A 110,364-nucleotide genomic window follows, 5' to 3' on the forward strand; every position below is an offset into this window, starting at 1 on the left:
TGCCAAATTTGGGGATTAAAGGGTGATGTGTGTGCAACTGATCAAGCCCCAATGTAGCCTCTGGAATACAGGTGTGGAAATAAGAACTCTGGTACACCCAGGGGTGTAGGAGCACCAAAAAACAAAAAACCAAACAAACAAAAAACCCCACAAAAACCAAAACAAAAAACACCAAAAAAACCCAAAACAAAAAACAAAACAAAACAAAAACCAAAAAGGAAAAAAGAAAAAAAAAGGTCAAGAAAGAGGAAAACGTATTGCTGAACGAACGCCATACCCCTGCTATGCCTAGTAACTAGCGTGTAATGAAAGGGTGTCAGAATATCATTTAAATGCCTGGTCGACAGTGACGTCTTTGGGCAACGCTTGCTTGCGAACGGTCTTTCGAGAGCTCTCCTCTCCCTGAGTCTCTGATGCTTCAGCTCGTACCTGTCCTTCTCTAAAGCAGAGAAACAATGCGGGCTGTCTAACTAAGTCGCTTAGCTTCACTGCTAGCCCAGTCCAAGGAACTACAATTCCCAGAAGACCGAGTCCAAGGAACTACAATTCCCAGAGGACATGTCTCTTGCTGCATTCTTATTGGCTCATGTTTGTTATTCCCAGCCAATAGAAGTTAAGCTCTTTGATAAGTGCCAAGATGGCGATACCTAGGATCTAGAGCTAGCTTGCACGGTAGGCTGAAAACTGGGGAGATGGTGGATGAAAAGGAAATAGGGAGTTATAGTTTCAAGGTTGGGAAAGGTGGAGGAAATGGAGGAAAAAACTGTGGATTTGGGGTGGTAGGGGCTGAGGGACGCAGCCAGAACTAAGGGCGTAATTAGGCAATCGAAATAGGCTTAACCCCTTGCCACCCTCCTCACTCTTTTTATTAAGCCCCTTTGACACCCTTTTCTTAGTGCTCTAGTTGATGCAGGAGGGAGGAACCCGACAGAATCCCTTCCTTATCCTCTTCCCCATTTTTTCTTTCTAGTTCCTCTGCCTGCCTTAAATCTTCCTATATCCGTTTCATTCAGCTCGGCCCTCCCCTGTTCTTTCCTTCAGAATCCCCTCTCCCCTTCTCTTAGCTCAGTTTCTTCCACCTCAGAGCTGACCGCCACCGGCCCCTTCTCAGAGTGAAATCATGAAGGTAGTGAACTTGAAGCAAGCCATTTTGCAAGCCTGGAAGGAGCGATGGAGTGACTACCAGTGGGCAATCAACATGAAGAAATTCTTTCCCAAAGGAGCCACCTGGGACATTCTCAACCTAGCAGGTCTCAAGTGAAGTAGGAAGGAAGGATGGGAGGGCTAAACCCAGAGAAACTGTAACCACTCAGTCTTGCTTTGTTATTCCCCTTGCAGAAGCACTACTGGAGCAGGCCATGATTGGACCTTCCCCCAATCCTCTCATCCTGTCCTACCTGAAGTATGCCATTAGTTCCCAGGTAAACTGCCCCACCTATTCCAGAGAGTGAGGATTTGAAGGTAAAAGACTTGGAGTATAGTTGTCAGCTTACACTTTCTAGGTGAATTTGTTTGAACACTTCTCTGAGCCTCAGTTTTCTTGTGAAAATAATACTTCATTGGTTGTGATGAATGTTACATTAACTTATTCTATCAGTAAATATTCGTGAATGTGTCAGATAGTGGCTTAGGCCCTGGGGATATAGCTGTGAGCAAGACCTGATCCCAGCACACAAGGAATTTAGTGGGTAAAAACAGACATGAAAATAAGCAGTCAGTCACAGGACGGGTTTAGGATGTAGCTTAAGACAGTACTAGGGGAGTATGTGAGAGAGGCACGGAATTCAGTCTGAGCAATCAGGGAAGGCTTTCTGGAGAAAGTGATGTTTAAACCAAGACCTTATTGTTAAATAGGAGTTAGCTAAGCAGATTGGTGAGAGTGTACAAAGCAGAAAGAAAAGCATATGTAAAGGCTGGGAGACAAAAATCACATGTTGTTTAGGAGCTGAAAATAATTTGTATGGCTAGAGCAGTAGTTTTGGTCTCAGGACCCTTTTATGCTCTTAAAAACTATTGAGACTCCCGCAAAGCTTTTGTTTATATGTATTACATCTATCCATATTTACCATTTTAGAAATGAAAACTGAGAAATTTAAAAAATATTTGTGAACTTATTTAAAAGTAACAAAAAGTAAAGTCTGTTAAATAAAACCTGTTACATTACATGTTAATATAAATAACATTTTAATGAAAACCATATTTTCCAAAACAGAAAAGCTAGTGAGGAAAGTGGCATTGTTCTACGTTTTTACAAATCTCTTTAATGGTTTAATAGAAGACAGCTGAATTCTCATACCTGCTTCTGCATTCAATTGTTACAGTAGGCTATTTTGGTTGAAGTGTATGAAGAAAATCTGTCCTCACACATTAGATATTTAGTTTGAAAAGGCAGAGAATGTTAATAAGCTTTTCAGATAACTGGATATTCATTGACACACTGAATTTTTTTTTATATGTTATTTATTTATTTATTTTTAAAGATTTTATTTATTTATTTGACAGAGACACAGCGAGAGAGGGAACACAAGCAGGGAGAGTGGGAGAGGGAGAAGCAGGCTTCCCGCGGAGCAGAGAGCCTGACGCGGGGCTCAATCCCAGGATCCTGGGATCATGACCTGAGCTGAAGGCAGACGCTTAACGACTGAGCCACCCAGGCGCCCCTTTATTTATTTATTTAATTGACAGAGAGAGAGACAGCAAGAGAGGGAACACAAGCAGGGGGAGTGGGAGAGGGAGAAGCAGGCTTCCCGCCGAGCAGGGGGCCTGATGCGGGACTCGATCCCAGGACCCTGGGATCATGACCTCAGCTGAAGGCAGTCGCTTAATGGACTGAGCCACGCAGGCGCCCCGACACACTGAATTCAACAGGTGATGTGAAACCACATCAATGAACTTAAAAAAAATAGTTAATTATTTTTTAAGTAAGCTTTACACGCGACATGGGGCTTGAACTCACAACCCTGAGATCAAGAGTCACACATACTCTACCGACTGAGCCAGCCAGGCTCCCTTCAATGAGCTTCTTATACTCTGTTACATGAAAATCCATTGGTCTCTGTCTTGCACTTTGAACAGATCTTTTACTCATGCATGATTTTATAATATCATGAATTGGTCATGTGGAAAATATCTGTTACTGAGTTACACAGATATTCCAATTGTTGACACAATTATTGATATGATTCACATGTCGTGGAGCCTCTGGGACATTCCACATGCTGTTGTGGGAGAACGAGAGTAGCATCTTAGCAGTATTTAAAAAAGTTTTTATTATTTATTTATTTTTAAATATTTTATTTATTTATTTGAGACAGAGAGAGCACATGAGAGGGGTTAGGGTCAGGGGGAGAAGCAGACTCCCTGCCGAGCAGGGTGCCCGATGCGGGACTCAATCCAGGGACTCCAGAATCATGACCTGAGCCGAAGGCAGTCGCTTAACCAACTGAGCCACCCAGGCGCCCTTATTTATTTATTTTAAAAGATTTCATTTGTTTATTTGACAGACACACAGTGAGAGAGGGAGCACAAGCAGAGAGTGGGAGAGGGAGAAGCAGGCTTCCCGCTGAGCAGGGAGCCCGATGTGGGGCTCGATCCCAGGATCCTGGGATCATGACCTGAGCTGAAGGAAGACGTTTAATGACTGAGCCGCCCAGGTGCCCCTAAAAATAGTTTTAATCTCACAGACTCTAGGGGTTCCTGGACCATATTTTGAGAACTGCTGGGCTAGCACTTCAAGAAGGAGACTGGTTTAGAGAGACATAGGGAGGCCTGTGGGTGATAAAGGACCTGCGAGTGATGCTAAAGAGTTTGGACTTTATCTTAGGGTGATGAGTAATCATTTAAAGAGTTTTAAGTGGAGGAATGGTGTGGTAGGATTTATGTGTGTGTGTGTATAGATATTTAACATGCAATAAAATGCATAGACCTTAAGATGAATTCAGTGAGTTTTAGCAATTGTATATACCCATGTCACTAACGTTCAAAATAAGGTACAGAACATTTCCATTCTCCCAGAAAGTTCTCTTGTGCCACTTTCTAGGCGTCCTCCTACAATCACTAAATGTTTTCTGTCACTGTAGATTAGTCTTGTCTATATTCGGATTTCATAGAAATGGAATCATACATGGGGCGCCTGGGTGTCTCAGTCATTAAGAGTCTGCCTTCAGCTCAGGTCATGATCCCAGGTCCTGGGATTGAGCCCCACATCAGGCTCCCTGCTCGGCAGGAAGGCTGCTTCTCCCTCTCACACTCCCTGCTTGTGTTCCCTCTCTCGCTGTGTCTCTCTCTGTCAAATAAATAAATAAAATCTTTAAAAAAACAAAAAAAAGAAATGGAATCATATAGCAAACACTCTATACTCTGTCTTCTTTTGTTTAACATAAATGTTTTTGAGAGGTGCCTAGGTGGCGCAATCGGTTAGGCATCTGACTCTTGGTTTTGGCTCAGGTTGTGGTCTCAGGTTTGTGAGATGGAGCCCGGTGCTGGGCTCTGTGCTCAGTGTGGAGTCTCCCTGGGACTCTTCCCTCCCTCTGCTCCTCCCCCTTGTGCTCTCATTCTCTCTCTCTCAAATAAATAAATAGGTCTTTAAAAAAAAAAAGGTTTTTGAGATTTATCTCCATGGTTGTTTATGGGATCAGTTCATTCTCTTTTTTATTTTTTAAAGATTTTATTTATTTATTTGACAGAGAGAGCACAAGCAGGGGGAACGGCAGGCAGAGGGAGAGGGAGAAGCAGGCTCCTTGCTGAGCAAGGAGCCCAACGCGGGGCTTGATCCCAGGACTCCGGGATCATGATCTGAGCCAAAGGCAGACGATTAACCGACTGAGCCACCCAGGCGCCGCAGTTCATTCTCTTTAAACTGCTGAGTAGTATCCCTCAGATGGCATGTAGCTCTTGTACTTCCTTTTTCCTCTTGGCTTATGTCTGCTTTCCATGTGAGCACATATTCATCTAGCTGATTCTTTTTAACTGCTGCATAATGTTCCATATGTACTGTAATAGAGGTTTTTAATTTTTTACTGTTATACTCATTATTTCATTGAACTTTCTTTAAAAAAAAAAGACTTTGAGAGAGAGAGAGAGCACGAGCAGAGGGAGGGGTAGAGGGAGAAGCAGTCTCCCTGCTGAGTGGGGAGCCCGACATAGGACTCGATCCCAGGACTCTGAGATCATGGCCTGAGCCAAAGTCAGATGTTTAACCGACCGAGCGACCCAGGAGTCCCTCATTGCACATTCTTATATTTACTTGTCTGCACTTCTGGGAGTGTTTCCCTAGTATAGATACCTAGAAATGGAATTGCTAGTTTAAAGAATTCCCACATATTCAGGGCACCTGGGTGGCTCAGTCAGTTAAGCATCTGATTTGATTTTGACCCAGGTCATGATCTCAGGGTTGTGAGATCGTGCCCCGAGGAAGGCTCCATGCTGGGCGTGGAGCCTGCTTAAGATTCTCTCTCCCTCTCCCTCTGCCCCTCCCCCCTCCCTCCCTCTCTAAAAAAAATATAAAGAAAGAAAAAGAATTCCCCCATATTCAGTTGCAGTAGATCCTGCAAATTGCCCTCCGGAAAGGATGGTATTAGTTTATGCCCCCTCCATAGTGTTTGACAGTGTTTCCCAACACCTTTCCAATGCTGGATAGAATTTTTTTTTTTTTTAAGATTTTATTTATTTCACAGAGAGATAGCGAGAGCAGGAACATAAGCAGGGGGAGTGGGAGAGGGAGAAGCAGGCTTCCTGCTGAGCAGGGAGCCTGATGTGGGGCTCGATCCCAGGACCCTGGGATCATGACCTGAGCTGAAGGCAGATGCTCAATGACTGAGCCACCCATGTGCCCCTGGATAGAATTTTTTTAAATTCCTTTCCAGAAGGCAAAAAATTACGTCACACTATAATTTGTATTTCCATAACTGTGATGTTGAGCCTTTTTTTATATGTTTATTGGCTCTCTGTATAACTTCTGGGAATTGCTTATGCATATCATTTGCCCATTTTTCTTTTGTTTTTTTATTGTAAAAGCTTTGTTGAGATATAAATCACATACTATACAATTTACCCACTTAAAGTATGCAGTTTACTGAATTGTAGTATTTTCAAAGTTGTGCAACCACTACCACAGTCAATTGAGAACATTTTCATCACCCCAAGAAAAATTCTTACTGATTTTTAAGTGTCTTAATATAATGGATCTTGTAATCTTTATCTGTTATTTATGTTTGAAATTTTCTATAACTTTTTTTAACTTTTTGGTTTTCTTTTTTTTCTTTTGTTTTTAAAAATGTTTTATTTATTTATTTGACAGAGAGAGAGCACACACAAGCAGGGGGAGCGGCAGAGGGAGAGGGAGAAGCAGGCTCCCTGCTAAGCAAGGAGCCTGACTCGGGGCTGGATCCCAGGACCCTGGAATCATGACCCAAGCCAAAGGCAGACATTTAAGTGACTAAGCCACCCAGGCGCCCCTGGTTTTATTTTCTTAGCACGCAGAAATTTTTAATGATTTTGTTGTCAGATTTAACCATTTTTTCCTATATGGCTTTTGTCTTGCTCAAGGGCTTCCCTGCTCCATTGATCAAAATATGTTCTTCTCCAATTTCTGCCAACACTTCGCTTTTATTTTTTGTATTTATTTTGTTTAATCCATTTAGAATTTATTTTTTCGTTTTTTATTTTTTTTATAATTCACTTTACCATTTTTTATTATGTTAATCACCATACATTACATCATTAGTTTTTGATGTACTGTTCCATGATTCATTGTTTGCGTGTAACACCCAGTGCTCCATGCAGTATGTGCCCTCTTTAATGCGCATCACCAGGCTAACCCATCCCCCCACCCCCCTGCCCTCTAGAACCCTCAGTTTGTTTCTCAAAGTCCATAGTCTCTTATGGTTTGTCTCCCCCTCCGATTTCTCCCCCTTCATTTTTCCCTTCCTGCTATCTTCTTCTTCTTCTTTTTTTTTTTTAAAACATATAATGTATTATTTATTTCAGAGGTACAGGTCTGATATTCACCAGTCTTACACAATTCACAGCACTCACCATAGCACATACCTTCCCCAATGTCTATCACCCAGCCACCCCATCCCTCCCACCCCCTACCACTCCAGCAGCCCTCAGTTTGTTTCCTGAGATTAAGAATTCCTCATATCAGGGCGCCTGGGTGGCTCAGTTGGTTAAGCGACTGCCTTCAGCTCAGGTCATGACCCTGGAGTCCCAGAATCAAGTCCCGCATCAGGCTCCCTGCTCAGCGGGGAGTCTGCTTCTTCCTCTCCCTCTGCTTGACACTCTCCCTGCTCTCCCTCTCTGTCAAATAAATAAAATCTTTAAAAAAAAAAAAATTCCTCATATCAGTGAGGTCATATGATACATGTCTTTCTCTGATTGACTTATTTTGCTCAGCATAATACCCTCCAGTTCCATCCATGTCATTGCAAATGGCAAGATTTCATTCCTTTTTGGGGCGCCTGCGTGGCTCAATCGTTAAGCGCCTGCCTTCAGCTCAGGTCATGATCCCAGGGTCCTGGGATCAAGCCCTGCATCGGGCTCCCTGCTCGGCGGGAAGCCTGCTTCTCCCTCTCCCACTCCCCCTGCTTGTGTTCCTGCTCTCTCTCTCTCTCTCTCTGTCAAATAAATAAAATCTTAAAAAAAAGATTTCATTCCTTTTGATGGCTGCATAATATTCCATTGTGTGTGTGTGTGTGTGTGTGTGTGTGTGTGTGTGTGTGTGTGTGTGTGTACACACACACACACCCCACATCTTCTTTATTCATTTATCTGTCAATGGACATTTTGGCTCTTTCCATAGTTTGGCTATTGTGGACATTGCTGCTATAAACATTGGGGTGCACATACCCCTTCGGATCCCTGCATTTGTATCTTTGGGGTAAATACCCAGTAGTACAATTGCTGGGTTGTATGGTAGCTCTATTTTCAACTTTTTGAGGAACCTCCATACTGTTTTCCAGAGTGGCTGTGCCAGCTTACATTCCCACCAACAGTGTAGGAGGATTTCCCTTTCTCCGCATCCCCGCCAACATCTGTCGTTTCCTGACTTGTTAATTTTAGCCATGCTGACTGGTATGAGGTGGTATCTCATTGAGGTTTCGATTTGGATTTCCCTGATGCCGAGTGATGTTGAGCACTTTTTCGTGTGTCTGCTGGCCATTTGGATGTCTTCTTTGGAAAAATGTCTGTTCATGTCTTTTGCCCATTTCTTGATTGGATCATTTGTTCTTTGGGTGTTGAGTTTGCTAAGTTCTTTATGGATTTTGGATACTAGCCCTTTATCTGATATGTCATTTGCAAATATCTTCTCCCATTCTGTTGGTTATCTTTTGGTTTTGTTGACTGTTTCTTTTGCTGTGCAAAAGCCTTTTATCTTTTTTTTTTTTTAAAGATTTTATTTATTTATTTGACAGATAGAGAGACAGCACAAGCAGGCAGAGTGGCGGGCAGAGGGAGAGGGAGAAGCAGGCTCTCCGCCGAGCAGGGAGCCAGACATGGGGCTCGATCCCAGGACCCTGGGATCATGACCCGAGCCGAAGGCAGCCGCTTAACCGACTGAGCCACCCAGGTGCCCCAAAAGCCTTTTATCTTGATGAGGTCCCAATAGTTCATTTTTGCCCTTGCTTCCCTTGCCTTTGGCGATGTTTCTAGGAAGAAGTTGCTGCGGCTGAGGTCGAAGAGGTTGCTGCCTGTGTTCTCCTTTAGGATTTTGATGGACTCCTGTCTCACATTTAGGTCTTTCAACCATTTTGAGTCTATTTTTGTGTGTGGTGTAAGGAAATGGTCCAGTTTCATTCTTCTGCATGTGGCTGTCCAATTTTCCCAACACCATTTGTTGAAGAGACTCTTTTTTTTTTTCCAATTGGACATTGTTTCCTGCTTTGTCGAAGATTAGTTGACCATAGAGTTGAGGGTTCATTTCTGGGCTCTCAATTCTGTTCCATTGATCTATGTGTCTGTTTTTGTGCCAGTACCATACTGTCTTGATGATTACAGCTTTGTAATAGAGCTTGAAGTCCAGAATCATGATGCCACCCGCTTTGCTTTTCTTTTTCAACATTCCTCTGGCTATTCGGGGACTTTTCTGGTTCCATACAAATTTTAGGATTATTTGTTCCATTTCTTTGACAAAAGTCGATGGTATTTTGATAGGGATTGCATTGAATGTGTAGATTGCTCTAGGTAGCACTGACGTCTTCACAATATTTGTTCTTCCAATCCATGAGAATGGAATGTTTTTCCATTTCTTTGTGTCTTCCTTAGTTTCTTTCATGAGCATTTTATAGTTTTCTGAGTACAGATTCTTTGCCTCTTTGGTTAGATTTATTCCTAGGTATCTTATGGTTTTGGGTGCAATTGTAAATGGGATCGACTCCTTAATTTCTCTCTCTTCTGTCTTGTTGTTGGTGTATAGGAATGCCACTGATTTCTGTGCATTGATTTTATATCCTGCCACTTTACTGGATTCCTGTGTGCGTTCTAGCAGTTTTGGGGTGGAGTCTTTTGGGTTTTCCACATAAAGTATCATATCATCTGCAAAGAGTGAGAGTTTGACTTCTTCTTTGCTGATTCGGATGCCTTTTATTTCTTCTTGTTGTCTGATTGCATACCACCCCGAACGTGCCCGAACTCATCTGATCTCGGAAGCTAAGCAGGGTCGGGCCTGGTTAGTACTTGGATAGGAGTCCATTTAGAATTTATTGTGGTGCGTGCTTGCTTCAGCAGCACATATACTAGAATTTATTGTGGTGTGAGGAAGAGATCCAAACTTACTTATTTTTCCAAATAGATGGACTGTTGGCTCAGCTGCCTTTATTGAATAGGCCATTCATCCATATCCTAAATTCTCTTACAAAGGTCTATTTCTTGATATTTTAGTTTAGTTCATTGATATGTTTGTCTCTGCTTGCACTAGTACTTTATTGTTTTGTTACTATACTTTTATAGTATGTTTGATGTCTGGTTAGGCAAGTCTTCCCTTAGTTGTTTTATTTTTCAAAAATTTCTTGGCTGTTTTCAGGCATTATCTTTTCCAAATGTTAAAATCAACTTGTTAAATTCTTTTAAAAAGTCCAGTTGCATTTTGATGGAGATTTCCTTGACTTTGTGGATTTGGAGAATTTGTGGATTAATTTTAGAAAGATCACTGTGGTGGTAGTTTGAAGAATGAGTTGGAGGGAGGTAAGACAGAAGGCAGGGAGACCATTTAATCAGGCATATGTATATTTTTTAAATTTATTTATTTAAGTAATCTCTACCCCCATCCTGGGGCTCAAACTCATGACCCTGAGATGAAGAGTCACATGCTCTTCTGCTGAGCCAGCCTTGCACCCCAGGGTTTTTTTTTTTTTTTTTTTTTGCCAAGGATCAGATAGTAAATACTTTCTACTTTGCAGGCCATGTGGTCTCTATCACCATTATTTTGTCATTATAGTTTGAAAGCAGATATAGATAGTATATAAGTAAATGGACATGCCTGTGGTCTGATGAAACTTTATTATTTGTTTTAAAGAAGATTTTATTTATTTGAGAGATTGAAAGTAAGCAAGAGAGAGAGAGGAGCAGGGGGAGGGGCAGAAGGAGAGGAAGAAGCAGACTCCTTGCTAAGCAGGGAGCCTGCTAAGCAGGGAAGCCCAACATGGGGCTTGATCCCAGGACTGGGATCATGACCTGAGCCGAAGGGAGATGGTTAACCAACTGAGCCACCCAGGCGCTCTCCACCGCCCTCCCCGCCGACCCCGATGAAACTTTATTTACAAAAAAGGGTGATGGGTCCAATTTGGCTTTTGAGCTGTGGTTTTCCAACTCCTGATTTAGGCTATGGCAGTAATTCACGTAAGAGATGATATTAGCATAAGCATGGGAAGTGGCAGGAGAGAAGATGAATTCAAGAACAAGGAGGTGGCAAATGAGAGGGTTTGGTGATTACCAGGATGAGGGGCATGAGAGAGAGGAAGAAATCATGGCTGATGGGATCATAAGGAGACAGAGAAGTGTAGGGCCGTTGTTGGGGTGCAGCTGAGCGGTGGAGAGGACATTGATTTTGGCTATTTTTTTTTAAGATTTTTTAAAATATATTTGACAGAAAGAGAGACAGCGAGAGAGGGAACACAAGCAGGGGGAGTGGGAGAGAGAGAAGCAGGCTTCCCATGGAGCAGGGAGCCCGTTGCGGGGCTCAATCCCAGGACCCTGGGATCATGACCTGAGCCGAAGGCAGAAGCCTAACGACTGAGCCACCCAGGCGCCCCTGGCTATTTTTTTTTAAGATTTATTTATTTATTTGAGAGAGAGACAGAGCTGGCATGGTGGGGAGGGGCAGAGGGAGAGGGAGAGAGAGTTCCAAGCTGACGCTCACACCAAGTGTGAGCCTGACGCAGGGCCCGATCTCACGACCCTGAGATCATGACCTGAGCCGAAACCAAGAGTCGGACACTCAACCAACTGCACCACTCAGGTGCCCCTGGCCTTTATTTTTTTTAAAATAGTTTTTCTTTTTTTTAAAAAAATGTATTTAATATATATATATTAAATATTTAATATATTTTTTAAAAGATTTTATTTATTTATTTGAGAGAGAGAATGAGATAGAGCACGAGAGGGAAGAGGGTCAGAGGGAGAAGCAGACTCCCTGCTGAGCAGGGAGCCCGACATGGGACTCGATCCCGGGACTCCAGGATCATGACCTGAGCCGAAGGCAGTTGCTTAACCAACTGAGCCACCCAGGCGCCCCTATTTAATATATTTTTTAATAATATATACTTTTAGGGGCATCTGGGTGGCTCAGTCATTAAGCGTCTGCCCTTGGCTCAGGTCATGATTCCAGGGTCCTGGGTTCGAGTTCTGCATCAGGCTCCCTGCTCAGCAGGAAGCCCCCTTCTCCCTCTCCCACTCCCCCTGCTTGTGTTCCCTCTCTTGCTGTGTCACTCTCTGTCAAATAAATAAATAAAATCTTTAAAACATATATATGTATAGGGGCGCCTGGGTGGCTCAGTCGTTAAGCGTCTGCCTTCGGCTCAGGTCATGATCCCAGGGTCCTGGGATCGAGCCCCACATCGGGCTCCCTGCTCAGCGGGAAGCTTGCTTCTCCCTCTCCTACTCCCCCTGCTTGTGTTCCCTCTCTCGCTGTCTCTCTCTCTGTAAAATAAATAAATAAAATCTTTAAAATATATGTGTATATATCTTAAAGATTTATTTATTTTAGAGAGAGAGAGCTAGAGCACGAGCAGGGGGACAGGGAGAGGGAGAAGGAGAAAGAGAATCTCAAGCCAACTCCTAACTGAGCACAGAGCCCAGTGTGGGCCCGATCCCACGACCATGATATTATGACCTGAGCTGAAATCAAGAGTTGGACTCTCAACCAACTGAGCCACTCAGGCGCCCCTGATTTTGGCCTTCTTAAGTAAGGTGCCTGTGTGGGCTATCAAAGAGACAATACTTGGTAGGCAGTTGAACATACATTTCCAGAACTTGGAAGAAGAGACCTAGACTGGTACTGTTGATTTTGGAGTTGTCAACTGCAGATGGTAATTGAAGCTGTGGACATGGACGAGAGTTCTCAGAGAGGGTGGAGAGTGAGCAAAAAAAAATGACCCAAGCCAAATCCCCGAGGAACCAATCACATGTAAGGAACACATGTAGGAAAAGGATTTCTCATAAGAGTCTGAAAAGAAGTCTGTAAGAGCAGGAGAGAGAGCGTGGTTGTTAATTGGAAATGGGGGGTCTGCAGGAAGTTCTCTCAAAGAAGAATCTCGAGATGTGTAAACACTGATGGGAAGGCAAGAGGGAGAGCAAGGCTGAAGTAACAATGAGAGAAATAAATGTATATGCGGGAGCTTCAGTACTTGTAAAGTGCTATGCAAAATTAGGCATTGATTCTTCCTTGAGAGTCAAGAGGCTCTTTGGTCCAGTGCTGTGCACGTGGAGTGCACTTAGGAGTAGTTGGGGGTGTTGACTATCAAAAGCAGAGGAGAGGAGAGAGCAGCCGCAGGTCAGTCTGGGCTAGCCAGGTGTGCAGTGGGCCACATAGAGGGGCTCCCACCTCAGGGGCTGGTGGTAGCTTAGAACTCCTACGTTGATAGCTATATTAAGAGTGAAAGAGGTTAAATCCTGTTGTGAAAAACAGTAACAGTTCGCCATGTGGAAAGTATTTTTAGGTCTCAAGAGTAGCAGTGCTTTATTGATACTGTTAGCAAAAACTTGGTGGAATTCTGAATTTGGAGACCATAAATATATTAGAACATACAGTGTCCCTCAGAACATACAGAATTGGGGGGGGAGTTGCTCTTCTGGTAGTTTGGGGTCCGCTTCAGTGGGAACATCAGCTCCCCCTTCAGTTTGGTATCCAACAAGGTTCAGTTCTCTGCCAAGCTCTTGCTATGGGGACATCAGTTATAAATAAACAAACACTCGCCTGGAACGTTATGGTCATCCTGCCCAGGCAGGCTCCCAACTTTCTGATCACCATCAGACACCAGCTATGGGTTCACAGAACATCTTGCTGAGAGCGGCGCTAAACACTAATTGTGTATTTAAGTCCTCTGTGTGTTTTGCTCTTGTTTATTTAAGAATAGTAGTTAAAGGTGTCTGAACAGAGAGCACTCTGTTGGAGAAATTATACACAGAAGGCATTGCCATGCATGTAAAATTCACCATACTAAGGCCATTGAGGCTGATTTTGCTTTCTCCTTAAAGCTTTGGAAATCTCTATTCCTCTAGGGAAGACAGCCCACAAGGCTGGTGATTATCCTGACAGTTTCTATCATTCTGCTTTTTTATTTTGGTGTATTTTGCCACTGGTGTTGAGTATATAAATGTAACTACTTTCTAAAGTATTACTCATATTTTATCAGCATGCTGTAAATATTTTTTAAAAATATGACAACTTAGGGGCACCTGGGTGGCTCAGTTGGTTGGGCGACTGCCTTCGGCTCGGGTCATGATCCTGGAGTCCCAGGATCGAGTCCCGCATTGGGCTCCCTGCTCGGCGGGGAATCTGCTTCTCCCTCTGACCCTCTTCCCTCTCGTGCTCTCTATCTCTCATTCTCTCTCTCTCAAATAAATAAACAAAATCTTTAAAAAAAATATGACAACTTAGAAGGCTTTCCATAGGTTTTAATTTCATTCAGGACACATTAGTTATTTCTTTTGAACTACAACTCTAATCTTATAATGGTGATGAATAGGTTTTACTAATAGAGATCTATTTTATTTATTTTTTTAAGATTTATTTATTTTTTTGACAGCGATAGAGACAGAGCAGGAACACAAGCAGGGGGAGTGGGGAGGGAGAAGCAGGCTTCCGGTTGAGCAGGGAGCCCAATGTGGGGCTCCATCCCAGGAACTTGGGATCATGACCTGAGCCGAAGGCAGACGCTCAACGACTGAGCCACCCGGATGCCCCGAGATTTATTTTTAAAGTACAATTTTTTTCAGAATGCTAGTTCTGAGAATTCACCAATCCAAAGCAGTAAAGACTTACTAAGGACCTACTGTGTGCTAGGTGCAGGCTAGGTTCTAGAGAAACAGATATAAATTCACCACTATTTCTGTTCCCAGGGAGCTCACAGTTCAGATAGGATTTCTCTTAGTCAAATAAGCTTGGAAAGTATTGCTTACTTTGTCTCCGTTTATCTTAGAGGTTCTCATTGTATATATGTATATTATGATTTAGAGATATCCTATAGTAAAGAAAGCTCTTTATATTTATTTATTCCACAGTTTCTCAAGTTCATATCACACAGAAGCTGTGTGTGTGTGTGTAAAACTTCTCAACATCTTGGGGAATCTTTGGAATAACATCATGCAATAGAAATTGCTACAATAATAGAAATGCTCTATATCTGTGCTGTCTAATACAGTAGCCATAGCCACATGTAGTGGCTAGTCTGACTAAGGAACTGAATTTTAAATTTTATTTAATTTAAATTTAAACAGCCACATGTGGCTTATGGCTTCTCTATCGAACAGTGCAACCTTGGAAGCTACTTTGAGAAATGCTGATCCAGGGTATGTCTTTCCTTACTCATTCTACAAACATTTTCAGCAAGTTCATGGTGGTTCACTGAGTAAAAGCATCCTTGTCCTCAAGGAGCTCCTAGGTTTGGTGGGGGCAACAGGCACCCACTGTGTCATGATGGGTATAAGGTAATTGCTTGGAGCACATGGGGAAGAATTTCAGCTTTGGGTGGGAGGTTGGGATTGATCAGAGGAGGTGTCCTGGAGGAATCCTAGAGTGTAAGTCCTAGAGAATCAGTAAGAGTGTGCATAATGAAATTCCCTACCTACTTCAAGGTACAGGTGCTACCTGTTCATTGCAGGGAATGTTTGTTCGTCTCCATTTCTTGTCCAAATAAAAGTACCCTTTATAGAGCTTGTAGGAGTAAAGTAACATAACCTCATTCCTGTCCATTCTTCTGCCTACTAACAGTCATTTGAACCTTGTGTATAGTGGACAGTGAGTGGCATGTGAAGATGGAACTCAGTACCTTTGAATGCCCACCCTCATCTTCTCAGTGGAAGACTGACGTCATGCTGATGATGTCATTTACGGTGATTCCGATAGAAGCAGGAATAGGGACAATGCCTCTCTTTCAGTGGGTTGAGGAAGGCCTCTTGAAGGGGTTGAGGTTTTTGGAGGGCTGCAGAAACTTCAGGTGTCAGTCTTTGGTCCTGTCAGCTGTGCGACGCTAGTCTGAACTTTGTCTTTCTTCTTTCCCTCCAGATGGTGTCCTACTCTTCTGTCCTCACAGCGATCAGTAAGGTATGGCCACAGCCACTCGTGAGCCAGGTGGAGGGCAGAGGGGTAGAGAGATAATAGTCGCAGGTGGGACCCCACCTCCTTGACTGCTCTGATCATACGAACTCTGAGGCTGGACAGGCAGCACACGATGCCTCTAGCTGGCATTGCTGTGCTCCATTGGAGGGAGGAGGATTCTGGGAAGTGGAGGCTGGATATTAGGAGCCAAGTTCCAATGTTGAAAGAATGCCGGGGGCGCCTGGGTGGCTCAGTCGTTAAGCGTCTGCCTTCGGCTCAGGTCATGGTCCCGGGGTCCTGGGATCGAGCCCCGCATCGGGCTCCCTGCTCGGCGGGAAGCCTGCTTCTCCCTCCCCCGCTGCCCCTGCTTGTGTTCCCTCTCTCGCTGTCTCTCTCTGTGTCAAATAAATAAAATCTTTAAAAAAAGAAAGAAAGAATGCCGAGTCTGAAACCTGAGGTTGGAGGAAAGATGAGCAGGCATCCTGAATGTGCCATCTGCCTCATGTGTGAGCCCGGGGGTCGACTGGGATGTTCCGTAGCATTGTTGCTGTTCTTTCCACAGTTTGATGACTTTTCCCGGGACTTGTGTGTCCAGGCTTTGCTGGATATCATGGACATGTTTTGTGACCGACTGAGGTAATGGCAGGGCTCGTAACCTTCCAGCATTATCTTAGTGTCAGGAAGAAGCTCCTAGTCCATAGACTGACACCAACCCGATGGGGCCCCGCACTCTTCCCTCTTGCTCATCTGCACCCACCCATTCCCATCCTTTATTCCTTAGTCCCTTAGGACAAAAGGCCTTTTCTCTTTGGAGTGGCTCGTTTGAAATCTTGTCCGGTGGAAGCCGACGGGGCTGTCTCCCCTAGGACTTTGCTAGCTTCCCAGCTCTCTTTCCCTAGGAGGGGTGTACCGGCCACTCTGGGGAACAGTGGTGTGGGTCATGTTTCAGCCTTTGGAGCCGAGACAGATTTTGCACCCTTTCCCCGGTAGCTGTCATGGCAAAGCCGAGGAGTGCATCGGGCTGTGCCGGGCCCTTCTCAGCGCCCTCCACTGGCTGCTGCGCTGTACTGCAGCCTCTGCCGAGCGGCTCCGGGAGGGGCTGGACGCCGGCGCTCCAGCTCCAGCGGCCGGGGAGAAGCAGCTTGCCATGTGCCTGCTGCGCCTGGAGAAGACCCTCAGCAGCACCAAGAACCGGGCCCTGCTCCACATCGCCAAACTAGAGGAGGCCTGTATGTCCCCCTGGGTCCCCTGAGCCCTGCCTGCCACTCTTCCCATAGCCGGTTCTTTAATTGAGAGGGGAGAGGCAGGATGCCATCCCACTTCTTTCCAGGAGGATCTGAAATCATCCCACTTCCTTTTTTTTCTCCCCATAAGCATTGCATACATCCCAGGGACTTGGGCAGGGTGGCACCCGAGCCAATCAACCAACAGGTATTTACTGAGCATTATTGTATGCCCAGCACTGTGCCAGGTGCTGGGGGCGGGGGGGGCGGGGGGCTACCAAAGGAGCATGGGGCAGGGTCCCTGCCCTCAACAAGCATACATGCTAGTGGGGAGCAAGACCAGTACGTTAATATACATGGAAGAAATTAGAGGACGAGAGAAGCACACCATCCATCCTTGTGTTTGTCTCCACACTACTCGTCTGAAAGCACATGACTCTTGGGTTTGAGTGTTGCTTAACATGTCCCTTTAAACATGGTACCTGTCTGCTGTCAGGCCTGTTGGATCATGCACCTCTTGACTCAAGTGCAGATGTGAAATGTTGGAACCCTTCAGAGTCAGAGAGGAGACAGATCACCTGGTGGGAGGGGAGACTCTGGTGTTTTTGGACGTGGTGCCCGAGGCCATGGTCTTGTAGTGGCTTGAGATCACCTAAGGCTCTCTTACTCTCCAGTAACAAGAATGCTAGAATGGGTCACACCCAGGTCTTCAGGACCTGTTTGGAGAATTTATTATTAGTATTAGTATATTTGTTACTTCTCAAAGTATGTTTTATTGCCTGTCAAAAGTCCAGAGAGATGAACCCTCCATAAAAATGGGCTGTGTTGACAGTGTCTTACCTATCTTGAGCCCTTGACAAATGTTTAGTGGCTTGAAAAGTAAATGAATATTTAATTTTAATGGATCTCAGGTCTTATCTTTTTGTTTTTTTTTTTTCCCCCATGCCACATGGAGGTTAACGGGCTAGTTGGTGCCAATATTCATCATTTGACCCTCTGGAGTTGTAACTAGGATAAGTGACTCATAATTAAGTGCAAGATAATGCGGCATTTAGGAGGAGAGGTCAGTGGGTTGGATCAGTTGGGTGAGTTGTTGAAGGATCCGGGCTTGAGCAAAGGCTTGAGGAGAGTGAGTTTGAGAGGTGGCAATAAGCCAAGCGGGGGCGCCTACAGAGGGGGTGGGCAGTGAGAGCAGAGGCCTCGGCAGGGTGAGGCAGGGGTGAACCCAGGAGGCTGGTTAGGAATCTAGCTCGACAGCCGTAGAGAGTAGTGCCCACTGGCAAGGCTGGCCACTCCTGATGTGATTTGTGGCTGCCTCCCTGTTCCAGCCACTGGACCCCAACCCTGCTGTGCCTCTCTCTGCCACTGCCTGTGTTAGGCCGTATGTAGGCTCTAAGGTTGGCTGCGTGCTTCCACTAGAAGGCAGGCCTCTGGGGCTAGTTTCTAGGGCCTTCACTGTTGGTGCTCACCCCCCTTCTAGAAACAGTGCATGCTGCCCTCAGGCCCCTGGCCTCCATGTCATCCTCAGAGGAAGCCTCCATATGTGGTTTTGAGGGCCCAGGGGGGCCAAAGTTGTTGAGCTCAGGGCCAGTGTCTTCCTCTCCTCTGTTTCCCATCGTGTGTCTGCATTTCCTCTTCTTCACCAGCCTCCTGGACTGCCATTGAGCATTCTCTCTTGAAGCTTGGGGAAATCCTGGCCAGTCTCAGCAACCCTCAGCTCCGGAGCCAGGCTGAGCAGTGTGGCACGCTCATTAGGAGGTACCGGGCTCCCAGGCTGATCGGGGTGGAGGGAGAGAGGAAAGGCCCTCGGTGTGGGTGGGGAGTTGTGGCCCCTGGCCTCCACCCCTCTGCTCTCACCTGCCCTCCACCTCTTCCTGGCTCCTCACACTGTCCCCTTTATATCTGTTCCCTTCAGCATCCCCACAATGCTGGCTGTGCACTCGGAGCAGCTGCATAAGACTGGCTACCCCACGGTCCATGCGGTGGTCCTGCTCGAGGGCACCATGAACTTGACAGGCGAGACACAGCCCCTGGTGGAACAGTTGATGATGGTGAAGCGCATGCAGGTGGGGGGCCCAGAGCTGCTTCTCTGTCAACATGGCAGGCTGGCTGCGTGGGGCAGTGGGGAGGATTCTTCTGGTACTTCTTGGGAGAAAGGGGGTTTCTCCTGATTCACGGTAGAAAGCTGATCCCTGTCATGCACGGTGGTGCCATTTCACGTGACATCCCTGCTTCTCACCCTGGAGTGGGGTAGCACCTGTCCTGCACTGTCTCTGAGCTTGCCTGACCAGCCCCCACCTTCCCCCAACCCTGGGGCCTTCAGAAGATGAAGGGGGTTGGGCACCCTCTTAGGCTTCACTCTTGGATCATCCCACAGCATATTCCCACCCCACTTTTTGTCCTGGAAATCTGGAAAGCTTGCTTCGTGGGGCTCATCGAGTCTCCTGAGGGTACGGAGGAGCTCAAGTGGACAGCTTTTACCTTCCTCAAGGTACCTGGGACATGAGGGACACCTGCGTGGCTCAGTTGGTTAAGGTACCTGGGATGTGGGAGTAACAGAGTGCCCAGTCTAGAAATGGTTCTCAGGAAAAGCAGCGACACCCAGGATCTTTGTCCCACATTTCTCCCCGCTGGCATCGTCCGCAGCCTGCCCGGTCCCCCAGCGCAAGTTCCCATCGAGTCTTTTCTCTGAAAGTCCCAGGGCTATATTTAGCTGCCTTGGCAGGCGCCTGCCATCTCTTAGCACACAGGTGCCGTTTAGCTCAGTCATCAGCCAGATTGGCACAGGGCAGTTATGGGAGCCAGGGAAGTGGCCCCAGTCCTTGAATCAGGGTTCCCTTGGCTTATGGCGATTCCTTGTGGAGCCAGCAGAAGTGAGGGGTCCCTGTGTCCTGTAGGCATTAGGCACCGGACACTTGGATACCTGCCAGCTTTCTAACTTGGCCCTGAGAGTGCTTTCGTTTCCAGGGTGGAAGGGTTCCTGTCTCTCTGCTTGGAGCAGGGAGATGGAGGGGATGCCTTTAGTTCTGGGTGGAAGAGAAGAAATTGATCTTCCTGTTTCTCCTCTTGTGTCATTCTCTAGATCCCACAGGTTTTGGTGAAGTTAAAGAAATACTGTCACGGGGACAAGGTAAGTTGGAGAAATGAGACGGGGGTGGGGTGGGGCGTGGGAGTTGGTGAATCCTTGTTTCCACAAGGGCAAGGGAGGAACAGGGGCAACGGAAGGGTCAGTCTTGCGTCCTTGCACCTGGGGGCTGGCTGGCAATGTGAGTGCACCTGACATCTGCATGTGTCCACGCGCACACACCTGTGCTCCAGACAGGCGGCCTGGCCACCCAGGATGCGAGGTGGCCAAGGTGACCAGGGCTGGTGTAGAGTGCTGGTCCTCTACACTCCGCCCTGTCGTGTCACGGCAAGCCGGTGGTGGGCGTGACCGGCTTGTCAGGGTTTCTATCCAGCGGGGTGTCCTTGTGAGCCTGCATCACAAGCTATGGGTGGACTTGAGGGCCTAGAAGCCAGATGGCAGCCCCTGGCTCTTTGTAGGACTTTACCGAGGACGTCAGCTGTGCTTTTGAGTTCCTGCTGAAGCTCACACCCTTGCTGGACAAAGCTGACCAGCGCTGCAAGTACGAACTCCCCTGCTCACCCCCGCTCTACTAGAAGGTGTTAAGGGCTCTTCCCCTGCTCCTCTGTGCCAAACAGACCTCAGGGGGCTGTCACCTGGTTCGTGCCCCTTGGCAGGGGCAGGAGGCAGCAGCCTGAGCCCCTTCAGGCCCTTGAGTGCCTGAGCCCATCTCCCATCCCTCAGGCACTCAAAACATTCTTCCTTCTGAAGGAGGGAGGAGACCAGGCAGGTGCCTATGGTTCCCTCCCCTCAATAATCCCTGCCGTGTGCCCCGGCCCCTCATGATCTTTTTCCCCTCACAGCTGTGACTGTACAAAATTCCTACTCCAAGAATGTAGCAAGCAGGGGCTTCTGTCTGAAGCCAGTGTGACCAACCTCATGGCCAAGCGGTAAGCGTGAGCTCCCTCGGGCTGGCCGAGGGGCTGCTTGCTCTCCTTCCCTCGTGTCCACCCTGGAGCACTGGGTGCCTCCCCCACCCCCCAGTGCAGGTGTCTGGGGCCCTGCCTGGGGTTACCAGGAGCAGCAGACACTGGCTTCTGCACCCTTATGGGCTGCACTTGAGTTCCCACCCTCCTTTGTGAGCAAAGTAAAAATCCTAAATCTTCCTTTAATCTCGTGAACTTTCAAAATTGAGGTAATTACCTAGTGACAGACTGAAGCAGTTGCAACAGTGGATATGCTTTCATAAACATCACCCCGCCCCCAGAGGTTCTCCTGTGCTCGCCACCTTCCCTGAGCCTCTGCCTCTGGGGCCGGACTAGGGAGCACGTCATGAATCAATCTCCGTTTCTTTTCCCTTCTCTTGGCCAACGGCTTCTGGCCACAGCGCAGCAGACCGGGAGCATGCACCCCAGCTGAAATCAGGAGAAAATGCCAACATCCAGCCCAATCCTGGGCTGATTCTCCGGGCGGAACCCACTGTCACAAATATCCTTAAGGTGAGTGTGCCCTTCCCTTGCCTCCAGGGTCATCTCTTCCTTTTTTCTACTTTTGCCTCTGCTTCCAGATAAATAAACTGAGGCCATAGACCTCCCTGTCTTTTGGCTTTTATGTGTAGTTACTTTGAAAGTAGAGAAACAGGCAAGGCAGGGAAGCTGCCATTGAAAACTCACATTTGTTGAGCATTACTTGGAAGGCAGGGTCTGTGGTAGGGGGGCTTCCACCTGCTCTCTCAGAAGCAGTGGAGAATCTTACCCTCCCCACCCCCACTGCCACGATCGCAGTTTAGTTGGGAGGGATGGGTCAGAGAGCAAGGATAGATTTGGGAAATGGTTTTCCAGACTGGAGTCAGAAAGATGTAGATTGAATTGCAGATGTAGGTTGTGGTATGCCATTTAATGGAGACATGCAGAGAGGGAAGCTGTGGTTAGGCTGTATCTCGGGGGCTCTGCAGTTCTTCAGGACTTGATTTCCTGTCCTGTCCCCAGACGATGGATGCAGACCACTCTAAGTCCCCAGAGGGCCTGCTTGGAGTCCTGGGCCACATGCTGTCCGGGAAGAGTCTGGATCTGCTGCTGGCTGCCGCTGCTGCCACTGGGAAGCTTAAATCCTTCGCCCGGAAATTCATCAAGTAAGGGCAGGCTGGGCCCCTGTCCGGGGTCGTGGAGGCAGGTCTGAAGGAGGGAGTAGCAGAATTGGAGCAAGGCACTGGGGTCTGGGTCTCCCTGGGGAGGCCCAGGGCAAGCCAGAGCATCCCAGTGGGAGACTCTGGGGGAAGGGCCAGGTCTTTGGGTATCAAGTGTTCTTTTCTTTGCAGCTGAGCATGAGGTGGAGGTGTTTGATGAGACGAGAGGCATCGAATGGTGGGCGTGGAGGGATTCGGGTGCGCCCAGTTGTTAATAAGGGGCTCTCAAACACTGTTGACTTTTTTGGTTGCCCCGGAATTTTATATATAGAACTTTGTTCCATCCAGTGAGCCATTCTCTGGGCCTTGGAAATCTTTTTTTTTTTTTTTTTTTTTTTTAAGATTTTTAACTAATCTCTACACCCATCGTGGGGCTCAGACTCACAGCCCTGAGATCAAGAGTCATATGCTCTACTGACCGAGCCAGCCAGGCGCCCTGCCTTGGAAATCTTTTAAAAACAGCATTTTTTTCTGTGTAGCGGTGGTGTTCATTTTAAGTTTAAACCCTAATTCAGACTCTAGTGATGCCTTCCGGACAGGTGTAGCCCCCTGACCCCCTGCCCTGCTTGCTGTGACCTGTCTCCATTCCTCCCCCAGTTTGAATGAATTTACGACACACGGCAATGAAGAACTCGGTGAGTCAGCTCCGTGCACCCCCAGGCCCGGCCCTGTGGGAGGGGTGGTGGAGGGAGAGAACAGGGGAGGGCAGAGGGCCCGTTGCTCCTCCTGGGGAGGCTCTTTTCTCCTCTGAGCAATGACTGACTGAAGCTTTTGGGGAGCCTTGACGGGAATGCTGGGAAAAGGGTTCTTCCAAAACCAGCACTGCTCTTGCCCTCCCCCTTTATGGTTTGGTTGGGTACGGGGAAGAAGGAGGGTCTCCGGAGTCTTTGATTCCAAGGAAGGGATGATGTTCTAATTGAGACTCAAGAAAAGGATTCTGAGCCTCAGAGCTTTGAAGGAGCCACTTGGTCACTGACCTTCCTTGAGGCAAATCCTGATCCCCTCCTGATTCAGCTGAGGGCTCTGGGCCCTGTTTGGGGCTGTGGGGTCAGCCATCTTGTTCTCCGTAGCCAAAGCAGCCTCCGTTCGCGCCTTGCTCTTCGACATCTCCTTCCTCATGTTGTGCCATGTGGCCCAGACCTATGGTTCAGAGGTGAGTGAGAAGAGAACAGTCAGGATTAGGGGCACCAGGATTAGGGGCGGGGAGACGGGGAAGGAAGTGACCAGTAACTTGGCTCCCTGGTCTCCCAAGCCAGTTCGTTCTGCTGCCTGCAGAACGCAGGTGCCCCCACCCTTGGCGGGTCCACGGATACCCCCCGTGTCACATCCTGAATCCTTCAGTGCTGCATCCACACCCACCACTGGGTGGCAGCACAGCCCCCCGTCTTTCTCCCTTCAACCAGTTCGTCTTCAGTTCTTCAGGCTGGAAAGTAGAAGCAGTGGGGCACGAAACTGAGGCACAGGGCACTGGCTGCTGACGCCCCCTTCCTTTCCTAGGTGATTCTGTCCGAGTCGAGCACAGGAGCACAGGTGCCCTTTTTTGAAACGTGGATGCAGACTTGCATGCCTGAGGAGGGCAAAATCCTGAACCCTGACCACCCCTGCTTCTGGCCTGACTCCACCAAAGTGGAGTCCTTGGTGGCCTTGCTCAACAACTCCTCGGAGATGAAGCTGGTGTCAGTGGCCGGGCACCCGCTCCAAGGGTGGCGGTGGGGGCAGGCCAAGACCCTCTCCCTCAGTCCATCCCACACTCCCCCGTGGTGATTTTTCTCCCACCCCACCCCCTCGTAGGCAGATGAAGTGGCACGAAGCCTGTCTCAGCATTTCAGCGGCCATCTTGGAGATCCTCAATGCCTGGGAGAATGGGGTGCTGGCCTTCGAGTCCATCCAGGTAGCCCCACCTTTCCAGCAGCCTTCTTTCTTCCCTGAGACACAGAGCCAGTGTTTGATAGCTTGTTACACTTTATAAGAATAAGAAGACTCTTAAATCCAGGAGCTCATGCTTGGATGTTGATCTTCCTTGTAAGATCAACATAGGCTTAGCCACTCCCTCCCACCCAGGTAACTTTGGGAAAAGCGTACTTGTGGGGAACAGGCGTGGGATGCGGTCCAGGACTCCACCTGCGACACTCAGCTGCCCACAGAGGCTGGGGAAAGTGATGGTCAGGGAGGGGGAGAGCGTGGCCTCAGTCACCCTTTCCCCTCCCCCCAGAAAATCACAGATAATATCAAGGGGAAGGTGTGCAGTCTGGCAGTGTGTGCTGTGGCTTGGCTCGTGGCCCACGTGCGGATGCTGGGGCTGGACGAGCGTGAGAAGTCGCTGCAGATGATCCGTCAGCTGGCGGGGCCGCTGTACAGTGAGAACACTCTGCAGTTCTACAACGAGAGGTCAGTAACCCGTCCCCTCCCTCCGGGAGCGCGGAGGGCCTGCCGCGAGCGGGCAGCACCCCCAGTAGCCAGTGGCCCCCGCTCCTCTTAACGTTCCCAGACGGGCTCCTCCCTCACTCGCATTCTTATTTGTGTGTTCACGCACTGACTCGGCAACACTGAGTGTGTGTCTCTGTGCCAGGAGTGTTTATGACCCGGCACCTGCTGTGTCCCAGAAACACAGCCCCCGAATTGCTGTGATTCCTGTCTTCAAAGAGCTCAGGTTGCGGAGAGCTAGCTCACCAGAACGGAGTGGTGGTCTTAGCCGTGGCCCGGCATAGGCACCGGGAGCCCATCCACAGAGCTGTGAGCCTTGGGCCCGCCCACCCTCGTCAACCTCCCCCCGCCTCCCTCTTGTGACGTTTTGCTGCCTTGGCTTTTCAGAGGCTTGGAGGACCTCCCTGGTGACTTCATCCGTGTGGAGTTCGGTGGTGGTGGTTGATTTCCCCATCCAATAACTGTTCTTTTTTAAATTGTGGTAAAAAATACCTAACATAGCATTTACTATCTTAGTTCAGTATATAGTTCAGCAGTGTGAGGTATTCACATTGTTGTGAAACAGATCTCTGGAACCTTTTCGTCTTGTAAATCTGAGACTTTGTACCCGTTTAGTAACAGTTCACCCCTTTTACCTCCCTTAGCTTCTGGTAACCACCATTCTACTTTCTGTTTCTCTGAATTTGACTACTCTAGGTACCCCACGTAAGTGGAATCCTGCAGTGCTTGTCTCTCTGTGCCGGCGTGTTCCACTTAGCATAACGTTCCCAGGGTTCATCCATGTTGTAGCCTGTGTCAGAATTCCCTTCAGAATAATATTCCATTGTATGTATGTGCCACGTTTTGTCTATCCATGCATCAGTGGATGGACACTTGGGTAGTTTCCACCTCTTGGCTGTTGGGAATAGTGCTGCGATGCAGGGAGCATGCACAACCAGTAAGCTAGGAGAGAGGAGTCCCCAGGTAGCCACCCAGGTGCCTTAGAGGGGGGAAGTGGGAACATCGTGCCAAGATGTGGTGGGAGAGGGTCTGTGAGGTTGTGACCTTTTTCCTCCCTCCTTCTCTCTTCTTCCCTCACGTCCTTCCTCCCACAAGTAATGGAGGGTTTGCTCTGACAGAATCCGTGCTAAGCACCCTGACCCTGACCCTGGGTGAGGAACAATGGGACACCCGTGGGTGCCTCATGCAGGTGGGAAAGCGGCGCTGAGAGTCGCAGCAGCTCTTAGACCCACCCAGGGCTCCAGGAGCAGTGAGCACTCACCCCGGTCTGAGCGCTAACTCAGTCAAAGACTGCTCGTGAGAACACTCCTGGATATACGCTTCTGTTTGCCCAGCTACCAAAGGCCGGGAAGAGTCGAGTGGGGCAGCCCTTGGGCCCCTGTCCTGGAAGTAACAGTTTACTTTGGGAGGAGGCCAGGGCTGGGCGGGGACCCCCCCCTCCCCCCAGCACTCAGCGCAGAGGGAAGTGATTATATTTATTTATGTCCAGGGATTGGCAGGGCTCAGGTCTGGGGGATGGGGGGAGTTGGAGACAGTGAGAGAGGAAATATGAATATATCGCTGGAATAACCTGGGGAAGGAGAGCAAACTGCTCCCCCCACCCCAGGCTTTGTGCCCAGCAGGTGAGCGGCCTGCCAGAAGCCGGACTGGTGGGGTCAGGTCTGCTAGGGGGTTGTGACTTCCTCTCGTCTCCTCCCTCGGCGAAGAATGGGGTTAATTCCCCAGGAATATTTCCGTAACTCAAGTCCTGGGAAAAGTCTGGCCTGGATGTTTGCTCCGTTCTTGAACCTGGTATTGCCTGAACCTAAACGTCAGGTCCTCTCCCCATCCCCTAGGGTGGTGATCATGAGCTCGATCCTGGAGCACATGTGTGCTGACGTGCTACAGCAGACAGCCACCCAGATCAAGTTCCCGTCCACGGGCGTGGACACAATGCCCTACTGGAACTTGCTGCCCCCCAAGCGGCCCATCAAGGAGGTGCTGACGGACATATTCGCCAAGGTGCTGGAGAAGGGCTGGGTGGACAGCCGCTCCATCCACATCTTTGACACCCTGCTGCACATGGGAGGTGTCTACTGGTTCTGCAACAACCTGATTAAGGTACCTGGGAGACCTAGTAGGCTTGGGGAGCAGGTCTCCTCAGACTCAGGGAGACAGCTGAGAGAATACCAGGCAGAACCAGCATCCTACACCCAGCCTGGTCCGCGGGGCTCAGTCTTGGGGCTCCTGGGCTCTGAGGGGGGCCACCTCCTCAGGGAGCGGTGGCCAGAGGCTGATGCGGAGTGAGGGATGGAGCTGCACCTGGGGCCGCCCCTGTGTCCCCTCTCAGAGAACCCCGTGTTTGGAGCCCTCAGGTCCTCATCTCCCTGCCCCGCCCTTACAGGAGCTGTTGAAGGAGACGCGGAAGGAGCACACGCTGCGGGCGGTGGAGCTGCTCTACTCCGTCTTCTGTCTGGACATGCAGCAAGTGACCCTGGTCCTCCTGGGCCATATCCTGCCGGGGCTGCTCACCGATTCCTCCAAGTGGCACAGCCTCATGGACCCCCCCGGCACTGCTCTTGCCAAGTAGGATTCTCTCGGAGCCGCAGGTCCCCACGGCACAGTGCCGGGTGCCCCTCACCTCGGGCCGCCCTGGGAGGCTGGGCTGTGGGGGGAGCCCTGTCAGCCCCGGCACAGAAGCCCTCTCTGGGGCCCCCTGACTTTACCGTCTTTTCCTGGAACCCTTTGCCAGGCTAGCCGTCTGGTGTGCCCTGAGTTCCTATTCCTCCCATAAGGGACAGGCGTCCTCCCGCCAAAAGAAGAGACACCGTGAAGACATCGAGGTAGGGGACCCCTCTGTTCACTTGTTCATGTGCTCAGCAGACATTTGCTGAGCCTTTTGCAGGTAAGAGGCACCTGCCCAGGCCCAGGCCCTGCCCCTGGGCGGCTGCGTCGCGGCTCAGCTGGTTGAGCGTCTCCAGGGGTGACTGTGTGAGGGGGGTGTCTCACTAGGGTTGTGGGAGGGTGAGGGAAGCTGGCCCTACTGGAGATGCCAGCCGAGGCCTGTGGTGACCGGACTTTTCCTCCTGTATGAGCTCTAGCTCTCTTCTCTGGTAATGGGAAATTTGGGGCCTAGTGGGTAATAGTGACTCTCTCACCCTCCAGGATTATATCAGTCTCTTCCCCTTGGATGACATGCAGCCCTCAAAGCTGATGCGACTGCTGAGCTCCAATGAGGAAGACGCCAACATCCTTTCAAGTCCCAGTGAGCATGAGGACTGGGCCGGGTGGGCTCCTCCTTTCCTGGGAACTCACTTCTGCCTGGGAAAGCTGCTTGGCGTAGAACCCGGCCGCCGGCGTCTTTCCTGGTCAGAGTGTGGTGGGAGTTTGTCCCATTCTGCCCCCCCACTGCTGCTCTGTTTTCTACCTGCGGAGAGACCAGAGAGGTTGCCGGGCACCTCTCCCAAGAGACTGAAGCTCTTCTGTCCAGACCCCAGCCCAGCCCTGGACACACCGCTGTCCCTTCCCTACCCTTAACTCACCACAAGTGAGTTCACTACCTCGGGCACAGTCTGCCATTGACTCACCAGCTCTGTCCTTCCTTCCCCTGAAACAGGCCCTGCGGCCTGGGCTGGGGCTGGGGCGGCTCCCCACTCTTCCTGCCTAAAGAGCACCCCTCCCCCTCAGGCTCCCCTTGATGTTATTACCTCTCCCTGCCAAGGGCTTCTTCTGTGGCATTTAATTTTTCCTGTTTCCAGAAATTTCTCTTGAGTCTAGAAGTTTCTCTAAGGCCTTCTGGGCATTAGGGCACCAACTGTGCAGTTGAGTAGAGGAAAGATGCTACGTCTGCCACCCACAAACCTTATGACCTTTGGCTGGTTACTCAGCAAATCTGAGTCTCGGTTTCTTTGTCCGTGAAGTGGGGGTATGAGGATTATGCGGCCTGATCTGTGTGTAGCCCGGAGACGAGTCTGGCAGTGCTCACCAAATGTTCTCTCTCATCTCCCTCTGAGATATCTGTATTCAGGGCCCCTCTGTGACTCTGGATCCTGGACCCTCCCCTACCCCGGGGCGGGGGGCTCCACACCCGCCGGACGAGGGCGTCCCCAGGGCAGAGGGGTTTTGAAGCTAGGGGGCCTTTCCCTCAGCCTCCCTCCACTTGGCCCCACAGCCGACCGCTCCATGAGCAGCTCCCTGTCAGCCTCCCAGCTGCACACGGTTAATATGAGAGACCCGCTGAACCGAGTCCTGGGTGAGTCCTCCCACCGCCCTCCGGCCCAGGGGGCTGAGGCCTTGGCAGCTGGAGGGGGGCCGCCTGGTGCCCCTTCACCCCTGTTAGTGTCCCCACCTTGTTCTTCCATCTCTCCAGGCGCTGGCTCTCCTGTCACCCCCAGGCCCCCATTCAGTCCCTCTCCCCCCCGGTTCACTTTCCTTTCACATTTGCTTTTTGTGCCGCCACCTCCCAGCCTCACGTCTTCTCAGACCCTACTCACGAGTGCTCCCTCTCCCCCCATTCCGTGCAGCCAACCTGTTCCTGCTCATCTCCTCCATCCTGGGGTCGCGGACCGCCGGCCCGCACACTCAGTTTGTGCAGTGGTTCATGGAGGAGTGTGTGGACTGCCTGGAGCAGGGCAGCCGGGGCAGCATCCTGCAGTTCATGCCCTTTACCACTGTGAGTGCTTCACCCCGGGCGCGGGCGGGCCCCCCCCGCCCCCCGCAGCTCAGATGGGGGCAGCAGAGCCTGGGGTTTAGGGGCAACCCTCGGAGTAGGAGCCCTTCCTCCCCGGACATGGCAGCCACCACCAGGCAGCCCCAGCGAGCAGCCATTTGTCTGTCTGTGGCAGGTATCAGAACTGGTGAAGGTGTCAGCCATGTCCAGCCCCAAGGTGGTTCTGGCCATCACGGACCTCAGCCTGTCCCTGGGCCGCCAGGTGGCTGCCAAGGCCATTGCTGCGCTCTGACGGGCTTGGGGTGGCCGCAGGGGCCGTCTGGGGGACCACAGCCCCAGGTGCCTCAGAAGGGAACAGTGAGGAAAGATGAGACATCATTGCTCATATCCACGTGATGTAAGAGCCCTGTGTCATTTCCAGATCATTCCCCTCTCCTGACATCTGATCTCTTAAGACGTCTCCCAGTTTCTTTCATAATTTCCTCTGCCCACAGCCAGCACCTAAAGAGTGTGTGCAGCCTGGCTTTTAGCCCAGGGCCCTCAGCACCCCACATCCCTGCCTTGCCTGCCTCCCCCTCCCAACAGTAGATGTAGCTCTGGGAACTTTGCAGGTGCAGAGTATGTATATTTATATTTTTGTAACACATGAGGGAAGTTCCCCTCGGCTCATTTGTAAATAAAGATCTTTGGGGGTCCCTGTGTGAGAGTCCCAAGTGGTATCAGTGCCTGCGTCCCATGGAGGCAGGAAACATCTTCTCCTTGAATCCCATGTGCTGTGGCCTAGGCAGAGGCTCAGTACTGTGGCTGAGGGGGGCGGGAGGGGTGCGCGGAGGAGGGCTGGGCTCAGGCTCCTGTGTCTGTCCACTCTGCAGGGGCAGGGCTTCCCTTCCTCACACCCGCACTGGGCGACAAGGAGTCAACATGCGCGTGTGCCGCCTACCCCCACACCCCAAAGTCAGACTTAACTCTGAGAAGGGAGAGGCTTTGGCGAAAGGCCCCACTGGTGCTGGGGTAGGGTGTCCTGTTCTTCTGACCCGCTCCCACTAGAGCCAGCCCCACCCAGAGCCTGACTGGCCCCGAGTTTGATCAGTCTCCAGAAGAGGACTGGGCGATGAGGGGCAGGATCTCTTTAACCCTTGCTTGTCTTCTCCACACATCTCCAAGCCCCGGTTTCTTCAGGACCAAGCAGTGAGGGAGGGCTCTGAGCCACGCAGCTGGGGGTTCTGGCCCTGCTCAGCCAGACCTTCCTTTCTAAGGAGCCAGATGGAGAGGGGAAGTGGGAGGCGCCTGAGGAGCCCAGGGGAAGCCCTGAAATGGGGGACCGGTTGGCCATCTGGACTCTCCCGGGTCTGGTGGAGGCACCCTGGAACCACAGGTGCGTCTTCGCCTGAGGACACGGAGAGGAGTGCCTCCAGCCTGTGATGTGAAGCGGCCCCTCCACTCTCTGCTGCTCTCTCACACACGCACCTGCCCTCCCGCCCCGTGAGGCTGAGACCAGCGGGAAAGGGACGGGTGGCATGAGGTTGCTCCCGGCCCGGTCAGAGGCAGAACTTGAGGGAGAGAAGTGCAGGGCCGGGAATTTGAGTTCTGACCCAAGTTGTCACCTTGAACTCAGATCCTGATCTGTGAAGGGCACCTCTCGTTTTTTTTTTTTTAAGATTTTTATTTATTTATTTGACAGAGAGAGACAGTGAGAGAGGGAACACAAGCAGGGGGGGAGAGGGAGAGGGAGAAGCAGGCTTCCCACCGAGCAGGGAGCCTGATGAGGGGCTCGATCCCAGGACCCCGGGATCATGACCTGAGCTGAAGGCAGACGCTTAATGACTGAGCCACCCAGGTGCCCCAAGGCCCTTCTCATTCTATCTCTGTGGGCAACGGTGAGCGCAGATGGGCAGGAGTTTATGGAAGATGGCAAATATTAAATCCTCCCTTGCTTCAGTGTCTGTCTGTGTCTGGACTATTAAGACTCCCCCCTGCCCCCAACCCCACGTTCTCCTCTCCCAGTATGGTGGCCCGTCTGCCTTCTGTCTTCCCCTAGGCTGGGCCTGCGTGAGGGCAGGGACCTTGCCTGCCTTGTCCACTGCCATGTCCCTAACACTCAGCCCAGTGCTTGCAAAGAGTAGGTACAAGAGAAATCCGGGCCAAAGGCGTCAATGTTGATGAGCTAGAGGACTGCCCCCTTCCTCACTGCACCTCCTCTTTCCCTCCCCTTGGCCTCATTCACCATTCAACTCCCCGCCCCCCCACCCCTGGCTGGGCACCAGCTGGACTCAAGAAGGAGGAAAAGACACTTAGTGGAGACAAAATATTTTATTATCACAAAGTTTGGCTACAGTGAGAAAGTGGGGGCAGAGGTGGAGAGTGAAGAGCTGAGCATTCCTCTCATATACCCCGTCAGGTAAACCCCCCCACATCTTCCCCTCCCACACTCCCAGTCCCACCCCCCACCCCCCCAGCAAGGCCGATACATGAGCCTCTGCCCGGCCCTTGAAGAGTCAGAATCCTGACCCTAGTGAGGCTGGGGCAGGCATCAGGAGCCTGTCATTGTTGCTCGAGGGCATCCAGAAAGATGAGAAACGTCAACGATGCCCAGGCTCCCCATACTGGAAGTCAAAATATTCCTGAAAACATCTTAAAAACTAGATCCCCCCAGCAAATTCGTGGGACCCCAGGGTCAAGCCTCCCCGCTCTGGCCACCTCCCGCGGGGCCTAATGCTGGTGGCGAAGGGGACGTGCGGAGAAGCAAGATCTGGCGCACGGGCATGCGCACGGGGCATGCGCAAGCCAAGCTGGCGAGGCCAGAGCAAGGGGGACCCAGGAGGGGAACTCTGCTGTTTAAATATTAAACAGGGTTGTCTTGTCTCCCACATGGGAGACTTCTTGATGCTTCCAGGGGCCTCAAGGTGGGTACCGCTGGGGTAAGGAGTTCACTGGGGTTCTTCCCAGTGCCCACCGTGGAGTCAGGCCAGGGAGCAGTCACAGGAACTCAATACGTGGTATTTACCTATAGCTACCTCCCAGTCCAGGGGAGACAGGAAGGCGGGGGCTTTTCTCCCTGCCACAAGCAGGAGAATGGAACTTGGAGACGGCAGGAAGGACCCGAGAGACCGGGGCTCCGTCCTGCTCTTCCTTGTCTTTAAATATTAGATTTAAATAAGCATAAATATTAAATAAAGATAAATACACTGGTTGGGGAGGGTTTTGCTCAGGGTTTGGCAAAGCAGCGCAGAGCGCGGTAGGCCAGCTCCAGGAAGCTCTGCAGGCTGGAGGCCACCAGGACCCCTCCGGCCCGGCGCTGGAAGGCCGAGGTGAAGGTTGGCGTGGTGCCCTGGCTGGGCGGCACTGCCTGGGCCAGCCCCAGCTCTTCCATCTGTGGGGGCAAAGAGGAGATCAGCACTCAGGCCCTGCTGAGTGGGCGTGATTAAGGAAATGCGAAGGGCTGCGGGCCCTTCAGGCCACACGGTTAATGGTGGCCTTGAACCCAGGTCTGCATCAGGGCCCAGGGACCCAGCTCCCGCCCTCAACTTAGGGAGGGTGGGGAAGGGCTGGCAGCAAGAGGGCCCTGAGAAGGCTCCCACCCTGGCCCTAAAGAACTGGGACCCCCAGGCTTGCAGCCTGGTCTTTGGGGACCAGCTCAGTCCAGGCCCCTAACACTTGCCGCTCCCAGGGGGGCTTACCTGCTGCCAGATATTGAAAGCAAAGTCGCTGATGTCCAGCTGCAGCATGTCCAAGGTGGGGGCTAACTCGGGGGTTATCCCCGCCAGAGCCTGCAGGAGGCCCTGGTAGAGGACGAGGCCGCTGTGGAGTTGATGCAGGCAGCCCGTCTGGGGGGGGGAGGGCGGAGTAGGGGAGTTAGGGGCTGCTGCCTGGGGCACTCCTTTCAAGGCCCAGAGGTCCAGAGAGACTTCCAGACCATTCTTCCCTCCCCTCCGCCCCTTCCTCCCCTCCGGAACCTCACCAGCTGCAGGGCCTGGCTGGAGCAGCTGCTCAGGGGAGGCTGGGGGATGCCCAGAGCGTGTCCGAGCAGCACCAGCTCCTCGGGGTGGCACAGCTTGTGGGTGGCACACTGGGGACAGGAAGGATGCTGAGTGAGGGGGACCTGATGGGGCCCGGCTGCTCCTGTTTCCCAAGTCCTCCCCGTTTCTCCAAGGTCTTCCCCTCCCTCAGCATCCCTCTCCCAGTCCTGCGGGGCTGCTCAGCCCCATTCTGCCCTCTGCTGCGATCCTGGCCATCCGGGCACTGTCCTCGAGACACTCTTCCCCCAGTTCCTAGCCAGCCGTCCACGGCTCCACCTCTCCTGATGTTCTTCCCTGTCCCCCTGGGTCTCTGGTCTCCCACGCGCCTCCCTAATGATGTCTTCTCGACATTCCCTTCCCCTCCCTCAGCCTTCACCCCTTCCTCCCTCCCTGCAGCTCTGCCCTCTGGGTCTTCTTTCCTCCTGCACCCCTGTCCAGCACCCGCGTCCCCTCCGTGCCTCTCACTCACCAGCCTCTCCTGCAGCACTGTGCCATCAGCCTGGACCTTCCGCATTTGCTCCAAGCACTTGAGCAGGAAGCTCTGGGGCAGCGAGCTGGTCGGGCGCAGGGGGGTGGCTTCTTGCACTAGCCAGAGTGCGCTGTGCCACAGCAGCAGCTGAAGGGCTGAGAGCAGAGCGGGGGCGGGGGGGCGCTCAGGAGACAGGCGGTCTGCTCCCACCTGGGGCCCGTGCCAGGGTCCAGGGCCCCCCGCCCCCCGCCCCGCAGCCCCTCGGCCACTCCAGCCTCCCTCCCTCCCTGGGGGCCAGGACACTCACCCGTCAGCTTCATGGGGCTCTGGGCAGCAGGCTGAGCAGAAGGTCTGCGTGGGTCGGCAGGCTCTGGGCTCTGGCAGGGACCGGCTCCAGAGGGCCTTTATACAGAAGCCCATGGAGGCCTGGGAGGAAATTACCTGGTGCCACGATGGAGGCTTAGTAATGACTTCCCAGGATTTATGCAAATTTGGTGTCCAGGACAATGCAGGGGGGCTGGGACAAGAAGCTGTTTGCGAAAGTTTTGTGAAATTGTGGAATCCCTGATCCTTCTTTGACGTCTAGTCCCCCTCAAACTCTCTTCCTCCCCTCAGCCCCACCCAGGCCCGAAATTGCCCCAGGGTGTTTGATCAGAACCGCTGAACGAAGGCTGAGCCGCTGATAAAAGTCCTGGAGGCTGGAGGCTGGTCAGACTGACCCGGGAGGGTTGTGTGTGGGGGGAGAGGCAGGCCTCCAGGCGGCCCCTCCCTCCCTCCCTCCCCTGGCGGATCAGGGGGAGCAACCCCCTTGCACTCTCCCTTGGGATTCGCAAGCTACCTGCTCCCGAGACCCCAAATTCTGAGAGGGAAGAACCTAGCTGCCCCCATTTCTACCCCCCAAACTCCCAGGAGGCTGCCTTCCCGAGTCCCTTCCTGAGGGGCCAGGGGCCTGAGGTAGGGACATTGGGGTCTTGCCTCCTGTCTCCACCCCACACTTTGATAGGCATCGTCCCAGGTTCCTGTCCTGAACTGGTTAGCTGGGAACTCCCCAATCCCCCCTGTGACTCATTCCCTTAAGCCCCCGGAATCCTGGCAGAAACCAGAGGAAACCGGATGTCTGTCCCAAATGAAGCAAGACCCTTGAGGCTCTGGGTCTCTTGGTTCACCTGACCTTGCCCTTCCTCCTCCTCCCCCTGGGGTTCCCCTCCCTCCAGTGGTGTCCCAGCGCTTTGGAGCTGGGGGAAGGTCTGTGGCCCGTGGCTTCCCTGGCCAGGTTCCCCGCCTGCCCGAGTGTGTGCTGCCCTGAGGTGGAGGAGGGCTGGGGGTGAGAAAGAAGGAACTGCCCCAGCCTCGAATCCTAGAACCGTGCAAGTCTTGGGGTCTGTTCTACACCCTGTGGACTGGGCCAGAGAGGGACTTGCTTGCCCAGGGTCATGGCTGGCCGACTCAGAGTTACCGCCTGAGCCTTCACCTCAGGCTTGAGGGTTTCCTACAGGCCATGGGGCCTGCCTAGAGGTCCGGCCGACCACACCCAAGGATGTCACTTTCTGTCCCAATTTACCTCAGCGCGAGCCAAGGAACAGACACCTTCTGATGAGTGGGTGTGTCCGCCTGGGTGAGGCCATCTCTGGGGCGGGGGTGCCCCCTGGTGGCCAAAGCTGGCAGGGACTTCACCTGCTGATCTGTCCACCTCCCGTCTCTTGTCCCCAGTACACCGGGAGGCTGGGGCCCCTCACTCCACCTCATGCAGGTTGGCCACCGTGCACGGACTGAGGCCAGCTCTGTGCGCGGCTCTGCGAGAGCAGAGGGGTGGGTTTAGAGCTGTGGAGGGCAGGAGATTCACTTTCGCAGCCACGCCCCTTCACCCTCCCCCAAAGAACCCCCAGAGGACTCAGCTGGTCCTCTCCATTCATTATCAGGTGTAGGCCTTTCAATAAGTCTATGAGGAATGTACTAGAACCATTTCCCCTTTTACAGAAGATGAATCTTACCTCAAAGAGGTTGAGTAACTTGCCCAAGTAGCAGAACCAGGGTCTGCCCTGTGCTGCAGTCTTAAACTCTTTTTAAAAAAAAAAAAAAAATTATTTTTTGGAGGGGGAGGGGCAGAGGGAGAGGGAGAGAGAGTCCCAAGCAGACTCCCCGGGAGCATGGAGCCGATGTCGGACCTGATTCCACCACCCTGAGAGCAGGGCTGGAGCCAAAGTCAAGAGTTGGACGCTCAACCGAGTTACCCACCCAGGCGCCCCTTAACCATCGAATCTCTTAACCAATGTTTGGCCTTCCTCACCCACGGCCAGAGTGAGTGACCCAGACTCTTATCTTCACTTACAGTTCAAATGTGTAGGACGTTTGTTAATTCTAACGAGGGTGGCCAGAATGGCGAGAGGACTCAGGATCACAACTTGAAGAAAACGGGCTGTCTTGAGTGGGGAAGCGAAGGAGGGGGTTGTTGTCTGCTCTCAGGGACTGGAAGTGGGACAGGGAGTGCAAGCCACAGCCAGCGAGTTTTCAGCTCAACGGAAGGAATGAGCTTTTCCAGCGGTCAGAAGTGTTAGAAGATGTAGGGGGCTGCTCCCGTCCCGGGAAGTGTCCTGGCCTCCATTCCGTGGGGGAGAGAATCCAAATGTTGGCTAGCAGTTATTGGACACCTCTCGTATGTCAAGCATCTTCCATCACACTTTTCGTCATTTCATCCTACAAACCGAGTGGAGGGGTGCGGATTACTCCCGTTAGAGACAAGGGGCAGCCTCAGGGAAAGGAAGGGTCTTGCCCCAGATCACAGAAGGCCTCGGTGGCCCAGCCAGGCGGGATGTGCAGTCAGGCTCCCCCAGCCCACACCGTCCCCATTACACTACCCTCCTGTTCAGGTAGCTGTTCTTCTTGGAGGATGATGGCTCCATCCAGATGTCAGCCCTACCCATGGGACGATAAAGACAGGCAGGGCTTGTTACTGGCCCTGTTGCACAGGCCGAGCTAGACCAGAATGATCTTCTGGCAAAGGGCCTGGCTCCGGAGACCTCTGGCTGTCATTCTGCCTTCCAGCTTCCTAAAGGCTTTCCCAGGTGTTTCTCAATGGCTAGAACTGGTCAGCGACTTCCCCTCACGCTTCCTGTTTTCATCTGGTACTGGACTTGGAGCATCTTTCAAAGGGCTCTGGGGTGACTCATTTGTTGCAGACTCAGCCTGTGAGCCAAGATATGGACACCTCGAGTCAAGAATGGGTTTTACATTTTTAAATGGTTGGGGGAAAAAATCAAAAGTGTCTTTCCTAACATGTAAACATCATATGAAATTCAAACCCCAGTGTTTATAGCCGCTTTCAAGAAGGGCAGAACTGAAATGAATAGTTGTGACAGACCACATGGCTCATGAGCCTAAAAAATGTGCAATCTGGCCCTTTGAGAAAAGTTTGCACACCATATACACAGTCCCTGGGCACCAGGAGACACACAGAGCTGTCCTCTGGGGCATTGATTGTCAGAGCAAATAGACGTGCACCAGTCAGGAAAGGGCTAAATAAATCGTGGTCCATTCATACCGCATATGCATCCCCCACCCCCGCCCCAAGCCCTCAAGGAATAAAAAACCGTGAAGAAAGGAATTTGCTTTATTTACGCTGTTTCGAAGTGCCTAAGACAGTGCTGGGCATGGTATCAACACGACTAGATCTCAAAACCGAGACTGAGTGAAGTGAGCAAGTTACATTCATGTGATACATCATTTAAAAGATGTAAAAGCGCAAAACACTACTATATTTTGCATAACATAAGGTATAAAAACATAAACTGGAAGGCTACCCACTGAATTCACTGGAGTGCCTGCCTCTAGGGAAGGTTGGGAAGGGCCTGGAAAAGGAACAAGATGGGCTTCCAACTGATCTGTAATGGTTTTCCTTGGTTGAGAAAACTTGAAATGATAACCAAATGTTACCATTTATTAAACTTGTGTGGAAATACATGGGAATTTGTTATGATATTCTTCATGCTTCTCTGTAGTTCTCTAATTAAAAAATAGAACAAAACAAAACAAAACAAAAAACCCAGAAAGTGAACACAGTGAACTCTCCAAGCATAAAAAGGACACTAAGCTTCTCCAGGAAGAGAAAACCAAGCCAACGGGTATGAATTACAGGAAACTTCCAGACGGCGAGCAGACAGAAAAACAGCCCACAGACTCAAGGTGGGTGAGAACCAGGAAATCATGGCAAATGACCCCGGCTCTCTGGACCAGGGTGACACACTCTCCAATCTGTTACCAACCAGGAGAGGGTCTGAGGCACTTTGGGCCAGGTGCTAACTTTAAGATTTATAACCTTGGGGCATCTGGGTGGCTCAGTCAGTAGAGCATGTGACACTTGATCTTGGGGTTGTAGGTTCATGCCCTACGTTGGGTGCAGAGATCACTTAAAAATGAAATATTTTTTTTTTTTTTAGAGAGAGACCGCATGCACTCAAGCAATCACGTGTGTGGGGGGGTGGCGCAGAGAGAATCTTCAGCAGGCTCCACGCCCAGGGCAGAGCCCCACGCAGGGCTTGATCTCACAACCCTGAGATCATGACCCCAGCCGAAATCAAGAATCAGATGCTTAACCAACTGAGCCACCCAGGTACCCCCAAAATAAAGCCTTTTTTTTTTTAATAGTTTCATTACATTGAGAGGTGGCAGTAGCTTTTTAAATGAAGCAGGTGATGCCAGATCACTGTGACCAAGCCTGGCATGGGATCAGGAACAAAAGCAAGGCCTAAAACATGCCTTTAGTGGAAATTAGGGATACTGGGGGATGAAAATCTTCAGTTGGTGATGAACAGAGCATACCTTTCCTAACAAGACTTTATTGGACCCAGTGTGCCAGGCACTGGGCAAAGCCCCAGGAGGACACAAATGCCTCATGCTAAGAACTTGCAAGTCAGGAAAATAAGACTTTCACACTACCTCCTGAGTATCTGATCTCAAGCGAGTGTTCCAGAAGCCAGGGGGATCAATCATACTGCGAGGCAGGAAGCCTGGAGTAGAAATCCATGGGGTGGAGAGCCAGAGCACGGCTGGAGAGGGAACCCAGTTAAGCAGAGGCGGAAACCCACAAGGCCGTGTTCAGGTAACAGCACTTGGAGGGAGCAGAGAACATGTACAGCGGCGTCCCAGGGGCTGCTGGGGGACACAGCAATAATTCAATGACCCGAGATGGGGAGCAGTGCTGTTAGGAGCCGGGACTTCAAGACCTAAGCAGACACATCCCCCCACCCCCACCCCCACAGCTGGAGTAAGTGGGCGGGGCCACAGGGAGCCCCCTCCTGCCTGACCCAGGTCTGCTCTCTGGGGGGTGGCGGGGGGGGGTGGTGGGGAGCTTGTCTCCCATTTGGTGAGGGCCAACTGGGCAAAGTCCAGGCTCTCCACCTCCAGCAGCAGACGTGTCAGAGCCCCTCCTCTCCTCCGCAAACCCCACCTGAGGGCCAGACCCTGGCCTTTCCTTTGATCCTCTAGAGCTCTAGATTTCTAACTTTAGAGCCAGGGCACAGAGTCTAATCCTTTATTGGACAGATGTGGGGAAGGAGACTGAGGGGTTTAGTGACTTGCCCAATACTGGCCAGCCAGTTAGAGAGGAGAGAGGCCCTTCTGGTGCCAGATTAGCATCCCTTCACCCTGCCCTTGGCTTCAGCCTCATCCACTGTCACCCTGGGTGATTACACTGGGCTAGTCCTCCCAAGACCAGGAAAGAAAAATCTGGCTCTGTCAGTACTACAGGTGTGAGAGCGAAGTACAGTCATTAAATGATGCACAAAGAACTTTGGAGAACTTTTTATTGTTTAAAAATCATAATTGAAGCTTCAAAAAACATACAACCCAACACGTGTCCCAATTCCAGTCCCCGACTCCCTGGAGAGCACGGGGCTATTCCCTCCCATCCTGCTGCCCACACCACTAGCCAGGACCCTGCCCTGGGGAGGCCTCCTGCCCACCCTCCTGCCCACCGTGCGCTATGTCACCGGCTCGGGAGGGGTCCTGGGGTGAGGTGGGGGTGGCTGGCTCCCTGCACCCCTCACCCCCTGCACATACGCAGTCTGTGAGACATGTAGGGGAAAGGGGCCAGTTCCCCGGGCAGGGGACCCCAAGGGGGAAAGATAATGAGCCAGTCCCCACTCACCCCACACCCCTCCCCAGCCCCCCTAGCTCAAGGAAAGCTGTCATCATCATCTTCTGCCATCTCCTTGGCAAACTCCAAATCTTGCTGTTCTCGCTCACGCCGTTCCTGGGGCAAGAGGTGGGGTGAGGGCTGGGCTGCTGGGGACCAGTGGGGCTCTCTCACACAGTGCTTCACCCAGCCCAACCCACCCCGAGGTCAGGGACTGCCAAAGCTTCAGAGCTGCTCTGAGCCCTTCCAGAAACCACCTCCCTCTTCCCTCTCTGTAGGGAAGTCTGACCTTTCAGTCTTCTCTAAAGTAGAAGGCACCTTACCTCTGCAGACTCCAAGTCCTTGTTGTACGATTTGGGAGGAAACCTCATGGCCTAAAGCACAGCAGAGAGAGGAACAAGATGAAGAGAAGGCATGCACTTAACTTGCGTTTATTGTGCTCCTTCTGTGTACCGGGCACCACGACCTGAATAAGGTTATTCACTCTCCAGTGGAGTCTAGCGGGGAGCTAGGCATGCAAGCGAATTACTACTACACCACGCGCTAACTGCGAAAGGGGAGAATCAGGAGACCCCGGAGGTATCAGTGACTAGCGCTCCTGAATGGGCAGGGAGGGGGACTAGCAGTGAGGAGGGAAAGGGGGATAGGAACAGACTGGTGTGCGAATGGGGGACAGGCACTCCAGGCAGAGGTTTCAACGTGTGAAAAGGCCTCGCCTTCCCTGAGCATAGCATTTACCTGATTTTTTTTTTTTTTTTAACTTATTTGAGAGAGAGAGAATGAGACACAGAGCACATGAGAGGGAGGAGGGTCCGAGGGAGAAGCAGCCTCCCCGCTGATGCGGGCCTTGATCCCGGGACTCCAGGTTCATGACCCGAGCCGAAGGCAGTCGCTCAACCAACCAAGCCACCCAGGCGCCCAGCATTTACCTGACTTTAAGCAAGGCAACAACATCCCTAGTTTCTTGGGGCAACAAGAGACCAGGAAAAATTTGACACATGGTACCAGCCCCCAAGTCAGTGCCTGCCACAGGAGAAGGGCTTAATAGCCTTTTGTGGAACTAGACACCCACCCCGCCTTCTCCACAGTTCAGACTTTACTAAGTGCCTTGAGACACTGATTGCATTTAATGTCATCAACCCTGAAGCACGCAGGGCAGGTCCTCTCACTCTCACCATCAGCTTCACAGATGGAGAAACAGTCTCAGAGAAGGTGAATGACTCCAATTTGGAAGCAAATCTGGAGCCCTGCCCTCTGAATCTGTCTGGTCCCCTGGAAACCAGGCCCTTAGAAGCAGTCAAAGGTCTTCCAGGCCCACATGCCGAGTCCCTTGCTCCCTCTGGGCTCCCTGCCCTGCCATTCAGCGACTTTACAGAGAAGGGCCAGGAACTAGGCTAATCTCTGAGGAATCCCTGAGTGCTGCCAAACCCCCCTCTGCAGCCCCAGCTTCTCACCTTGACGGACATGTTGTGGATATCGAGGCAGAAGGAGATCCGCTGGTGGAAGGCCAGCTGGGGCTCACGGGTAGAATAGATATCAATCATCTCTTTGGACTGGACATAGCCCTTCTCGTGGTTGATGCTGGCCTCAATGACGCCATCCCGGATGGCCTGCAGGTCCCCAAGGAGACGCAAAGTCACCAGAGAGCCCATCTTCTAGATCCGAGAACATCCTGTTCCTCCTTATACTCTCACACGCTCACTCGAGTACACATTCTCTCTGGAAACTTCCTGGCTTCACTCTTAAGAGTGGCACTCCCTGAAAAGACCATGCAACCCCCTCCTTGACCAATCTCCTCTCATTCCCGCCCCCTGAAATGCGGCAGGAGCGCGGTAAGCGCAGCCCCCGAGCCAGCCCCACCTTGGCAACAATGAACTCCGCGTCCTCCGGGCTATCCAGCTGCAGCTTCTGTGCAATGTCAGCCAGGGAGATTCGGGAATACGAGAGGCTGATCATGCGCACACCTGGGAAAGGGAGGAGCAGTGGGGTGGGCGTGGTGGGCACAGCCCCTTCACCCACCCATGGACACCCCTAGGGTTGTCCCCATCCCTTGCAGAAGTCTCTTCTGGGTCCTGCTCTTCCAGTGGCCCCTCAGACTCCCATCTGCACCTGTCTTAATGACGTTGTGCCGCAGTCGGATGATTAGGGTATAGGTCCCATCTGCTTGAAACTTCTCCCCAAACTGGTCCAGGACCTGGTTGAACTTGGCTAGGTTTCCGGTCCTGACAGCTGGAGGGGGAGAGGAGTGGATCAGATGATGCCAACGGGCAAACCCACCGAGGAGGCCATGGCGCCCGGGGTCTGGCCAGCTCTGGGAGTGGGACCAGCGTTACCTTGAGTCAGAAGGAAGTAGGGCATGAGTGAGCGCTTGAGGGATGGCTGACGGAACTGTAGCCGGTCCGGGATCTCCCCGAGCAGCAGCTCCACCACAATCAGAAGCTTGTGCACCTGGTGGTGGGTGACATGGGAACACAGTGAGTAGGGAGCCTCAGCAGAAGGGAGGAGGGAGAGAAATGGGGCTTCAGTGCAGTCAGACACACTGCGAAATGGGGAAAATGACCCTGCAATTAGGCCCACGCAGAGCTGGGCATGCACCTGGAGCCAGGTCCTGGGAAGAGCTGCCCCTTTGACCACACTTAGCCCTAAGTTCCACAGCACACCACGCTGCAACAGAAACACTCTGGAAGTTCAGGCCAGATGGGCAGGTCCTGTGGCTCTGAAACGGTGAGGGGACAGGGCCCAGAGGTCTAGGGAATGGAACAGGATCAGCCAAAGACGCTGGTTAGGGACGTGGATCGTTACTGGAGGAGAGGAGGTGAGTGTGGAGAACTCGGCACCTGGCTAGAGGCAGAAGCGTGGGAAGGGGATGGGCAGAACCTCAGTGAATGGGCTGTGTACGGATGCAGGAGGCTGGCTGGGAAATCCAGAAGGAAATCCTTCCCTCTCCATAAAACTGTGAGGGATTTCTGAAGCGCCTACTGTGGACTTGGCACCAAATGAGGAAAACTACAACGGAGGGGATGATGCCAGCGATGAAGGAGCCGCCTACCAAGCAGGACGGATAGGGCCGTATCACGTGATAGCAAGAGTCGTAAGGGAAGTAAGGGGTTAAGATGGGTGGTGTGTTGGGGCGCCTGGGTGGCTCAGTCGGTTAAGCGCCTGCCTTCGGCTTAGGCCACGATCCCAGAGTCCGGTGATGGAGCCTCGCAGTGGGCTCCCTGCTCAGTGGGGAGTCTGCTTCTCCCTCTCCCTCTGCCCCTCCCCCCTGCATGTGCTCTCTTTCTCTCTCCCTAATAAATAAATCTTTTTTTTTTAAGATTTTACTTATTTATTTGAGAGATAGAGTGAGTGAGAGAGAGAGCACACGAGCAGAGGCAGAGGGAGAGGGAGAGGGAGAAGCAGGCTTCCCGCTGAGCAGGGGAGCCTGACACGGGGCTCGATCCCAGGACCCTGGGATCATGACCTGAGCTGAAGGCAGACGCTTAACTGACTGAGCCACCCAGGCGCCCCCCAAAAAAAATCTTAAAAAAAAAAAAAATGTGTGGTGGGTGTTCATGCCGACACTCAGCCCCATACACCTGCGATGCTGTCCCGTTCTCTGGAGAATCCAGGAGTGAGGGGTAACCCAGGCGAAGGGCAGAAGTTAAGATATGCCATAAGGATTTGGATGAAGCAGAAAAAGGAGGATGTTCTGGCCAAGGGAACAGACTGGACAAGTGTGAGCACATGTCTCAAGAAGTTTGGAAGGCTTTCATGGGGGAGGCTGGGCCTGTCTGGGGACGTGCTGTTTTGAATGCCAGGCTGAGTTTGGAGTTTGGAGACAGAATGCTAGTCTTCACTCACTATCTCAGAAAAGCTGAGCAACCGAGTCCTCAGTTTCCTGGTCCCTACAATGCGCGGCAACGGTGGCGACAGCAGTGTCATCCAGTGTCACCATAACCCCTGCCTGCCTCCCTCACAAGACTTATAATACTCTCCTGGGCAGGTAATGGGGTGCAATGCAAGCTTCCTGGGCAAAGAGATGGGCCTGGAGCTCATTTAGTCAGGCAGGCGTGTGGAAACTGGGCTCGTAACGGGGAGGAAGACGACCAGAGATGCTAGTGGCTCAAACAAGGGCACTGGTGATAACAGAGAGGAGACAAATACAAAAGACATGGCGGCGACTTAAGTGATGGGGAAGGAGGGGTGGGGGGTGGCTCCCGCCAACAGTCTGCTGGCCAAAGACCTCACTCCAGCTCTCTTTGTTCCTTCTTGCCACCTGGCTCTACCACAGAAACCCCTGAAACCTTATCCCTTATCCATCCATAGTGAAGTCTGGTTTGAAAACTCTGCTTTACCCCACAATGCCTCTCCCCAGTACACGACACTGCTTATATACTGATTACCCGTATTTTTAGAAACTTTAGCGTATGTCATATGTTGTAAGCAATCTAATACTCTGTACACATACCGTGTTATGTCTGAAAAGCCATTCCTTTCTGTGAAATTCTACCCATCTTCAAAAGCCAAATTAAATTTAACTTTTTAAAGATGTCTTTAATTATTTGACCAAAACCAAACCCGTCTTTCTCTGAACTTCTGAACAGAAACAAACCAAATCTTGAAACCAAATCTTGACCACACGGACCTAATCATTGCACATCTCCATCTGGTTCTCTTTCAAGGGCATGAGGAGGTGGAGGTCATGTTAAAGTGGGAACAAAGGTTCATAGTTAGGAAAGCTGGGTCCAAATTCTGGCTACCAGGCTCTGTGACTTTACACAGGCCCTCAAGCCTTGCTGAATCAACGCTGTTTACCTAGATCACAGCGCCTAATACCAAGGTCAGCACTCAAAAAATACTGTGACTGACAGCTCTCGGGTGGCCAAGATTTATCTGCCCTCGAATCAGTCAGCCTGATGGAGATTTTCTGGGCTCCTTGGCCAAAGAAAACACTGCTCTCAAATGGGCATGTGAGGGACCAGGAAAGAGCCCGGGGTTTCTCAACACAACCCAGGCCCATGACTGGAATGACTATACAGAGCGCCGGGGAAACAGGAATATTCTAAACCTATCTACCAAGGATAATACTCTGAACATAAACCACGGGAGGTGCAGCAGTGTCTGCTTCATGTGCTCTGATCAATGCTATGCACAAACAGACATGCGATGCAACTTCTCTGGATAATGAAGGTTCAGGAGGCCTTCCCGGGCCCCTGCGCAGGGAAGGAGAACGAAAGCATTATCAGATGAGGAAGCGGCGCAGGCATGAGAAGCGCTGCTCACCGTCTGTTTGAAGCCAACAGCTGTGTGCTGAGGGGCCTTGCGAAGGGCATTGGTCATCGTTCTCCGGGCCTCTGAGTACTCCAGCTGAATGGCTTTGATTCGCCCTGGGTGCGGAGGAGAGAGTGCATCAGCAGAACGGCGTCATCGCGTTCAAAGCCCCTCGCAAACCAGAGCGCCGAACGGGCCTCTCAGGCACCAAGTGCCCCTGATTTTCCAGACCTCTGTACCACGTGAGCCCGAGACCCCCTGTGACCCAGGGGTGGGCCCCTCGCTCACCTGTGTAGTAGAGGTACCTGGCCCACTCATTATTGTTGGCCTGCTCGGGGAACACGGACTTGGACACCAGCTTCTCAGCCTGGTCGTACAAGCTGTAGTGCAGGTAGTTCCGCAGCAGGAGGTTGAGCAGAGTGGCCTGGCCATCTGCGTCGTGCCGGAGCGTGGCCGTCCGGAGCCGAGCGTGCAAGAAGCTTCGCGAAGGCAAGAAAAAGCATGAGGAGGAGGGGAGGTAGGGAGAGGAGGCAGAAGAACTGCCTCCAGTTCTTCACCAGAGACAATCTCTCCTGCAAACCCCATTGTTGTTCAAAGAACAACTCTTTGAACGGCTTTGACCTCTCTATTCTCACAACTGCAAAAAAAAAGTGACACAAACTGCTTTTCTGGTTATTCACTGAATCAACTCTCGAGTGTCTGTGGTGTGATGCGCTATTCCAGGTGCACGAAAAGGACACAACTCTGCAATCTAATGGGCGAGACAGCCAACGATCGTGATAAATGAGTGTCATAGGTAGCATGAGAGAGGAGATCGGGGCTGTGGAGAAACAGGGTAAGTGCAGTGGGGAATGCAGGAGGCAAGGAGGATGGGGAGGCAATTTTAAATAGCTTGATCAGGAGAGGACTCACTTCTGAGAAGGGAACCAACAAAGGCTGAAAGGAAGTAGGCAGAGGAGCACTGTCAGCAGAGAGAAGAGTATGCCTGGCATGCCCCAGGAGAGGAGGGAGGCCAGCGTGGCGGAGGAGTGAGTCGGGGGAGCAGGGGGAGGTAGAGTCAAGAAGGCAGTTAGCAGGGGCCAGAGCACGTCAGGCCTCACAAGCTATCGTGACTTCAGCTCTTCCCTGAGGAACATGGGGAGCCACCACAAGTTTTAAGCCGAGGAGTGAAATGTTTTCCAGCCTGTCCTTCTACCCTTGACCTACCAATCAATGCTCCCTTGCTGTGGAGTGTAGGGAAGTGCCTGGGGGACAGTTGTTAACCTTGGCGTCAGCCCTTGGCCACCTGTACCTGCGCACCACATCCAGCTTGTCCAGAAACTCATAGACCCGGGCGTGATAATAGTAACACTTTGCAGCCACGAGGTCCAGGGCCCGGCGGTTCTGAGTGCTGATCTTCTGCATCAGATCGTCAGAGATCTTCTGTGCCTGGGGAGGCAGCCAAAAGAGAATCAAGTGGGAGTTCCCCAAAAAGTTAAACAGGGAGCTGTCATATGAGCCAGCAACTCCCCTCCTAGGCATGAATCCAGAAGAATTGGAAACGTATGTTCACATAAAAGCTTGTACACAAATGTTCACAGCAGCATTATTCATAATTATCCATACAACAGGAATATTATTCATCCATAAAAAGGGCTGGAATCCAGATATACACTACAACACAGACAAACCTAGAAAACATTATGCTAAGTCAAAGCAGCCAGACACAAAAGGCCATGTGTTACATAATTCCATTTATAGGAAATGTCCAGAATAGGAAAATCCATGAGCCAGAAAATGTAGATAAGTAGTTGCCAGAGGCTGGGGTGAGGGGAGAATGGGGAGTGACTACTAACCGTGATGGGGTTTCTTTTTGGGGTGATGAAATTATTCTAGAATTAGTGATGATGGTTGCACAACCTTGTGAACACATCAAAACCCACTGAACGGTACCCTAAGTTTTCTTTTTTAATGTATTTAATTTTGTTAATTATTTATTTTAAGTAATCTCTGCACCCAATGTCGGGCTCGAACTCATGACCCAGAGATCAGGAGTCAGCTGCTCTATTGACTGAGCCAGCCAGGCACGCCTGAACTGTACACTTTAAAGGGGGTGAATTCTATCTAAAAACAAACTGAAACCAATTCATGGCAAGAAAAAAACAAAACAGGGAATGGAACAGGGGAACTGTCATTTCTTTCTTTCTTTTTTTTCCAGAAGATCTACTTATTTGAGAGAGCGAGCACGTGGGCGGGCACATGCACACACTCAAGAGCAGGGGTTGGTGGGGGAAGGGCAGGTGGAGGGAGAGAGAGAAGGCTCAGGCAGACCACCGCTGAGCATGGAGTTAACTCAGGGCTTGATCCCACAACTCTGAGATCATGACCTGAGCCCAAATCAAGAGTCGGATGCTCAACCGACTGAGGCACCCAGATGCCCTGGACCTGTCATTTCTTGAGCGTGTTCTTTGGACAGTGGCTGTGACTGACAAAGAAGTTGGCCCCAGCCGGAGCAGGGGGACGGTGGCTGTGCAGCATCCACGGAGTCGTTCAGTCCCCTCATCAGAGCTGCCACTCATGAAAATACCGTGAAAACTTACTATATGCAGATCACCGTGCTAGTGTTTTATTTAATGCCAACAATGATGTTGTGAGTTGGGCACCGTCTTCCCCCATCTGACGTAAAGCCAGGAGAAATTAATTTGCCATAAGGTACAGGGAGGATTTGAACTCAGGTTTCTGTCTCTAAATCTCCTTTTCCTAACAGAACCCACCAGACCGGTAGTGTGCCACAGAGAGATGCTGCCACTTCCCATGGAGTCTCAGCAGGAGCCAAGGGGGCTTCCCTGGATGTGGGGTTAGGTACATTTCCACATGCGGGAAAGGGTCCGGGGGGACGATGAAGAACCCAGGGACTGCCTCCAGTTCTTCACCAGAGACAATCTCTCCTGCAAACCCCATGCACCGCTTGGTCTGGTCCTGGATACCTCTTTGTAGCGCCTGCTGTTCATCAGGAAGATGACCATGAGGAGCTGTAGGTAGGCTTCCACTTCAGGCAGGAGTGGGGTTGACGCAGCTTTTCCTGTTCGGGGACGGAACTGTAAATCAGCTTCGGTGTCCATGGGCTAGGAGAAGACAGGAATTACTGTGGAAAAGCTCAGTTAGATCAACCAATTAAGAATTATTAAGCACTCATGATGTATTTCAACAAATATTCACTGAGTGCCTATTATATGCAAGATTTTTCTAGGTACTGGGGATATAAAAATAAAGAAGACATCCAAAGGAAGTCAAGGAGGCTGGCAAGAGAAACAAAAAAAAGGCCGACAGGAGTATCAGGAGTATAACAGACATCTTTACAGAATGGGGACAGAAAAGATATTACGAAGACCCCACAAAGAGTCTACAATCTAAGTAGAGAGATTAAACCACCACACCTGGAACCACTGCAATTTTATCAGAGAGGGTTTAATAAGGTAATATAATTCTAGAGATGAGGTCAAGAATGAGATATAATTTTTTTTTGGTGGGAACAAAGGAAATGTGGGGGAAGTTGACATATACATTGTACTTACTATCAGATCTAGTCATCCAAACTGGAACAATGTGCAACAGCACAAAAAGCAAACATGTTGGGGTGAATTCAGAGATATATAGGTTAAAAAAAAAATTTTCCAAGTGAAGTTGGAAGAGGGTGCTTTTCCCTGTTCCCAGACAATAAATTCTTCATCATTCCACCTCAAGAGATTTTTTGAGTCTGTTCTATGGAACAGCCCATGAGCATATAGGGAGATGGCTGAAGGGACAATGAGGTGCGGGAAGGGGCAGGACCTGGACATAAGGGAGATTTTACAGCCAGAAAGGAAAAGGAGAGGTCTTTCCTCACACGGAGTCCACTGCCAGCAACAAACAGACTTTGTCAGCATTCACTATGTGCCAGGCATAGTTCTAAGAGTTTTACACATATTCCTTTCCTCCCCTTCGTCCCCCAAATCTGTTCGCCACATTTAACAAAGGAAGAAAATGAAGCATCAGGAGGTTAGATCACTTGTCCAAGTCCCACATGTACCAAATGGTAGAGCTGGTTTTCAAATTCAACTCTACCTCCAGAACCTGTGCTCTTAACCACTGTTTGATACGTCCTCCGTGGTGAGGTTTCGGAGGCAGAGAGGTGGTGGTACCTTCTCCTAGGACAATGGAGACACCACCCAACTGGAGGAGAGTGTTGGTGTTGGGGAGCAGTGGGAACTGAGTTTGGTTCAAAGGGTCCTGATTCCCAGCTCTTTTCCCTGACTCAGAAGAATGATACTACAGGGCAGGATGGGTCCCTTGTTAGTGGGCAAATAAGTATTAAAATGAGCTGCTTTGTTTCACCAGTCAGCTACAGCAGGTAATAAGACAGGTCTTTAGGATGAGAAACAATTACATCGAGAGGTGGGGGTGGGGTGTCGTCTGAGGCCAAGCCTGTACTGTTTAAGTGCCTGACTCACTTACCTCTTCCAGGAAGGGCAGCAAGAAGTCTCGCGTGGCATTATTTGAGGTGAAGAAGCCATGCACAGCCTTATACAGAACATAGTGGTTGAGGCGGCGTGACGTGGAAGGTAGCATCCGCAGGGCCCTCAGCACGAATCGAGGCTCCTTGCCCGAAACTGCCTTCTCCAGCTGTTTCACGTGCTCCTTGATGTCTGTGGAGGACCACAGAAGAAAAAATTGTTACTTCTAACTCCTCCTATTCTCCCACCACTCTAGGCAAGAAGTTCTAGGGAACCTCTTTTAAAGGGCAAGATGTAGCCAGTCATTTCTTTTGCCTAATATGGTTAAGCAATACATACAGATGCCATACAATAATTTTAAGACATAACCAAGAGATAAAGAAAAATAAAGCTGGGGTAAGGGAAAGGGTAGAGGGTGACAGAGAGGAAGAAAGGAAAAGCAAAGATGAGAAACAACAAACAAGACAAACACATGGAGGGGTGCCCGGGTGGCTCAGTCGTTAAGCGCCTGCCTTCAGCTCAGGTCATGATCCCAGGGTCCTGGGATCGAGCCTCGCATTGGGCTCCCTGCTCGGCGGGAAGCCTGCTTCTCCCTCTCCCACTCCCCCTGCTTGTGTTCCCTCTCTCGCTGTCTCCGTCAAATAAATAAAATCTTAAAAAAAAAAAAAAAAAGACAAACACATGGAGATTTATCAGTTTTCTAAATAGGAAAAGACTTTCTAAATGTAAACAATGGGAGAAATCACACACACACACACACACACACACACACACACACACACACACGAATGATGAACTCCACTCTGCAAAAAATCCTTCTGAATAACTGTGTAAACAAAAATATTTGCAACAAATGTGACCAGAGTCATATTCTTATTTTACAAAGAGCTTGCATAAATTAGGATAAGTAAAAATGAACACAAATAGACAATGCAAAAAGCAGCCAGACAGCTAACCAATATGAAAATATATTTCACTAGCATTTGAAAAATTGCAAATGGAAATGTTTTCAACTACCAAACTGGTAACACAGAGGGGTGCCTGGGTGGTGCAGTTGGTTGAGGAATAATGAATTGGTAGTTTCTTTGTTACCTTTGTACACTTAGCGTAAAGTGCCTGGGTCCCCTTGACATAATAATAACTAACATTACAGAGGGTTTACTATGTGTTCATCATGTGCTAGGCACAGTTCTAAGCATTTTATTTATTTAAGATTTTATTTATTTATTTGATAGAGAGAGATGCAGCGAGAGAGGGAACACAAGCAGGGGAGTGGGAAAGGGAGAAGCAGGCTTCCCGCTGAGTAGGGAGCCCGATGCGGGGCTCGATCCCAGGACCCTGGGATCATGACCTGAGCCGAAGGCAGACGCTTAACTACTGAGCCACCCAGGCGCCCCGTTCTAAGCATTTTAATCTTTACACTGACCCAGTGAGGTACGTACTATTACTCTCATTTTAGAGATAAGGAAACAAATTCCAGTGCTTGTATGATTAGCCACTATATTGGGTATTCAACAAACGTTTCTGGAATAAATTGAACATTATGTTTATGGATATGTTAGATGAAAGCACACAAAATCATCTGTATTTAGTTATGCCTTGTTCCAAACTGTCTATATAACTTGATCTCAATTACAGGAGAGCAACTCAAAAATTCATAGGAAAAAATGTTAACCATGGTCGATGTTATTCCCTGCTACTTTAGACTTCTCATATTTTCCAAAATTTCTACAATGAAATGTGAACTGCTTCATAATAACAAAATGAAGTGCTTTAGAAGAAACATATGTATGTACCCCGTCACACCTCTGCCACTGGCTATCATTATTTTAGGTAAAACGGTCTTGATTAGATACCGAGCCTGTTGCCCAACTTTAGAGTAGGGGCTGATGCAGTCAACATTACATCCTCAAAAACATCACCCAGGAGCCTAACTTTGCTTATCTCAATGTTTTTGAGCAAGGTTCTCATGCAGTTAGAGAGAAGACCCAATAAACAGTCTGGTTCCACTTGATCCAGAGCTGGGAAAACGGCACCAGGTTCACAGTGGGAAGCTCTCACACTGCCCACTCCAAATGTGGACAGGATGCTCTGAGAAAAGTGAAATGTGAACTTGGAGGACCAAGACGGTCGGTAGTAAGAAACTGGGAAAAAGTACCTAGGAGAAAAGAAATGGGGGGATTGATACATAGTTTAGGTGGAAGGTGAGTATTAGGAACTCAAAGATGACACCTAAAAACTTGAAAGTCTGTAATGTGTTTCAACTTTTTAGGAACAGAAGTAAAGGCCTGAAGGGAGAGAATGAGCAACGGGATCGTTAAGGCACCTTAGTTACAGAAACAGGGAAGCAAGATACTGAGTAGAAAGGCTTCTCTTAGGGGAGTTTCCCAGAGGTAGCTAAGACAACAGAAAACTTTTGTACAGTCTTAAAATTCAGGGGCCAGTATTCTGCGTCACCCTGACCCCCTTTACACACATAAATACAAACACCGGTTTCTAGAGGGACCGATCACATGCTGGGGACGTTAGAATCAGTTCGGTGGATGTAAACAGAGTAGGTCAGAGAGGACTTAGAAGAGGGAGAGAGTCCACAGGCCCAGTGAGACCCCCTTCTAGATGCAACCCAGGTAAGGAAGGAGGAGGTATGTTCAGGGAGAAATCCAGAGCCTGAAGAGATGATTCATTATTGGGGCTGGAGTCAGGAGTGTCAGGGTGGTAGGGGCCGGGCACTGGGGGTGAGCCTAAGGAATCGGGGGTGATGGAATCTGCGCTGGGGTCCCGAGGATAGGCAGGATCACCGGGGCGCTGTCATCCGTGACCACGGCACGTCCCCGGCCCGGGCTCTCGTACCCTCCAAGGTGACGGTGTCCAGCTCTCGCTGGGAGTGCTCAGCCGCCGCCGCCGCTTTGCTGTCAGGCTCCCCCGATGACCCGCCACCCGCCGTCGCCTCCTCTTTCATCTCCACATCCTGGGGGGTCGGGGGCGGCGGTGGTTCTTGTTCCCCTCCGCCCGGCGGCGGCTTCGCCTTGTCCGCGCCGCGGCGCCGCGCCGAGCCCTCCTGTTTCATGGCGCCCGGGGTCGCGGCCTACTCCGGGGACCGAGACCAGGGCCTCGCGTGAATCCTCGCACCAGAGACCGGGAACCGAGCCGGGCCTGCACACAAGCGCGGGCTCGCGACGGGCCGCACGATGACGGAGCAGCTGCAAACCCCTTCCCGACGCTGGGCCTTCTGGGAAACGCCAGGCCCGGCAGGCCGAAGGCCGAGTCCACAAAAGGAAAAGAAATCAACAGCCGAGGTGCAGGATGGAGGCGGATCTTCGAGGAAGGAGCTGGGAGGAGCTTGTATGCGTCGGCCCGGCATTCGGAGTGCTTCAGTGTGTTATTTGATTCTATGTTCCTCTGGAGTGCTTTTCCGTGCGCGTCCACGAGATGTCCCCTCAGGCTCCAATGTGGGTTACATCGGAGTCTTAAGAGCACTGTAACCAGCGTGGAGTAAGGCCTATCGCAGCGCAGGGCGTGATGACATCATGAGGCCCCACCTCGCTCAGTCTGCGCCCCCCTGCCCTCCGCCCCCTGTTTGGGGGTCTCGGTCGAGATTCTCGAGGCTCGTACTCGACCGCCGCCCAGTGCATCCCGCGCGAGGGAAGAAGCCGCGAATGGGGGATATGAGCACCGAACTGGGGAGTAGGAGAAATCATTGGGATTCACACTTCCTTGTCAGATTTTAGCAAGAGCTGAAAATAAGGCATAAAATCCGACAGCCTGGGAGTGTGGACGGCGGGAGAGTGCGTTTGTGTACAAGCACTGCAGTATAAAATACACGGGTCCACTCTATGTACGGCCCAGAGCTAGCACGTTCGGGGCGTGGAGTCATTAAAAACAGCTCCAGAAAATAGTCTGCTGGAGGCTCTGCTCTGCCGTGTAAGGTGAGGTGGGTGGAAAGCAGGTGGAAGCCCCTATTGGCAGAGGCTTCAGGGAGTCGGTCGGGGCGTCTGTTTGCGTCCAGACAGACACCGTAGTGAAATGGGGAGCGGAATAATAGTGTACCTAAAGAGAATCTAAGAATTCCCAGGGGAAGGAAATTGAACCAGAAATCCTGTCCACTTATTTTTCAAAGGAATCCTCCAGTGATTCTGCAGGAGGAAGATACAGGTTCCAACTTAAGACACAAAACAAAAACTCCCCCCCCGGCCTCCCCCCCCCCCCCCGGTCTTTAAACTTGCCTCTCTTCTGTAGTTGGAAGTCCTAAATTTTAAACCAGGTCAGACCCTACAAGACAATCTAGCTCTGCTGTAAGGTCATAGAGGGCAGAGAATATGTTTCGACCATATTCTTTGTATTCATATAGAGAGGATATTTTTTGTCTCCTCGTCCTACTACTGCAGCAAATAGCTCCTTGCACTGAACAACTGCTTGCTGAAGGAAAAACATTTTGTCCGGTTTTAGGGAACGTGCCTTGACCAACTCCTCCCTGTCTCTCTGCCCCCTTGGGCTACGGGACAGATAACAGGACTTTTGAATCATCCCTGGAATAAACTCATTAAAGCCTTTCTTCATAACACCCTATCTAACTGAAAGTGGGCGAGAAGGGTAAAGGAAGAAAACAGAAAACAGATGAGCTTTGTTGTTCATCCTTACAAAGTTACCCTTCTGGATAGTTAGGGTGTTAGCTCACCTCTTTATTAAGTGTACATCACAAGAGAAAAACAACCAGGTCAGCAGATAATTACTCAGGATGTCTTTGAGCAATGTAGTGAGGCATTGGAAGATGCCCCAGAATGGGGGAGGATGGCTTAACAGAAAGCTTTTGGCAGTTGATCATGAATTCCTGTTTAGTGAGGGAACTAGCCAGGGGAGGTGGTGCCTAGGAAAGGGGCGAGTCTGATTCCTGGGGCCAAAAACCTTGGAGAAATTATTCCACTCATAAAACTACTTTAAAAGAAATTGGCGAAAGATGTTAAAACCCAGCTTTAGGCAGAGGAGGATGGTATGAACCCACTAGTTTTAAAAGATTGCAATATCCATATTTGCAGGTCCATATGGCAAGCTCACATTACTTCCTACAACCACCCTGAATTGAGGTCAGAAGAGGGAAAGGTGAAATAAGATAATATATCAATTTCTTTTTTAAAGTTATGGGTCAGTCTTATTCTTGGGTACTATTTTTTTAAAAAGGCTTACCTGCATTTTCTTTTTGATATACTTGAAAGTTTTCTTACTCTTGTTTTGGGTTTGTACCACAAATAAGGCTGTCCTGGTCCCTTAACCTGAGTCCAGAGGATCCTAAACCCTCCTCTTTGAAGACAAGCTTCTTTGATGATCTTCTCACTTTAGAATTTATTTATTTATTTATTTATTTTTAAAAAAGATTTTATTTATTTATTTGACAGAGAGAGACAGCGAGAGAGGGAACACAAGCAGGGGGAGTGGGAGAAGGAGAAGCAGGCTTCCCGCGGAGCAGGGAGCCCGATGCGGGGCTCGATCCCAGGACCCTGGGACCATGACCAGAGCCAAAGGCAGACGCTTAACGACTGAGCCACCCAGGCGCCCCTCACTTTAGAATTTAGATTCTACATTCTACACCCTCATAGTTCTCTGGGCATTTTCCAGCTGACCTGTGGACAGTATAATAGAACTCATGTATACATGATCTGTATGTAGTATGATAATGTCTATTTTTTTTCCTGGCAGAAGTTAAGAAAAACACCAAAAGACATTTCATCCAAAGTGGAACCATATTTTCCATTAATTCCAGTAAAACTTGATTTATGGAAGCATAAGCAGGAGGAATTGGGATAGGAAATTAATTATTTTTGGTTTTGCTGAAATGATTCATAGTTTTAAAAATGTGAACTTTTCCACTTTTAAAGAATTTAAGCATCAGCAGATGGGTTGTGAAGCTGAAGGGGTAGGGGAAGAGGTAGAGCTGGACAAATGGAAATCGCTTATCTTGGGTGATCAGCTAGGGTTTCCATCATCTTCAGTCTGGGGGCTCTAAAATACCCTTGGGTGTTAAGAACACAGCACAGTGAAGTCGGGAAGGCATTAGGAGGCAGGAAGCAGGTGGAAAAGGCCAGTTAGGAGGCCTTGGTCAGCAGCTGCAGGAGGGAGAGGCCAGCATAAAGGGCACAGAGGCGGGGGAGGGTGTCTGGGTCCCACGTGTACTGGGGGCCCGATCTCTGCACTTCGAGGCCACTCAGCCCCACTAGGGCCTCTGTGAGGGTCAATTCCTCTTCCCCAAGGGAGGAGAGCAGGTCAGGCTGCAGGGGGAAAACACCCTCTTTATCCTGTAGGAAACTCTGTTCCATTGTGCTCTCCACCTGCAAGGAACCAAAATAACATGAAAAGAAAGAACTGGAAGCCTGTCCTCCTTTCTCCTAACTCATAAAAACCATGAAGAGGGCTACCTGTCTCTTATTATAACTCCTTCCATTACAAATCCATGTGGGCCTTATAACCACCCTGTACTGTGGGCAGCCCCCCCCTTTTTTAAAGCCCTATTTTACAGAGGAGTGAATTGAGACAGACTTAGAGACATGAAGAGATTTGCTCACATCACTTGGCTGTGAAGAAGCAAAGCCCGGGTTTTCTGTCTTTTCAAGCTGAAAAACCCAGACAACTGCCCAGAAATTCACTCTTTTACTTCCAGTTGCGAAATAGCAAACAAGGGAGGACATGGAGACAAATGAGCTGTGGGCATGAGCCCTTGCCCTATGACAGACGCTCTCCAGGACAGACAGAGGCTCTCCAGGACAGTCTGTCGTTAGGCTAAGTCTGTATCTTTGCACTGGTTCCAGCTGACTCCCTCCCAAGCTCTCCCCAGCACCTGCTGTTTTCTCTCACCAGCTTTAGCTGCAAGGGTAGTATCTTTTTCTCCACTGATTTTATCAGCAGCTTCTGTTGGGCTTCACTTAGCTCTGGAGGAAAAAAAAAACCCAGAGAAATGAACATATGGTGCTGGTGCAAAGGGGGACTCCAGACTCCAAAGAGGTACACTTCCAGAATTTCAGCATTAATTAATCCACACATTTATCCAAGGTTGAATGCTGCTCTATGCTGTGCACCTTTGCTGGGGGTGTCAGGTAAAAATCATACCCCTTCACTCAGGGAACTGGCAGGCCAGCGGAGAAGACTAAGCCATGTGCAGGGACAGTACAGGGTGTTAAGGGAGCGATAGCTGAGGGGTCTACTTTGGACTTGGCATTTGAGGGCAGGCTTTTTAAGGGGACAGACATCTCAGCTTACTCCTGAAGGACTAGAGAGTTTTTCTAAGTGGGGCAATGTTTCATGGAGAGGGAAGAAGAGAGTTCAGGGCAAGATGAGAAGATATTACTCTCTGAAATTAAAGCTAACAAATTTCTATATAAAAGTGATGAGCTTAGGGACGCCTGGGTGGCTCAGTCAGTTAAGTGTCTGCCTTCAGCTCAGGTCATGATCCCAGGGTTCTGGGATCAAGCCCCACATCGGGCTCCCTGCTCAGCTGGGAGCCTGCTTCTCCCTCTCCCTCTGCCCTCCCCACACTCCTGTTCTCTCTCACTCTGCTCTCTTTCTCTCTCAAATAAATAAATAAGATAATCTTTTTTTAAGAAGTGATGAGTTTAGCCATATGTAGAAATTTTAAATATGTGGCTGGTAAAGCTAGGGTTATTTCCCAACCTCTATTAGCAAGACTAGGCCACCTTCTCAGATTATCCAGATGAATCCTTGGGAAGGTAAACAATTTTTTAAATTTTTATTATTTTATTTTATTAAGGCAGTCTCTTCCCAATGTGGGGCTCGAACTCACAACCCCAAGATCAAGAGTTGCATGCTCTACCAAGAGCCAGCCAGGTGATCCTATAACCAATTTATTTAAATGTAGATATAAAGTACTTTAACTGTGGTATAATTTGCCTGGCATGCATGCATGCATGCATGCATTCATTCATTCATTTATTCATATATCTGGGAATTCATCCAGTGATTCATTCCTATCACCAAAAAGGTATATAAATGAAGACTTTATTCTCTACTTACGTGTTAGGGCTCCGAGGAAATACAGGATGCCACCCATAACCTCCTTTGATACCAAGGCATCTTTTGGGAGTGCCTCTAGCGTCACTTCATGTCCTTTGTCTAGAGCCCCTTCAAGCTGCGGGGAAAGGTGGGCAACTATTTAAGATAACACGGGTAAGGGGCCCAGCACAGTGCCTGGCACATCACAGTCTCTTGAGATGTGCTAACTATCTCTCTTTTCCTTGTTTCTTTTTCAAGGTGTCGAGTCCTGAAAAATACCAGACTCCTGGATTTCTTGGTCCCTGAGCCTTGAACGCTGGGAAGGAAAGGTTCCAGTCCCCTTTCCAAGAAAGGGCCCTGCTGGCCTGCTGCCTACCCTCTGTCTGTCTGCAGGGAGCATGTGCTTTGAGGGAATCTGCCCTGTGTGCCCTTTTCCAGAGCAGTGGTAGTTGGGCAGGCTGGGGGGCACCTGGCCAGCTTCGAGGAAGACACCCACCATCAATTCTCCTGGCCGCTGACCACCTTCTATCCTGTCAGATCCCCTGCCAATTGCAACACCCACCCACACGTCCAGCAGCCACCTTCCTCTGGGGCCTCACCATGAGCTCCAGGTCCTGTAGCTCCTTTTTCTTCCCAAGAAGTTTGCTGAGGGAGGTGAGCAGGGAGCTTTGCCCTACCCGGCTTAGCTTCTTCACTTCTTGGATCTCTCTTTGAACTTCTTCTTTTAGTGTCTTGAAGTCCTCATGTTCCTCCTCTATTGAGACAGTGAACATGGTAAGCCAAGCACCCTCCGTCTGGCGGCCTTCCCATTCAGCCCCTTTCTATCCCTGTGCTCTGCACCCAGCCTGAGCCTGGCCTCCCTTTCTTCTTGATCAGGGAACATGATTATGAAGTTTCCACGAGTCCTGACTCGTGGGGGATGGCCTGGGCAAGGAGGTGGCGCAGGACCCACATTATCATCTAAGCAGGCAGTTGATTCTCCCCAGGCTCCCAAGCCCCATCCTGTGACAGTAGATAATTGACTTCCCTTTCTCTAAGCCTCCAGCTTAAAGTTGAGAAGGAAAGTCTATTTCCCCTTCTTGGGAGTTATTCGACAAAGAAGAATGACTTTGGTGACTGAGTGAAGGCTAGGATGGGTGGGTCTTTATCCAAGGATGTGGGTGGATCAGGGTTATCTTGGCCTGACCCTCTAAGGGCCTGGCATCCTAAGAATATGTCCAGGGGAGTAGCTTCTGGAAGCTCTTGGAAGTGGCTCCAGTCGCCCAGTCCTGGGACTCAGCACTTGTCTTTCCCTCGCTCCACCCCATTGCCTCCATGCCAAAGTCTTGGGAGAAACTCAGAAAATTCCTTACCAGCATCAGATGCCAGGATGGGGGGGGGGGGAGAAGAGACAAGAATGTATTCCTCCAATATGGTAGCCATGCCCAGGGGATGAAACATTAATGGGGATTAGGAAATATATCCTGTCTCCTGGGATATTTCAGCTATCTTAAGGCTACACTTGCTCCATTCATGGGAGGCAGGAATGGGGCAGGAGAGAAGCTAATGCAATGTGAAAAGGAGCTCCTGGATTGATTGCGTTGGCATCACTGTGATTTAGTGACTCATCCGTCCCGGATGCTGGGTGGCCGAGCAGCAGGTGTGCGTGGGACAGGTTACAGCTAAGGACGCCCTCGAGGTCAGAGGTCGAGGCATCAGACTACCTGGGTATTCTGTCCAAAGACATCCCCCCTGCCACCACTTTTTCCTAAGCTATTGGAATCTCTGCCATGTTTTGGGGACAGTTGTTTGCTGAGACCTGCTCTGTCATGTTCCCCGTCAGTCTTTCAGGGAAGAGAAGAAAAAGATTAGAGTTTTAAAATTCTGTGTCAAGGGGCCCCTGGGTGGCTCAGTCGGTTAAGCATCCAACTCTTGGTTTCGGCTCAGGTCATGATCTCAGGGTCTCGGGATTGAGCCCCGTATGAGGCTCCCTGCTCAGCGAGAAGCCTGCTTCTCCCTCTCCCTCTGCCCCTCCCCCCTGCTCCTGCTTACTCTCTCTCTCAGGTGAATAAATAAAATCTTTAAAATAAATAAATAAATAGATAGATAAAATCCTCCATCAAAAAAGTTGCAGTTAAATGAGCAGAAACGGGCGCCTGGGTGGTACAATCGGTTAAGCATCCAACTCCTGGTTTTGGCTCAGGTCATGATCTCAGGGTCGTGGGATGGAGCCCCACGTAGGGCTCTGCGCTCAGCTTGGAGTCTGCTTGAGAGTCTCTCTCCCTCTCCCTGCCCCTCCTGCTTGTGCTCTCTCTCTCTCTAAAATAAATAAATAAATAAATCTTAAAAAAAAAGAAATGAGAGGAAACACTTACCGGTGAACTTCTCCTCTGGCTTTTCTGAAAACAGAAACAATGTACATATGTCAGCATAAAACCTATTTGTGCCTTTTTATCTAGAGCGGAAGTCAAGGCAGCTTTATCAGTGATTATTATAAAAACATGGAGATTATGTTAGCTCATCCCCTCCCCCCGCCCCCCCCTCCAATTTGGGAACACGCAATATCTCTCAGTCTTATTTCTGCTTCTGCTTCTGACTTCGGTCTCTTTCTGTTTCTCTGTCTCTCTAGGGCAGTATTTATGTGCCTCTGTCTGCCTTTCCCGAAGTCGAGGACAGATATTTTTATAAAGGGACTTGGGAAACAAAACGAAGGGCTCCTTGAGGGATTATATGTTATTAGAGGGTGCAGGATTTTAGCAGATGATGTCAGCGTTGGGCGAAAGATAGGGGAAGTGATTTCACTTACCTCCAGGAGGGAAGGTTTGCATGTTATCATTGTAGATATGTGGAATATCTGTAAGGTGCAAGAGAGGCAAAAGCAGGAGGACCCTTAAACAGCTGCCCACCTTCCTTCTCTATTCTCAAGTCCATGGGCTCCGCTAAGGGCTAGGTCCCTGTCCCCAAAGGCCCCACCGAATCCCCTGCTCCACCTCTGTTGCTGAAAGAACTCTCTTCTTCCTCTGTAAATCCTAGGACAACACTATTTCCTGCCTTGCATCCTAGTGCTGATATCTGGGTCTGTTTCCTCCATTGGCCCCAGACTTCTCGAGAGCAGAGCTGTGCTTGTTCATCTCCGTGCTCTTTTCCTCCAGCTAACGCAGTGCCCAGCATGCAGGAGGTGCTCAGAACCCAGGAGGTTCCTTCACTCCCTCTCCAGAGTAGCCCCCGCTGTTCTGTCCCTGGGCCACAATACCATACACTCCAGCACTCCTTCCCTGGCTTGCCACTAGAGGGGACCAGGATGCCTTAGTGCTAATGCAGGTAATTCTTGTCTTGAGGGGAGAACATGCCAGTGTCTGCTCACCCCATTCTTCTTTGCCTTGGACCATCAGTTGTCTCACTCGAAAGGCCAGGATGCAGCCCTTGGGGATGGTTACGGCCTCCTTGTGGTTTATGGATCCCTAGGATCAGACAATGAAGATTCATGAACCGGCCGAGATTCTGAGACAAGGGGTGAGGGAGGGGCATGTGGAGGGGCAGGCCCGAGCACCTCTGGGGAGATAAGAAATTGAAAACCCTTCATTCGCGTTCCTGACTGCCTTTCCACCCAGTCTGGACTTCATGGAATGCACTTCAAAACCCTTCTGCATCATCCCTCTAATGGTGTGTATCTCTCTTCCTGGTTCAGACACATGAAGGAACTGGGCGGACCCACTCCATCACCTGCCTGGGCATCTCTGACCCACCTGAGAGTTTCCACAGGCCCCATTCCTTCTTCCTCTTCACCATCTGGCCCATGCTCATCTCCTCCAGGAAGCCTTCCATGACTAACCCTACCTCAGTTCCAACTCACTCCTTGAATATTTATACAAACTAGGTTTCGGTATGTAGAGCACTACTTATTTACATCGAATCTTCAGAACCTGTATTCTCGGGGCTTTAACCTGTGTGTCTCCTCCATGAGACTGAGAACTTTTTCTGAGAGCAGGGATGTCTCTCTCCTGTGCACTGGGAACACCATGAGGGATGACCCACGACTAAGAGTTTCCCCTTCCCTGATAGCTCCCTGTGGCATCTGGCACAGGCATCTGCCCACACAGGGCACCCTTGACCAGAGAGAGGACTTGTGTCTGGCCGACAGGGGCCTGAATCTTGAAAAGCAGGAAGAAGGAGTGGGTCATTTTCAGTATCCTGGGTAGGCACCGATTGGGCAAAGTTAATGTGTTAACGTGGCCTCTAAGGAGAGGCTAAATGTAAGTGCGTGTGTGTGTGTGTGTGTGTGTGTGTGTGTGTGTGTGTGTGTGTGTGTGTGAACCAAACCTGTAGTCCCAACGGGGCAAAGAACGGGAGGGAGAAGCAGCCCTCCGCCTTGCCGGCTCTCTCCAGAGTGACCTCCTGCACGGTCTCCACCACCTCCATGACCACATACAGGTTCTCCCCTCGGTCTCGCATCTCCTTCAGGAACGGGTGCTTGGTGGACAGCTTCCTGGGGCAGGAGACACGTGAAGGGATGGGTCAGAACCTCTCCCCGCCTGGGCCATCATGCCCTTCTCTTCTCCTCGGTCATTCGCAGGAGCTAGGCACGGTGGCATTAGGGAAAGGGGTGAGGACTCTGGAGTAAGAGACCGAGGCTGAAGCCCAGATGTCCCGCTTACTGGCAAGGCAGCCACTCCGAGTCCGGGGAGCCTCATCTATAAAATGAGGATAATGACACCTCCCTCCAGGGGTGCTGAGAGGAAAACTAGGAAATCATCTGGCACGGCTCCTGGCCCAGAACGGCCGGCTCCTGGCCCGAACAGCCTCCCCCCGCCCCGCCCCCTGGTTGCTCTTTCCCCCTTTTCCCTCTGCCTCGGGGTGCCTTCCCCTCTCTTTCCTCCTCCCTGTTCTTAGTCCTGTTCCTCTCTCCTGGGGCCCTTTGTTCCCATCCCTTACCCTCTCTCTTGCTATTAACACCAGTCCTTCCTCCCCACTTGCTGCCATCCAGAAACCCGTCCTTTGATCTTGCCGCTCCCTCAAATTACCATTCTGTTTCTTTCCTTCCCTTCACTGGCAAGTCTCTCAAAAGACGCACCCATACACACCATCTTTACTTCCTCGCTGTCCACTCCTAAATTCTTCATCATTTGACTTCCATTTCCACTCCTCGACTGAAATCCTGGTGACCTCGCACCCACCAGATTCACAGACCTTCCCTCACTCTGCACAACACTGACCCTGCCGCCCAAAGCCTCCCTGCGATGCGGTCTTCTCCTGGCTTCTGGTGCCACCGTGCCGCCCCGCTTCGGCTCCCAGCTCTCAGCCTTCTGATTCTGCGTCTCCTGTGCTAGTTTCTTCGGTTCCTTCAAATTTCACGTTCTCTGAGATTCTGTTCGCAGTCCTCTGCTGTCTGGATTTCTAGAACATCCCTTCCCTGCAACCCCATTCCTATAGTTTTCCATCTTTATATGGCCGACCACCCCACAGGGATATTCACCTTGACTTCTCTCCTGAGCGCTGGGCCCTCGTTTCCAACTGCCTTAAAATTTTTCTTTTAAAATGAGATATAACTGGGGCGCCTGGGTGGCTCAGTCAGTTGAGCGTCTGGCTCTTGGTTTCTGCTCACGTCGTGATCTTGAGGTTGTGGGATTGGGCCCCACGTGGGGCTCCAGGCTCAGTGTTGGGGGTGGGGTGTCTGCTTGGGATTCTCTTTCTCTTCCTCTCCCTCTGCCCCTCACCCCACTCGGTCTCAATAAATAAATAAATAAATAAAATCTTAATAAAGTAAAATGAGATAAAATTGACATATAACATCATGTTAGTTTTAGATGTACAATATATGCAAAGCAGCGTTGTTAACTGTGGTCACTCAGCTGTCTCACTGGACCCGCAAACTCAAAATGTCCAAAAGGAGCCCACAGTCTTTCTCTCCAAATACTTCTTCTAAAGTCTGTCTTCTTGTTTCTGTTAATGTCATCACTTGGGTCAAATCTCAGAGTTAATTTTTTAACATTCTCATATATTTAATTATTTATTTTTTAAAAAGTTGTATTTATTTAAGGCATACAACATTTTTAAAAAAGGTTTGTTTGTTTGTTTGTTTTATAAGTAATCTCTATACCCAACTCGGGGCTTGAACTCACAACCCCAAGATCAAGAGTTGCATGCTCTTCCAACTGAGCCAGCCAGACGCCCACAACATGTTTCGATATACCTCCACACAGAGAAATGATTACTACAGTGAAGCTAATGAACCTATCTAGCTCCTCACATAGGTACCATTTTGTGTATGTGCGGTGATCTACTCTCCTAACAAATCTCCAGTGGACAGTATAGAATTATTAACTGTAGTCATCATGCTATACATTGGATCTCCATCAGCGTCATCTCTGACAAAACCTTCTCCCTCAACCTGCAATCAGCTGCCAAGTCCAGGCCATTCTGGCGCCCCAGAGGTGCTCCAGCCCTGCCAGCTCCTCCCTCTTTATTCTGACCGCTCTTCCCAGCTCCGGTCCTCATTTTGCATCTCTGACGGACAGTGGAATGGTGTCTTGCCTGTCTGCCTGCTTCCAACCCCTGCCTCTCATCCTCTGGCTGCCATACTTCCTCCGTCTGGACAGATGAATCACGACACACATCAAGGCATCCTTGGGGGCCCCCTGAAGCCTACGGAACAGTTCCACATCCTTGACCAGGCACCTGGGTCCTCCATGATCTGGGCCTTAGCCTCTGCTTCTGACTTGCTCCACTCCTACCTTTTCTGCTCCTGCCAAACCAGCTCTTCATTCTCCCTAGAGGTTTTGAGGTTTCTCACCCACGTGTCTTTGTAATGTCCATCTCCCAGACCTTCATGTTCGATTTCTACTCGTCTTTCAAGACCTGGATCATGGGCTGCCTCCTCCGTGAAGTTCCACTTCATTTCCCCAGCCAGAAGTCCCTCTAGCCTGCCACAAAACTCAGGCAAAGTCCTCCTAGGCACTACCTCTCACCTTGGATTATAGTTACTGTTGCACAGATTTTTTTTTTTTTTTTACAACTCCTGATTGCGAGGTTCTTGGACAAAGATGTTCCAATGCACCCCGGCACCTAGTGGGGTGTTTTGCACTCCTTTGAGGCTGTATGAATGTTTACAGGGTGACTTTCCAAGCACCTTAGCTCTTCCTTCCTGCCTCACTTCTTTCAACCACTACTTAACTACTTAAAAGTCAGTTCCCCTGGCAAGCCCAACATCTGAGCTGCCCAGCATCGACATGGCATCTGCCACACCCCTTGTGCTGCGGGGGCAGCATTCCCAAGGGCTGCCTGGTGTGTATATATGGGACCAGGCAGATGGCTTGATTTATGGGAGCTTAGCTGTGGCTAAGCTTCAGTAGGGAACAGATAAGACCCTTTCCCTTTTATACATTCATAGTTTAGGAAGGAACCCTAGAGATTTTCATGGAACCCCATCATTGTTCAGGAAAGAAAACTGAGGTCCTGAGAGGAGAAGTGACTTTTCCAAGGTCACACGGCGAGTTAATGTGAACATACTCATCCTTGTGTGTGTGTGTGTGTGTGTGAGAGAGAGAGAGAGAGAGAGAGAGAGCAGGGGGGTGGTACTGGAAGTAGTGGAAGGATGGGGGGAGGGAGTGGTTAGGGGTTGGCCCAGATGTACCCATGGGCCAGAATGGTTATCTTTTTTTTCTTTTTAAGATTTTATTTATTTATTTGACAGAGAGGGAGAGAGCAAGCAAGCACAAGCAGGGGGAGCAGCAGAGGGAGAGGAAGAAACAGACTCTGAGCTAAGCAGGGAGCTTCATGCAGAGCTCGATCCCAGGACCCTGGGATCATGACCTGAGCCGAAGGCAGATGCTTAACTGGCTAAGCCACTCAGGCGCCCCCAGAATGGTCAGATTTAAGAGCTCTCCTGTGATGACCCTATAGGTGAAGGTCAGTGTGAGGGCCCTGCCTTTTAACTTAGGGCCCAAAGCACCCTTTCCAAGCACCAGCAACCCCATCCTGGCAGCCCCCCAGCCCTACCACTCTCACCTTTCCTGGTGCAAGGTCTCCAGAGCCTTAGGGGCCACACTGAGTGTCTGGACCTCCAGGGTACTGCTCCTGGACAGCCCGGCAGTCCCCGTGACCTTGACTGTCTTTGGCACATCCACCTCTCCCTCCACTCGGGCATCCAGCATATTCTTAAAGCTAAAGTTCCCAGAGTCTGTCGGATCTGCAGGAGAGAGAAGATGAAAGGGGCCAGGCTGAGAGGCCTCCCTCTTCCCCTCCCTCCTGGGAGAACTTTGGGCTAAGTGACACCAAGCCACATCGGGGCAGAGGGAGCTTTGGGTTCCTCCTTGTAAGCCAGGGCCTGGGCCCCATCCTTCGAGAGTGCCGGAACTGACCTGAAGGTGAACTGCCAACTTCAAGCACATCCAGGAGGGTGTAGTCAGTGCGGACATAGCGGGCACCCCAGAAGAGTGTGCTCTTCCTCTTCCGCAGCACCAGGCAGAAAGGATGGAAGCGCTTGAAGTCTATGAGGCTGTCAAGGGGTGTCAGGTCCCCTCTAGGGTTTAGCTGTCTGGCCAGGGCCCGGGTGACATTTTCAAAGATGGTCATTTTCTCTGTGGGGGTGGAGGGAGACAGGATAGTGACAAGTTGGGCAACCAGGACATGGTAAGGGCCCTGGCAGAGAGAGATCACCTGGCTCTGGGGGAGGGCGTCCCTTTAAAAACGCCTGAACTCTCGGAGTATCGGGTCCGAAAACAACCAAAGGAGCCTCCACTTTCTGATGAGGACACACAGCCCCAAGAGCTGAGGCGACTTGCCTGAAGTCACGCAGCTGGTTAGAGAAGCCAGACCTTCCCTGTCAAGGGCTCTTGGCTCACCCCTCCTTCAGGTTCCTCATGGACTTGGGGCCTGGCTGGAGCATTTCGTGAGTGAGGGAAGTAAAGCTCCTCTCATACAGCTCTGCCCACCTTGTCTTCCCCAGAGAACGCTCGCAGCCAGGACCGGGGAGGCCAGGGAGGCAGGCAGCCCCCACTGGTGCGAAGGGCCTGAGGAGGCAGACGCGGTTCACCTGCCCTAGTTGCCCCTTCTTTGGGTGGGGGTCACTTCCCTGTACCCTGTACTTCCCTTGTGCCCACCTCCTGGCTCCTGGCTCTGAACAGACCCACTTCCCTCCAGGTGCCACCCAATACACCCAGGCCTTTCGATCTTTGCCTTGGCTTGTAGTACACTCCCTCCCAATCTAAAGAATCCCTATTTACCCTTTAAGACTCAATTTGGGTCACCTCTTTTGTGACTCCTTTCTCACTCCCTGTCAGGCAGCTAGTGACTCTATCCTGTGTCCCCAGAGCACTTTGTGCGTGCCCTTCTGAAACACCTGCAGCCTCATGTTGTTCATGTTGTTATGATCTGTTCACCTGACTCTCGCCTACTCGACTGTGGCCTCCCAGAGGGCAGGAAATGAGTCTTAGCCATCTCTGCAGCGTTGGCACCGAGCACAGTGCCTGGTGCAGGCCCGGAGCCTGACAAATGTGCGTGGACAGAATGAATGAAAAAAATGAATGAATGAACGTGGCCCTGCAAGACATATACTGGGGTGAGAGGGCCCTGGAGAATGTAGGGTCTGCAAGAGCCTGAACTTCATAGCCTCAGGTCCCTGCCTTTGAGGTTCAAGTCCAGGTGCTTTGGCTGGCTGGCCAGCAGGCACAGCCATGGGGCGGGGGAGGATGCACCCGCTAGCCTGGAGGGTCCCCCGTGGGCACCTCACAGAGTCAGGGAAGTGGGAGGCACACACATAGGTGCATGGGCCACCTGCCAATCACATGGGCTCCAAGGTGCCTTTTTCACCTCTAATTCCCAAGTGGGCCAGGATGGGACAGGACAACCTCCAGGGGCCAGTCCAATGCCCGCGGGAAGGGATCAGGTGACTTCTGTCTCTTCCTTAACAGAGACTTGCTCACAGGATCACATCTGGCTCTTCCCCTCAAGGCTTATGAAGATACCTACTCCCCTGGGCTTGAGGGGACTCCTAGGCCCATCTCTTCCCACCCATGTTCTTGTTCATCCCCAGAACACCCCCACCTCCCCTGCTGTCATCAAGCTCTTACCAGAGAGCAGTTCTGGGTCCTGTCTAGCAGCCGGATCTGCGATAAGGGCCCAGGGCTCAGTCTGTAGGTTGAGAGAGCTACTGTCCCTCACCAGGACAGGCTACAGGTTTATGCCTCTCTGGAGGCAAGGATGTAGGCTTCCAGGGACCCCGCCTGCTCCGGTGACCCCACCCCTCTCCTGCTCTACTTCCAGGAGAACAGCATCAACCTGTTCAACGCGTGCCCTGCCCCAGGCCGTGGGCCCTGGCCTCCTGAGGGCTGAGGGGGCGGGGAGCTTCCAGGCAGGTGCCAGCGTGGGTGGAGGGAGCCAGACCAGAGACAGGTGGCCACCGAAGGTTGGCTTGATGGGCTGAGAGGAGAGGAAGGAAGGCACCTTTGGGAGAGGGGCAGCAGAGAGGCCGTGGGAGGGGTGTGTGTGTGTGCGCGCGCACGCACGTGGACGGGTGATGAGGGAAGGCATTTCTGTTCTGTCATCATCACGGTCATCAGGAAGCATCTAGGATTCATGACGAGGCCTTGTGGGTGTGATAAGGGAATAAGAAATCCTGTGTGTCCACAGATTCCAGCAGAAAGCAGAGCAGCTGAAAAGTTGTCCTCCATCTTTCTGCTGGTCTGTCTGCACATCATTCGCTCCCTCCCTTTGTTTTAGCTACAAAGACATATCAATGGCACCGCTAGCTGCCTATGTCTATGTAGGCAGAGACGGAGATAGACCAAATGGTTTCCTGGTGACGGACTCACACATACAGAGGCAGAGTGAGTTAGTGGCAAGGGTAAAAGGCATGTGTGCTTTGGGAGTTGTTCTGAAGTCCGTGCCTGATAGGAATTTTAAGGGGGACTTTATGCACTGCGTCAGGTTTCTAGATGATAAATCAAGACATTTCCAAGCAAGACTCCTATAGTGTTGGGATATGTGTCTATGTCTATATGCATATATATCCTGAATACAACTGAGTCTGTCTTCATGCTCTAACTTTGAGGCTCTCCTCAGCACTCATCGAAAAGGAAATGGAGCCTTGAAAACCATGAAGAGGGGCGCCTGGGTGGCTCAGTTGGTTAAGCGTCTGACTCTTGATTTCGGCTCAGGTCGTGATCTCAGGGTGGTGAGACTGAGTCCAGCCCTGGGCTCTGAGCTGGGCATGGAGCCTGCTTAGGATTCTCCTCCCTCCCTCTCTCTGTCCTCTCCCCACTCTGTTCTCTTTCTTTTTCTATTTTTTTTAAAGATTTTATTTATTTATTTGAGACAGAGTGAGCAAGAGAGAGCACAAGGTGGGGGAGAGGCAGAGGGAGAGGGAGAAGCAGACTCCCGGCTGAGCAGGAAGCCCGATTTGGGACTTGATCCCAGAACCCTGGGATCATGACCTGAGCTGAAAGCAGATGCTCAACTGACTGAGCCACCCAGGCGCCCCTCCCCCCAATTCTGAAAAAGAAAACCATGAGATGAAGAGAAGCTAGGTCTTTACTGGAGGTATTCTTGAGGGGCTAGTGGTGAATGCCAAGATCAGACCATCCCACGCTCAGCAAAACTCCCTAAAAACCCAATTATACCTCTTTCTCCAAAGTGTCATTCAGTATGACAGATGCTCCCAAATCTCTCTTCTCTGTGTCATAAAACAAAACCTCTGGGGTCTCTGGTCCCTGCCCCCTATCTTTTGGCTCAGCTTCCTTCTCATCCCCTAGGCCCTTCTTCTGCGACTATCTAGTAGTACTTCCTCCTTCAACAGCTCCAACGAAGGGCTTGGATGTGTGGGAAGGCGGTCATTAAGTCATTTGGTCCCTGTCACATGGGCGCATGTGTGCAGAAATAGGTGTATGTGCTATATTCATTCCATCTCTACCTATCTCTCCCTTTCTGTATCTCTTAATCAGTGCTTTGATGTGATGCCACTGTCATGCAGCACGTCGTCCTGGGCTGTGCAGTCTCTCACCCTTTAATCAGCTCCAGAGAAGGTGGCCCCCCCCTCCCCTCCCACCGGCCCACCATTGCCTCAGTGAGACTTTTGGGAGTTTCCTGCTGGTGTCTACCCTCTTTCCACTGGCTGCAGGCCAAGGTTTCCAGTCCAGATCGTCCTCCAAAGACCTGGAGACCGGTGATTTCTAGAAGCCACATGTGTATCTGCTCTCTTTGAGGGCCTCAGAAGCCCATGTAGCCAGCTTTCTCTCCTCCGACCCGGAAGTCTTGCTCCTTTCATTTCTCTTGCCCTCCTTCATTCACTCTGGACCTTACCAGGCCTGTCTTTATTCTCCTTATGCCACCCCCGTTCCACCTCTGTCCCAACACACCGTCCCCCAAACTGCCTAACGGCGTTCCAACAAGGCGGCTTTGAGGGTTCGAGGCAAAGAAGAAATAAGGGCTTGCGGGGTCAGCCATGTTGAAACTCTTGTGCTTTTGGAATAAAAATATCCATGTCAGCTTTGTCCCTGCACTGTCCCTCCCACCCATCCAGAGCACCCCGTCTTCTTGTTACTTCTCCAGGCCCCCTTCCTCGGAGTCTTAGGGATAGGCCAGAGAATCCCTTTAGAGTCCAGAGGCTCCTTCTCCTCAGAGTCTTGGTCTACAATCAGGGGAATCTGGGATATAATTTAAATTGTGCTGGAAGAGGTTTAATTTAGACTGATTCGAAAGAATTCTTTAGGTCAATTACAGTGTCTTAACTGAAAACAGGAGGCTGGGCGGTGCATGGTGCCATTGTAGGCGGCAGGCTCTGCTCTCTATGTCCCTCTGGTGGTCACTGCCATAATTACCTCTAACGTGGGCACCAAGCTTGTGATTTGTGTGTAGTTGCTAGAAAATGGGGATCAGGGAAGGGAGCTGACCTAGGGGAGGAAGCCACCTGTTCTCTGGGAACCTGAATGTCTCTCTGACCCATAGAGTCCCTGCAGACGCAGACGTTGGGACAGGCTGTTATTTCCTTACCCATTTTCCTTTTATGATTGTTGACTTTCTCCTTAGGAAGGGGCCAAAGAGGACAGAGAGGGAATAGGCTAGTGGAGTTCACAAGGGTGGAAGGTACTGATCCTGGCAAGAATGGGAAGAAGCTGGCACAGACATACTGCCAGATCTTCGCTGAGTAAAAACCAACTAGGGAGGAAGATGGGCTGGAATGGAGGCGTGACTATCTGGTGGAGAGGCAGGAAGAACAGGCCCCAGGGGGATTGCATTTTATATTTCCTATGGGAGGTTGGAAGTCTTGGGGTGCAGATTGCAGATTGTGAGCTATACTTCTATAAATTCTCCTTTCTGAACAAAATAAAACCCCGAGAATTCTTTCTTTTCTTTTCTTTAAGATTTATTTATTTGAGAGAGAGCAAACGAGAGAGCATGAGCAGAGGGAAGAGGCAGACAGAGAGGGAGAAGCAGGTCCCCCGCTGAGCAGGGAGCCCGATGCGGGACTCAATCCCAGGATCCCAGGATCATGACCTGAGCTGAAGGCAGATGTTTAACTGATTGAGCCACCCAGGCACCCCGCCAGAATCCTTTCTTATCCTCTAAAATACTTTGAGGTTTCTTCCCAAACCCCCAAATCAGCTTTGGAGCCCAAGACACCTCCAAACTCCTGGTTGAGTAGACAAGTCTTGTGATACTGTTCAGGGCCTTGTGACACTTGTCGCAAGTTCAGGGTCTTGTGACACTTGTTCACCTTGAAGTTGTGCTGAAGAATTAGAGAAGTGTGTCAAACTTCAATGTGTCAGCTCTCGCTGCCCCCAGGCCTCCACTGCCAATCCCTCTACGCACGAGGCTGGTATGGAGTCCACTGCCAGTTCCAGCCTAAATCCAGAGATGCCTCCTCTGTCAGCTGATCCCCCCCAGAACCCCAGCTCTTCCTGAGCCCCTGGACATGCAGCTGGAAGAGGTGTTGGAGCTCTGGCCTACTTCACGGTTGATGAGAGAGAAACTTTCTTCCTCAGCTGTGATTGCTAGGCCCCTCCTGATGGGACCGAGCCCCTAGATCCTTGTAAAAGGTACTGGGTCCCAGATGGAAACTTTGAAGTTCTCCCTCCAGGAGAACTTGGAGGCAAAGTGCCTCTCCATTACACCAGCAACCCTGGGTCTATGCAAAGGCCCACTCTGCTTTCCCTAGTCCTGGTCAGGGAGAGCCAGGTGTTCTTGGCCAGCACCTGAAGGATGGAGGGTGTGGCATAGAGGGCACAGAGTGGTGACAAGGCATTGTGCTCCCTGGTATAGAGGGGTCCAGCCCCTCGTATGCCAAGGCTGCAGAGTCCTACCAGGGTCCAGGTCACCTACAGCTCTGACCTGAAAGTCCCTGCGCAGCTTAAAGCGAATACAGAAAAGCCCTACCTCCCCCTAGATGAAATTCTAGTCCAGGGAGGTCTCCATCTGCACAATAGGGAATAAATATCATGGGATGATTTGCTTTGGGGAACCACCAGCTTCAGAAGTGGTCTGCAGTAAAATTTTAAATTCCAGCCCCTGCCCCCACCCTTGACCCCTCTGTCCATTAGTGCTAGAGTTGAGCAGAAATGGGCACAGATTAAGAGTCTGGAGACCTGAATCCCATTGAAAGCTCTGCTAGGAGCCTGCTGTATGGCCCTGGAGAAGTACCTTCGTCTCGGGGCCAGAGACATCATCTGTGACCGAGGGGGTGGAGCTGCATGAGCTCTTGCATCCTTTCTTGTGCTCAAACTCGATTTTACCCAAGTTGTCACCCCTCACACCTGTCCTGCAACCCCCAGGCCCCTCACCAGCTCTGTCTGTCAGCAAGGAACTCTTTCTGCACAGACACAGCCGGCAGAATAATAATTCTTAATAATTTTTTTAAAAGACTTTATTTATTTATTTGACAGAGAGAGACACAGTGAGAGAGGGAACACGAGCAGGGGGAGTGGGAGAGGGAGAAGCAGGCTTCCCACTGAGCAGGGAGCCCCATGCGGGGCTCGATCCCAAGACCCTGGGATCATGACCTGAGCTGAAGGCAGACGCTTAACAACTGAGCCACCCAGGCGCCCCTAATTCTTAACAATTTTAAGCAAGAACTCCTCTAGTTTTCATTTTGCACTGAGACCTCAATTATATTGGAGGTCTGCCTTGGTACCTTTGGGTCTAAGCCAGGAGACCTGCCAGTCACATCAGGGAGGGACCCCAGCCCCACTCCCGACCCTTACCACGCAGAGCCCCTGCAGGTAGATCATGTAACCAGCCAGTATTGGGTTGGGTTTACTAGAAGTCTCCTGCAGTCATTCAGAGGACTGAGTCCCCAGCCCTGCCTCTTGGATCCCCAGAGTCTCTGGCTCACTAAGATCCAGGGACCCATCCACCTGGCCCATAGGGGAAGTGATCAGCTAGGTACTCCTACAGTCGGAGAAACAGGGAAAAGTTCCTGAGGAGGAGGAGTTCTCCCCGTTCAGAGAGAAGACTCCGTCAGGGTAAGGCCCCAGTCTCTCGCTTAGCTTAAAGAAGCCTCCCTGCAGTGCGCTGAGATCTCCCTGGGGAAGCAGGTCCGTCACCCCCCTCCAGCCCACACGCGCCCCAGCCACCCTTAGCCCCGCCCAGGCCACCAAGCCCCGCCCCTGTCCTCTTAATCCCCGCCCCTTTCCGCCAATCATCTCCACCCGGGTCCCGCCCCCGGCGCTCACAGTCCGGCCCCACCACTCTAGCCCGCTCGGGATCTCCCTTATCACCCCGCCCCCGGCCTGAGAAAGCCCGCTCGCCCCGCCCCCACCGTGTCCCCTACTCCCGCCGCACCACGCCTTAGCTGGGCGGCCGCTGTCCCCGGGTCCGGTCTTCCAGCGCCAGCCGCTTCTCCACCGCGGCCCGCAGCGCCTGAAACTCCATGTGGTCCCGGCTCAGGCCCAGACTGAGCTCTGGGTGCAGGACAGTGGTGACCAGGACCTTACCCCGCTCCACCCGCCTCCACGTGACTTCACTGAGCGGGCCCCCCCACCCCCAGGCACAGAGGCTCCCTTCTGGGCCTTGGCGTTCTGTGCCCTCCCTCAGGTACCCCTCCCCAGGGGAAGATGATCAGGGCAGGTCTAGTGTGGGGTGCCCGGGAGCTCAGCTCCTTACAGTAGTTTCCAGGGGGCACTGAGGATCCTGCAGAGGGCAAAGGGACACACCGCGTCACCATGAGTGGCTGCTATAGAGGAGCAGGAGAGTCCCACGAGGGGTTGGGGGACGGCTGAAGACAGGGGAACTGGGCAGAGGGTGGAGCGGGGAGGGAAAGCCCACTGAGACCCGGAAACCTGGGTAAGCCGCTAGACTTTTCCAAGGTAGTTTTCCAAACGCTCCGAGGTGGGGACTGCAAATGTAACCTAGCCTGCCTCACAAGATTCAGGTGAGACATTAGATGGAGACGTCCTTAGAAAGAGAAGAGGGGAATTGTAAAAGATGAAGATGCTGCTATTAGGGGAACTGGGTGAGAGGCAGGTAAGGAGGAGAGAGGTTAGGTTGCCCTGATGGTGGGCGGGGATGCAGGGGAGAGTCCAGGGCTGTGGGAGGGGAAGGGAGGGGCAAGTGTGTGCGTGCATGGGGGTGGGGCAGAGAAAGCATTTTGAGGATTCCCAGGCTTTGAACCGCACAGCAGTGAGGAGGGGGATGGAATGCCCTCTCCAGGCTTTCCCCCCTTCTCCAGGGTGCCTTCTTCCAGCGGCTCCACAGCTTTGGTCACCAGAACGTACAGCTTCTCATGCTCCCAAAGCTTCTTCAGCTCCTGTGGTGTGTGGAGTGGGGCTGGCCCTGAGTGGGTGGGGCTCTCTTCCTATCCCCCTCCAGCTCCCTCGCTTGCATCCCTGGGTCCACCCTTGTTTCTCCCTATCCCTCCCTTGTCCCTTTCCCTTGGAAGGGTGTGTGTGTGTGTGTGTGTGTGTGTGTGTGTGTGTGTGTGTGTGTGTGTCCCAGAGGGACAGGGCCCCTGTAGGTTCTAGTCCTAGGTCTTCCCGGACTCCCTGTGTGACCTTGGACAACTCACTGCCCCTCTCTGGGCCCTTTTGTAAAATAAAGATCGCTGCCAGCTCTCACAGCCCGTGCTGCTCAGGTGGGGGCACAGCCCTCAGGAGCAGCCCCTCTCACCTGGCCTGGAACCCTCGACCGGCTTCCCTACCTCTCTCTGCAGTGTTTTCTTGGTTCTGGAGGACAGGGGCTTGTTCCCACACATCTCTTGCAGGAACGTTCCTTGATGGTCTGACTCTGCATGATAAATTGCCCCTGACCCCAAAAGTGAAGAATTGAGGGCTGAACTCACTCAGTCAAAAGTCTCGAGGAGATAGTGATGGCCCTAAGTGCAGATGTGAGTATTGTGACTGGGTGCAGGTAAGCTAGATTCCAGGGAGCGGGAGGTGTGTGGGAATGGTGGTGGCAGTAGGACATTAAACGGGGACAGAGAGACAAGAACTGAGAAGTGCCATGATGCACTCACTCCCGGTACTGGAGATTCCGAGCCATCTTCTTCACCCGTCTGAAGAAAGATGGGCTTGAACCTTGGCGTTTGCTTTCAGTGCCCCACTGGGCTCACATGGCCCCTGCCGCCGGCCTCTGTCACGGCGGCTGCCATCGCTAACCTGTCAGGTTGCCAAGGATGGATACCATGACTTCCTCATTTTTGTATCTGCAGTGCCTGGCACATAGTAGTAACTCAATAAATGTCGAATGAATGAATGGGCTTGTGGTGGCATCTCTTTTGGCAGCTCGAGGCCTTGCTCTGCTTGGTTTTCTGCCTTCCTGGTTGGGGACACAGTTCCTCATAGGCAGCGAGGTTGCTGGTGACAAAGTCCCAGCAAGATGAGGTGAAGCTGTTTGTAGTCGGAACTCCTCTTAGTCTAATGGGGGAGGTGCAGCCCTCCCCTCGGTGTAAGCTGTCCAGTTGCTTCTGGTTTTGAGGCTGATATGCCCTCCCTCTGCAAGAGAGCTCGGTGTTGCACTTGAAATGTCTGCATGTGAGCCCAGGACAGGAAGGGTGGGGGCTGCGCCTCCCTCGGCTCCTGGGTACCCACAGTTAGCTCCCTGTTCACTTCCTTTAGTAGATAACAAGGCTTTGTAGATGCTCAGGTCTCTGTTTCTGGGGTAGGTCTTGGTCTCCCCAGGTTCAGAGCTCCCCAAAGAGAAAAGATCCTATTTCTTCCATTAGTCTGGAAGTTCCCCGAGAGTTAGGTTCATGTCTCTCCCCCTCAGACTGGGAGCTCCCTCAGGGCCGCTTCAGGCTTCTGCTCCACAGGGCAGGAAGAAATTGGTGTGCGAGGGCTGAGTGGGGGACTTCTCTTCTCCCACCCCTACCTACAGCCCGTTGGCTCCAGGATGCCGCATGTGGATGCCAAGCTGGGTCCTGCCCCAGACCTCTCAGGTTCTTCTGGACCAGATATGTGGCTGGGCTCTCTTTTTTTTTTTTTTTTAAGATTTTATTTTTATTTATTTGACAGAGAGAGACACAGCGAGAGAGGGAACACAAGCAGAGGGGGTGGGAGAGGGCGAAGCAGGCCTCCCACCGAGCAGGGAGCCCGACGTGGGACTCAATCCGAGGACCCTGGGATCATGACCCGAGCGGAAGGCAGACGCTTAACGACTGAGCCACCCAGGCGCCCCTATGGCTGGGCTCTCTTGGCTCCTGGCAGCTCTGTTCCTGGCTCCCGCTCATCCCGGTGCGAGTGTTGGTTTTGACAGAGTGCATCTGTACCGACCAGAAGTGTGAGAAGCAGGCAGCAAAAATGAAACCGTCCAACTGCCGGCTTGGCATCTCAGAACATGGGTCCTATGATCCTTGGTCCCCAGTAGAGAGAAGGACGGGGGAGAAACTGGTTATGCCACCCCTTCCTGCCTGCCCACTGGACAAGTACGACCCAGAGGCCAGGGTGCAGAGGGAAGGGCTTAGGGGTTCAGCGACTTCTGCTCTAGGCGGGAGCATCTCCGAGTCTGTGGAGGCTCCACTCTGTCCAGTGTCTTGTAATGCACTGAGTTGGAGCTATAGCTTCCGATGCCCCCTCCCACCAATTTCCGACTCAGGGACCCCAGCTGACTGGGGTGAAGGGGTCTCTCCCTGGCACCTCCCCAATCCCCCATCTTCTGTCCCGCGTGTCCTCCCTCTCCCTCTGCTGCCCTAGATCCCAAGAGAGAAAGGAATTTGAGCCAGAGGGGGCCATGGGGAGAACTGGTAGATCACTTTTACTCTCCAGGGCCCTAGGACCCCTCCTGACCTGGGTTCCAGGCAAAGTTTCCCTCCCTGGATCTTTCCCATCCTGAGCTTACCTTGGGGAATTGGTGTTAGGTGTCCAGATGGGGGAACCGATTCTCTGCAGATCTCAAAGGTGCCATTTCTGCGGCTCAGGATAACAGGAAGTCAAGTGAGGCTCCAGAGATGGGCATAGATGATAGAGTCTCAGGGCCCCACCTGTCCCCCAGCCTCCCACTCCCGTGGGTCTACATCCCAGCATCCCAGTTTCCCAGCATCCGGTGAGGTGCGTGCCGGCCTGATTTCAGGAATGGGTAGGTGAGCAGAGAGGGACAGACAGTGGCAGGGGAGAAACTGATGGAGGATTTGATAGGGTTGGGGCCAAGATTCCAAGGCCCAGGCTGGGGTGTGGCTGGGGCGGAGGTCGAACTACAGCCCGGAAATTCCCACATCCTTGTTCTTTCCCCACCCCTGAGCATCCCTGCAAGTGGGAGGCCCATGTCTCCTGGGAAAAGAGGATGGGGTGGGGGGTCCCAGGTTTTTCGGAGATGAGTCAAGTTGAAGCTTCCTGGACGATAAGAGGGAGCTCAGCCTTGGAGTGGTGGAGGGAGCCTCAGAGATGGCAAGAGGAAGGGTGGTGGTGGTGGAAAGGAGACAGGGAAGTCAGGGTGGGTCAGAGGGACTGGGGAAGTGATGGGTTCCCCTTTGCTTCTCCTTGAGTGGCTGCCCCATCTACCCCAGGCTCTGCCCCAAACTGGGTGGAGCCCTGGTTCAGTGGTTTTATCTTCAGCTTCTATTGGGTTTTCCATGAGCTTCCCCAAAGCAGCTGTTTCCTCCCTGGAGGCCGCATGGCTGGATCATCCTACATGGGGGCAAGGGATGGGGTGTGTTGACCCCTTTGGTCCCTTGAGAAGCCAATTTGGTGATAGGGATATCTCATAGGGCCCCCCTCCTTTGGCCTACTTGGTCTCTGCCACCCCAGGAATTCCTTCATTAACTTTGAGCACATCTAGTTTCTCTGTACCCCCTGCTCAGACTCCCACTGGGAGAAAAGACAGATTGCCAAGAGGGGAACACCTTTGCTTCCTCTGCCCCATCCAACAGGCTGGAGGCTGCCAGCTGATGACTGATGCCTGGACGTTGCCCTCCTTCCCTCTGCCCTCTTTGTCCTCCCTCCAGCCTCCTCCCATCTTCCATTCTGGTTCCATCATCATTAATTCACAGGCCCTGGCATCCCTAGCAGATAGACTCCGGTGTCAGGAGCTGGGAGGTGGGAGGGGAGAGAGGAGTTGGCATCCAGCCCAGTGGGAACACCCACCACCGAAGCGGTGGCAGAGGATGTGGTGAAGAGCTCAACACCCTCCCACTCCTCATTGTCAGGCCACAGATGTTCAGTGAGGTGAACAATAAGGAAGAGATCAGGGGCATTAATAAAAGTGACTTTTTTTTTAAAAGATTTTATTTATTTATTTGAGCAAGAGAGAGAGAGAGAGCATGAGCAGGGGAGAGGCAGAGGGAAAGGGAGAAGCAGGTTCCCAGCCGAGCAAGGAGCCCGATGTGGGGCTCGATCCCAGGATCCCGGGATTATGACCTGAGCCAAAGGCAGACGCTTAACCGACTGAGCCACCCAGGTGCCCCAAAAGTGACTTTATTGAGCTGTCCAGTGATATTCTGGGGGTGGGAGATCTCCTAGTCCCCATCCCCCTCCAGCTCCCAGTGACCTATCTTCAGCTCCGACATAGAGGAGACCACTCTTCTCCCAAGGGAAAGGGTTCAGAAAGCCCGTCAGTGTATAAAGGAGGGAGCAGAGAGATGGGGCATCTCTGGAAAAGGAAGCAGCGCTCTCTAAGCCAGGGGGGTCCCCAACAGAGGGCAGAGGGAGAGGAGAGAGGAGCCTGGGGCCAAGAGAGAGGCAGGAAGTGAGGGTGGAGCTTCTCAGGAGAGGTGGAGAGAGGAGAGCAGGAGACCACAGGGCCCAGCCTCCCCTGGTCTCTCTCTGCACCCTCTACTTCAGCCCCCAGGGATGTCTCGTTGTTGCCCATACTTTCCGAGTTGTTTGCATCCTCTTTGCTTTTGTCCATCACTTTGTAGCTGGAGTCCTCCCTCTTCTGCCCAAAGCCCTTCTCGTTCTTGAAGAGTCAGCTCAAACATCCACACAGTGAAGCCTGGAGATCACTCAGCCGGGTAGAGGCTTCTTCCTCTGTGCTCCCACAGCCGTCTGCCCCCCTACCTCTGAGTGGGCACTCGTACCATCTACTGTCCGTCTCTGTTCTGTTGCCCCCCACCATGGGGACTTGGGAGCTTTGGGTCTCTGAGTTAGAGTAGGCACCGAACACTCCAGGCCCCACAGAGGGTGTTGGTTGAGAGAGAGATTGGGCTTTTAGGGGAAATGGGAAAGGAAGGGGGGCGGAAGTGGGATGGGATGGGGTTGCAGAGGAGGCAGAGAGGGTCAGGGGAAAGGAGAGGGCGGAGGGGGAGGAATGTAGGCCAGGTCATCAGAGGGGGCTGGAGGGGTGGCCTCGGTCCTCAGACCACTGTGCTGAGGGTGGAGGAGTCCTCGGAGCGCCCGGGCAGCACCGGGGCCCGCTTGAGGGGACGTCGGGGCTCCTCCCGGTTCTGCCACACGTAGTGGGCCAGATAAGCCACCACAAGTGCCAGCCAGCCCCCCATGGTGACCAGCAGAGCCACATCAGTGCTCCGCTGGGCCCCGGCCCGCCCCGCCCCACACAGCTCCTCCTCGCCCGCCAGAGGCAGGAACTCCTGCCCCACGAGGTCAGGGCGGGCTCCGGGGCCGCACACGATGCCTGTTCCAGGGCCTGGTGTCAGCCTCACCTGCCTGAGCACCTCCTGCAGGGCACAGTCACAGCGCCATGGGTTGGCGGACAGATTCACTTGGACCTGCAGGCCCACGAAGGCCTCTGCGGGCACCGAGACCAGCCGGTTGGCAGAGAGGTCAAGGCGGCGCAGCGTGCCCGCCAGGCCCCGGAACGCGGCCCCCGAGAGGTGGGCAAGGACGTTATGGGACAGATCCAGCTCCTCCAGGATAGGAAGGTGCTGGAAGGCTCCTGCTGGCACTGAGGCCAGCCGGTTGGCATCCAGGTAGAGCTTGCGTGTGTCGTTGGGGATGCCGGTGGGCAGCGTGCTCAGGCCCGCCTGGCTGCAACGGAATGTCCGCTCACCAGCTTCTTCGGCCACGTAGCAGCCCTGAGGAGGTACCCAGGGACTGAGCTCCGTGCCACATGTGCCTGTCACCAGCAGGAGAGACAGCAGGGGACCGGCTGGTGGGAGCATGGCTGAAGATGGGCATAGTCCTGGAGTGCAGTAGGAGCTGGGGAAGAAAAGCCCCATAAAGGAAGAATGAGTCGAGGGAATTCCATTCCACACATTTCCCACCACCAGCTCCCTCTTCTGGAGGTTTCCCCGTGGGGGCTCTGAGGGCTGGGGCCTTCCTTTGGGGGTTCACTCAAGTCTGGGTGACTTTTGCTTCTTCTTTGGGGTTTAAGGTTCCCTTTTCAGGCCCTTTGGGTAAGAGGTCCCCTGGGCCTGAGATTCTTCTAGCACCTCTTTGTTTCTGGAGGGTTAATCTATGACGTCTCTTGGTCCAAGATCCTGTTGGTCACTCTGGGTCTGGGGGCTTCCAAGTCTCTGCTTCCATGCATGTATTAGTTTCTCTTATTGGAATAAAGTCTTTCTCTGCCAAGCTACCTGGGTGGCTGCCAGGTGGGCCCCGTAGGCACCAGAGGGCCAGGTTGGCACTCATATAAAAGAGACAAGGAAGACAGGTCAGCGATCGGACTTCAGGGCATTCAGCTAGGCTAGGTGACTAAGGTCTGCTTTCTATGGCCATCTCCCCGCTCTCCTGGACCACCCACCTCTCTGCCTGCCCCAGCTTTGTCCTCTCCACCCCGCTCTTCCTCGCCCCTCCCCTCTCTCCTCCTCTCAACCTCTCACCCCTGTTGGTGGGAGAGACTTCTCCTGTGTGTCCTCTCCCCGGAAGTAGTCTGTCTCCCTGCTGCCCGACTCCGGAGACCCGCTTCCTCCTCCAGAAACCCTGTTTGCCTGTAGCTGCTGGAAATTGGGGGCTGGGGCCCAAGAGTGTTGGGTTTCCTGGCATGTGACTCCGGGCCCCAGGTGTCAGATACCTGAGCCGTGGCCTGGCCAGGAGATGCCAAGACAGGGCAGATCCTGGACCCTGATGAACTCTGCCATGGGGAGGCCAGGCCCCAATTCCTTTCTCTGCCTCAGGCTCCCCTCCCAAGGCCTTGAACACCGCCATCTTCTGTCCCTCTTCTCTGAGCCAGAGCTAAGACTCTGCCTTCCAAAACCTCTGCCGCTCGCCCAGAGCCTGGCCCAGCAGAAGGATCCCGGCTCGGCAGGCCTGGGGTGGGGGTCGGGGGCAGAAGTGGGGTGGGCCCCATCTCACATCCACTGCCTCCAGCAGCCGTCTCCCCCAATTCTGTCCCTCCCCCACTCTCCTTCTCTGTCCTTCTACCGTGCCCTGGGCCACCTTCTTCCGTGGTAAATGGACTTCCCTCAGCCTTTTCCTTGGACCTCAACTCCTGACTCCTCCCAGTGCTCTGGTGTCCAACGCTCTTGCCTGGTAGAGGGCACTGTGGCTCAGTTTTCGTTTGTCCTCTGCACCATGGGTGGATGGCCCCTCCAGGAGTTGGAACGGGTTCTTCAAGGTGTCTGAAGTCTGATATAGTCCCCTATAAGTTTTCCTGCTGATTTTCTGTTTTGGGTTGGAGCTGACTCCGGTTGTCTCTGTTCGCTGGAGCCCTGGACTCCCAAGTTGGTCCTTTTAAGTCTCCCTCATGTCTGGGAGCCAGGGAGGGCTCGTTCCCCAGGGCCTCTTGATCTCAACCGTCATTTGTACCCCACGCAACCCTATTACAGCACCCTCTCCTAATGCAGTGAAAGAGAACTGGCGAGTGGGGTTTCACAGGACACCTCCTTTCTTGCACAAAGGCGGCTGAGGACATATGCTGTGGAGACCCTACTAAGAAGGAAAAAACCTCGCTGGATTTTGTAAGAGACTATGAGTGACCAGAAGCCGACACATAATTTCAGGGCCCAGTGCCAAATGAAAATGTAGGGCCCCTTGTTCAACAACTGTTAAGAATTTCGAGATGGTAACAGCGGATTGTAAAACCAAGTGCAGGACCCTCCTGAGTGCGGGGCCCGGGGCTCTGTGGGATGGTACAGGCCACGTGCCCGTGAAGCCGGCCCTGGAGGTGACCTTTGATCAAGCAGTTTCAGAAGTGGGATGAGGGCCAGAATCTGATATCGGATGATATCATCTCTGAAGACACTCAACCAGTGACTCATGCTTGTGACGTCAACGGGAGCACTTCTCAGACTCACATTTGTCCAAGAAATCAGATAAGACACATTTTCTACACTTGGGCAGGAGAAGTGAAAATTTTGTCTGTGGGTTGCTTGTTAGGCACTCTGCCCCTGAAAACTTGCGTGTCCATTTTGGGATTGTGGCTGAATGTGGAAGAGCAAACATTTGGGATCCTACCCCTCACACTGTTCTTCTCTCACCCTGGGCAGGAGTTTAGCTAACTAAGGCGCCCAAAGTGGGCCTGGCTATTGATGGAATGATGTCCTTCTAAGACAAGGGCAGCTACTGAGAGGGAGAGAGCAGGACTGGGGTGCCCAGCACAACAGCGTCAGGAGAAGCAGGCAATGTATAGACAGGAGGGTCCCCCTGGAGCATACATGCGGTTAACTGAGGGTGGCTAAGGGCCATGCTGAGCAGAGAAGGAACGCAGAGGAAGGGGGAACCACAGGGGATGATGCGCAGTGCCGGCTGGGGGTCGACAAGGTTGGGGCAGAAATTCTCTGCCATTCATTCCTCTGCTCAGTGAGGATGTCCTGTGTGCCTCGTGTCCCAAGAACTGTGCTCACTGAAGGGGACATAGACCCTGTTCTTCACCCGGATCGATTAAATTCAACTCTCGGTGGCTGGGGTCTAGGCGCTGGTATTTTTCACAAGCTCTGCAGGCATGTCTCGTGTGCAGCCCGAGCTGAGAGCTGAGAACTGCCTGTCTAGAAGGAAGACACGGACATGCTGATCCAAGTCGCCACGGGCATTCACGTGATGTCTGATGTGAGTACGAGGAGCTTTCAGACCCAGAGAGAGAATAAGTAACGGTGGCAGAATCTGCCGGCTGTCAACGCCGTTTGCCGGGGAGGTGACATTTTCCCTCTTCCCTCTTAGGGCTTTTCAGTGGGGCCTGTGGACTGAACTCACAACACAGATCAACGGGAGAAAAGCACACACATTTATGTAAGCTTCACATCACCCAGGAGCCTCATGAGGAAATGAAGACCTAAAAAAGTGGCAAGTTGCGAATACTTTTATGCTAGGTTGACTAAAGAGAGACAATATTTGGAGAGGCTAGAGAAAGAGAAAGATTATTTTTAACAAGGTCTGTTTGTACAGAAGTCTCTCAGCTTTGACTTCCCATCGAATAGTACCAGGAGGGCATCTTTCACACGGGAGTTTTGTCTCCTGTTTTCAGGAGAATACCTTTCTTGCCTCTGTTTTGTTTTTTTTTTTAATGTGAATTGAGCTCAAAATAATCGTAATGCCAAAGTGGCATATTTTGGGGTGGCGTATTCTGCCCCCCTTCAATGTCTGTTCCTTATTTCCTTCCTTTATACCACCCGCCGATTTGGGAGGAACAATGTGCTCGATCCCTCCTGATAGAGCCTGATTGGTCCTCTCAGTCTATCAGGAATCCCTGTTGCGCATTTTCCCAGCCTCCTTTGTGGCTGGGGGGCTGGCCCAGTTCAATGACATCTAAGGGGAAGTCTGCTTGAGGGCTTTCTGGGACAGTCTTTGATTTGTTTATAAACGAGGACGGCCCCATCCTTCTCCCTATTGCTTTGTCCCTGCTCTGAACATGGAGGGTCAGCCATAGCTATCCTGTGACCATAAGGCAACAAAGCAGGAAGGAAAGGTCAAGAGTATCACTGAGAAATTGGCCTGAATATCACTGAGCCACTCAACCAACAGTAGCAACCACCTGCTTCTTTCATTATGTGAGAAGAATAAACCCCTGCTTCAGTGATTTTCAACGTGGCTTCACGTTAGAATAGGGGAGGTTTTGAAAACTACTGGTGCCCGCACCCACCACAGAGATTCTGATTAACCTTGGTCTGGCATGTGTCCAGTAGATGGGGACTTTTAAAAGCTCCTTGGGTGACTCTCCTGGCAACTCAGAATCATTCCCTTGCTTGGGTTTTCCGTTGCTTTCAGCTGGAAGCATTCTTACCTGATACACTCACTTCTCCAGGATATCAGGGAAGGCTTTACCAAGGAGCGAACATCTGTGCTGGGTCTTCAAGGCTGAGTGCATCAGGTGGAGAAGCAAGATATGAGCAAGAGCAGGGGAGCACGAGAAGGTTTGGCTTCCCCTAGACTGTAGAATGGAGGGGTGGTGGCAAAGGCTATGGTTGAAGTGGAAAGGGACCAGATCCTTGTGGTCTTTCATACCAGGTAAGAATTGGGATTTGACTTAGTGGCCGGTAGATGAAGGGTTTTAAGATTAGCTTTGATGTTTCGATCCCTTCCCGGTTGTGTGGAGGATGTATTGGTGGAAGAAAGACCAGTTACTGGGACAGTCCAGGTGGGACGTGGTAAGGGCCTGAGCGGAAGCTATGGTGCAGGACTGAAGGAACTATGACTGGGGTGTTCCATTCTTTGCCGTGGCTTATGGTGTACATGGGAAAACCCTTGGGCCGGGCCCAAGACCACTTCTGCCATTGGCTGCATCCCTCTCCAATCCCCTTGGACTTTTGGTTCTCTGGACCTCATGTTCTCTGAGCTCCCTTCCAGCCTGATGTTCAGTGTGTCTATTATGGTGGGGCAGGGACGAGGTTGAGGCATGGCAGGGCCTGGCTCCCAAGGGCAGGGCCCAGGAGAGACACCCACCACCCTGGTTGAGCTGAGTCCCAGCTCCTCCCTTCAAGGGCAGTAACTCCATGCCTCTAAGATGTGACCTTGGAGGAGAGAGAGTAGGCCTTCAGGTCCCTACCTCCCTGAAGTGGAAGGGTCCCACATCCAGCCTGGATAGAGAGGGATAATTGAAAGGAAAGGAAGAGGGCTAGCTACTTTACCCATTGTGTTAGCCAGGGACTCATCTAATGCCAGTTTACTGGGCAGTTTAGGCAGGAGGGGCAGCAAAGGCCTTTGCTGGAAAGTTCCTCGTGGGAAATGACAAAGGAGGGGGGCGTATACCCATCCATCTCTTGTTTGTTCAACTCATACCTCCTGGGCCTCTTAGACATCAGGGATGTAGAGAGAGGTAAAATGTCCCCCAGACAATAGATGAAGCCAGACCTGTGCACCTGATAGCCATGGGGTGGGCTCTAGCTGGGGTGTTTGCAGAGGTCAGAGGAGCGCGGAGGTCTGAGCAGTAGACTCTGCCTGGGCAGTTGGAGAAGGCTTCACAGAGAAGGTGACAGGTAAGGGATGGCCTTGAGGGATGAATAGGAGTCTACCAAATGGAAAAGGCTAGGAGGAAAAAGCACTGCAGCCTAAGGTAAGAGCCAGAAAGAACAAGGTGTATTCTGAGAATGGTTAGGAGCTCAGAGAGGGTGTATCTGGGATGTGCAGGTCAGTTCTATCCTTCTGCTAACATTCACTGAGAACCCACTGTGTGGAGGAAATGCATATGAGTAAGACACAGAGCCAGCAGCCTAGCAGGGGAAGCGGGTGTATAGCAGATAAATTTAAATATAGTGCCCTCAGTGCAGATAGAAGTCTTTACAAGGCACCTGTGGGAACATGAGGGACACAGTGGGTGGGAGGTATGGGGCCAGGAATGGATTTTGGGAGAAATGCCTCTTCCTTAGTTGTGTGACCTTGGGCAGAATATTTAAACTCTCTACCGCAATTTTCCCATTTTAAAGTCAGGACAATAAAAATACCTACCGCACAGGGCCGTTTTAAAGATTAAAAGAGCTCATACACGTGAAGCCCTTTGCCCAATACCTGGAACACAGCAAACACTGCATAAGTTAGTTGTTGTTATTACTGGTGGAGGAGTGGGCATTAGACAGGAGAGGAAGGTGATCTGGTGCAGTAGAAATCCTGCACCCCAGGATTTCTAGAGAGGTAGGGCCTACTAGAGGTAGTAATGTGGTTGGGATGCACTAGGGGACTTCTTAAAGCCACGGTTTCCCTATCTGTTGCCCTTTTGCTCTGTAATATTCGCAGTTGTCTAGCCTACTTTTTTTCCCAGGGGAGAAAATGTCAATGGTCCATATCAAAGAATATGCAGATAGAGGGGTGTCTAAAGAACAGCCCTGCTCTTGGTTCTCAGACAGAGGTTCTGGTTCCCAGGCCTTGGCTCTGGGCCTGGAGGCCCCGACCGGGTCCAGCCCCAAATAGCCAACCACAGGGCTGGGTGCGGCGCAGAGAGCGAGGCCCCCCTGGCAATGCTCCCTGTTTCTCACCAGCTCAGTAGCTCTCACTCAGTGCTTCTTTGTCTGCTCAGCATCACCGCCCCCTCCCCACCGCTGCCACCCCAGGCTTGGGGTGCCCCGCACCCAAACCCAAACCCCACTGCCAATGAACTAAACAGCTCTTTTCTTCTTTGCACTTGGTCTAGGTGTGACCTTCCTTCAGGAAGGAGGGAGGTGAGGTAGGGGGGTAAAAGAATGAATTGGAGGGGAGGAGGGGGTAGTAGGAGTGGAGGGGTGACCTGCTTCCCCCCCGCCCCCCAGCGGTCAAGGAAAGGGGCTCTGTTTCTTGACACCCCACCTCCTCACTTCCCACCACTGCCATCATCTCAGGAATGTGTTCCCAGCTTATGACCCCGCCCATGTTTGCTATCTCGGCCCACGCAGTTGTATCTGTGGCAAGCAGAGGCCTCGCCACCCTGCCAGATGGAAACACCAAGGCTGGGGAATGTGTCTATCTCAGCAGACTAAGGAGCTCCCAGAGAGCAGGAGAGCCTCTGAGAGTGGCTTCCTCTGTTTTCAAAACACAAGCACATTTCATAAAAAATTGAAAACTCATAATCTCGCATTACACAAAGTTTGAAACTAGAGCATGAAGGAGATCGCCCCCAACCCCTCCATCCTAACACAAGATCTGTTTTTATTTTGTTGGATTTCCACGGCCTAGTAAAGTAGATGCTCAAACATCATTCAAAGGTAGACTGGATTAATAAAATGTAACACGGAGCACTTACTAGGTGCCAGGAATTGCTTGAAGTGCTTCACATTGATGGAGCCATTTAATCCTCACAGTGACATGAGGGTGGGCATGATCATGATCATCCCCCTCTCCTTTTAGAAACGTGGTAACTGAAACACAGAGAGGTTCAGTGACCTGCCTAAGGTCACACAGCCGGTAAGTACAGGAACTGGTTGTTGAACCCTGGCAGTTTGGTGCCAGGGTCTAACGGTGTTGCTCTGTTTTTTCTTATCATCGCCGTTACTGCATATGCAGATTTATAAAAGCTTTTATTTTTTATTTTTATTCTTTTTTTAAAGATTTTATTTATTTATTTGACAGAGAGAGACACAGCGAGAGTAGGAACATAAGCAGGGGGAGTGGGAGAGGGAGAAGCAGGCTTCCTATTGAGCAGGAAGCCTGATGTGGGGCTCGATCCCAGGACCCTGGGATCATGACCTGAGCCAAAGGCAGACGCTTAACGACTGAGCCAGCCAGGTGCCCCTATAAAAGCTTTTATTACAGACAGTTTCAAACATAAAGTAGTAGAAAAAATAATATAAGGAATCTCATGTCCCCATCTCTCAGTGTCAATAATTGTCTCATGGCCCATCTTATTTCTTGTATCCCCCCAAGTCCGTAAGCCCAGATTATTTTGAAACAAATCCAGTCAGCACTCATTTCCTCCACATATATTTTCGTATATATCTCCAAAAGAAAAGGAAGACTTTTTATTTAGAAAAATCACAAGGCCATATCATGCCTTAAAAATTATTATTCCTTGATATCATCGATATTAAGTATCAGTATTCAAACTTCCCTGATAACTTAATAAAATCTTTTTTTTTTTAAAGTTAGTTTGCTTGAATCAGGATCCAAATATGGCCTTTGGTTGATATATTGCTTGATTTGTTTTACTCTGTCTTTCCCTCTCCTTTTTTCCCTTCTAACTTATTTGTTAAGGGATTGGATGTTTGTTCTAGTTTCCCTTTTCCTAGATTTTGCTGACTGCATCCCCAGGGAATACTCATGCTATTTTTTTTCCCCCTGATCTTTTCATATAACCTAGCAAACATTTTCCCATACTGACCCATGGTTTTCCAGAACCACTAATTGTGCCATAACCACACTATGCCATCCAATGGCTATACTATAATATTTTTCTTTTTTTTTAAAGATTTTATTTATTTATTCATTTGACACAGAGAGAAAGAGACAGAAAGAGAGAGGGAGCATAAGCAGGGGGAGCAGCAGAGGGAAGGGGAGAAGCAGGCTCCCTGCTGAGCAGGGAGCCCGATGCAGGACTCGATCCCAGGACCCTGGGATCATGACCTGAGCCGAAGGCAGACGCTTAACCGACTGAGCCACCCAGGTGCGCCTCCATAGTATTTTTCTTGGGCATTTAGGTTGCTTTCTGTTTTCCACTATTATAAAAAGACAACAACGCAGGAATGAACATGGGGTATACTTCCTTAGAATATGCTACCAGAAATGTAATCATGCCTCTAAGGTCCGAGTGACTTTTCAGCCTCTTGGCCCATATTACCCGTTGTTTGTTCAAGGGATTGTGCATTCCCCAGCACCACATAAGAGTGCTGTCACTCATTCTGAACAGTACTTAGGCCTATTCATGGCTGAAGGATGTTTGGTAAAGACAGGGTAATTATGAAGGCAGAGAGCTAAAGAAGGAGAAAGATGATGACAGGGACTCAGGCTAAATTAAGCAGAAAGTGATCCACAATTTACCACAGACCTAGAGTGAGTCAGAACTCTGTTCATTCCCATTGTGGAAAAAAAAAAAACATAACAACTCGATAACAGGAGTTATTAATAGGGCATGGCATGTCGGGTAATCTTTCCGTTAGACTATGCATTAGTCAGGCCCTTATTTGAGACGTGGATCCAGTCTGGGTCACTGAACTTCACAGAAATATGAAGAAACTGGCAAAGATCCCGAGAGCTTGATCAACTTGAGGGACGATGGAAGAATTCCAGAGAAGAGTCAAAAAATCAAGCAGGCTCACTTTGGAAAAAATAAGACATCTTTTTTGCCTCAGTGCTGGGAGGTTTCTGTAGAAAGGCCAATACTCAGTTGTTTGCTTATGTCTTCAGAAGGCTGACTACAAAAAAGGGGCTCCCACGAAGCAGGAGAAATTTTTGTATAAGGTGGAACTTTTTCAGACTCTGGGGTGATTATTTAAGTCTTGGGATGAGCGCTCTTTGGCCATTGACCCTGGAAATATTTGAGAAGCTTCCTGTTCTCCTGCTCTGAGAGCTTCAGATATCCACTTGCTTCCCACTAGGTGCCTCTGGGGGCCCCCTCCAGTTTTGTGATGACTGTTTCCTGGCAGTCGCCTGGGGAAGGGCAGGTGAGGTCTCAGGGAAGTGCTCCCCAGTTTCCCTGGGCCAGCATTCTCCTTTCTGGCCCCTCACATTCAGTCAGGCTGTGCTTACAGCCAGTCAGGCTGGCATGTCATGACGTCATCTGACCCTGCTATTCCAGCCCTGCGGTTCAGAGTGGACTCAGAAGCTGGGTGGGGGCAGTGAAAATGACTCAAACAAGGCCTTTTTGGTGACATGGAGAGTGGGACTGACCCAGGAGACCTCAGGGCCATTTAGTTCAACTTCCTACAGAATAGCTTCCTACAACGCAACAGGTGCTTTACCTACATTCTTTTGAATTCGCACAACCTTGGAGATAGGGTTTCATAGATGTGGAATTGGAGATGAAGACATTTTTGTCTTTGCTCAGGGTCACACTGCTGGTAAAGGAGTGCCTATGTTATGCTGGCCTGGCAATAAAATCTGTGCCCTTGACTATGGGACATGCAAGTGAGAAAATTGTGGCCCAGAGAGGTGGAGCCTCCCACCCAAAGCCACACAGGCTGACCTGGGACTAGAATTCAGGCTCCTAATGATTTATCATGGAGTCTTCCCAAGACACGTGGCCTCTTCTGAAGCCTAATGTGGGGTGGTCGAGGATGTGGGCTGGAAGCCTGGCTCAGGTTAACTGAAGGGTAGCCAGCCTCTGGACAAACGGTGTCCGTAGGCTGCATTCTCTGCCCTCCAGACTCTGCTCCTAAACAACGTTGTGAGAAGCCAGCTTCCAGGAGGGCCTGCCAGGGCAATGGACCCGGCTAGTCTGTTTCTCGTGGAGCCAATATATGGCCAGGGCAGAGCCAGCGAGGTGTATGGAAAAATTCTGACGTGGGGTCAGAATCTCCGGGTTTTGGTCCCTACTGGGACCCAGCAGGCACCTATGGCAAGTCACTTAAAACTGAATTTCCTGATCTCAAAACCAGGCAAGAGTAAACCGCACTTGAAGGGCGCGGACGCAAAAGTAGGAATTGTTACACGCCAGAGCAATACCATCTGAGGTCAGTTTCGCGTGCTATTGAAACGTCTGGCCTTGCGGCTCCAGCGAGGCCAAACCTGCAGCGGGGGGGAGAAAACTACAACTCCCAGGAGGCACCGGGCGGGCCCGTACGCGGGCCAAGGGAGAAACTACAACTCCCAGGAGGCACCTGGCGGGCCGGCGCTGGGCGGTGACGTCATGGGGGTTGGAGCTGGGCGCTGATTCGGTCCGAGCTGCCAGCGGGGTGGCTGCCGCCGCGGGTTGTTACAGCTGCTGGAGCACCCGCGGCCCCGGCCCCCGGGCACCCCTCCTGGGCCCTAGACCGCCGGCCCTGTACGGTGAGTCCGGGGGAGCGGCTTCGGGGTGGCCGAACCGGGAGCCTCCTCTTCGGGCTAGAGGCGGCGCGGGAAAGAAGGTGGGGGCTGCTGGGGAAGCGCCCCGGGCTGAAGGGGACCTGGGCAGGGTGAGCGGAGGTGGGAGGAGGTGCATCAGCCGAAGGGATGCCCACGGAGGAAAGTGGGGGGGGGAGACCGAGTCTAGTGTGTCGGGAGGAGTGCTCGGGCCGGGGGAGGGGGCGGGGAGAGGCTCGGCTTCGGGGATAAAGGTTTGGCCGCCTCCAGGGCTGGGTGAACGCGTGGAGGTGGGGGTGGGGCTTCGGGCCGGGCCGGGCCGGGCCGGGCTCCGAGTGCGAGGTCCCAGGCCGGGGAGCGGAGCGGGAGGCCCCTCTTCTGCTTGAGATCCCGCGCCGAAAAACCCAACAATAGCATAGACTCCACCTCCTCGTTCCACCCTCTTCCCCAGCTAGTGGGGGTTCGCCCCGGTACTCGCCGTCTTTCCATTCCCACGGCCCTCGCGAGTCCGGGAGGCAGGGCCCGAGCTGAGAGGTGAGCGACTGTGGCCCTGCGGGTTGGGCGGTGGGCACGATGAAAATGGCATTGTGGAATGCTGCCAGGGTCTCCCCGTTGGGCTTGGATGTTTTGTGCTCCTCCTCTAGAAGGCAAAAGGTTTGCTGCTTAAAGGGCTGCCCTTACTTGGGGGAAAGAATGGGAAGCGCTCACCTGGCGGCTGTCCTGGGGCGCACTGTGGCCCAGGCTTAGGTGCCAGATTGACAGGTTGGGCAGGGATATTTGTGTGCGGAGCTGGGGGGGGGGGGGGGAGGAAGGGAGGGAAGGAGTAGAAAAGAGCTACCAGCATGAAAGTAGTTAACAGAACGGAGTTGCTGCAGGCTTTGGTTTGAGGCAGGTTATGAAACCATATCAGGCACTGCCAGGGCAGCCCCCTGCCAGCTAGGGCAACAGAACTTTTCAGCTTCAGCCGCTGTAGACTCACTCGGCCTCTGCCAGGCTCTTCTCCCCATTTCTTTCCTCTGGGTGAGGGGTGATTGGATTTTTTGTTTTGTTTTGTTTTACTAATGGAAGTGATATGTACCCTTAGTCACACAAACCTTAAGAGTGCTTTCTGGCTGCCAATCGTTTTCTTAGTTTCTTGATTTCTTCTGTCTTTTGGTGGGGTCTTCTGGGATTTCTGCTGTCAGGGCAACTAGTGTTCGGTCTTCAGGAAGACGCTTCCGAGGGTACCAGTTAGGTCCTAAGTCTAGGCCCCTCCTAGATTCATTGATCTTCATTGGATGCCCTGTCTCAGCAAGAAAGAAGTGTAGGATGATCTGGGATTCAGCAAAGCCCTTGGTACTGCTAGACAAAATACCAGGGACAGCTACAGGTCTCTGCACTCCTACACCTTTGTTTATCTAGGTTAGAGAGAAATGGGGAGGGACAGCAGTTTCTGGTCAGACTTGGGGAGCTCTGCCTCTCTCCTTAGTAGTAAGTCCTTCAGAGGCCTTACTTCTTAGCCAGCTCCCCACCGCCCCAGGCTTTTGCGTAGTATGTGTCCCAGGAGCCGTGTTAGGGCAACTGAAGCTCCAAGGCCCTGGGAAGGTAAACAACCGAGCCAGTCCCTGTTTTCTAGTTCCTTGGGTTTCTGTTAGGCCCAATTATCCGGCCTAATGGGCTGAGCTGATGGGCCCCAGGAGCATTACTTCTAGGATGCACCCTGGGTCATCTCACACATGTTTGCATGTTGGGAAGTGTGTTGTGGGTCACATTTCCCCTGAGGTCTCTTAGCCTAGAGCTCCCTAAGAAGAGGAAACTTGTTCTCATTATTCTGGAAGTAAGGAACTGATCCTTGAGAATCCTGGCTCCCACACAGGCTTGGCTGTGATCCTAGCCAGAGATAGATAGCAGCGGAATCTGAGGGGGGTTGTTGCAGCAGGGTGAGGGAGATGGCTTTCTGGGTACTTTCCGGATGCCCCCATCCGGGACCCCTTTCTGCACCCCCAGGAAAGATAGGGTTGTTTCCATGGTGATGACCTAAGGTCTTTATCAGGCAGGACCTGCCCTCACCTAGGGAGGTGAGCCAGTACAAAGGCAGTCTGTTCCCACCTCCCACTGGTTCCAGGGCCCTTGGGGATCTGGGGACAGCTGAACTCTAGACAAGGGGCTGCTCATTCCCCTCCTTATGTGCATCCAGAAATGCAGCTGGGTTGTGTTGTTTCTGGGGCATCAAGGGCAGCCCTTCTGGTACCTCCTGCTGCAGGACTTCTGCTACTGGAGGTGGGCAAGGAAAGCATGGTGCAGGTGCTGGGGAAAGAGGCTGAGGTGAGGCTGGGCTGGGCAGAGAGGAAAGGGGGCAGGAGACAGGCCGCAGGGGTGGTTTTTATGTCCTTGGGAGAGGCGTGTTATTGTGGGTTTGAGCGACTCGTGGGAGCCGTAGATGTTGGCCGCGTTCTCCATCCTCGCCCATCCAATGGTGGGGAAAAGGGCACTGGTGGTTTGGCAGCAGAGTGGGTGGCATCACAAGGGTTAGCCTGAGTGGCTGTCAAAGGGATAAAACATCTTGCCTGGGTTGTTTTGTGTCACCAAGAAAAAGGCCTCAAGTCTGGGTAGAGGTTGTCCCTAGTCTTTTGTCTTCTCTTTTCCCTCTCTCCCTCTTTCCACTCAGTTCTCCTGGATCAGGGTTGGGAGAAATCCAGGATTGGACAATTAGGGGAGAGGGTAGAAGCAATGACCCCTGTATATTGCATCTACTGCTGCCTGTTCTCATGGGCCCCACCCCCTTTTGTTCATTCTAATGGTGCAGGGAGCTCAGAGATAGGAGATGCCCCATATCAGGCCCTCAGCAAGATAGTCCAGAGGGGTTATGTTGCGTGATTCTGAGGGGATAGGCCTCTTCTTCCCTCCCCTGGACCTTGTGGGAAGAGGGCCCTCCTGGGAATGTTCTGGAAGATGAGATTGGGGAACAGGCAGTGGTTTCTTTGCTCTGGGCTGGATGCCTCTTGATGACCTATCCACCCAGGCAGTCCCAGTGCCTGGAGGGGCACCGTCCGGGTTGGCCAATGTGTGGGGCGGCCTGGTGTTTATCCCAGTCGAGCGCAGTGGGAAATGAATGGAGTTAAGTCCACCCAGCCTTTCTTGGGCCTCCTTGCTTGAGAATCAAAGCCAAACTGCCCGGAGTTCCTGGGGAGAGCAGAGCCTCCCTCCCTGAGGGATTTGGGTGGCGTGAGGGGGCAGGGAAAGTGGTATGACCTGTCTCACCCGTGCTGCTTGTTTGCAGAGCAGCGGCACGAGAGGGGCAGCAGGATGAATGTGGGCACGGCGCACAGTGAGGTGAACCCCAACACGCGGGTGATGAACAGCCGCGGCATCTGGCTGTCCTACGTGCTGGCCATCGGGCTTCTCCATGTCGTGCTGCTCAGCATCCCCTTTGTCAGCGTCCCTGTTGTCTGGACCCTCACCAACCTCATCCACAACATGGTGAGGGCCTGCCTGCTGCCTGCCCGGGCCATGTGGGCTGCTCTTTGGTGGGGCTGAGGAGTCGGAGGAGCCCCCCCAGACGTGGGCCAGATGTCAGGGTGACGTGCTGACAACACCTGTCACCGGAGTCCGGACGCATCTCTCATCTCTTCCTCCCCCCCGACTTCTGGGTTCCAGCCGCATGCACTCTGAGGATGACAACCTGCCGATTTGTGCACATCTCCAGTATGGGGTGGCTTGGGGACCTGGAGGGAGGGCCGCTGGGAGCTGTACTAAGGGCTCCAGAGAGTCCCCCGGACCCAGGCGCCCAGCCCGGCACAGAAATGCCCCTCTCCCGAGTCCAGATCTCCAGCCCCTCTGCTCCCTTGGCCCCTACTTGCTAGCTTGTACTCTGGCAGGCAAGCAGGGGCCATCCGCTCGACCCCAGCTCTCTGGCACAGGGAAGCTTACACTGGGCCAGAGGGGCATTTCTGCAGCTAAGTTCTCCCCATGCCTTATCCTCATGCCAGGCCTGTGCTCTCACCCAGTGGGTCCCCTTTGTCTCCTGCCAGGCTCCCAGCTGCTCCATCCTGACCTCCAGCCCACAGCCCTCTGCCCCTCAGAGGGCGGCTCCACATAACCCAGAGCCCACTTTTTTGGGGTGGAGGAGCTGAGCTGGAGGGCCTTTTGCTTTTTGTGTCCTCTAACGAAGGCCCCTCCCTCCAGGGCATGTACATCTTCCTGCACACGGTGAAGGGGACACCCTTTGAGACTCCGGACCAGGGCAAGGCGAGGTTGCTAACCCACTGGGAGCAGATGGACTATGGGGTCCAGTTCACAGCGTCTCGGAAGTTCTTAACCATCACACCCATCGTGCTGTGAGTGCCTTCAGTAGAGAAGGACGCCAGCAGGCAGGCCAAGGCCTGGGGAACCCTGGGCCCTGCCAGGCTTAAACCTGCCGCCGGCTCTGGCTTTTGGCATGGGCGGAGGAAGGGACTTTGGAGTATCCCCGGGTCCTCTGCTGGGCTCAGGCCTTGCGCCTCCCTGGCCCTGTCTTTCACCAAATGGGCCTTCCTGCCTACCAGTGATGTAAGCCCACAGACCTGGGGTCAAGCATGGGGACTGGGCTGGGAGGGACCTCTTTAACGGGGTGATCTTGCCACTCTGCTTCTGTTCTGGGGGTCTTTCCCATAACTCCTCAGCTGTGAGGATCTGCCACTCCCCACCCAGGAGTGAGGGAGGAAGGGGTCCTCCAAACAGAGTCTTATGCCTCTTCCCAACCTTCCCACCTAGGTACTTCCTCACCAGCTTCTATACCAAGTATGACCAGATCCATTTCATCCTCAACACTGTGTCCTTGATGAGTGTGCTCATCCCCAAGCTGCCCCAGCTCCACGGAGTCCGGATTTTTGGAATCAATAAGTACTGAGGGCGCAGCCCCTTCCCCTGTCTGGCTGGCGGGGGGAGGAGTAGGAGCCTGTGCTGTGATGCTGAAGACAGAAGGAGCCTCTGGATCCTGCTAGAGATGGGGGTTGAGCCTCTGGGCCCTAGTTTCCCCCCTCACTTCCCCCGGTAGCCGACTTGAAGTAGCTTGTAGTGGGGTTCGGGTGGACCCCCCCAGGTCTCTGACCCTTTCTGATTTTTTTGATCGTTTCCTTTTGCCTTTTGGATAGAGACTTCGTGGGGGCAGTCATGGAATGGGCTGGGCTCCCGGCTGAATGCAGACATGTGAGGTTGGGACAAGAGAAATCCCCTGCTCACTTGCTCATCCTCAGACTGCTAAAGCACTTTAACCCCTGCAAGGGGAGCAGGGGGTTACGGTACAGCTTCTGGATGGTTTCACTTTAATTCTTAAGTCTTTAGGATGACACTCAGTGTGTGCTCGTATATATGAAAGCAAGCGCATGATGGTGCCTCATTCCTCTGGGTAGAGAACTGTCTATTGCAAGTCTCATGCTTTTGGCAGCTCCCCTCCCACCCACCCTGGGCACTGGATTGGAGTGGGAAGGGTAAGGAGAGGGGTGGTGGGGCTGGGTGTGGATGGCCTGGTCCCAGAGGTGAGGGGGCTGCGTCCACTCTCATCTTGGACCTGGTGGAGGTGGGGAGGGCGGTTGGGGCAGGGCTGGGGATGGAGAATTGAGACATGAAAGAAGGGGCCACACAGCAGCAGAGATTGGTGTAAGGGAGGGGGATGGGGATAGAAGCCAGACCTAACCTCAGTCTTTGGGAAGTGGACAGGATGGGGCAGGCTCAGGGGCTGCCGCACAGCCTGGTGGTGATAATAGGACGACAGGAGGCTGTGGGGGGTTGGGAGCTCCCGCGTCAGTGTGGGGGGTGCGGAGGGGTGGAAGAGGCCTGTGAGTCATCGCTAGCACCGGTCCAGTGTGACACTGCCTTGTGCGCTGGTGTGAGGGGTGTGGGGGAACTGGGACATGTGATGGGTGGTAGGGCTCTTCTGCATCCTCCGCCTTCTCCTCATGCAGACTGGAGCTGGTGCAGGGCCTCTTGTGTGGCGTGTACCTGTGGGGCTCTGGGGCCACCCCCAAACGGGGGGCGTGGGCCACAGAATGGTCCCTGCCCAGGCAGGGTAGCAGAAGGAGCCAGGAGTGACCTGCGGACGCTGTCGCCTCAGCTGCCGCCGGGAGATGTGGGGCAGGGGCCTGAGTGTGGGCTGGAGAGAGGGGCTGCTTTCTCCCCTGCTTGATCTGACCAGGGTCTGGGTTACTTTTGAAAAGGTGTGGGTGCCCATGCCCCGCCTCCCAGGGCCCTGAGGGAGGAGGGGAAGTCATTGGTCCAGTTTCCTGCCTCCCGATTCCCCTGCTCCCCACCCCATGTGTCATAGGGAACTTTCACCTCAAAATCTTTCTAAGCAATGTGTGAATAGGATTTTTACTCCCTTTGTACAGTATTCTGAGAAATGCAAATAAAGGACAATGTGTTTCTGTTTCCCCTGAGTCTGGCTGTTTCCTGGAGGGCCCCGGGGGAGAGGGCAGGAGATTGGGCCACAGCTCCTGCTGAGGCCAGTGTGTGAGCATCTGGGACCCTCTGCCTAGATGGAGGCCGGGGCTCTGGGGCTGCGGCTCTTCCTGCTGCCGCCCTCCTGCCCTCCCTGGCAGAGCGAGTCGGAGGGGCTGGGAGGGAACTGGCAGAGGCAGCTGCAGGCCAGAGTGCAGGGTTCTGCTCTCTGATCTTCGTGCCGGTTCCTCTGTCTGAACTTACACCTCCGGTCTCCTGGGGCTGGCTGCGCCAGGCTGTCATGGCCAGGAAGGGGATCAGTGACTCGTGAATGAAGCCGAGTCCCGAGGGGTGCCCAGTCCTTTCTTCAGGATGCCTTCCCCTGTTCTCACTTCTTTTCCCTCAGTGCTCCCTCCGTGGGAGCACTGCATTTCCTCCTCGCCTTTCTGCCTTCAGGGGAACCGGTGCCTCCTCTCCTGGCCACCGCCCCCAGAGAGTGAGTGGGGGGTTGGGGAGGGAGGAGGTAAGCCTCCAGGACTTGTTTAGGCTCACAGGGCCAGGAAAGGAGGGAGCCCTTTAGTGAAGGAACTCTGATCTTTGGGCTTCTGGGCCTTTCATTGTGTGCTCTCTCTGCAGGACCAGGTGCTATTCCTGGATCCCAGGTAGAAGGGAGGAGCCGCCCCGGGCAGTCTGGGCCCCTTTCTGGCTCTGGGCCAGCGTCAGTGTCCTTGGAGTGGGTGCTGGGAAGAGCGCGGGGTCTTTGCCCAAGTGCACCGAGTGAGGCCCACACAGCGCCGGGCGGAGCGATACGGCCCCCTGGGCCCAGTCGTGAGGGTGGGGGTGCCCTGGGAGCTTCCATGCACTTGCAGGAGTGCAGTCAGGGTGAGGGGCTGGCGCACATCAACAATCATCTGCGGTCAAATCCTGCTCTGCCACTTAGCGGCCTCGTGGCCTCACTTCTGTAAGCTTCAGTTTCTTCCTCTGTGCTAGAAGGATAATCCGTGTCCGGGCTGTTCGGAGGATTAGCACAACACCTGGCACCTAGTAAGTACTTCATGTGAGGTAGCCACAGTAGCATGATTCCTGTTGTTACTACCAGGATCATCGCCTTAAACGTTGCTTCGGAGCGGGGCCCAGAAGACAGGCCAGGCTCACTCTGTGGTTATCTCTGAGGACTGAGGGCTGGGGGCCAGAGGCCTCTGCCTGGAGACAGAGGTGGGTGGAGAACACAGGCGGAGGCGCATCTCCGAGAGGGCTATGGGGGAGCACGTCCTGGGCACTGCCCTTCTGGGCACCCAGAAGAATTCCCAGGCTGGGAGGGAGGCCGAGTCCTCCTTGCTGGCCGGCCTGTTCCCCTCAGCGGTCAGCGGCTCTTGCTCTCGGTCTCCAGCCCTGCCCACCACAGCATGGCATTTTGGTAGCTGGTTCCAGCTCGACCGCCCTCCTCATATGCCCGGCACAGCCACAGCCGTTGCCTGCTGGCACTTGGATTGCACTTGGATTGGAGGCCCAGTATGCCTCCTTCTGCACCATTCTCTGGCCCAAACGCACCTCGAATACGTACCAGGTGAATACATAGGTATCTCTGTCCTGGCTCCCTGAGTCCAAGAGGAAGGAAGAGTTTCTTACAGCTAGCCTTATCTACCTCCAGCCCAGCCAAAACAGGGCTTATCTGAACGCCCGAGAGGTGGGGCCCCTAGCCCTACCCAGCTTTCCCGTTCTTTCAGTTCCCTTCTAGGGCTTCCTGAGACACAGTGGCCAGCACCTGTGCAGGGATCTTACAGAGGGCAGTCTCACAGCTGCCATTCCTGGTGAACAGCTGAGGTGAGTGGCCCCTGGGATGGGCCTGTGGGTCCTGGGCACTGCCTTTCTGGGCACCCAGAAGAATTCCCAGGCTGAGAGTGAGCTGAGAGCTGGCCACCATGATGGGTGAGTAGGTGCCCGGGCCAGCCAGAAAGGACTTAGGGGAAGGCGGCCAGAAGTAGGTAGGATGGGGAGGCGGAGCCCAGAAAGCTTGTGAGGGGAGTCCTGGCCCCAGGAGGAAAGCAGAGGAGCCTGAAGAAAGGGAAAGAGATCTCAAGAGGAAGGAGTTGCAGAGGGATGGAAGGGGAGAGAAAGAAGGATTTGGCAGGGCACCTGGGTGGCTCAGTCAGTTAAGCATCTGACTCTTGATTTTGGCTCAGGTCATGATCTCGGGGTTGTGAGACTGAACCCTGCGTCAGCCTCCGCACTCAGTGGGGAGTCTGCTTGAGATTTCCTCTCTCCCTCTGCCCCTCTCTCTCTCAAATAAATAAATAAATCTTAAAAAAAAAAAAAAAGAAGGATTTGGAGGTAAGAGCGCCTGAAGGGTCCATTGTGGTGGGGACAAAGAGCTCCTGCTGAGTAGAAACAGGGAAGGACCAGCTGCACGTGGCAGGCTGCACTGGTAATGGGCCTATGGAGGGTCCCACATGGGGCACTAGAGAGGTACAGGGGCCAATTGTAGACCAGGAGTGGGTGAAGGGGAGAGTGGGTGGGGGAGATGCCCCAGGTGGGCTTTTGGGATTCATTTTCTTTTACCCAGAGTAAAGGAACCCTTCAGAGGCTGACCAGTAACTGAAGAGACAGGACCTGGGGATGGAGGGGCTACCGAGGGCACCCACCCCCAAGCCGCTCTTACACGCCATCCTTTGTCTCTTGTTTCCTTCTGAGGCTGACTTACCACTATCTAATTGGGAGACGGTGGGTAAGAACACCCATGCCACTGACTTGCAGAATACAGCAAGGGAGGGAGGCCCAGGAGTCAGAGCCAAAGGAAGAAGTAATCATTGGGGTTGGCAATGTGAGGTCTGGCACCCCTTCCTGGGTCCTCTGTTCACCAACACTGGTGGGGCTCTAGCTGGAAGATGGTGAGCCTGCCTTCCTACCCCTCAGGCCCCTCTGAGCAAAAGGGCAACTCGGCTGTGGGAGATGCAGAAAATAGGTCTCGCTCTCCTTTCCATTTGGGGTAATCTCCATCTTTCCTCCAGAAGCGTTCTCTAAAGGACAGAGGAGAATCTAACATTTGTGATGGTCACCCTCCTTAGTGTGTAGTGACCACCTCACCGTCTAGAAACAGGGAAGGCAAATAATTCCAAGTCCTGATTGTTCTAGAATTTTTGGGTCTTCATTGACCCCAGGCTGCCAAAGGTAGATTTAAAAACCCGAACCAATATCCCCCTCCCCCAAACTGATATTAGCTTCTTTTTCTCCGGCTGGTCCAGGCACAATATGGAGCGTAGTTGAGGAAATCCCAAGAGTTGTGGTCCAGGAGATGGATGCTGGAGGGGATATGACTGCTGTCAGAAGCATCCTTGACGCTGACAGATTTCACTGCTGCTCTCTGGTGAGGGGGAGGAGAAATTTCTGGGGGCACCAGTACCACAGGACAGACCTCACCCTAGAGGACATACTGGAGAGAGGAAAGGGCGAAGGGCTGTTTGATAAGCTGGGTTCTGGGCCCCGAGGTCAGGGTGAGGGGTAAGAGATGGCCAGCCAGGAGACTTTGCCCACTCCTGCTCTATCTAGCACACTGTCAACTGTCCATTGCCAGCAAGCACGGCAGCCAGCCAGCAGAGAACTTGTATGTTCTAGAACATATGTCCTGTGTGCACATGTCCATATTCCTCAGTGTAAGAAATGCACAAAAGATGTTAACTAACTGGAATTAAATAAAAACTTGAAAAAATGCACAAAAGAAATGCACAAGGGGCGCCTGGGTGGCTCAGTTGTTAAGCGTCTGCCTTCGGCTCAGGTCATGATCCCAGGGTCCTGGGATGGAGCCCCGCATCGGGCTCCCTGCTCGGCGGGAAGCCTGCTTCTCCCTCTCCCACTCCCCCTGCTTGTGTTCCCTCTCTCGCTGTCTCTCTCTCTCTGTCAAATAAATTAATAAAATCTTAAAAAAAAAAGAAATGCACAAAAAAATATGCATGGGGAGAAAGGAACTTTCCCCTATTCTTTTAGTGGAAATTTATTTTTATTGGCAATTATTCCTAAATTGTCTTCCTTTCCCATGTTTTCCCCTTTGTAAATAATTCACTTTTAAATTAGCTGAGGTCTTCCGGTGTGTTTATATGTTTATCATTTAGATGGGTAAATAAACGGAGGCAGTTTGCTTAGTGGTTAAGAAAGGACACAGGCCTTAGAGCCGAGAGCACCTGGTTTCTAAGCCTGGCTCTGCCTCCTACCAGTTGGGTGACCCCTGGACAAGTTCCTTTCTCCGTCTAAGTCTGTTTCCTCATCTGTCAAATTGAGAAGACTTGCAAAAATCAAATGAGACAAATTAGGTAAACCATTTCTCACAGTGGCTGTGCAGAAGGAGCATGCAGTCACAGTTCAGCCCCATCCTCCTGCTGCTGGCTGTTATCCTTCCTATTCCCTGGAGATCATGACTAAGTAGGTGACCAGGACTCCCTAAGGACTTGCAGGATTTATAGAGGAATCTATTCCATCCCCCTGCCTCCCAACTCAGTTTTTTTGGATTTCAGAAGCCCCAGGGTAAGTGCTGTTGAGCCCTCACTGGGAGACTTATTTCAGTGTCTCACACCTGAGGGTGAGGACTTTTCCGGCTCAGACATCTCTGCTACAGCCCCTCTGGATCTCACCAAGAGATGGAAAAGAATCTGAAGAGTACCACTGTACAGTTTTAGAGCGCCTGCCATGTGCCAGGCACTGCCGTATGTCACCAAGAGCAGGGCCGTATGTCACCAAGAGCAGGGCCCAGATTACTTGGAGGCGGTGGGCCTTTCCACAAGTGGGGTTTCGTTAAGAAAGCGAGGGGCTTCAGGCAAACTTCAAGGTTATCATTTTTCAAACACTCTGAGTTAATTTTCTGAGAAGCAAATTGCCAAGAGGCAATTTACTAAAAGCGGGTTCTCAAAAAAAAAAAACCAAAAAACCGAAAACCAAAAAAACAAAAAACAGTTTGCTAAATGACCAGTTCATTGAAAACAGGGGAAAAGAAAAAAACACTTTAAACTAGGATTCGGATGTTTTGCCATGATCATATTACTCTCCATGGGCAGGGGAAAGCGTTAAGTACAGAAAAAAATCAACTAAGTCAGTTAACTTCCTTTAAGGGAAAGTCTTGTCTGTTTGCATAAAAAATTCAGAGGCAGAGGTGAAACCGAACTAAAAAAAAAAAAACCCTTACAAATGAAAGATTATTTTTTAACTATATGGTGCTGATGGTATGGTTAAAGTGTACATAGGGTTTTGTTTTGTTTTGTTTTCCCGTTAACTAAAGTCCACATACTTCACTCTGGTTATCTTGGTTCTTTTTTTTTTTTAATTTTTAATTGTTATGTTAATCACCATATATTACATAATTTGTTTTGGTGTAGTGTTCCATGATTCATTGTTTGTTCATAACACCCAGTGCTCCATGCAGAATGTGCCCTCCTCAATACCCATCACCAGGCTAACCCATCCCCCCACCCTCCTCCCCTCCAGAAACCTCAGTTTGTTTTTCAGAGTCCATCATCTCTCCTGGTTTGGTTATCTTGGTTCTTACCTAATATCCTTTTTCTGTTCCGAGATCTCATCCACGATACCACGTTAGCTTTAGTTATCTCATCTCCTGAGGCTTCACTTGGCTCTGCCAATTTCTCAGGCTTTCCTTATTTTTGATGACCTTGACAGTTTTCGGGAGGACTGGTCAGGGATATTGTAGGATGCTTGTCTACTGGAATTTGCTTGATTTTTTTTTTAAAGATTTTATTTATTTGACAGAGAGAGACACAGCGAGAGAGGGAACACAAGCAGGGGGAGTGGGAGAGGGAGAAGCAGACTTCCTGCTGAGCAGGGAGCCCGATGTGGGGCTCGATCCCAGGACCCTGGGATCATGACCTGAGCCGAAGGCAGACGCTTAACAACTGAACCACCCAGGCGCCCTTGCTTGATGTTTTTTTCTCACGGCTAGATGGAGGCAATGGGTTTTGGGGAGGGAGACCATGGAGGTAAAGTGCCATTCCCACTGCGTCATAGCAAGGGGTGCTATCAACATGACTGATCACTGTTGGTGTTGACCTTGGTCACCTGGCTGACGTGGTGTTTATCTAAAGTTTCTCTCCCGACACTATATCAAAAACTAATGATGTAATGTATGGTGATTAACATAACAATAAAAAATAAAAAAAAATAAAGTTTCTCTCCTGTAAAGTTAGCCTTTTTTCCCCTTCTCCATACTATACTGTTTTTGTGCGTAACATTTCGTTTCTCTTTCCTCTTGGACAAAGTACGTGCAGACTTGTACATTGCTCAAGAAACAAATGGGCCCGGGCGTTAGTGTCACATACATAGGACTGATTTGAGGCACTGTTGCCAGTTCTGTCACGTTTCCACCAGTTCCAAAATGCGTGTTTCTATGGAGATCCAGCCCTTCCGCCCCGCCCCCCAGCAGTAGAAGCTCTTCCTCCTCTGTACGGGTCAGCCTCAGCATGACCTTTACTCTTCTCTTCCCAGAAAACTCCAAAGGCTGAGTTCCAAGTTCTGGACATGGTAGACTCAAAGGGAATGTTGACAGTGAAACTGCCCAAAGAAATAACAACTGTAGGGGCCTTCCATAGGTCCCACAAGCACAGAGTCAAGATACTGGAGCCCCGGATACCCCAACAATATCTGGATTCTCTTGAGCACTGGGAGGCTGGAGTTGGGCAGCGTGAGGAGGAGGGGGGGGAGCGCCCATTTGGAGCACTGCGGGCATCTGAGGTGAAGGTGTCCCGGCCGGTGCAGCCCCTCAACGCCCTACTCCCAACCCTCCCCGAGCCCGCTCCTCACTCCAGCCTGCCATCCTCTTACCCCTTCAGGGAGCCTTCTCATTCTTTCTGGATCAGCCTCCGGGAAACCTTCAGACACCCCCACCTCAGTCACATCCTGCTAGCCTCCAGGGTGATTGATTCCTCCGACTTGGACCAAAACCTGCTGGTTTCAAGAGGCCACTCTCCTTGTTCTCCTACTGAGTTGCCCAGATCTGTGCTTTGTGCAGCTTCACTCCGCCTGTGGCAAGCCATGCCGCCTCCCTCAGTGGAGTACGAACAGCTTGCGACTGGGCGGGACTGGCTCCACTAACCGCTGTGTTTATCCCCAGCGTGCAGTAGGTGCTCAGTAAGACAGCCGAAATGAAGGGCAATGAAATCAAAGTACCCCTGCACAGAACGTTTCCTGCACAGAAAGTGCCACCACCCCACCCCACCAGGGTGGCGCTCACAGAGCGCCACAGAGGTTCTGATGGCCCTGGGCATGGTGCCTCCAAGGGACTTAGAGGGACATCACCAGCCTTCCCCCTCAGCAGGGATTTTGTTGTTGGTGTGGGTATTTTCTTTCCCTGCTGAAGTTGTCGGAAACTGTGGAGCAGCTCAAGGGAGGAGACTCAGCCTTGCTCCAGGGCTAGCCCTCCTTGAGAGTGGTGAGGCTCCGCCTTGCTCAGGGCTAGCCCTCCTAGAGTGCGGTGATGCCTTTTGTTTTCCTTTTTTAATTGAAAAGTGAAAGGCTTACACTGAAATTTTACTGGTCCTTTGAACTACCCCTCCCTACCATAGTGTTGCTGGGGAGGGGTCTTTGGAGTTTTTCTAAGGGAGCTCAGTTTTTTCTAGAATGCCTGTTGTTTCTAGAATGAAGCTCTGTGGTGTGTGTATAAAGAATTAGGGGGAGGTTATTAGGTAGAGGGAGTTTAGCAGAGGCAAGGATGTAGGTCTTCCTTGAGGGTCTTTTGGTTGCAAATTTGGATGAAGTTCCATGAAGCTATTTTTATATCCTTATGGAATCAAAGATGTCTTCTGGAGCCCAGGGCTGTGGACAGTGTGGCCAGGCCCCAGGGACCAACGTGAGGAATTGGAGCCCCATCTCAGAGAAGTGGGTGTTATGACCTGGGAAAATGCCTGTCTCAGTGCCATGGGCAGGGCCCATGCTTTGGACTCATACAGACTAGGGTCTGAATTCCAACTCTACACTTACTAGCTGTGTGACCCTGGACCATTCACAACCTGTTTCTAGGCCTCAATTTCCTCATGAGAAATGGGTGCAGTTCTGCCTACATCACAGAATTGTGGTGAGGGGGCAGCGAAACGATGTGGGGAGTATCTCATGGTGCTGGCACACTATAATCTTCCAGAGATGCTACTGAGTTCCCTTCCCACCTCCTACTTCCTTGCCCCTACCGTGGGTACAGTGAACTATGATGCGGTGCCATGTGCCTTGGTTTTCCAGCCTCAGAGACCCTCCATCTCAAATAGGAACTAGCTGAAGGAGAGGGAGAAATGTCACTGGCAGGTGGGGCTCCTGGGATCCTGAGCTCTAATCCCCCGCTCGGCTCCCTCCAGGAAGCTGAGGAGAAGACTCCCCACTTTGTTGCAATCAATCCGGAGAATGAGAGCAGACCTTTATCTGGTGACAGAGATTCTGGAGACGGCAAGGAAGGAAACCCTGAAAAGTGAACGGCTGTGTATGTTGTGGAGCCGGGTGAACGCAAGGTTAGGACCCTGGGGGGCAGGGCCTGCGAGCGAACCAAGCCTTGAACCACCCACGGTAGGTCGGGGGATGCCAGCCCAGACCCCAGGCTCTTCAGCTGTTCTTCCAGACCTCCCTGAGCAATCTCAACTGCTCCTGGGCCTTCTTAGGCCTTCTCTTCTCGCTCCAAGAAAGTGTGTGTAGCATTGCTAAGTCCCTCCGCTGTTACTCTCATGTGATGCTCTGTTTTCATTTGCTTCTCAGTGTTTCCTACGGTTCATAATTACATGGGGATTTTTTGCTTATTGTCTGCCTCCCTTTCTGAGAGATAGGAAGGCAGGAGCCACAGTGCCTGGAATAAAAAGGTCCTCAATAAATATTTATTGAATCAACAGTGGAAAAAACATGAGTTTTGGGGTCAGATGCGGGTTCATATTTCAGCTCTGCTACTGTGTACACTGTGAAACTGGCTTACCTACTGATCCTTTTTTTTTTTAATATTTTATTTATTTGACAAGAGTGAGAGAGAGCACGTGCCTGCATGCATGAGCACATGAGCAGGGGGAGGGGCAGAGGGAAAGGGAGGGGCAGACTCCCCACCGAGCAGAGGGCCCAACTGCGGGGGATCCCAGAACCCTGGGATGACCTGAGCCAAAGTCAGATGCTCATCCCATTGAGCCACCCAGGCGCCCCTACTGATCTGTTTTGAATCTCAGTTCTCTCATCTGTAAAACGGGGATTGTTTGGGAGATCTAGCAAGATAACCACGCAAAGCACCTAGGGATTAATCAGTATGAGCTCTTTTCTCCTAACACCAAAGGTCAGCGACCAACCTCCTAAAGGGGGTCCTGGGCTATTGAGTAAAGCAGCTCATCTTCCCCAGCCTGGGGACAATGAGTAAGCAAGGCCTGGTGGGGGCAGGGGAGGTTGGGGGGAGGTTCAGCTAGGCTCTGTGTCAGCCTGGAGGGGCCCTGGTGAGCTTGAAGGTAGGGGGAAGTTCCAGGGAAGGGGGAGGGCTCAGGGCTGGGTAGGAGGACTGAGATTCCTTGCTCAGACACCCAGGATTTGCCCCACCATGATACAAATCCTTCCCTAGCTAGAGGTGTTAATGCCTATCTCTTTCTGAGTTTGTTTTCATTTTTTGTTTTGGTGAGGGGCAGAGTGTAAGGATTGGGGAGAGACATGAAAGAGGAAATCACAGAGACAGAGAAAGAACTTGTCTTTCTGAGAACTGGTTCTCTCTCTCTCTCTGGCACTAGTTTAGATAATTTGTTTCTTGGGCAACACAAAAGCCTTTCCAGAAGGTGAGTGGCTTCTAGGCCTTCTGTTCATCCTTCCAGAATGGGCAAGGATACTGTTTTTTAAAAGAGCATAACAAATGGCCTGGAATTATAGGGTTCTTAGGGTTGAGAATGGGATAGGGTGCACCCGGGGGTGGGAACCGTGGTGTGGGCAGGAAAAAAACCCTGCCTATTGGAGCAGGTTGGATTGCACGTTGGCCTCGGGTTTCCAGGCTCTGACAACTTTGACTTGCGGTGTCTGGGAAGAAGGATGCTTTATTTTAACAGGAAAAGATTAGAAGAAGGAAAGAGACAGAAAAGTGGTCTCATGAAGAATGGGGTCTGCAGGGGCCTTGGTGATAATGGAGCTTGTTGGCTGGGTAGGTCGAGTTTTTTTTTTTTTTAAGATTTTTATTTATTTATTTGAGAGAGAGAGAGAAAGAACATGAACAGGGGGAGAAGCAGAGGGAGAGGGAGAAACAGACTCTGTACTGAGCACAGAGCCTGATGTGGGGCTCGATTCCAGGACCTCGAGATCATGACCTGAGCCAAAGGCAGCTGCTTAACAAACTGAGCCACCCAGGCGCCCCAAGGGTAAGTCGAACTCTTAATTGCTGTCTCTACAGGGAAGTCCTTGAGTTTAGAGGATTTCAGAAACATGAAGGAGAAGGAGCAGGACATGGTGAGAGGCCTCTAGGATCTGACTGAGAAGGAACAAAAAGATGTGCTAAACTGCCTCAGAGGGCAGTTGCCACTCTCTGCTAAAGTGAGACTGGTGCTCATCTCCCCCATTTGCTGGCCCTAGGTGTTTGAGGTCCTGATCTCTGTCTGGGTCTAGACTCATCTAGAGATGGAGGGTCTAGCGGGTCTTCTCATAAGTAGCCTTTTCAATGCTGCTGGGTTCTTGGTAAAGGCACATACAGAACCCATTCTGGATATCCTGGATGCTTTGATTAGTGAGGAGGGATGTGGCTGTATGCTGGTGTGGACGAATTGCAGAGCAGAGGAGTCTGTGGGGATTCAAATCCTAGGAGAAAGGGGCCATACATTGCCTTTTACATTTTGTGCATGATAGACCTTCACATTTTAGAACGTGGCATTTTCCCTAGGCCAGGGATTAGGGGATGCCTCCTCTACCTCCTGGCACACTCTGACCTCCTGCAGGCTAAGAGGGAAGCAGGCGCCATAGCAAGAGCCCATTTGGAATAACTCATCTATCACTGCCAGGGGCCCTCTGGAAACTCCTTCTGATGCTTGTCCCAGGTCTGATGAGACACTGAAGCCCTGTCCCACTGTGTGCTTCTCCTCTCTGCCAGCCACCCTATTCACCCTCTTTTTTTGCCTCCAGAGCGTCTGAGGAGCAGCATCTCGTGGCTGAGGCCCTAGAGAAGGGGACCCTGCCCCTGTTGAAGGACCAGGTAAGACAGCCTGGGCTGAGGGCCAGGGTCATAGCAGAAGTGAATGGCCATGCTCTCAAGGGACTCAGAAGTCCCAGGGTACAGTTCTTCCTACTTCGTAGCTCTCTGTCAGCTCGCATCCATTCAGCTGGCCTGTGGCAATTCCCTGGAACACTTGGTTTCCAAGACAACTTGGGGTGGGCTTTTTAGACTCTGTTGCTAGCCTATGGGGGGGGGAACTGTTAGTCCCAGGATGACAGTGCCAACACTGATTAGCAGTGCCTGTCACTATGTTGAGAGAGTATAAGGCTTTCCAGGATCTGCAGGGAAAAGTGCCATAATGGATTACTACATCTGCCACCACCCAGGATCAAGAAGTGTGGCCAAGTATTTGCCATTTCTGGTATGTTTCCTTGTTCCTAGCTTTACAGTCTGGTGTGTTTCTTTCCAGGTGGATCTGTCCTGGAGCAGAACTGGAGTGAGCAGCCCCATGATATGGGCTGGGACCCTGACGCACGACTTCTCTGTGCCCTCTATTTTGCTCTCTCCCTCCTGCTGCAGCTGGGTGAGAAGCTGACCTCAGTGCCTTCCTAACTATCTGTTAGCCCTTGAACCATTCTTCCCACAAGCCTCTGGGTGCTCCCCTCTCAGGCCATCCCTGACCCCCAGGTCCCCCCCACCCCCCCCGACCCCCGTCACCAGAACAGTGTCTTTATAACAAACAGCCGACTATTTTGCAATACATTACTTCCCCTACATGATAATGTCCAAAAATCAGCCTGGATTGTATGCATGGGCTTCTGACTAAAAGTGGCAAATTGGTCATATTAATTTTCTCTCCCTCTTGAAACCTCACTAAATAAAGTAAAACAATAGAAAAGATGTAAACACACAATGATACAGAGAACGGGGCAGCAGATAAGAGATTCTAACACATCTGGGCGCCTGGGTGGCTCAGTTGGTTAAGCGACTGCCTTCGGCTCAGGTCATGATCCTGGAGTCCCGGGATCGAGTCCTGCATCGGGCTCCCTGCTCAGCGGGGAGTCTGCTTCTCCCTCGGACCCTCTTCCCTCTCGTGCTCTCTATCTCTCATTCTCTCTCTCAAATAAATAAATAAAATCTTAAAAAAAAAGAGAGATTCTAACACATCTTTGGAAACTAGAAGGTAATTAAAGGCATTCTAGCCGGGAGGTGTGGGCCTGAGGGGAGCGGGGAGTGTGGGAGGAGAATGCTGTTCTCTCATCATGAACCTTTTCTCTTTAATATTTTTTAAGACAAGGTAATTAAAAGTAAAAGAAATATATGCTTGTTGTAAAGTATTTCAAATATATCTCAAAGTCAAAGGTGATCTCCCCTTCTTCCTCTAATATAACCACTGTTAACAATTTGGGGCTACGTTAACAGTCTTCCTGTGAAGCAGTGTCTAAAATGGTAATTTAAACACGAAGCTAGGATGATATAACAAATTTGATTTCTGTCTTTGGTACTCAAGTTGTTTTTTCTTTTAGATTGGTAAAAATATTATATGTAACAGGACTTCTCATAAATGCTGTTGGGAGTGAACTGCTTTAGAAGATTGTTTGACGGTATCTACTAAATCTAAACACATGCCTATAAGCCAGCCACTCCACTTCCTAGGCACATAGCCAAGAGAAAGGAGTGCATGTCTCCACCAAAAGACACACATATACAAAAACATGAGCTTGGGGGCGCCTGGGTGGCTCAGATGGTTAAGCGTCTGCCTTCGGCTCAGGTCATGATCCCAGGGTCCTGGGATCGAGTCCCGCATCGGGCTCCCTGCTCCTTGGGAGCCTGCTTCTCCCTCTGCCTCTCTCTCTTTCATGAATAAATAAATAAAATCTTAAAAAAACAAACAAACATGAGCTTAAGAGCCCCAAGCTGAACACTACTCAAATGTCCAATAACTTTAGGATGGATACATATATTGTGGCATATTTATGCAAGAAAAGAGAACAAATTACTGCTACACATAACAATATGGATGACTTTCACAGGCACAGTGCTAAGCAGATAAATCCAAACACAAAAGAACATATTTATGTTTGAGTCCCCTGAGAGGCAGGTGCCAAAACAGAATTGGATGTGCAAAAGTCTTAGTAAGGGAAGAGCCTGTGA

At 51.6% G+C, this 110,364-nt stretch overlaps 7 protein-coding genes and 1 non-coding gene across 21 annotated transcripts; 4 read left to right on the forward strand and 4 right to left on the reverse strand.

Annotated features, from left to right (window-relative positions):
* Nucleotides 1-616: 616 nt before the first annotated feature.
* On the forward strand, nucleotides 617-29,997 carry MED24 (mediator complex subunit 24). 4 transcript variants are annotated; one of them, XM_028089878.2, is made up of 27 exons: nucleotides 617-672; nucleotides 1,085-1,250; nucleotides 1,339-1,421; nucleotides 15,722-15,760; nucleotides 16,317-16,390; nucleotides 16,745-16,983; nucleotides 17,129-17,185; nucleotides 18,624-18,735; nucleotides 18,893-19,043; nucleotides 19,355-19,468; nucleotides 20,060-20,107; nucleotides 20,521-20,603; nucleotides 20,905-20,991; nucleotides 21,429-21,540; nucleotides 22,030-22,172; nucleotides 22,824-22,861; nucleotides 23,297-23,379; nucleotides 23,724-23,902; nucleotides 24,018-24,117; nucleotides 24,439-24,614; nucleotides 26,486-26,750; nucleotides 27,034-27,215; nucleotides 27,382-27,472; nucleotides 27,795-27,894; nucleotides 28,801-28,881; nucleotides 29,153-29,301; nucleotides 29,474-29,997. In XM_028089878.2, the coding sequence occupies exons 2-27, from the start codon at nucleotides 1,121-1,123 to the stop codon at nucleotides 29,588-29,590; spliced, it is 3,033 nt and encodes a 1,010-aa protein (XP_027945679.1). In that variant the 5' UTR covers nucleotides 617-672; nucleotides 1,085-1,120; the 3' UTR covers nucleotides 29,591-29,997. The 4 variants fall into 4 exon arrangements, with proteins under 4 accessions (XP_027945679.1, XP_027945682.1, XP_027945681.1 ...); XM_028089880.2 differs by having other exon boundaries at nucleotides 626-672; nucleotides 1,042-1,250; XM_028089879.2 differs by having other exon boundaries at nucleotides 628-672; nucleotides 1,065-1,250.
* Nucleotides 23,115-23,218, forward strand: LOC114198513 (small nucleolar RNA SNORD124). Its single transcript, XR_003607128.1, has one exon. It is a non-coding gene; the product is annotated as a small nucleolar RNA SNORD124 (small nucleolar RNA).
* Nucleotides 29,998-32,503: 2,506 nt separating the features above from the next.
* CSF3 (colony stimulating factor 3) lies at nucleotides 32,504-34,115 on the reverse strand. 4 transcript variants are annotated; one of them, XM_028089775.1, is made up of 5 exons: nucleotides 34,091-34,115; nucleotides 33,784-33,938; nucleotides 33,257-33,364; nucleotides 32,976-33,122; nucleotides 32,504-32,668 (listed from the first exon to the last, which is right to left on the reverse strand). In XM_028089775.1, the coding sequence occupies exons 1-5, from the start codon at nucleotides 34,101-34,103 to the stop codon at nucleotides 32,504-32,506; spliced, it is 588 nt and encodes a 195-aa protein (XP_027945576.1). In that variant the 5' UTR covers nucleotides 34,104-34,115. The 4 variants fall into 4 exon arrangements, with proteins under 4 accessions (XP_027945576.1, XP_087883426.1, XP_087883428.1 ...); XM_088027300.1 differs by having other exon boundaries at nucleotides 33,257-33,366; nucleotides 33,777-33,938; XM_088027302.1 differs by lacking the exon at nucleotides 33,257-33,364.
* Nucleotides 34,116-39,567: 5,452 nt separating this feature from the next.
* PSMD3 (proteasome 26S subunit, non-ATPase 3) lies at nucleotides 39,568-52,881 on the reverse strand. 3 transcript variants are annotated; one of them, XM_028089889.2, is made up of 12 exons: nucleotides 52,489-52,881; nucleotides 49,640-49,830; nucleotides 48,133-48,270; nucleotides 46,458-46,594; nucleotides 45,455-45,645; nucleotides 45,179-45,282; nucleotides 42,247-42,361; nucleotides 42,023-42,142; nucleotides 41,774-41,877; nucleotides 41,368-41,523; nucleotides 40,237-40,287; nucleotides 39,568-40,059 (listed from the first exon to the last, which is right to left on the reverse strand). In XM_028089889.2, the coding sequence occupies exons 1-12, from the start codon at nucleotides 52,703-52,705 to the stop codon at nucleotides 39,922-39,924; spliced, it is 1,662 nt and encodes a 553-aa protein (XP_027945690.1). In that variant the 5' UTR covers nucleotides 52,706-52,881; the 3' UTR covers nucleotides 39,568-39,921. The 3 variants fall into 3 exon arrangements, with proteins under 3 accessions (XP_027945690.1, XP_027945689.1, XP_027945691.1); XM_028089888.2 differs by having other exon boundaries at nucleotides 39,568-40,062; XM_028089890.2 differs by having other exon boundaries at nucleotides 39,568-40,030; nucleotides 52,489-52,880.
* Nucleotides 52,882-55,037: 2,156 nt separating this feature from the next.
* GSDMA (gasdermin A) lies at nucleotides 55,038-66,186 on the reverse strand. Of its 2 annotated transcripts, XM_028089956.2 has the most exons (10): nucleotides 65,970-66,186; nucleotides 65,617-65,797; nucleotides 61,933-62,098; nucleotides 60,977-61,073; nucleotides 60,419-60,466; nucleotides 59,988-60,011; nucleotides 58,233-58,387; nucleotides 57,655-57,769; nucleotides 56,482-56,555; nucleotides 55,038-55,958 (listed from the first exon to the last, which is right to left on the reverse strand). In XM_028089956.2, the coding sequence occupies exons 1-10, from the start codon at nucleotides 66,181-66,183 to the stop codon at nucleotides 55,716-55,718; spliced, it is 1,317 nt and encodes a 438-aa protein (XP_027945757.2). In that variant the 5' UTR covers nucleotides 66,184-66,186; the 3' UTR covers nucleotides 55,038-55,715. The 2 variants fall into 2 exon arrangements, with proteins under 2 accessions (XP_027945757.2, XP_027945758.2); XM_028089957.2 differs by lacking the exon at nucleotides 59,988-60,011 and having other exon boundaries at nucleotides 58,233-58,435; nucleotides 65,970-66,183.
* Nucleotides 66,187-79,321: 13,135 nt separating this feature from the next.
* Nucleotides 79,322-81,777, reverse strand: LRRC3C (leucine rich repeat containing 3C). Of its 2 annotated transcripts, none has more exons than XM_028089783.1 (2): nucleotides 81,758-81,777; nucleotides 79,322-80,123 (listed from the first exon to the last, which is right to left on the reverse strand). In XM_028089783.1, exons 1-2 carry the CDS (start codon nucleotides 81,775-81,777, stop codon nucleotides 79,322-79,324), a joined length of 822 nt encoding a protein of 273 aa, XP_027945584.1. The 2 variants fall into 2 exon arrangements, with proteins under 2 accessions (XP_027945584.1, XP_087883429.1); XM_088027303.1 differs by lacking the exon at nucleotides 81,758-81,777 and adding an exon at nucleotides 80,745-80,909 and having other exon boundaries at nucleotides 79,322-80,120.
* Nucleotides 81,778-90,560: 8,783 nt separating this feature from the next.
* ORMDL3 (ORMDL sphingolipid biosynthesis regulator 3) lies at nucleotides 90,561-97,079 on the forward strand. Of its 4 annotated transcripts, none has more exons than XM_028089908.2 (4): nucleotides 90,561-90,683; nucleotides 93,955-94,154; nucleotides 94,860-95,011; nucleotides 95,427-97,079. In XM_028089908.2, exons 2-4 carry the CDS (start codon nucleotides 93,981-93,983, stop codon nucleotides 95,560-95,562), a joined length of 462 nt encoding a protein of 153 aa, XP_027945709.1. In that variant the 5' UTR covers nucleotides 90,561-90,683; nucleotides 93,955-93,980; the 3' UTR covers nucleotides 95,563-97,079. The 4 variants fall into 4 exon arrangements, with proteins under 4 accessions (XP_027945709.1, XP_027945708.1, XP_027945707.1 ...); XM_028089907.2 differs by having other exon boundaries at nucleotides 90,599-90,683; nucleotides 93,960-94,154; XM_028089906.2 differs by having other exon boundaries at nucleotides 90,670-90,760.
* A 1,266-nt stretch (nucleotides 97,080-98,345) lies between these two features.
* Nucleotides 98,346-109,337, forward strand: GSDMB (gasdermin B). Its single transcript, XM_028089949.2, has 6 exons — nucleotides 98,346-98,450; nucleotides 98,551-98,655; nucleotides 98,827-98,912; nucleotides 105,425-105,574; nucleotides 108,180-108,249; nucleotides 108,680-109,337. Exons 1-6 carry the CDS (start codon nucleotides 98,346-98,348, stop codon nucleotides 108,803-108,805), a joined length of 642 nt encoding a protein of 213 aa, XP_027945750.2. The 3' UTR covers nucleotides 108,806-109,337.
* The last annotated feature ends 1,027 nt before the right edge of the window (nucleotides 109,338-110,364 follow it).

The sequence above is a fragment of the Eumetopias jubatus genome, unplaced genomic scaffold, assembly GCF_037043125.1.
Source record: "Eumetopias jubatus isolate StellerSeaLion01/CBP00866 unplaced genomic scaffold, mEumJub1_p1.0 scaffold_10, whole genome shotgun sequence".
NCBI lineage: Eukaryota > Metazoa > Chordata > Mammalia > Carnivora > Otariidae > Eumetopias > Eumetopias jubatus.

Excerpts from the sequence above, each read along its gene's own strand:
- PSMD3 (XM_028089888.2), bottom strand. The coding sequence starts at position 52,705 with ATGAAACAGGAGGGCTCGGCGCGGCGCCGCGGCGCGGACAAGGCGAAG. Across the intron at positions 46,595-48,132 it reads ACAGCAGGCGCTACAAAGAG|GCACAGAAGATCTCTGACGA; the intron begins GTATCCAGGACC and ends CTGCCTCCCCAG. Across the intron at positions 45,646-46,457 it reads AAGCTGGATGTGGTGCGCAG|CTTCTTGCACGCTCGGCTCC; the intron begins GTACAGGTGGCC and ends GCCTTCGCGAAG.
- GSDMA (XM_028089957.2), bottom strand. The coding sequence starts at position 66,183 with ATGACCATCTTTGAAAATGTCACCCGGGCCCTGGCCAGACAGCTAAAC. Across the intron at positions 58,436-60,418 it reads GCAAACCTTCCCTCCTGGAG|GCCGCCAGACGGAGGGTGCT; the intron begins GTAAGTGAAATC and ends CTGAATGGGAAG. Across the intron at positions 57,770-58,232 it reads TACAGGACCTGGAGCTCATG|CTTGAAGGGGCTCTAGACAA; the intron begins GTGAGGCCCCAG and ends CTTTCCCCGCAG.
- LRRC3C (XM_028089783.1), bottom strand. The coding sequence starts at position 81,777 with ATGTCCTCAGCCGCCTTTGT. Across the intron at positions 80,124-81,757 it reads ATGTCCTCAGCCGCCTTTGT|CTCCTACTGCACTCCAGGAC; the intron begins GCAAGAAAGGAG and ends TTTCTTCCCCAG.
- GSDMB (XM_028089949.2), top strand. The coding sequence starts at position 98,346 with ATGGGGGAGCACGTCCTGGGCACTGCCCTTCTGGGCACCCAGAAGAAT. Across the intron at positions 98,913-105,424 it reads ATTCCTGGTGAACAGCTGAG|GAAGCTGAGGAGAAGACTCC; the intron begins GTGAGTGGCCCC and ends GGCTCCCTCCAG. Across the intron at positions 108,250-108,679 it reads TGCCCCTGTTGAAGGACCAG|GTGGATCTGTCCTGGAGCAG; the intron begins GTAAGACAGCCT and ends GTTTCTTTCCAG.
- MED24 (XM_028089878.2), top strand. The coding sequence starts at position 1,121 with ATGAAGGTAGTGAACTTGAAGCAAGCCATTTTGCAAGCCTGGAAGGAG. Across the intron at positions 18,736-18,892 it reads TGTGGCACGCTCATTAGGAG|CATCCCCACAATGCTGGCTG; the intron begins GTACCGGGCTCC and ends TGTTCCCTTCAG. Across the intron at positions 24,615-26,485 it reads CTGCAGTTCTACAACGAGAG|GGTGGTGATCATGAGCTCGA; the intron begins GTCAGTAACCCG and ends CCCATCCCCTAG.
- ORMDL3 (XM_028089908.2), top strand. The coding sequence starts at position 93,981 with ATGAATGTGGGCACGGCGCACAGTGAGGTGAACCCCAACACGCGGGTG. Across the intron at positions 94,155-94,859 it reads CCAACCTCATCCACAACATG|GGCATGTACATCTTCCTGCA; the intron begins GTGAGGGCCTGC and ends CCCTCCCTCCAG. Across the intron at positions 95,012-95,426 it reads ACCATCACACCCATCGTGCT|GTACTTCCTCACCAGCTTCT; the intron begins GTGAGTGCCTTC and ends CTTCCCACCTAG.
- CSF3 (XM_088027300.1), bottom strand. Across the intron at positions 33,367-33,776 it reads GCAGGAGAGGCTGGTGAGTG|AGTGTGCCACCCACAAGCTG; the intron begins AGAGGCACGGAG and ends CTTCCTGTCCCC. Across the intron at positions 32,669-32,975 it reads CTTTCAATATCTGGCAGCAG|ATGGAAGAGCTGGGGCTGGC; the intron begins GTAAGCCCCCCT and ends TTGCCCCCACAG.